Genomic DNA, 144,179 nt, shown 5'->3' on the forward strand with positions numbered 1-144,179 from the left:
TAAATGATGCCGGTTACGAAAATTGCATTCAATCTCCAATTTTTGCTGAGTTTATCACGTTTCGATGTGCCATGGCTACCAGCCAGAGATTTTGATATAAACCACAACCTAGTCAATCCCTTTCCCAATTATAGTCTTAATAGTTTTAGACGAAACGTATTGGGTGAGTGAAGATTACAACGTAAGCATAGCAAAGGAGATCGGTTATAGTCTTCTATAATCACTGACCGCCTCGGCCTCCACCGTTATGTTTTGCTAGATGTTAAAGTATGTGATGTATTCAATTCCCTTCAGTAATAACATCAAGTGCTGTCGTCTGCTAGGTTACATGTGCTGCACGTTTACAATGATCGGAATCACCACGACCACTTCGATCCGTCTCTTTGGAAGTTTGTGGGTCCAGTTAGGTGTGCACAATGGACGTCTGCAATAACATATCAATTAAGAAGTTTAATGAGTGTTGTGATAGGAACCATAAAAGCTAAGTACATATGTTTGGAGGAAGTGTGAAGCAATGTTAAGTTTGAAAGCACACTTATTGGGACTTTTTATTCAAATCTGGAATTTTATTTCAAAGTATGGTCGTTGTGCCTACACGATTGATTGTTGTTTGCGTTTTATTGTCAATGGATGTGCGTTTTTTCTCGCACGCTGATAACATGACTGCGAAATCGCCACGAAACTCGTTAGATATTATCGTTTATGGAAACAATCAAAGGTCTATAGAAAGTAACACAGAGGAACATACGACAAATAATACAGAGACGACCACCTTCTCACCTGATAATTTTACAAACAATGGTTTAACATTTGATACGACGTTATGTCCATCGCAACAACCTGATATACATATGCAGAATTACAATATGCATTTGACCGAAAGTCGGACGGACACCGTGTTATACATAGGTGGACTTTTCGATATTCGGGGCGCGAGGCCCTCCTGGATGGGGAGGAGTGAACTTGCAGCTGCCGAGTCAGCAATACGACACATTAATGAGATAAAACTCATTGATGGATTAACTTTACAACTGCTAGAGAATGATACACAGGTAAGTCACGTATGGGTAGGAACATTCATCTGCTAAAAATACGGAGTTCTTGTCGAAAACGTCTAGTTGATATTTATTTATTTTAGGGAACTGCCTTGTATCTTAATTATAAAACCATGTCAAACATTATGAGTTTCCATTTAGAGTTTTTCAGGAAATGCCGACGTGCAAATAATCGGACCTCGATGAAATAATCAATGAAATGTCAATGTTTAATACTTATGGGTCATTGTCATTCAGTATTGTGATTATCGGTTTTTAACTATTTATATTTGTTATGAATAGCATTTGAAAAAAGAATAACTAGATGTTTTAGTTCACTATCGGAAAAGAAAAGAAAAAGTTTGTAAATGAATATAGCATTTTCGAATTAATTTATCAAAATTCTTTCAATAATATGTTCTTGATCTGTTTCCTCAGACCTTCATTGTACAATTATTGTCACTAACATACGATTTTTTTTGGGATCGAATCACCATGACACAGTGTCAGATCAAAAGATTATAAATTGTTAATGAAATCACGATAATTTAATTACAGCGAAATCACCTGTATACTGTGATACTGTCATCAATGTTGTATCGGTTAACCACGAAATATTTTCCCACAAAATAAAATACAAAATCCAAACAAGAAAAGAAAGCACCCATGAATACTACAATTCTTACAATATATACCAAAGCCACTTCTGATTTCAAATCTCTGCAATGGTTCATCGTAAGTGTTATTGGATCCTGCTATATTACAGTCTATCGTAAAACAAGCTAATGTTTTATCATCATTAATAATAACTATATAGTGTTCTCTTACGGATAATAACTGTGTAGTGTTCTCTCAAGGATCATAACTATGTAGTGTTCTCTCACGGATAATAACTATATATTGTTCTCTCACAGATAAAAACTATATAATGTTCTCTCACGTATAATAATTATATAGTGTTCTCTCACAGATAATAACTATATAGTGTTCTCTCAAGGATAATAACTATGTAGTGTTCTCTCACGGATAATAACTATATATTGTTCTCTCACAGATAAAAACTATATAATGTTCTCTCACGTATAATAATTATATAGTGTTCTCTCACAGATAATAGCTATATAGTGTTCTCTCACGGATAATAACAATGTCATGTTCTCTCGAAGATAATAACTATATAGTGTTCTCTCACCGATAATAACTATATAGTGTTCTCTCACGGATAATAACTAAATAGTGTTCTCTCATAGATAATAACTATATAGTGTTCTCTCACAGATAATAACTATATAGTGTTCTCTCACCGATAATAACTATATAGTGTTCTCTCACCGATAATAACTATATAGTGTTCTCTCACAGATAATAACTATATAGTGTTCTCTCACGGATAATAACTATGTAGTGTTCTCTCACGGATAATAACTATATAGTGTTCTCTCACCGATAATAACTATATAGTGTTCTCTCACGGATAATAACTATATAGTGTTCTCTCACAGATAATAACTATATAGTGTTCTCTCACGGATAATAACTATATAGTGTTCTCTCACCGATAATAACTATATAGTGTTCTCTCACCGATAATAACTATGTAGTGTTCTCTCACGGATAATAACTATGTAGTGTTCTCACACGGATAATAACTATATAGTGTTCTCTCACCGATAATAACTATATAGTGTTCTCTCACAGATAATAACTATATAGTGTTCTCTCACGGATAATAACTATATAGTATTCTCTCATAGATAATAACTATGTAGTGTTCTCTCTAGTTCCCTTCCTGACCATACCGGATGTCCTCGTCTGTCAGTGTATTAAATTGTTCTGTGATTTATTGGTTATTATAAAGTGTGGATCCAGTGAGTCCCTGGTTATCTATGTGATCAGCATGTGTAGTTATAATTAACGACCCAAAATGTCAGGAACACACGCCACAGGTGGCCCGACCTTATAAAATAATAATAAGGATGATATCTCCTCCTCATCCACCTCGGCCAGGGAATAGTGTGTAGATATGTTACGTCTTCTCAGATAGTGGTAACGGATGTTGATAGTCCAGATGTCCGCTGTAGTTAGATATGCTGTTCATATCAGTGGTTTCTCACAGAAGTTTATTGAATGGATTTGATAAGTTACGAATTTTAATTCAGTCTCACAAAAATGATACGGAAACTTATAATTTAAAAATCTCGCTTCTCTATCAAGAATATTCACGTGTGACGTCAATAAAAGCAAAAAGATGTTGATTTTGAGTTTATAGATTGACAAGTAAACTACATAACGAGGAGCAAGCATACGTTGTCAGTACACGTTGTCATATTCTTCCTTAACATCGCCAATTATTGTATGTTATTCAATGTTAGACTATGTTTCACTCCATAATGAATGTTTCTTTTTTATCTTTCATTTCTCGTAGCAAAATCGATGTGCACTTTTGTGTGAAAACAGAACATTTCTTGTGACAAAGAATATGATCTAGGCATAGATAACTTGCACCTTTATTCAAGCTTAAATAAGCACGTGCGTATGTATTTCCACATATGACATAAGAACATTATTCGATGAAGAAAGATGACGATTTCTGAGATAGAGTGGGGATATGTAGGTCGTAGGAGATGTTCTACAGTCGTCACCATGACGCCCCCCGCAAAACACCGTTATGTTTGATACTCAGACTACAATGTATGATTGGGATTTGAAATGCTTTTGTGTTGTATCGATGAACCGAAACAGGACAAATACTGCTCTTGTGTGTTACATCGTCTTGTTCGAGGCCTTCTTACTTTAAGTCTGAGATTTTAGTCCCCAGTGGAACCATACAGTCTTTATCATGTTAATTTATAGATGTGACACAACTGATCCGTCTGTTTAAGTGCATAAATTCAGTCTGAGGAACGTTGTTAGATACTTTCAACAGAGGATTTCCGCCAAAAACCGGATACTTCATTATCATACGTAAACTACATTAGTTGTTTGATAGAAAATTAAGTAAAAGTAAAGAGAACAAGACCATAATTCAGTAGTCATTTTACATATTTTGTCAATGACTTGAATTTTGTCTTGTCGTTATCATCTTCTTAAATGACATATCTAGATTTGTTGTCAAAGTAAAAATAAAATAATTATGAGACTGTGATATTACTATTAGAAATAGTCAAAACACGAACATACCGCAGACTCCCAAAAACACGAACATACCGCAGACTCCCAAAAACACGAACATACCGCAGACTCCCAAAAACACGAACATACCGCAGACTTCCAAAAACACGAACATACCGCGGACCCCCAAAAACACGAACATACCGCAGACTCCCAAAAACACGAACATACCGCAGACTCCCAAAAACACGAACATACCGCAGACTCCCAAAAACACGAACATACCGCAGACTCAATTCGCAATTCACGCAACAAACCATATACGTGGAAGACCGTCCTATAACGCCACTGCTATTACAATGACGTAATTCTGATTAACCAACAATGTAATTTAACTCCGCTGATAGTTTCCATTTATTATTAATTGCATTCCTAGATTTTGCAGGTTAATTGCACGTACCTGTAGAAACAAATAAGTAAGACAAAAACACATCGTCAGTGTAATTTAAAACAAAGAAAAACAACGGTGATTGCATTATATAGCTACTAAAGAGTATGTGCATCGAGTACCCTTTAGTCAGCTCTATATGCAATGTGGCGTTTTTTGTCCCCTCACCTACAATAGTTAGGTAATTTTTATGTTAAAATGTATTTAGTTGTATAAATACAAAGAATATGATGTATTCTTACATGTGTACTTGCTACAGAGTTTGTATCAAGTCAATGTTGTTTTCCATGTCGTTTTAATAAAACGGCCATTTCAATCAAAATCTGATGTTTTGGTTATTTTTACTATTGTACTATTGCATAGCTTGCTGCTGGTCTGCCTTATGCAATTCATGCAACATAAAACAACAATTTGTTACAAAGTATCAAATTGCATTTATGTTGATGATTGCAGCTTTTTTATTATGTCTTATTTTGTTTGGCGCCATGCGAATATTTTTGGAGTGAACTGGTCAGCCCTGACTGACCACACCACCTTTGATAGCGTCACTCAGAAAATTCTCACGGCAAGGTAGGCGCCATTTTTTATATTGATTTACCCGCCTCCACCCCATATTATGCCACCTTGATACTTTGGTTAGATGAGGGTGAGAACATTGTATAAGTTACATAATACAAAGATTATGATTGTATTCAGGCGTTTTTTGTCCCCCCACCTACAATAGTTAGGTAATTTTTATGTTAAAATGTATTTAGTTGTATAAATACAAAGAATATGATGTATTCTTACATGTGTACTTGCTACAGAGTTTGTATCAAGTCAATGTTGTTTTCCATGTCGTTTTAATAAAACGGCCATTTTTGCTACAGAGTTTGTATCAAGTCAATGTTGTTTTCCATGTCGTTTTAATAAAACGGCCATTTCATGTCCCCCCACCTACAATAGTTAGGTAATTTTTATGTTAAAATGTATTTAGTTGTATAAATACAAAGAATATGATGTATTCTTACATGTGTACTTGCTACAGAGTTTGTATCAAGTCAATGTTGTTTTCCATGTCGTTTTAATAAAACGGCCATTTCAATCAAAATCTGATGTTTTGGTTATTTTTACTATTGTACTATTGCATAGCTTGCTGCTGGTCTGCCTTATGCAATTCATGTAACATAAAAGTGGTTATCTTAACGTTATGACAAACTCAACGCAATGAGATTTTGTGTTTGTTTAAACTATATGCGAAACGGTTCTTTAGGCTGGGCTAACAGAACAACAGTCATCAATCATGTTGAACATTGATGGAAAGCCCTCTGAAATCTCACCATTATAACGGATAATTCAAATGATATACATAGGAAACGTTAAACTTCGCTGCATCATGTGTAGGTGATGGTAATAAAAATGCCAAAACCATGGTCAGCATGGAAGAATTGGGTCATTTTAAAATATAAACAACGCTAATACATGTAATACAATTCCCTAATTTGTAAATTTTATTAACGTGAAGACGAACAAGGAAACACATAGGTAACATCAACTATGGAGTACCCGACCATGTACAAGCTAGACATGGCTTTTGATTACGATACATGGTCCGTGGATTGTGACGTAATCAGAAGACATTGCGAGTGGAGATGGGATTGTCAAAGATCACACGATATCAATGAAGCATTTATGTCACTGTATTTTAATGTTAGTAGTAATGTCGGGAAAATAAAACAGTTTGTTTGCAAACTTTACTGATGTACGTGGGTTATCAACAGATAACCCGCTTTCAAAATGCGTTTCTATCATCTTTGTTAACATATTTATTCTTAAAGTTGTATCTGTGACTTTTTTGTGTATTTTTTGCATAGAAAAAGTATTTAAAGTATTCTACTTTTTTTCTGTGCCTCTCTGAAGTTTAAACTTTCGATAATTACTGATTTTGTAATGTTCGTTTTAGTTAAGTTATTACACGATTAAATTGAAATATTGATTTTAACGTGTACTCGTTTGAAATAACTCGGAAGTATCCAAACTGTTTCGGGCTATTCCAATTTGTATGAGTATTGAGGGTATCGAACATGCGATACGGCTCGGGAAGTTCCGATCTATACGGGTATCGCCGATGTCGGTCACATGATGCAACTCGGTTTTCCGATATTACACGAAAGTTTAAAAAGTAGCTTTGACTCTGGCGGTTCTTTCAAAACGTGTGATATTTCATGCGACATTTACCGCTATGTCAATAGTATATTGGTGCTTTCATGGATCTGAACCATCACATATCAGCATTCATATTCACACACTATATGTTTTATGACAGTTTGTAATGGTGAAAATTACAAGAAATATAACTTATAAGATGACAATACTGTATTGACATTATTCAAAGTAATTATTGCATAGACTGTCCGGATTTCATTCATGTAAGGTTTCCGCCATATATAGTTCTGCTTTTGTTCCAATAAAATACCGAAAATGTTTAGGATGATGCAGCGAGTTCGCCATACTGTAGAAGACATGACTCCTTCAATGGGTTTTGGATTTGTTTTCCAGGAAATCAGACCTGGCCATGCTACCATTTCAGTACACCAATATAGCCGAGATCATAAACGTTTGTCTGTGTATGATGGTACACTGAGGACACTGTATACATATTGATAACCCGGGGTTTACACCTTCATAATGTCTTTGATGTGGTCTGGGCACGCAAGTGTAGGTCCTATTGGTGCCGCATCGCATTCCGACTCTCTGTCAGCAGGTACTGGTGTGTCATCACTTAAAAGTAAGCTTTGATATTCCGACACCAACCAAACTCACCACAGACACATCGTAAATATGTAGACATATCAGACATGGAAATATAGAAATTGCTTGTTGTACAACACTGATATGCATTAAACTCACCAGTTGCAAAATGGTTAACTCTAAACGCAAATGGGATCCTATAATTAGGCTGATACGAGTGAGCCAGTTGAAATATCTATAAGTACCAAAATATTACAAAACAACTTTGTTCCGCCCACGAATGGTAAATTCAATTTGATGATAAAGGCATACATAACTGAGTAACACAGTATGAGCCAGTTAAAGTATCTACATACGTCTGTGGATCAACCTGTTCCGGATAAATCACAGTATGCCACCTCTTTAATGTTTTCTTAGCGGTACAAGTATCGGTAATCTAGCTCAAATTAAAACCTAATTGGGACACATTTCGATATTCAACTCCAACTATTTCCCATGTGAAACAAATCTCGGAAGTTTATCCCAATGACAAACTACTCCACCACCTACAGGGACAAATCTGGGTATATGATGAGTTGTGTGTCCAGGCTAATTACTACCAAACAAGGAAGTGAATTGGATTGATAACAGAGGCGGTATCGGAGAGTGAGACACTCATTCCGACGAAGTGGTGTTTTAATCCAGTTTATAGTCTGTATCATAGTCGTGAGTAGAGCAAGCAGACATGTGTTTAATAGTGAACTAATGTTACCCATCCTGTTATGTACTTATCAATGTAAACGCTTGTTGCACACAATGGCAATATATTGTACAATGTTAGTCTAAAGATGTATAAGGTTAAAGTGTTGTACATTCGTCTAATTATAATAGTGTGACGTTGTAATCTAACCAGACTTTTCTAAAATAACTGCCGTCATTACCAATAAGGACTGGTGCGCATGCCTATTACGAGCTGGCGTTTTACATCACTTTATGTATAAAATGTCAGTATAATCAGATTATTGGGGGTATGATAGCGGCCGTATAGGGTTTAGTGTTTACTTTGATTCTCTCTGATTCCACAAAACACAAATCAGATTCCGTCTAGACTCCGATATAAAACATCTACGGAATAAAAGGCTTCTGATCTCTTGGAGAAAACACCCGTCACCTATAGAATCAGCACGTTTTTCATGACGTTTGGAAGTGAAAGTGCATTTCTAAACAGACTAATGACAAAAACACCTTTGGTCAATGGATACTTTTATACATAGACATCCAATAATAAGAATATCGGGCCGTGCTTTATTGTGGTTTTTGGGACGACTTACATCAGTAATAGTGCCTTCCTCAATAGAATATGCTGTTTATGTATTCAACGTAACAATCAACACAATTGGTTTAGGTAACATCAGATTGATGTAATTATTCAATATAATTAAAATGATTGGTAATATTTGCAACTTAAAACACATTCTAGAATTTACAAGTAAAGTACAAGGAAACTTGCATGCTTAATTCAGTATCCAAAAAAAAGTAAATGAGATGTTGAAATATATCAATGAATACAGAACCAGATATAATATTTGCTGTATAGATATTTGTATCATCGAGATGGAGAGAACGGGGAGATGATAGTCGATTAGTGTACATAGAATGTAGATAATCTGTCTCAGTAAGGAGCAGTCAACTGTCCAAATACAACCTCATCACAACACACGTCACAATAGCCCTCCTGAGCACCGGAAATGACCCACAACAACAGTTAATCAATATATCGGATTAATATTCGATGGATATAGAAACGAAATTGATTAAAAAGTTGGAACGAAACGTTGCCTGGCAAGGGGTAACACTTTTGCCTAATCCTATTTCCGAATGGATTGTTTGTGGATTGTGACAATGAGATATTCATTAAGAGAATAGTAAGGTTATCACGTTAGTAAATGGAATTGGGAGATTGTGGGAATGAGGTTTTCTCGTCCGTCACTTTGATATTGACCGAAGGTCCAGATCATTGTTTGGACAGTGTACTTTATTAGACGATGTTTCCTTGCCATTTGGACAAATATTACCACGGTATAATAAATTTCTATTTCTTATAGCAATTTCGCGATTGGAATTAGCGAACGGAAACAAGTCTGTATGTCAAAGCGACAGCTGGTCTAGGTATAGAGGCCCTACTCTTCAGTACAATATACCGAGATAACACGGGCGAATGTACTTCTGATGGATCTACATAATGTGATTGTCGGAAACGTGGATAAAATAGTGAATACTCATGTGAAACTATCTCAATACGAATTGTTTTAAATGCTTTATCGTCATATGTAAATAACTCATTTCCTTATCAGAAAACGAAAACGCCGCTTAACCTCTATCTGGTTAGCACATCTTAGTGCACATGCCACTAAATGTAACCAGAAAAATACCTAGCGTACACCACACTACAGTAATATCTTCTTACTGTACGGGACGCCGTTAGTCAAAGTTTCTGAAGCACTTTCCTAAATATTCTATTCGCAATTTGCGCTGTAATATGCATGTCTATCAACTTGGCAATGAGCCTCGTGCTTTTACATATTTTATGCAGTTTCATTTTATTTTCTATTTCTAAAATTGTGATTGACCTATATCAGCTTTACTTTTTTTTATGAAAGTCAGTGGTTATTTACATCAATTTACACACGTTATAAGTAATTTTGTATTCAAAATTATCTGTGCCGAGGTACAGTGATTTTAGAATTATTATATCACAATTGTTTTTTTAAAGATTTTTCTTGCACTTCAATGGTTCATATTTTTTTGCTTTACGAGCGTATGTATGTTTAGATGGAAACCTTTCGGAAGAAGTCACTTTATATTTACAAACAACATCGTTCAAAAGTTAAATAAAGTGGTGGACCTCAACATGACTTCTTGGATTGACCGTATTTGTCCTGATTTTGCTGCGATGTAGACGTAAACATCGTGATTTTTGACAGTACTTAATTCTACTTTAAGTATTGTAATTTTCAAAATGTTGGTAACTTTTGGTGGTTGATAACATATTAAAATCTCCTCTTGATTCGTGAGTATGGTAATTACAGCACACATAACTTTAACAAGTAATACCAGAAACCAACGAATGTTGTAGCGGGACAGAACACAAGCACGTAGCTACCCAATTTTCATGCCGGTTTTTTAAACAACAAAGAATTTTCGTTTGAGCTGCACCATATTTTAAGAATTACAGACAAGAACTTTAATATGAATCGTTGAATCGTCAAAAGTTCCGAAAAACAGGGTTTTAGATATTAATCGTGTTGGGAATAGATGAAACATAAGTAGATTATATATTGCACTGCTATTCCGCTCAAATAGAATGCATTGACTGTGTTACTTATTTGTTTTTTTACAGTGGTTTTGTAAATTACGAAAGATATTGCTTTAATTTGTCAGTTTATGTTAAAAAACACAGTGAAATTTCGGTAAAATCACATTTACAGTGTCACATAGCTATATTTGATTCACAATAAATTAAAATCGAGCAAATTACATTGTATAATATGATTTTAATCAACTCAAACAGTTATTCAAAAGAAAGAAAAAATGACTCCTCAGCTGAGAAGAGTTTGAAGAGATAGGCCAGCTCAAATTTGATTTCTAAGTCATATTACCCGGTGATTTCTAATATTAAACCCAAGGTGACGGTAAGCCAAACGAAACATTACAATGGTATAGCCGTACATCGTCTCCAGACCAATCCCAAACTGTCGCTTCATGGGTTATGGCTTAGTAATTATTGGTACAACAGAACAAATAAATTCTTTAAATGTGATCTATCTTGGAGGGTGACTATTAAGTATCCTAGTTCTGATGGGAGTTCTTATTGCCAATAGCATAAAAGAAAGCGCCACTTGTATGTTTTTTCATGATGTGTGACGTCACAAAACTACAGTACCATGGCACTTATAGAGTGGGATAGCATTGTCCGAATGGTCAGATATTTGATAAACCTGTCGTGGAAAACCAATGACTAAGGGTATGTGTTATTTCGTGTTCATCATTCAACAGGCACAATCAAGGAACAGGACCAAGACGGAGAGATCTTGTTGTCAGAGCTGATAGATGAGCAGTGACGAAATCCATGTCACGGGGCCTCCAGGGGCGAAAGGCAAATTAGGCCAGCTACACTGAGGGCGTCAATCTCACCTTAATATACAAACAAACCTAATAAATATCAGTAATTGGGCGAACTAATGGCCGTGTCGCTGACCTCCAGTCGTATGACGAATGAACATAACAGGAAATCATGCAATATATCCCATATAGTGGGTCAGGACGTCCTGGAGACTATGTATAATCAGTGTTTCATTGACAGAAACAACATATGAGTTGACTCAGAAACATAACCGAAAAACCTACGTAATGTGCCATCATATGTATTATATTAAAAGGGTCTCCCTCGAATCTATGTCATATTTTATATGTTATAACATTAATCGGAAATCGACCCGGCATGATAACGACATACTTAACGCACTTTGAGATTAGTTTTCATAGTGCGTTACTTTTTTTCAAAATGGATTGTAACACGGCATGTTTATTGTTTCAGAAAATTACAAAATTAAAGTGATCAGGGAGGCTAGCTGGTTATGAAAAAATGTTTCCTGGACTTAGATTACCCTGGGCGTGAGGGAAGTAAAGTCTGTTTGGTATGCTGGATATTGTTATATGATTACACGACAGAATGTCTTTGATGTGAATGAAACATTTTTTTAATATTTTTTTTGGTATGCGTCTTTGGTGTTGTTACAGTGCAGTCAATATTTATATGAACTTTATCATGGCGTGGATAATGTAACTGCAAACCAACTTTCGCCTGCGATTTACTTTCGAAACTATTTTTTCCATAAGGTTTTCTTCATGAGTTCATATCAACATCGCTTTTATTGAAATAAAGTAACTTACGGAATAACTTTTGATTTTGTTAAGATTATGATGGGATAATGATAATTGAGTAGGACAATTAACAATTCATACGGGCTCAAATGTCATTATTCTCACATAACCTTAACAATATCAAATTATTCCTAATGTTTCCAAATTTTTGTGTAAATTAAGCCGTTTGTCAGAAAATGCTTTATTTTTTTCCATTAAACACATTTTTTTTTCTACATACCGTCGTTGTCAACTTCTTAGATTCAACATCTGGTTCAATTGGAACTCACCACCCACCAATATAAGTATCATGTCATGTTATCATCCGCCAATAGTGACGTCATGTCATGTTATCGCCCGCCAAAAGTGACGTCACGTCATGTTATCACCCGCCAAACAAGATGATCCTCGGCCCCAGTATACAGTGAAAGTGATATTGCTCAAAGTATGGTTATTGAAACAATGATAGTGCAAAGTGTAAATATGTGTTCAATAAAACAAATTAGCGGCAATGAATATTTGTGGGCTTATGTTGAAATAGAAGTCGTGGAACTGAATAGACACGAACGGTTTGTTTACATTGGTCTTATAGGGGTCTGAGAGAATTGTTTTATCGAGCATGGATAGGTCTGCTTCTATGGTCTGCTGCTAGTGCAAAATCGTTTGTTTGTTGCGAATTGGTCTCTATGACATCGGTGCTTATCTAAAATTAATGTGAACAACCGAATATACGTCTCCGAAAACGTTTTTGTTACTTAAAAAAAAATAAACCTTCTTTAATCACGTGTGACTTTGGAGTAGGCTAATTGTTCAAACAAAAATATTGCGAATCTTCCACTACTGTAATTACTAAACCGGAAATGTACAACGTCAGCAATGGAGATAGCTTGGTATTTTTGCTTTATATAAAGTAAACATGGAGCTAAATCAACGACTTTTGTTCTTAGCTAGACAAAATTAGTACAACCATACGACCTTGATGCATTTTCTAACTTAAGCTTCTTATAAAGTAGCTGTATATGGAAATGAAAGAGAGCGTATACAGGGCTGTTGTTTTAAGTGATAATAATGAGCCTCTCGGGGGTATTTTGTCCAATTCGTTGTATGTGCAAAAAGCCATTTACGGTTTGTTATGCAAAATTCTGGTATCAGCAAACTCTTGCTACTGACTCTGAGTACCATTTCCATATAATTGGAAAACAAATGGAAACTCAGATGGTTTTTGAACAGCGGTTTTTGCATCGCTTCATTATTCTGGAACTGACAGATTGCATACAGCTTAATTGTTCTTCAGCTTACCGAACAGTAACCTTGTATTAGTAAAGGAATTTGGCAAGTTATCAGTGTTACATTGTGGTTGTAGCTTTATTTCAATAACATATGTTCACAGGCATTGATGACGAATCAGTAAATATGACAGAAAAAAACAAAATATTAATAAATACTGCGCCTTCTATCTACCATCTATATATAAATAAGTTGGTTAGCCTGTAAATACAGAAATGACATGATTGTTATGCATGCAACATTCGAATGCGTTTTAACTGGTCAACGAGTGAAATGTCGTGCAGATTGACATACTACATACAAAATTCAAAAACTGTCACTGACCAACGGGTTGAGTTTTGAATGTTTTGCAGCTTGTTTGACTTATTACGTTTAATTTTGATGTGCAGCTCAACATTCGACATTCAGCATTCAGAATGCCTCACTCTATGTCAATCACCTTCCTGATAAAAACATGAGGTGTAAGGACGGGTCATTTAAAGTCTCATTTATGAATGCTCTACAAACTAAACATAGATAATCCTTATGAGTTTATCTTTACTTAATTTTGTTCAAATACGTACAGTTTCAACAAAAATGCACATTAAAAATATATAAAAAGAACACGTAAATGTGTTTGTCTGAAAATAGCCTATTTGCCTGTGCGTACCATATGATCACCAGGTAATTCCCAGCGACACCACGGGGATTTAGAACATGTTGAGATTTATTCAATGTTTTACAATATTTATCCTTACAAAACTGCTTTTTCTTTCCAAAATAAAAACACAATACTTCAGTAGAACTAAATACTCCATTCTGACGACTTTAAACACGCACTGTACGCCAAGACTACAAAAGAGCGTACCCGTTTCCCTCTTACCTGTGTAGAGGTATGGTCTCGTGCAAAACTGTGTGTTCGCTTAATTGTTACTTATTCCCAAGCAATCGACTTTCCATGATTAACTCCCTAACTGTTTTCATATGACCAATCTCTGATAATAGTTTGTAAAAAAATTTAAGATGTTAAGAATGAATTTGTTTAATGTTTAAAGAGACTCATTTAGGAAAAACGACGAAAATAGAATGAAAATGCATTAACGTCATCTATCAATAATATATCAGTTGACAAAGATACCTTGGGTCAAAGGTTATACAAAGTGGTTCTCATTTGTGATGTTTACCTACGTGTGGACTGTGGCACCAACAGAGAGTAACAACGGATTTGTCCATCATTGCTACAATCCTGATTAACTACGACATTTTTAATAAAGAAATATTGCCATAAGGATATCAACTCAATCATTTGACGAAATTTGGTAATTTGTTTTTTTTTTCAATTACATTACGAAAACATAATGGGACTTTCATATTCATAGGGCATGTCATATCAGGTCTGACCAGTTAATTACATAATGTAGCTGTGCCTCAAGTTCCATTATAATGAAAGTGGCGAGATATGCTACACTATGTTCATTGTAGTTGTATGCATTTCAAGTGAGATAACTTAGATTTAGTTTTTAGTTACATTAAAAACAACTAAATCTCGCAAAATCTTAAACATTGAAAATTAAGATTTATAAATAAAATAATTCTCTGTTGTGGGAGAACTTATCAGCTATTATTTGTTTTAGACGAAGCCGTCAAATACGTTTATCAAATGAAAGTGTTTATCCAATGTAGAGTCAATAGATCACGCCACCGATCATTGCATTATCTAGGCATGCGCAGTGTCTGCTTGTTTTTATATTGCAGGTTATATGAGAGGGCTGGAATTAGCATATCATGTTACGGTATTTTTAGTACGAGGTTGGCGGTGTTTAGTATCAACAAGGCTAAAATGATCGATTCTGAATATTGAATCAAAATATGTCCCTTGGTAGTATCAAATAGCATGGAGAAAATGCTAATGAAAGCATGTTTCAAATTAGATGTTTCAGTTTAAAACATAAATGACACTTTCTGGTATTTGATCGCAAACGATCTGGCCATAAATATTTCCTCATTTGCACCATTTGAATTTATCACTGTAATCATCAACAGTGAACTGACAGAAATAGCAAAAAAACTTAAATCCATGTAAAAATTTGAAATTATCACAATGATTTGTTTGCTTTGAGGCTTGCTATTGCCATCGATTGGTCGTCTACCAATGATAATACCATGTGAATGCTGGATACAGCTATGTTGTCTGAGAACTCTAACGAGTAGTATGGAAGTCCTTTTGTCACATTGTCATCATTGATCGATATCTTATTATCTACATATCATCTGTTTTGTTCCCGTAACATCTGACGGTAACGTTACTGATATGGGCATTTCCTTGGTATACCTTGTACAGCTAACATACTTTGCAAGCTTGTCCTATGTCATAGGACCTGCAAGTGAACACACATAACAAACAAGGTGCGTCATACGACTGCTTTTGCAAGTGAAAAAAGTACTGTACGTGTTTGAAGATAGAATAGTATTAGAAAGGAAAGCGAGAACAATATAAAATAGGAGACAAACCTACGAGGCAATAGGCAATAATGGGTACCTTTCATTTTTTCCGCGTATTACTTCTAAGTGCATGGCATGCGCATTATAGTGTCACGTTTTTCTTTTTCGCCTAAATTTCAAATATAATAAACATTCAGAACTAACTTAAAATATCACGGCCATCCTTTCGACGTCTTGGTCCAGCCCAACAGAGGTCGGTACTATACCATGTGATGTACTCAAAGGCAATAGCTTAGCTTAAAACAATGTCAATATACACTGTAAATATACACTGTGATGATATCCAATATAATGCTCATGATTCATATTTATGAAGATTCACTGTTATTTGTAAAACGAGAAATACATAAAACATACAAAGTCAAATTTATATAATGTACTTAAAACAAGTGGTATGAAAACAGATACAGTATGGATATGCTTCATACCAATGTCAGGATTTTTTATGGAATATCGGACAAAGACGAGGATAAATCGTACATTAATATGTAATAAACGTCAATACTCATGCAATGAAGTGAAGCTACAGAGTGAGAGCTAAAAGAGCATTAAATGTCAACCGTTTGTCATTCCTGGAAATATGAACATTGATCTTCGCCCAGCCGCAGGATTTTAAACCGTTTAATGATGTACGAATACTGTTCGATAGAGGAACTTTGGATTTCACTTACTATGGTTGCCATCCTTCATATACCCATGTTGGGGTTGAAATACTGGTTTACTAATGTGTAATAGCAAAGTTCCAGATCATTATTTTCATTTCATCCAGGCCGGTTCAACACCATATTGACCAAACCAAATGTTCGTTATGTTATTATCATATAAGTAAAATTAAATTATCGTTGATTTCGTATATCTCATCGGCCACAAATACACTGTATATAAAGAACGGAATATTGTCTCCCATACACTAACTAAAAAGGTCCAAATAACCGAGGAGATTAACCATGTGTTATAGTATTTAGTAAGAATGACAGTTTTGTTATAAAGTAACGTTAGATAATAACTTAGTATTAATGGCACCCAATAACACCACACTTAGGGATGGTCTACAGACATCCGCCTAAAGACACTCAATGTGTGAATATTGTCACTTGATAAAAACCACGACACATTTATGACGTCACAGGCACAGTTTCCATCCACTGATTTTATATGCTAGAACACATAATCATTTTCTTAAAAAATGAAATATAACATTTTAATGCCAATTGCTTTTATTATAAACAAAGATTTGGAAGAACAAAATGTCACTTTCAGAGTATTAGCAACCTAAATTACATTAGCAACATGCTTATCTTTTTTTAAAGGATTAAAGTAATGTTTCAATTGAATCGCCTCAGTTATCAGTTTTAAAACAACATTGGTGCTCTTCCGGTCTTAATGTATCCGCTAAATGTTTTAACAAAGTGCAAGAGATCATTATCAAACAGTGCAGTCTCAGTGCATATCAAGCATGCTATATAACAGGATGAATAATTTACATGTGATCAACATGTAGAGTTGAAAGAAAGAAATAACTTTGCTGAATAATATGCACTTTAGAATCATATTTTCAACTGCTGTCTATTTGGCGTATATGGCAAAATATAATGTACTTTATTCAATTAATAGTAATCTGCGTATTATCCAGATGAAAGCAGCAAGTAAATCATACATAGAAATCTCCAACACCACAAATACTCATTACAGAATATTTCACATTTTACGTGGCTGTATAACTCTACAATGACGGAGACAGTTCAGGCAAAAGATCAGAAATAAACTAAATTTGACGTTATCAGATGCTTTCCATCCCAGCAATTCTCTGATATGGATTCTGACATGGAACTTAATTGGCTCTTCTCGTGACATGTCCATCCGTCAACATCACGAGCGCACGTGACTTGCTTGATAGCTCACTTTCAGGACATTTCTTGGTGGTATTGGAAGGTCATTAATCCATGTATTTTATCTAGGAATTATTTAATAAATAGCATGTGTATCTTACCATCTATACCAATAGATACAATATGTGATTATGATTATCGCTTATCTCTTATCATCATCTAAGATAATAGTACATAATATTACATCATTTTATTTGTGTGCATACTTACTCTTATTTTGTAGGCGATCAGGCTCCACTTGCACAAAACTAATTATAGACCTAAAGAGTATACCTAAAAATGTCGTCATGAATAAATGGTGGTATATGCATACTATGTTACGGATTATATGCTCTTCGCATTGCGCTCTTCAAGATGAGGTAGTTGAGCAATGACATTTAACACTGATCCGTTATTATAAACAACAATACGCAAGCTATAACAATTATAAATAATTCAATCCTGCATGCAAAGAGCATTTTCATTGGCTTAAAAATTACTTAAAAAAACCATAAAGGGAAATAAAATGACGTCGCCATTTCTAACGTCACTTCTATGATATAACGATATTAATCATTTCGAAGGAAAAAGAGTTGCGAACAAAATTTGGAATATTGAATAAATTACCTATAGTGAATGTTTTATAAGGCTTAATTTGATCAGATATCATGTAATAAAGATAAAACAGTACACGACATGACTACCTGACTGTACTTTAATTATGAACCACGGTGTATTTAAAGTACACTCAGAATTGTGTGGTGCAATTCCACAACAACAGAATTCTATCCAAATGGTTAATTTTTGTCAGCTAACGCAGTTTGTTTGATATAGATATAAATAAAAAGATCAGAATCAAACTGCAGGGAATGCTTTATATATTAAATACATCGCTTGCTGCCCTTTCATTTTTACATAAGGCACAGTTTTAAGTCATTACTACCCTCCGCTAAATCCTTATACCGACACACGAGATGATCCAACTGGTATGTACTTTCAATTAATTCCGTAAGGCTAATAAAAATAATTACATTGTCGTTGGTTTGTCACATAAGTAGAAGGATGTTCGATCTTGAAAAAATAAACACTTTCTAGAGAGGAACTACAAACAAACCTTTTTTTCTAAACAGTTTCACTATTTTTTTTATCAATTAACATTAACAAAAAATACGGAAATACATGATTAAACCACCATTGGTGTATTTATAAAAATATGTGTTGGTAAAAGTGCATCGTGCATTGTTTCCTTATCGGTTATAGTGCGTGCATATACACTATTGTAACAAGGAATATAGAACCCAGGTGTGTAATATAAACTACATGTAAGGCAACAGTAGGCTGACTGTGACAACCTAGCATCCCATTCCTCATTTCCCAGGCCACCAGCGTCATCAGTGATTCTAGAGCTAACCTACATATTCCATCATCATAGGATATATTTATCGTGTTACGAAACGCTATCGAGATTCACACTGCTGTGTCTCCACTGACTTTATACAACATGTTTATACCATCCCGCAACACCACATCCCAACGATCAAAGGGAGATGGCAATTTATCCCCTAAATGTCTGCAGGTATTATACAGAAGTCTGTTGACAAAATAACTTTTTATGACATGGTGTTAGAACTAAAAAGGATCCCATGGGGATAAATATCCGTTAAATTACAATTGTGTATTGCTTGTTAGCAAGTGATCTTGTTAAGTGTTTCAACATATTTAAATCCCCCTAAATCCATCTCTAACACGATTAGGCACAAGCTGTTATTTATTCCGTTGATATTAGGTGATTGTGATATGATGAATTTAAAAGGAATAACATGTTGAGGGCAGGATGAAAACAAATTCCTAACCTCATTGAGACAGAGGCTAATTTGACCACTGTTTGCAGTTGCTATTTTATTGACAGGCTGCGGCTTTGTTAAATACGTTGTTGAAATGTTGATTACTGGATTGATTTCATGATTCAATAATGACGTTACAATATTGACATTGTTTTAACATGACGAGTCTAAAGTAAAAACAGATTAAGAATGCTGACTTTAATAGTACTGATCCCCCCCCGCAATAATTTTCTGGAACGTTGTCATCGAACACTGAAAATAACACTTTTTTAGCGTAATGAAGAAATGCTATAAAAATTTTTCTTTAAGTATAAATAAATGACCAGATTTAATCCAATATCAATATTGTATTATAGTATAGGGGTATCCAATGTCGTGTCTTGACAACTTATGTATATAAGAATGTTTCGGACTTTGATAAAGATGTGGCATGACTATGTATTTACCTGTAGATATATCGGTTTAATCTTCTTTGTTAACAGTGTGATCCTGGAGTAGGAACAGACGCCTTTTACGACCTGATATACCGACGTCCCAGAATTCTTATGGTCATCGGCAGCGCATGCTCGGAAGTAACCGAAACTCTAGCTGAAATTGTGCCTTATTGGAACCTTATTCTTGTAAGTTGTACGAAGTAGTCAGAAAGACAACTTAACAAGTGAAATGACCCCCATTTCTAAATGCTGCTAATTCTTGATTTTCCAGGGATTACTATCACTGTCGTTACCTCCACGCCTAGAATTTGCCATAGCAAACTTGTAAGACAAATGGACCCACCACATGCCTACAGCGAGACCTTTGAAGATAACAGAGAGTGTACCGTCTGTTTTAACGGTTAAACTACCTGTCTTATTTGTATTCACACATCATTCCATGAATTTAACTATGACGTAGACCAGGTGTGGATTCAACGACAAGGATAGTTACCCCTGGAGTATCGAGGGTGATTTGTTCTCTGACTTGAACAGAACATAAATGCATGCATCTTTCAGCAAAACGTTGTATCATTACAGCTGTCTATAGAGACATTAGGCAGCACACTGGTGCGCGCAAAACCAATGCTAAGAAGGAAAGAGCGGAGGCCTTCATTGGTCTCTTCTCAAAAGAACTATTACAAATCATCCACAAACTAGGCCAAGTTTGTCCGTTTAACATTTCTTTAAAAGAGTAAATTCTGTGTTACAGCCATCCGAACAGAAAACCCACCTCGTGGCCACTCCTGGTAGCGCACGAGAAATTAAATCTAAGTGAAAGTCAGGATTAGTTTTGAGTGATAGATGTTTAACACAGAACGAAATTGAACTTTATATTGATTTAGATCGGGCCGCCACCATTCACAAATACTTTCCCAGACAGCAACACAGATAAATAAGTAATTTTAGTGTTTTATTGAATAAAACACATCATTCCGAATTTACACGTTACGTATATTAAATGTAGGTAACGTTACGATCCATAATCTATACATCTAATTATTTCCTGGATATAACACGAATGTATTTCCTTGATATCAAGTTAACCTCGAAACTAGATTCTAAAAAGTAGTTATTGTCAACTATGCGATACAGAGGGGGGATATGCGCACAATTTAAACTTATTTCGGAGTGAGAAAATAAAATTGAGAATGGCGCTACCCTATCAACCAATACCTACAAACATTGATTCCATTAAGGAGAAGGCTGCACGTCAGACGACTAACAAACCATACCGGAGTCTAAGTATAGACGTCCAATCTCACCCGGACTAGTTTTTGATGAAGCTACTATGTTGATTTCCCTTTTAGTTCACATCATTGAGTAGCAATATTATCAATATATACAGATGTGGCCTCCTTGTAGTATGCCTGACCAACCGGCCCCACGAGTTTGGGTAATGCTCCTGGCAGCCAGACTGCAGCTTAGTTACCAGGAAAGGGAGACATTTCCCGCTTAACTTCACCGTAGTATTCCATCAACGTGTTTATTCCACGTGACCTACTCCTGCAAATACGATTAACACGCTGATTGGATATAGCGTAATGTGAGAGATATATTTAACGCATTAATGTAAATTAAAATATCTCCAGTACCAGAAATATAAACACGTAATGTTTGGAATGGAAATTAACAATTAAAGCATCGATTTTAATGCGTGGGCCGATATTAAATAGGAATACAGAAAAAACGTTTGCAATTAATTTGTTCTTTGAAAATTAAGTAAGCGGCATTGGAATAATGAAAAAAATCCCTGCAATCAAATTTGAAATGAAAATGCTATGTTCAAGATACAAGGTGTTTACTATATACGTTAAAGAAAGAAGTTATAAAACAAAGCTTCAGGGAGCAGTCAATGTGGAGAGTAAACCGAGCCATCCTCGTCACACAGTTCGTGTAAGGAATTGTTATGATAATATTAGATCAGTGTAATACTGCAAATGAAGGCTATCACTTGTACAAATATACTGTCGTCTTCCGGGATAATTGGTAAACCACTGATACAGCAATAACTGCTGCGTATCAGGCGACCATGGGGGTGGTTATTGTGCTATAAGGGTCGGTTAATGACAGGGGACATTCCGTAATCAAATTGGGCTAAGTAGACGAAATATCATTTTACTTTTTAATAAAAGGATAAACTTCACAATTGAGACATTCCATATGACAGGTTTTATAAATGTTGAAAGAATCGCTTCAGGTTCTGATCTAATACTGTTAACACTTTTTATAAGATTTGATGTTCCATTACAGTTTATTTTAAATTACCATGAACCCTGTCTGAGGTCGATTGGTTACGAGTACTTTTGAAATATTCCATTTTACCATATTAGGTCAGTTCAGTTCTTTATGACATTTAAGGAATCTGTTGCTAGTTATGCTTGCTTTATCTGGTTGATATATATTTCTACAAACAATATTTTGACATCGTTAGCCAACCGCCGTTTGATCTATTCACATAATATGCATTTTACATAAATTATGTATATTTTTTTGGGAAATACCGCCCCTATATACGACATACGTATTTTGTGTCCTGACTAATGTGCAGTGTGAAAAGTAACCGTAATTGAAGTATGTGCAGTGTCAGAGGTGTTTAAATGAATGCAAACAATTTACAGATGAAGTAGAACTTTAAAATATCGTTTACTAAATGGAATATGAAGGTAAATGTAAAAATGTGTCAAGACGAATCACAGCATGTGTAGTTCCCAAAAGATCGTTATCATACCTTTTACCAATATTCAGGTACTATTAACTCATTTTACAAAGTCATCTCATTGGTGATGCATGTTGTAATTATTCAGTCAATTTCAAGACTTATATAACTTTCCCTAAATACAAACATAGAAGAAACATTGACCCTTGTTATTTTTCGCTCAATACCTCAAGTGTAAAGTTTTATGATATCGTAAAACATACGCTACAATGTCATTTACAACCCGTCGACGGAGCTGTATTTGAAAGGATGAGCATTAGTGGCACTATGATATACACTCTAAGGAAGGGGGATTTGAAAAAAAACACTATTTTATTGAGTGTAACAGAATATAACAGCGTTAGGCAATAGTTGTTTATCACCGAGCAGCAGAAATAAACAAAAGTAAACTTTAGTTATTCAAATGTCAGATTGTTAATCAGGGCTGCAGTGATAGGAAAACATTTCTCCATCAATTAGCGAGTAGTCCTCTAATTTCGTCCTCATCGCCTTAACGAAAGGATTGCCTTAATTGAATTATTCATAGCAGACAGACGCCTGATAACCTGATCACACCGCCGCGGAAGGATACGTAAGCTCCGACTCTTCGGTTAGGAACGCTGATTTACATAATTAGGAGACAAATAGGTATAAATTACAGCAGTGAATAAAGATGGCGCATACATTTGTTTATTTGAATAATAAGTGTTAAATAATATTAGCGAAGTGATGCGTATGTGATATTGAATACATTCCTGTGCCATGCATCGCTGTATCAGCCATTTGTTTTTTTGTTACACCATTTAAGAACGTGTAATGAGTAGGATACGGAGCAACCCTGAGTGTTGAGAGTAAACTAGTGATATAAGGTCAATAACCGGTCATGTTATCACTTAGGAATCGAACTCAAAACACAGACATAGAAGGATAACTTTCAATCATGAGTGAACGACACACTTTTATTAAAAAAATAGTCAGTAATGGTTTTTCATTACATTCGTTACAAACCTATTATTGACGTTATCGATAGAACACATGCTGTAGGAGACAGGCCGACACCATGTGGTGTATTGTGATTGGTACCGAGGAGTGCCGAAGTGCTGGTTATACGTGCGACGCGATACATTTCATTTTCTAATGCGTATCGAAATGGTGAAACAACACCTGACGATAAACAATCATTAGTTTTACGTGTTAATTTACAATCATTAAGGAAAGCATTCTCTTTGTTTGTAAGGTGTCATATGCATCGACGTCACCTGCCTTAAGTGAACGAGAGAAATACAAAACCTTCTTCCGACTGGCCCCTACGGATGCCGCTAACAACCCCGCACGGGCGCTCTTCTTACAGCATTTCCGCTGGAGCACTGTAGCAACTGTCTTCGAAAACAAAGAGGAGTTCTATCTGGTAAATTGCACAGACATTACATCATAAACCCACAGATCTTCTTTTAGAATACAATCACCTAGTATTGAAGAATTAACGAAAGAAAATGTTTTGTACATGTTAGTCATTGATAATTGCACTTCAGACGTCATCAGTGTTTGGGAAAAGAAGCATCCACGATTTAAAAATTAATACGAATTATGATTTTGTTGTCGGAATTAGGAATTATCTCTAGACGAATTAAAATGAGCTGTATTGTTATATTTCTGTATAGGCGATGGCAGAACTAACACCATTCTTAGAACGTCACAACATATCAGTCAAGGCCACAGAGTCATTTGGTACGAAGGCAGGGGAGATTGCAACCAAGATGAAATCTCTCAAAGTAGGTAATTTAAGAGTAATCAAATGATAAGTCACAATTAATGGAATAGTATTGCAGTATTTGACGCATTTGATCATCATATCAAGACATACATGTATATAATGTTTTATCATTTCATTTTCAATGATTATGTTTTCTTTAACACCTCAGGACTCGGACTCAAGGATAATAATCGGAGCCTTTTCTGAGCCTGCTGCGAGGCAAGTGTTGTGTGAGGTTTGTTTTTATTTTCCCCCAAATTTTAGATAATTTAAATATCTTTCTATAATGATGCACAGCGATGCCTATCTCATGTAATCGTTGGTACGTATTTTGATATAATAGCACCAATCCTAATTATAAAAACGTATGTAATGGTAATGGAGAGGGTTCAGTTCTACATTAGTTATCCTGAAGATTCGATTTTAGACCCATTATTATGAGGATTGATCACCGATCTTCACTTTAAATATAATCTAAAATAAATAACACAGTGTAAGTGACGCAAACTGTTAAATCTGTAATACATTGTCAATCTTACACTTGTTTTATAAGGTTTCCGGCCTTATTATACAGTCGACATTAGCCACTGAATGGCTTCAAAAGCCGCTAAAAACGAAAAGTTAACCCGATAAAGTACAGAGAATTGTTCATCTTCAAATAATGAACTGTTACAGAATGGGATGACACGTAAATGTTTAATATTGACACGAGCTGCATTAAAATAGTTTGAAACCTCTCGATTTTGTGTGTGCTTTGAGTGTTATAATAAAATTCTTTGTTTGGTCACGTTATAACGAAGTACTTGTGAACTGGTGACGTTTATTTGGTGTCCCATTAATGTTCTTTAAAGTACAAACACTGCGCAGAGTCTTCTGAAAAAGAAAAAGATTTGTTATTAGTTTAGCAGAAGAGTGATTTTTTTTTAAAACAAATAATAAATGTTTTATGATAGATATAATCATTTCTATCTGTAAAAACATATGAAATAACACACGATATCATCACACCAAATGATTTTACACATTAAATAGTTTTTAGTTTGATTTATTTTTTATTTACACTTACTACACAATTTGCGATGGTCCACAAGAGCAGATCGTATAATTGTTACATTTTTCTGGACGCCATCTTGCCAAAGAATTTTCTGTAATACTCTTTACACTTCAGTGGGTACAGATTTAAATTATATTCTAGCTGGGTAGTTAATATTCATATTTCAACCGGCAATAACAAATCTATCTAAATAAAAACTGGACAAGAGTACATTCAATGAAGTGTTCATGGCTTTACAATGAGACGTAACTGAAGGTAGACAGTGAAGCGTTGTTTGCTAAACACTATTGTACTTGTATGGTAATAGTGTTTATCTATTACAATATATCCTGATGTTTAATCACACGTCTGTCAGCGAAGTCCACCACAACACAATAATACCACAGCGGCTTTATTGCCTGATTACGACTTCCGTAACGATCAAGCTTTACTTATTTAGTTTGCCAGTTTGATTTTGTTTTTAAAAGTGCAGTATTTGCGTTCGTCTGTCATCATTTAGGAAAAGTGGGCCCGGGACTGAACATCAATCTGTATTTAAACTCGAGAAATCGTAGAATATTTGAGTTGTAAGTTTAATCCAAAATTAACCAAGAATACTTAAATGCGTAAGACGCGTTTCGAATAACTCTTTTCAATACAATTTGTATTTCAGCGTTTGACCTGACACGATCTGTGAGGAACTAGTACATCAAAATCATGTAGCTAAATTGTAGTTGTACTTTACGCATGAAACGCACAGCGATTTACTACTGGTTCTAGCACAGCTTATATTCAAATAATATTTATTCAATTAATTATTTATTTATATTCAATTTATTTCTTGTGTACATTTGTAGTTGACGTTGGATATTAAGTATGTAACGTGAAGGTTTTTCACACAAAACTTCATGTCATGTTATTTCCAAGTTAAACATTTTATTTACTAATATTGGAAACATCGACTACGAATGAGATTTTTTCGGCTTGATTGTGATTTTAATCTGTCAAGATATGGATTTTTTTTATTATGTAAGAGATTGTCTACTTTCCTGTTAGTATTCAATGTAGTAGTTTGGGTGATCTATCATTAAATGGAAATTTCAGTATGCAGACCCTAATCATTAACTACATATGAAAACTCATATTGCCAGGGATTATCTAGATGTCCCTTATTTATGATGATGTCCAGAAGCAAAACAAAACCCATCAAAACTCTATTGTTGTGTTCGACAGGCACACCGACTTAAATTGTACGGTGCTCGGTATGTGTGGCTGATCATTGGGGACTTTGTAGAGCAATGGTGGACGATGGCCAACGACACCGATTGTTCACAGGAAGATCTACGTTCTGTCGCGGAGGGATATTTCACTGTGGCTAGTTTTAATACATTCAAATACGGGAAGGGAATGTCAGTAGCAAATATTGTGAGTTGTCATCAGGTCATAATGCTTACTGACTCTATACGCTACCTGTCTTGTATATTAAAGATGGAAAATACGATTTGTATGTAGAGTCAACTTTATATACATGTACAAAGTCAACCATTAGATAAAAATTATCTTTGTAGCGAATTGGATTTTTCACACATCACGCTGTGTTAAACCTTAAAAACCGTAGTAAGCACTTGACCAATAAGGTATGTGTATTTAGAATTATTTCGTGCAAACGTTAATAAGATCAATATTTGTATTCGTGGTTTCATGAAAGTAATATATTTCATAATAGAACCAAAAATATATATAAAAAAACTGTATATATTCTTAAAAAAGATAATATCTAATATCTTCACAGCACAGGTTCACAACCGTAAAATTTTGATTTTATTGTAGACGTTTGACGATTTCCAAAGAGACTACCTTTCACTAAATGGTACGACACCAATGAGTCCTTATGCTACCAGTGCCTATGATACTGTATGGACAGTGGCCTTGACCTTACGTGGACTCCTGCGGGACTCCTATCGTCAGTTTACCAGTGTACCTTATGATGACTCCCAGGGGCTGGTCAAAGAGATGATGGAGACCCTAGAGGACCTAACGTTTGACGGTTTATCTGTTAGTATCATACGTGTGATATGTAAACTATATATATCGATAACGTTTATTTTTATATACGTGCTCGATTTGGTAAATATTTATTTGATGTTGATATAGAGAACTTAACGTTCAAATTGTTACAAAGGCAGCATAACCCAAAAAGCGTTAGAATTTATATTATAGTATTCTAAATTCAATGGCAATTTCGCGATTAAAAGTTGATACAGAAATGTCAATATCGTAAATCAAATTCTGCATTGTATTGGGATGATGTTTCAAAAGTCTAGCGTTATTTAGAGGATCTCAAAACTATATTCCATGGAATGTTAAAACGCAATAGCCCCTATACATTATATAAGGAATGAAACATGACACTTTATATTTTACATAATAACATAAACTGTCTACAGGGACCTGTCTCATTTCAAGGACCCGACCGACGGGGCTTAGCAGTGGTCAAGCAAAACCAAGGTTTGTGAAGTAACATTTCATTTTTATAATTATTGGTTATGTTAACGTTTTCCATGTCACGTAGGCTAGCATTATAGAGATATCTGTGAATAGCTCCTAATGGGATTGACAAAGCAGATTTCAGGAAATTTACGCTGTCGTAATATAATCCAATTCATCATGTTAAATGTAATTGAAAATATGATGCACTTATATCAATAACAAAGATTCTGATCTCGTTTATTGATCAAATGAACAAATAAGGAATTCTGAAATGGCACTGCCTAACACAGACACAATACTGTAGCAGTTACAGTGACGTTCTGAATACAACACTGTAGCACAGTTACAGTGACGTTCTGAACATAATACTGTGGCACAGTTACTTTGACGTTCTGAACACAACACTGTAGCACAGGTACAGTGACGTTCTGAACATAATACTGTAGCACAGGTACAGTGACGTTCTGAACATAATACTGTAGCACAGTTACAGTGACGTTCTGAACACAACACTGTAGCACAGTTACAGTGACGTTCTGAACACAATACTGTAGCACAGTTACAATGACGTTCTGAACACAACGCTGTAGCACAGGTACAGTGACGTTCTGAACATAATACTGTAGCACAGTTACAGTGACGTTCTGAACACAATACTGTAGCACAGTTACAGTGACGTTCTGAACACAATACTGTAGCACAGTTACAGTGACGTTCTGAACACAATACTGTAGCACAGTTACAGTGACGTTCTGAACACAACGCTGTAGCACAGGTACAGTTACGTTCTGAACACAACACTGTAGCACAGTTACACTGACGTTCTGAACACAACACTGTGGCACAGTTACATGTACAGTGACGTTCTGAACACAATACTTTAGCACAGTTACAGTGACGGTCTGAACACAATACTGTAGCACAGTTACAATGACGTTCTGAACACAACACTGTAGCACAGTTACAATGACGTTCTGAACACAACACTGTAGCACAGTTACATTGACGTTCTGAACACAACACTGTAGCACAGTTACCGTGACGTTCTGAACACAATACTATAGCACAGTTACAGTGACGTTCTGAACACAACACTGTAGCACAGGTACAGTGACGTTCTGAACACAATACTGTAGCACAGTTACAGTGACGTTCTGATCACAACACTGTTAGCACAGTTACAGTGACGTTCTGAACACAACACTGTAGCACAGTTACAGTGACGTTCTGAACACAACACTGTAGCACAGTTACAGTGACGTTCTGATCACAATATTGTAGCACAGTTACAGTGACGTTCTGAACACAATACTGTAGCACAGTTACAGTGACGTTCTGAACACAACACTGTAGCACAGTTACAGTGACGTTCTGAACACAACACTGTAGCACAGTTACAGTGACGTTCTGAACACAATACTGTAGCACAGTTACAGTGACGTTCTGAACACAACACTGTAGCACAGTTACAGTGACGTTCTGAACACAACACTGTAGCACAGTTACAGTGACGTTCTGAACACAACACTGTAGCACAGTTACAGTGACGTTCTGAACACAATACTGTAGCACAGTTACAGTGACGTTCTGATCACAATATGTAGCACAGTTACAGTGACGTTCTGAACACAACACTGTAGCACAGTTACAGTGACGTTCTGAACACAATACTGTAGCACAGTTACAGTGACGTTCTGATCACAATACTGTAGCACAGTTACAGTGACGTTCTGATCACAAACTGTAGCACAGTTACAGTGACGTTCTGAACACAACACTGTAGCACAGTTACAGTGACGTTCTGATCACAACACTGTAGCACAGTTACAGTGACGTTCTGACACACAATATTGTAGCACAGTTACAGTGACGTTCTGAACACAACACTGTAGCACAGTTACATTACGTACAGATTTAGTTACTTACACAGTTACAATGGCGTTCTGAACACAAAACTGTAGCACAGTTACAGTGACGTTCTGTCATAATACTGTAGCACATTTACATGCACAGTAGCACAGTTACAGTGACGTTCTGAACACAACACTGTAGCACAGTTACAGTGACGTTCTGAACACAATACTGTAGCACAGTTACAGTGACGTTCTGAACACAAACTGTAGCACAGTTACAGTGACGTTCTGAACACAACACTGTAGCACAGTTACAGTGACGTTCTGAACACAACACTGTAGCACAGTTACAGTGACGTTCTGAACACAACACTGTAGCACAGTTACAGTGACGTTCTGAACACAATACTGTAGCACAGTTACAGTGACGTTCTGAACACAATACTGTAGCACAGTTACAGTGACGTTCTGAACACAACACTGTAGCACAGTTACAGTGACGTTCTGAACACAACACTGTAGCACAGTTACAGTGACGTTCTGAACACAATACTGTAGCACAGTTACAGTGACGTTCTGAACACAACACTGTAGCACAGTTACAGTGACGTTCTGAACACAATACTGTAGCACAGTTACAGTGACGTTCTGAACACAACACTGTAGCACAGTTACAGTGACGTTCTGAACACAACACTGTAGCACAGTTACAGTGACGTTCTGAACACAATACTGTAGCACAGTTACAGTGACGTTCTGAACACAACAATGTAGCACAGTTACAGTGACGTTCTGATGATGGTACTGTAGCACAGTTACAGTGACGTTCTGAACACAACACTGTAGCACAGTTACAGTGACGTTCTGAACACAACACTGTAGCACAGTTACAGTGACGTTCTGAACACAACGCTGTAGCACAGGTACAGTTACGTTCTGAACACAACACTGTAGCACAGTTACATTGACGTTCTGAACACAACACTGTGGCACAGTTACATGTACAGTGACGTTCTGAACACAATACTTTAGCACAGTTACAGTGACGGTCTGAACACCAACACTGTAGCACAGTTACAGTGACGTTCTGAACACAACACTGTAGCACAGTTACAGTGACGTTCTGAACACAACACTGTAGCACAGTTACAGTGACGTTCTGAACACAATACTGTAGCACAGTTACAGTGACGTTCTGAACACAACACTGTAGCACAGTTACTTTGACGTTCTGAACATAATACTGTAGCACAGTTACAGTGACGTTCTGAACACAACGCTGTAGCACAGGTACAGTGACGTTCTGAACACAACACTGTAGCACAGTTACAGTGACGTTCTGAACACAGCACTATAGCACAGGTACAGTGACGTTCTGAACACAACACTGTAGCACAGGTACAGTGACGTTCTGAACACAACACTTAGCACAGTTACAGTGACGTTCTGAACACAATACTGTAGCACAGTTACAGTGACGTTCTGAACACAACACTGTAGCACAGTTACAGTGACGTTCTGAACACAACACTGTAGCACAGTTACAGTGACGTTCTGACACAAACTGTAGCACAGTTCAGTGACGTTCTGACACAATACTGTAGCACAGTTACATGACGTTTGATGACACAGTTCAATACGTCTGACACAATACTGTAGCACAGTTACAGTGACGTTCTGAACACAATACTGTAGCACAGTTACAGTGACGTTCTGAACACAACACTGTAGCACAGTTACAGTGACGTTCTGAACACAACACTGTAGCACAGTTACAGTGACGTTCTGAACACAACACTGTAGCACAGTTACAGTGACGTTCTGATCACAATACTGTAGCACAGTTACAGTGACGTTCTGATCACAACACTGTAGCACAGTTACAGTGACGTTCTGAACACAACACTGTAGCACAGTTACAGTGACGTTCTGAACACAACACTGTAGCACAGTTACAGTGACGTTCTGACATTCTGAACACAACACTATAGCACAGTTACAGTGACGTTCTGAACACAATACTGTAGCACAGTTACATTGACGTTCTGAACACAACACTGTAGCACAGTTACAGTGACGTTCTGAACACAACACTGTAGCACAGTTACAGTGACGTTCTGAACACAATACTGTAGCACAGTTACAGTGACGTTCTGAACACAATACTGTAGAACACAATACTGTAGCACAGTTACAGTGACGTTCTGAACACAATACTGTAGCACAGTTACAGTGACGTTCTGAACACAATATTGTAGCACAGTTACAGTGACGTTCTGAACACAACACTGTAGCACAGTTACAGTGACGTTCTGAACACAACACTGTAGCACAGTTACAGTGACGTTCTGAACACAACACTGTAGCACAGTTACAGTGACGTTCTGAACACAATACACTGTAGCACAGTTACAGTGACGTTCTGAACACAACACTGTAGCACAGTTACAGTGACGTTCTGAACACAATACTGTAGCACAGTTACAGTGACGTTCTGAACACATTACTGTAGCACAGTTACAGTGACGTTCTGAACACAACACTGTAGCACAGTTACAGTGACGTTCTGAACACAATACTGTAGCACAGTTACAGTGACGTTCTGAACACAATACTGTAGCACAGTTACAGTGACGTTCTGAACACAACACTGTAGCACAGTTACAGTGACGTTCTGAACACAACACTGTAGCACAGTTACAGTGACGTTCTGATCACAATATTGTAGCACAGTTACAGTGACGTTCTGAACACAATACTGTAGCACAGTTACAGTGACGTTCTGAACACAATACACTGTAGCACAGTTACAGTGACGTTCTGAACACAATACTGTAGCACAGTTACAGTGACGTTCTGAACACAATACTGTAGCACAGTTACAGTGACGTTCTGAACACAATACTGTAGCACAGTTACAGTGACGTTCTGAACACAATATTGTAGCACAGTTACAGTGACGTTCTGAACACAACACTGTAGCACAGTTACAGTGACGTTCTGAACACAATACTGTAGCACAGTTACAGTGACGTTCTGAACACACATACTGTAGCACAGTTACAGTGACGTTCTGAACACATACTGTAGCACAGTTACAGTGACGTTCTGAACACAACACTGTAGCACAGTTACAGTGACGTTCTGATCACAATACTGTACACAGTTACATGTACAGTGACGTTCTGAACACAATACTGTAGCACAGTTACAGTGACGTTCTGAACACAATACTGTAGCACAGTTACAGTGACGTTCTGAACACAGTACTGTAGCACAGTTACAGTGACGTTCTGAACACAACAATGTAGCACAGTTACAGTAACGTTCTGAACACAACACTGTAGCACAGTTACAGTGACGTTCTGAACACAAACTGTAGCACAGTTACAGTGACGTTCTGAACACAACACTGTAGCACAGTTACAGTGACGTTCTGATCACAATACTGTAGCACAGTTACAGTGACGTTCTGACACAACACTGTAGCACAGTTACAGTGACGTTCTGAACACAATACTGTAGCACAGTTACAGTGACGTTTCATCGTTAGTGACGTTTGACAACAAACTGTAGCACAGTTACAGTGACGTTCTGAACACAACACTGTAGCACAGTTACAGTGACGTTCTGAACACAACACTGTAGCACAGTTACAGTGACGTTCTGACACAACACTGTAGCACAGTTACAGTGACGTTCTGAACACAAACTGTAGCAAATTTACACTGACGTTCTGAACACAACACTGTAGCACAGTTACAGTGACGTTCTGAACACAGTACTATAGCACAGGTACAGTGACGTTCTGAACACAATACTGTAGCACAGTTACAGTGACGTTCTGAACACAATACTGTAGCACAGTTACAGTGACGTTCTGACACAATAACTGTAGCACAGTTACAGTGACGTTCTGAACACTACAACTGTAGCACAGTTACAGTGACGTTCTGAACACAATACTGTAGCACAGTTACAGTGACGTTCTGAACACAATACTGTAGCACAGTTACAGTGACGTTCTGAAACACATTACTGTAGCACAGTTACAGTGACGTTCTGAACACAACAATGTAGCACAGTTACAGTGACGTTCTGATCATAATACTGTAAGCACAGTTACAGTGACGTTCTGAACACAACACTGTAGCACAGTTACAGTGACGTTCTGAACACAATACTGTAGCACAGTTACAGTGACGTTCTGAACACAATACTGTAGCACAGTTACAGTGACGTTCTGAACACAATACTGTAGCACAGTTACAGTGACGTTCTGAACACAACACTGTAGCACAGTTACAGTGACGTTCTGAACACAATACTGTAGCACAGTTACAGTGACGTTCTGAACACAACACTGTAGCACAGTTACAGTGACGTTCTGATCACAATACTGTAGCACAGTTACAGTGACGTTCTGAACACAATACTGTAGCACAGTTACAGTGACGTTCTGAACACAACACTGTAGCACAGTTACAGTGACGTTCTGAACACAATACTGTAGCACAGTTACAGTGACGTTCTGAACACAACACTGTAGCACAGTTACAGTGACGTTCTGAACACAACACTGTAGCACAGTTACAGTGACGTTCTGAACACAATACTGTAGCACAGTTACAGTGACGTTCTGAACACAATACTGTAGCACAGTTACAGTGACGTTCTGAACACAACACTGTAGCACAGTTACAGTGACGTTCTGAACACAATACTGTAGCACAGTTACAGTGACGTTCTGATCACAACACTGTAGCACAGTTACAGTGACGTTCTGAACACAATACTGTAGCACAGTTACAGTGACGTTCTGAACACAACACTGTAGCACAGTTACAGTGACGTTCTGAACACAACACTGTAGCACAGTTACAGTGACGTTCTGAACACAATACTGTAGCACAGTTACAGTGACGTTCTGAACACAATACTGTAGCACAGTTACAGTGACGTTCTGAACACAACACTGTAGCACAGTTACAGTGACGTTCTGAACACAACACTGTAGCACAGTTACAGTGACGTTCTGAACACAATATTGTAGCACAGTTACAGTGACGTTCTGAACACAATACTGTAGCACAGTTACAGTGACGTTCTGAACACAACACTGTAGCACAGTTACAGTGACGTTCTGATCACAATATGTAGCACAGTTACAGTGACGTTCTGAACACAATACTGTAGCACAGTTACAGTGACGTTCTGAACACAACACTGTAGCACAGTTACAGTGACGTTCTGATCACAACACTGTAGCACAGTTACAGTGACGTTCTGAACACAACACTGTAGCACAGTTACAGTGACGTTCTGAACACAATACTGTAGCACAGTTACAGTGACGTTCTGAACACAACACTGTAGCACAGTTACAGTGACGTTCTGAACACAACACTGTAGCACAGTTACAGTGACGTTCTGATCACAACACTGTAGCACAGTTACAGTGACGTTCTGAACACAACACTGTAGCACAGTTACAGTGACGTTCTGAACACAACACTGTAGCACAGTTACAGTGACGTTCTGAACACAATACTGTAGCACAGTTACAGTGACGTTCTGAATCACAAACTGTAGCACAGTTACAGTGACGTTCTGACACACAGCACAGTTACAGTGACGTTCTGAACACAACACTGTAGCACAGTTACAGTGACGTTCTGAACACAACACTGTAGCACAGTTACAGTGACGTTCTGAACACAATACTGTAGCACAGTTACAGTGACGTTCTGAACACAATACTGTAGCACAGTTACAGTGACGTTCTGAACAATACTGTAGCACAGTTACAGTGACGTTCTGAACACACACTGTAGCACAGTTACAGTGACGTTCTGAACACAAACTGTAGCACAGTTACAGTGACGTTCTGAACACAATACTGTAGCACAGTTACAGTGACGTTCTGAACACAATACTGTAGCACAGTTACAGTGACGTTCTGAACACAAACTGTAGCACAGTTACAGTGACGTTCTGAACACAACATGTAGCACAGTTACAGTGACGTTCTGAACACAATACTGTAGCACAGTTACAGTGACGTTCTGAACACAACACTGTAGCACAGTTACAGTGACGTTCTGAACACAACACTGTAGCACAGTTACAGTGACGTTCTGAACACAACACTGTAGCACAGTTACAGTGACGTTCTGATCACAATATTGTAGCACAGTTACAGTGACGTTCTGAACACAATACTGTAGCACAGTTACAGTGACGTTCTGAACACAACACTGTAGCACAGTTACAGTGACGTTCTGAACACAATACTGTAGCACAGTTACAGTGACGTTCTGATCACAATATAGTAGCACAGTTACAGTGACGTTCTGAACACAATATTGTAGCACAGTTACAGTGACGTTCTGAACACAATTTACAGCACAGTTACAGTGACGTTCTGAACACAATACTGTAGCACAGTTACAGTGACGTTCTGAACACAATACTGTAGCACAGTTACAGTGACGTTCTGAACACAACACTGTAGCACAGTTACAGTGACGTTCTGAACACAACACTGTAGCACAGTTACAGTGACGTTCTGAACACAAACACTGTAGCACAGTTACAGTGACGTTCTGATCACAAACTGTAGCACAGTTACAGTGACGTTCTGATCACAATACTGTAGCACAGTTACAGTGACGTTCTGAACACAACACTGTAGCACAGTTACAGTGACGTTCTGATCACAAACTGTAGCACAGTTACAGTGACGTTCTGAACACAATACTGTAGCACAGTTACAGTGACGTTCTGAACACAATACTGTAGCACAGTTACAGTGACGTTCTGAACACAACACTGTAGCACAGTTACAGTGACGTTCTGAACACAATATTGTAGCACAGTTACAGTGACGTTCTGAACACAACACTGTAGCACAGTTACAGTGACGTTCTGAACACAACACTGTAGCACAGTTACAGTGACGTTCTGAACACAGTACTATAACACAGGTACAGTGACGTTCTGAACACAATACTGTAGAGACACATGACGTTCTGACCAAACTTAGCACATTACAGTGACGTTCTGAACACAATACTGTAGCACAGTTACTGTGACGTTCTGATCACAATACTGTAGCACAGTTACAGTGACGTTCTGAACACAAAACTGTAGCACAGTTACAGTGACGTTCAAATACTGTAGCACATTACAGCACAGTCACGTTCACGTAACACAGTTACTTGACGTTCTGAACACAATACTGTAGCACAGTTTCAGTGACGTTTTGAACGCAATACGTTGTAGCACAGTTACAGTGACGTTCTGAACACAACACTGTAGCACAGTTACACTGACGTTCTGAACACAACACTGTAGCACAGTTACATGACGTTCTGAACACAATACTTAGCACAGTTACAGTGACGTTCTGAACACAATACTGTAGCACAGTTACAGTGACGTTCTGACACAATACTTGTAGCACAGTTACAGTGACGTTCTGAACACAATACTGTAGCACAGTTACAGTGACGTTCTGAACACAACACTGTAGCACAGTTACAGTGACGTTCTGAACACAATATTGTAGCACAGTTACAGTGACGTTCTGATCACAACACTGTAGCACAGTTACAGTGACGTTCTGAACACAACACTGTAGCACAGTGACAGTGACGTTCTGATCACAACACTGTAGCACAGTTACAGTGACGTTCTGAACACAACACTGTAGCACAGTTACAGTGACGTTCTGATCACAACACTGTAGCACAGTTACAGTGACGTTCTGAACACAACACTGTAGCACAGTTACAGTGACGTTCTGATCACAACACTGTAGCACAGTTACAGTGACGTTCTGATCACAATATTGTAGCACAGTTACAGTGACGTTCTGAACACAACACTGTAGCACAGTTACAGTGACGTTCTGAACACAAACACTGTAGCACAGTTACAGTGACGTTCTGAACACAACACTGTAGCACAGTTACAGTGACGTTCTGATCACAAACTGTAGCACAGTTACAGTGACGTGATCAAATTGTTACAGTGACTACAACACTGTAGCACAGTTACAGTGACGTTCTGTCACAACACTGTAGCACATTACAGTGACGTTCTGATCACAATATTGTAGCACAGTTACAGTGACGTTCTGAACACAATACTGTAGCACAGTTACATTTACGTTCAGATCTCAGTTCGTAGCACAGTTACAATGACGTTCAGAACACAACACTGTAGCACAGTTTCAGTGACGTTCTGTTCATAATACTGTAGCACATTTACATGTACAGTCACGTTCTGAACACAATACTGTAGCACAGTAACAGTGACGTTCTGAACACAATACTGTAGCACTGTTACATTGACGTTCTGATCTCAGTACTGTAGCACAGTTAAAGTGACGTTCTGAACACAACACTGTAGCACAGTTACAGTGACGTTCTGAACACAATACTTTAGCACAGTTACAGTGACGTTCTGAACACAACACTGTAGCACAGTTACAGTGACGTTCTGAACACATCATTTTAACACAGTACAGTGACGTTCTGAACACAACACTGTAGCACAGTTACAGTGACGTTCTGAACACAAAATGTAACACTTTACAGTGACGTTCTGAACACAACACTGTAGCACAGTTACAGTGACGTTCTGAACACAAACTTCACAGTTACATGACGTTCTACACAACACTGTAGCACAGTTACAGTGACGTTCTGAACACAACATTGTAGCACAGTTACAGTGACGTTCTGAACACAACACTTTAGCACAGTTACAGTGACGTTCTGAACACAATATGTAGCACAGTTACAGTGACGTTCTGATCACACAACATGGTGTAGCACAGTTACAGTGACGTTCTGTTCATAATACTGTAGCACAGTTACATGTACAGTGACGTTCTGAACACAATACTGTATCACAGTTACATTGACGTTCTGATCTCAGTACTGTAGCACAGTTAAAGTGACGTTCTGAACACAATACTGTAGCACAGTTACAGTGACGTTCTGATCACAACACTGTAGCACAGTTACAGTGACGTTCTGAACACAACACTGTAGCACAGTTACAGTGATGTTCTGATCACAAAACTGTAGCACAGTTACAGGGACGTTCTGATCACAATATTGTAGCACAGTTACAATGACGTTCTGAACACAACACTGTGGCACAGTTACTGTGACGTTCACAACACAATACTGTAGCAGAGTTACAATGACGTTCTGAACACAACACTGTGGCACGGTTACATTGACGTTCTGAACAGTATACCACATGCTACATGTACGTTATCTAAGTTTTGCTATTCAAAGTATGAAGATTTCTGTTTTGTGCAAAACGTATGATTCAACCCACGATTTTCATAAATGTAGAGATGTACATTTGACCGTAATATATTGTTCCCACATACTTTTAATATTTTCATGTTCAGGGTATGTAATACTATTGAAATGTAGTCATTCTGTTGTTATATAGGTGACCGTAATATATTGTTCCCACATACTTTTAATATTTTCATGTTCAGGGTATGTAATACTATTGAAATGTAGTCATTCTGTTGTTATATAGGTGGACATATGGTAACAGTTGCTATGTACGAGTTGGATAAAGAGATTCTGAACTTCCGGTGTCTTGACTGTGTATCTGTGCACTGGACAGGTATGTCTTAGGATTTCTAATCATATTTCACACTAACCAGTATTAAGAGTAAAGACGATATCGTCCTTAGCCCATCCTCGATATTCAAGGGTTTACCATTGTTGATTCTTCTGATATACAACTTCTCATCCGTTATCCACAAAAAACCTTTTTGCTATGACATATTCTAAAGGTGGATATAACGACAGTGATAGAAACCACTGCATATCCTATAAAAGGAACTCTTTTGAAATCTATTTACATATGATGGCAAATACGTATGTATATATGTATGCGTCAATAGATTAATCGCTTTAAAAGATTTAAATCGTTTATTCATTTACATGTACTTGTATTTAGTGATACAGTAGGGTTATTAAAAATTTGAGATATGCTCATTTTTAATAAAAAAATGGTACCCTTCTGACAATAATATAATTCCTGAAAAGTATGATTCCTGGTATATTTTATGAACTTTTAAAAACAAATCTCTAGTTTCTTTTTATTATTAAAATATCGTCATCATTCTCTTATTGTTTTGTTCCAATTGTTACATTTCGTTATCTCTGGAATTCATCAATTGACATTACAGCGCGCCTTCTTAATATCTTATTGTAGATGGCAAAATACCAAAAGACAAGGTGCTAATCGTCATGCATAAGAAAATGATAGAAGACAAAGTGTTTTACGTCATCACTTCATGCTGTGTTGTCGGGATCGTTGGCGCCATCTGTTTTCTGTGTTTTAACCTCTGTAAACGTAAATCCAGGTAACTATTGGCATGGAAACAACTACGTATTTATCAGGACAAAAATACCATTATTGTACATATGTCATCTTCTCAAGATATCACAGTTGTAAAGGAAATCAATTGAAATGATAATTAGATAATTTAAAAAAGTCTGAAAACGATGAATAAGTATAATTAATTATAATTAATACAACTCATATAAGTAATTCCGTTAATTATATAAGTTGTTCAAGATTTATTGTTTTGAACTCTGAACAATGTTAAGATGCCTATCATTTCATTTGATATCAGTCTCGATAAATCGACGAGCACACGAACCTTATGAAATCATAAAGGTATTTTCCTCGGAAATAAACAAAAAACACATACATGTGTTGCAGCTTTGGCAGCCTATCCTTTCAGTACTATAAGAATCATTACATGTTATAGAAAGTCATAAAACAACATGGGAGTGCTTGATGAAATCAATCCATCTGAAATTTTGATATTCCGTCTAGCTATTACTTCTCAAACTATATTACGCCATGTCAAATAGTTAACATCAATGAGTTTCCAATGGGGTTCTAAAAGCTACATAACCGTTCATAACCACTGTAGTATTATCATTGCATCCAACCATCGGTATCCACTGAGAAATGTGATGATGTTACGTATGTCTCTTGAGCGTCAATAGTGAAGGTTCATGGTAACGGCAGCATCATCCGAATATTGAATGCAAGTAGAAGGATGTAAATATTGGACACGTCATTAGCAGATGCATGAAACCGATCTATTCCAATACAATTTACTTTCGGGAAGCATGCGATTTATTTCCTTTTTAAATAATATCGCTATCGGGAGTTATGCAAATCTTAAATTGTATCGTTTTTCGATACATTTAATTCATTCAAGTATTATTTGCCGTAACTGAGGGAGAAATATTATTTTTTTCATTATTAATATATTGAAAACGATAAGGTTTGAAGAACAAAGCTGTGAAAATAAATCGAAGGGCTTGAGATGCCTTAAAAACGTTAGTTACAACGCAGAAATTATGTATTGTAAAATTGTTGTTTTTGATGCATTATGTATGTTTAAAAGCAAACATACTCGAGAAATCACTTTACAATTACTAATAACACTGTGCAAATGTGAACTGAAATTGTAGACCACAATTTGGCTTCATGGTTTGACCGTAGGTACTGTAGATGTAAAAGTAATAATTTAAGCAGTACTGAACAATGTCGGAAAGTATTAACGTTCTATACTGTACCGTATTTCCAGATACATTAAGTTGTCCAGTCCTACACTGAACAATGTGGCGGTCGCAGGATGTATCCTTGTGTATGGTGGAGTTATGCTGCTTGGATTCGACGACAGGCGGATACGACACGACCAATACCCCGTCTTCTGTACCGTATGTTGTTTGTTTTGTGTGATATGTAATGAGGAATATGTTGTGTGTTTATAAAAAGTCTGACATACAAATACTTCTCTTAACATTATTGTATACATTTATATATACATTTCCTTTGCTACATAATATCAGGTCTGTTGACAGACTACCAGAAATGATCGGTAATCAGTTCTTTTCCTTTTGATCGGTAATCAGTGCAATTTTCACAATAAATAGCTGTTTTCTTTTTTCAGACTCGGGCATTTTTCTTCGCCGCAGGGTTTTCGTTGGCTTTTGGCTCTATGTTTACAAAGACCTATCGCGTTCATCAAATCTTTACGAGGGCGAATAGAGGTCTTATAAAAAATAAGGTACTCATTGTTAAATGATTGTTAAAATTTTAATGTATTGCTAGTGGTTTTTCAAATCACAATGTCGTATGAACCAGTCGGACAATCTAATGTCTTTTCTTTTTATGTTTATATTGACACACGATCTGATACATGCATCTTTGTATATAAGATCCTTCAGTTTTTGCAACAACAAGACAGTAAAGTAAAACAATAATGACAATGCACGTTCGAGATACAGTTTGGATTCCATACCTTGGTACTGCAACAATTGCTAGCTGTTATAGTTTAAATAAATCATGTGTTAATTTCCTTCTAAAACATTTTTTACTTTGCCGTGAATTTTTATAGCCGGTTACAATTTATTTTGTTCTTTGATATTTTTTGTATGGAGAGCGTTTCGTTTAATCAAACTTGTTTCGTAGTCCTCTGAATATCCTCTAAATTGTCAAGCGTCCAGATCAAACTGTTATGTTATATACGTTGAAATATGTCATGCAACCTTCAATACCCCTTACAAGAAAGAAATGAAGATATATATAGCAGATTCCTTGTTTTGTAATGATCACCAGTTAATTCCGCCATTGTTTTTAACAGAGTCATTTTCCCTGGCGATTATTACGACATATTTTTGTGAGCATAACGTTATATTTCTACACAAACATATGTCGCCATTTTTGTGCCTGAACTAATGACGAAACAATCAAAATGATGTCAATGCTGCATTATGATTGGTCAAAAGCGAGTAAAAATATAAAAATTGATATTTTCACTGGAGTAAAGTAACAGTCGAACCTTATATTTCACTGCGAAAAATGTAATAAATCATTACAATGTATTTGCAGCTGCTGAAGGATAAACAACTGTTATTCATTATCGGCGCCCTTCTTGTTATCGACTCCTGTATACTGATAGTATGGGTATTCGTCGACCCGATGCACAGACAGATAGCTAACTTAACGGTCGGGGTAAGCTATTTTTTAAATTTATTTTTTACTTCTTTGTCATGTTTAATAAACCAAAGCACTATTTATAGCTAAATAATTTCATCCTTATTCACGTTAATAATATCACTATCAAACTCATTCACAACATCCTACTCATATCATCATACCATTCATCGTCATCACCCACATCTTTATCATCATCATTCCATAATCACCAATATATTCATCACCATCACCATATTACCATCACCATATTACCATCATCATATTACCATCATCCATATTACCATCATCATCATATTACCATCAACATATTACCATCATCATATATCATCCTATCATTCATCGTCATCAACCACATCTTTATCATCATCATCTTTCCATTATCACCATTAACATCGCCATTCATCATCATTATTACCATCATCATCGTTATTATCATCTCATCATCATCGTACGTTATCGTCAGAGGTATGTCCTCCACCCGATATAAGCAATACCATAATATTTACGCAATGGTAATTATTTTATTATCTTTATTATTTGTTTGTTTAAACAGACAGAACCTAATTGATATCGAGACAGGTGGTCATGGTTCCTCACATTGGAAGTAAATATTTAATCGATCTAAAAGCGGCATTTTTCATATCCATATCCCAAGTACATAACAATGTAACAAATATATACAAAAGATAACTACACAGTGGGATCGTTGAATCTATTATCACATAATTTTGTTCATGTATGTGCTACTTTGATGATAATGAAACAATTGAAAATGTTCTTATAAAAAAAGTTAATGAATAATTGATATAATGATGTGTTATCCATCCCATTGCAGCCCTCTGATGACGACATAGATGTATGGTACATATCACAGATTTCTACCTGCCACTCCAGCCACATACAGAAATGGCTCGGTGCTTTCTATGCCTTTAAAGGTCTGCTGCTGGTGTTCGGGGTGTACATGGCCTGGGAGACACGGAACGTTAAGATCCCGGTACTGAATGACTCTCAGTATATTGGTCTAAATGTCTATAACGTTGTCCTGATGAGCAGTATAGTGGTGGTGCTATCTAATATCCTGTCGGACCAACCTACCATGGCTTACATCCTAGAATCTGCCTTCGTTTTACTGTCCACCACAGTGACACTGTGTTTACTCTTCGTACCTAAGGTGAGACACGTATGGTAAGGTACATATGGTAGCAAAGCCAAGGATAGACCAAATGGATGTTCAAGAAACTATATACACGTACTTCCAAATACTAGTTCTCCATAGGGAGAGTATATATAAACATTAAACAGATGGCAAAGAGGCCGAAAATTTGTGGAAGGGATATTTATACTGTTTAATGTATATATATATGTATGCCGACCACAAGCGGAAACTACATGTATAACAATATTGTGTTTTTTTAATAATATTGAGCATCCTTAGCAAATGATATGTTTTATTGTGTTACAACTATTGAGGTTTTGTAGTTATTTATCTGTTTAAAACAATGCCTGGAAAAAGATAAATGCTTCGAATGCATGACTTATGCTGTTTCCAATAATCAAATAAATTAAACATGGTCAGGCAAGTATGTCATGTGATTCATTATACTTCAAATCAATGCTGGCAGACAAACGTATTTCTGATTGTCGTTTTGTATAGATTTACGCCATTTTGACGTGTAAGGGTGACCCGGTAGTAGTATCGTCTGGGATCGTGGTAGAAGACAAGACACGGCGGTTCATGGTGGACGAGAAACGAGATCTGTACTACAGAGCGGAGGTACAGAACCGCGTGTATAAACGGGAAATTGTAGAGGTACGTAAACCTTAGTACATATGTAAAATTGTAGAGGTACGTAAAACCTTAGCACATATGTAAAATTGTAGAGGTACGTAAACCTTAGAACATGTTAGGAACACGTAATTTCTTTGGCCTATTGTTTTTGTGACTAGAAATAAAAGTGTTTGGAGTAAATACATTGTTACAGAGTCAGTGTAAGATATTTAGCTATGTCAAATTTATAGTTAAATTCCACAGCTAATATATAACACATATATGTAGATTTGGTTATGCGTCTAGACATGATAAAGCACTGAATACAACAATAATAACACTATGAAGACGCATATATCGTTTTAGTATTCAAATAGGTTTGGAAGTAAGAATGATACAACATTGAAAAATAGTTTTATTGCCCATAAGTTTTATTATATATACCAATATACGAGAAAGACGTTATTTATACCAGTATTTATCAAGTTTGTACATTTTGCTAGGCTAGACTATTTCCTCGTTTTAATATATTCTACGGTCTTGATTTTGTATATTGGATTTTTTTCTTTTGAATATAAAAATAACCCATTTATCAGGAGAAACCTCTAAGCACTTTGATTTTACAGTTAGACCAGGAGATCTGCAGACTTGAGCGCCTGTTAGAACTGCCACTGCAGCCATTCCCTAAACTGACGGACGAGATTCTTCACTTATTACCAGAATCACGTGTAGACCCCTCACCTGCCATTAGACGCCGTAGGTTACAGGAACTGGAAAGGTACATCGAAGGTTTCTTTACTTTTAGAAATATAATCTTCATGATTAAAATACAGTTAGACTAAAATTCATCCAAGCTCAAATAATAGTTGTTCGTGTGCAGCCGCTTGCCTTTACAGAAGATACGATATAATTATTTATATCCTATTAATTATAATTATAAGTTGAAGAAACATTGAAGACTTTGTCAACTTCTTGACAGACCGCAATTTGAGCCCGGTATCTCCAAATACTAGCCCAATACTGCACCTGGTCACCGTCCAATCCAATCCCGCTACATTATATATATATTGTTGAAAACATATAAGAGTATTTTAGTTTAACCTATGTAGACATTTAAGATAAGAAATTCAGAATAAAATTCAAAATTCGAAAAAGTTTGAAATACAACGGTTTAAATAAGATGGTCGCATTACACATTGCAAGATTTGAAAGCTAATTTGGTACTCTATCATATTGCGTATTTTATATTGACAGGTGTAACTCTATATCTGACGGGGGAGAGGTTTGTTTTGGGCTGTCCTCTGAGACATCAGGCGATGAATTTGTATTTCCAGTACCCAATTCACTTCACCCTAATTCTAAACCAGTGCGAAGGATGAGTATACGAGAGGCTGCATCAGCTACAGCTAAGAAACTTTCAGAGTTACGGCGGAGTCTGAGCTTTAGAGCACCTTCAAGGAAAGGTGCGTTTTCGAGTAGTGAAATGTCGAGAGATGCACATGCATCAAAAAGTGAATTTTCCCTGAGACAGTACTTTCAGGACTTGGACGTTGATGATGTCGACAATATCTGCAATACTAGCAATCCCACGATGAAACGAAAGTGGAATACAGACTCTACAATTTGTGAGCGATCTCACGAGTGCCAAAATCCTAGAAAAACTAGTAGAATGGACGTGTCTAGGCAAGGAAGCAAAAGGAGTCGGCGGAAATGCAATGTGTTTGACCTTCAAGTTAAAATCACGCCTTGTTCTGACGAAGAAAGCTCCGTAGAAAATACGGCTTTTAGTGACAATGGCAAAGATAACAACACGAAGGTGCGAAGATCCATATATCGTGGTGATTTCATGAGACCTTGTAAATCCACTGGTGATATGAATCACCTACCCCTGTGTAGGGTGACGGACGTGGATACCAACAGAGAGGGTAAAACAGTGTCCAGACTTCAAAATATCGAACATTTGATAGCGCGTGAGAGACGGCGACGTATCATAAAATTACAAAGTGACCTTCTTAAAATACAGCACGAGCTGAAGGCTCTTAGTGACCTAGAGTATGAGGTTTCGGACGTATGACACACGTGCTTGTTAGATAATCGTCATAATAAATACATTTGTTACGAACATTCTTCCAAAATTTATTTCATTTCATTTAAACATGTTAATGTAACAATTGAAATAAAGATGCTGGACATAAACAGAACTAGCTATACATTTATAATTTGGCATAAAATGGCAGTTAATCCTGCGATTCAAACATATCTGCGTCCGTCTCCCTTAAACATAGTGTAAGGTGATTAAGTCACGTCAAAGTGCACACATGGCTCAGTTGTTGACAATGTAATGTTCGTTAATGTAATGAGGTTTACACAAAACAACCAGATGTTGAACGTGTGTCTGACTAATACACTCTCTAGTGATCACCTGATTGATAACTATCGCTTGCCGTTTCGGCATTAAATGACCATGATTTTTGTAGTAAAGAGAAAGCAGAAAACCCCATTCGTGGTATATTGTTGTGCTATCTATAATCGTCTACAGCAATCTCCTTTGTTAAGTAAGCACGACGTTTGTCTGATATATAACGTCCGTCAATCTGTTAGACAATAACCGCATTACCACCAATGTGTTGGGACGCCGAAACAAAAACTCGATTTGACATCTATGGAGCCATGTTAAGCTGCTCCGGAGGGATTCCAGCACTGGAGCACCATTGACAAACCTCGCGAAGGGCCAGCCTATCAAAAATGCAATTAATGGAGAAAATCGAGTTGAAGACATTCATTCGTCGGATGACCTAACGTTTATTATTGCCAGGAAATATGGAGCTATATAACTGAGGACGTTTGAAGGGAGAGTTGTAAACTTAACATTTCGCCCAATACGTCTACTACACTGTCAGTTTCTGACAGGTCGTAAATTGGCCTGGGAAGAACTGTTCGCGGGATACGAACCCAAATCACTGGGAGAAAACAACATCCTTTATCGTCAGATTATATGGGATAAACCGCCGGGGCAACGAGAAAGGACAATCGATATAATAGTGTTCGGGGAGGGATACGAAAAATAGCAATGTGCAATTTCCATCAAGAACATTATATATTAGATATAATGATGTAAAAAACCATCAAAGAATACCTTTTCAAATACTTAATTACTTTGTCCATATTGGTCTATTGATATCAGTGTTCGATTTAAATATCCTTTGAATACATTGTACAAACTTTTTAAGAACGTCTCTGCTGGTCCGTCACCATTGTTGTATAACTAACTTACTCTATTATAGATTTGTATTGTTTTAAGCAAGAGTGCATTACATTGAAAAGGGAACAGAAGCATACTGAATATTTTTGTGTATAATTTGTGTCAGACTAAAGCAATATCTTTTGATCTTGACAAAGCCAGGATCCCGCCATCCCCAATCAGCCCCATTATACATGTTAATGAAACAAGCATATGTTACCCTTACTGTTTGAACACCAAAGTACCCCATTTTAACAAATGTTCGACAGACTTGAAAGACACTGTAAAATAAATACAGTTGTAGGTGATAATGTAAAGTATTAGGTAGAAATAAACTCGGTGATCTAAAATTGTCGTCGTAATGTTTGTAGTTTGGTTTACGATACAATGGATTTTATGTGTATATAAAGATACCTTGTGACAATACTTGTGCTTCGCGACTAACTGAATGAAATGGACTAATTGTATTGCGGTTACCCTATTCTACATTATTGTTTATGATCACGTACAAAGTAATAAGTGACATCGAAACAAATACAATGTACAGTCGTTTAGTTCTTGACAGATCTGCAGGGCATGTGCATATTTGTTTTATCTTTGTCATACATCGAATGTTTTATAATATCTAATAGCGCAACGTGTATCACAGTTTTTAAATGGAACCTGGCAGATTTGACACAGAAGAGCAAGTGTATTTTCATTCAGATCTGCACGTGTTGCTAAAATTCTAATACGAAGTCCGTCATTTTACAACGGCTTGATAACCGGTGTTTGTTACTAACGGTTCATCAAATATATAAAAATATTATAAATATTAAAAATTATTATATTAAAATTAAAATTTTGATTAATGTCTGGAGTTCCACGGGTAGTAAAAACAAGAAACTACGCGAAATGCGTAGAATGTAATACAAACCTATATAAATGATGCAACGTTCAAATTCGCAAAAGAATGAACTTTGTAAGCAGTCAACCTGAGTCGAACCAACGATCCGGAGTTGATCCACCACCCTGTCAACTGGGTTAAAGGGAAGTGGCCTCCTAGTGCGAAGCTATAGGAGTTTCAGAAAAGATGGCGTGCCGTCACAGAAAGTTTACATCCGGGTCCTCAAAGGTACAAACACAGTATGGCGACTAATAAAAACAATAATAGATACGCACATCCCTGCTACACAATCGATATTTTAACAAAAGTATACACTTTCATACCTACAAATTCTATTTTAAAATGGTTTCTTATTGTTTCAGAGGTTAAAGACATTTTTTTTAATATTTACAATTGTTTATTGCTAAATACATCTGTGTAGATTTAGTGTTGATCAGGAAGCCAGCTTGCGACGCGGTGCCGGGCCTTCACATGTACCCGTTTTTGTTCACACGTAGAAATCTATATTGTGAAAAAGTTTAATATGAATACATAATTGATTGTGTCATGTTTCTGTTTAGATGAAAAAGCTGTTCACAACACTATTTAATCTAACGAAATGTGAACCACCTGGCCAGACCATGGCCTCTCGTGCATGGCTGCGCTTGGGGTGATCTGCGGAAGCAAATTTTAATTTGGTCGTAATCATACATCGGAAGTGTTTTACAAAGTAAGACTTAGAAAACAGTAATCGCCTATTAAAATGTCAGTATGATAATTTTGGGGAACTTTGAATTTAGTTTGACGGAGTTGTACCTTTGAGCGCCCGGATGTACTTTTGTGTGACGTCATTGCCATCTTTTCTGAAATCTCCTATTGGGCGATCATATCACATATGTTCATTACTTACATCTAAACCCTGCTACATATTATTGATATGAAACACTAACTAGAAACTGGCTAATTTTCATATCAGTTCAAAGTTACTTTCTGTAACTGGTCTTATTTTCGGAACTATAAAACTATATCCCCTACATAATGTGAGGATATCGTATTTCTTAATTTCGTTTTTGTTTGATGTACTTTGGAGATATTCTTTCAAACTGTACGCTGATTTGTGTACAAAACGGCCCATTTTTTTACTTAATTGGTATATTTCATGCTTAGTCCTACACTATCCAATTGAATAATGTAACAGGCAGGCATAAAGAGTAATTTTCCCTTACAAATAAACAACAGACGATAGTAACATTAACATCGCTTTAATAGCATGAAGGACATATTAAGTGGCTGGACGGAATAGGACAATCACAAATTATAATTTTCAGAAGCAATGATTAAGTGAAAATAACAATGCTTGATAACAATACTTCCTTAGTTTGGCTATTGTTATATGAGTGAAAGCAAGCACGCTTTATTAAAACATAAGTTAGTAAGACAGCATCAGGCGACCCATGCATAGAAAGAAATGAACAAAATCTTAAAACTGATGTATGATGTTATGCTGAAAAACAGTGTTCTCGTAGAAGCTGCTTTAATTCATTCTTTTATAGACGTGCTTATTGGTTGCTAAAGTGATATATAAGGTATATGGTTGTCAATATGACAGTTAATATCGTGTCGAGTCATCCATCAATACAAGGCCAATATAAGCACCAAATGCGGTTGTATATGCCACGATAATAAAGTACTAAGTACAATTATCAATACAACTTCCATTCATAATGAATCGCGAGAGTACTGAATTGTAAATCTGATTAATTTCAATTTTTTTGTAGAATCACTTAATCAAGCTGCATACTTTTTGTTTACATAGTTGTAGCTCCCTTATTGATAAATGCACCAATTGAACAAACACTTGTGTAAATGTTATCTACTTTGTTTTAACTTGAACTCATAAACAAATCAATAGAGATTGAAAGTTTAGTTAACAATGAAAGTGAATGACCCTGTTTAGGAATTAGATGATCTCTTTATACATCTCATTACTATTGCGTAGATTACATTGAATATATAAGAGATTCGAGTATTTATTTTATTACATTAGTGATGATCACATTGAATCGCATGTGCATAGATAAATGTCATTTAAGTAGTGCAATACACAAATATAAACATCAAAGATAATCTCATTAAAATTTGATGAAGGTTTTCATGAAGTTTATGTAATTAACGCACGGGGAATCACTCTACAGGCGACCAGTAATTGTCAAATTTCGTTTGTGAATGTGTGTTCGTGTTTTGATGAACGTCAATACTGAACGCGGATGTCAATTTGTTAAACAAAACCACACCTGTATACTGGTGTTGTATTTTCAGTGAGAATCGCACATTTATGGACCTGGAGTAAATATGATTTTATGAAGTGGAAGTTACTTGTCTAATTGTCGCCAATTCCATTGGTCGCTAATTTGGTCGTGTTATTCCAGTTGACGCCTGGTCTGGACGACGCCCTTACTAAGAATGGCGCCCTGTTTTGAGATATGAAGTGTTGGCCATACTACGAAGTCCACCACTGTACCCGTGTTGGTATAATGTTTGTGTTTGTTGACATCGAACGGGTCACCCGATTCTACATCGTTAGCCATAAACACAGGCGGATTTTGAACGTTCATTAGCCAACTCAAAGTCACACATTTGGTAATGTAGGGCTCACACGCATCAACTTGTTGTTTTGTCCATTTCGGGTCTGTATCACCACCCAGGAACAGCTACAAATTCAGAATGAATCGATTAATAATTTACGCATTTTCTATAGCTTTCTGTTTGATAAGTGCAAAACACAAAGGCTTGATTGAGTGAAAAAGCATGATACTAGTAGGATAAGTGTACACATCAAATAATGATTGCATCTATGAAGCTTTAGAATACTAATTACACTAAGTAAATACTATAGAAAAAATACTAACAGTACAGGTAAAAGATATTGTTAGGCTATAAAACAAACTATGTGTATATTTTCTAAATGGAATGTGCAACCATCCTTCTGGTTTTAAGCTCGACAAATGAAATTAGGTAACCATGTTGCATGATAAAGGGCCTTGATAAAGTGTTTTATTTTTAGCAACTGTAAAGAGATTTCAATGGTGTAGATAAATTTTACTCTACCTGTACAACTGAATCGGCCGCTTGGGGTGCACACCACTTCCGGATATCTCGGATTTGTTTCCGGTCTTCCGCTGACAAAAGCTGTATCTTTTCATCCAGTCTCTGTGTAAATGGAGCAGATAAAGTAAAGAAAAATATTGCAGTTGACACGATCAATTACGAATTTCAACATCTATCGAAATTCAAATCTAACAAATTACATGTCAAAGTATTCCCAGGTGGATATATACATTTAGAGACTTCCTTGATGTCGTTAATGATAACTGTTGGCAAACTTACAGCTTGAGACGTCTCCGATTGGTGCAACATAAACAGAACCTTATGGACATCCTTCATCTGGCAATGTGCGGTACTATCACAGAAGGTATAGCTCCCCTGTAAGTAAACAAATACGTAGTAATTGGTCAGAGGATAGAGACAAAAATGGTATTACTGCTTGAAAGATATTTGAGAACAAATCTATATTGTTTGCTTTCTGATGATTTTTTTTAAATTTACCCCCTCCTCATTGTCGTATGCTAATCACGAAAGAATATTTCTCAAAACGTCTTATTCATAGCAAATTATATCGAAACATGTTGTTTGTGCACGTTCTGTGCGTAGAATTCAACTAAAAAAGTATGAGTGTGAAGTCTAGTTACCAAGACAACAGAAAGAAGTTGCTGAATCGCTTCGGTTTCGTCTAGGGAGAATTGGTTCATCAGGGTCTCGTAGGCGTTTGTCCATTCATCATCGTATAGTTGTGCAAACATTTCCGCTAGTTTTGTTGGTCTGTACGGGTCACTGATGTCAAGGACGGCGGGATTACCGTCCGTTAATCTGGTTCCAGCCATAACGCTCAACCTGATAATAAGCATATCCTTTCAAATATTATATGTTACCTTTCTTTCTTTACTTTCTTGTGATCCGAATAAATTTTAAATGATATATTAGAATATTTTGACATACCGTCGGAATAACTTTGTTGTCCTGTATTACATTTTGATAAGTTTTTATTGCATTTTAAAGTTATATGTGCCTTAACTGGACGATTTCGTACATGCTATGTTTGTTCTTCAGTTATCAATTGAAAACCATCAAATAAAACTGATGCATTAAACTTTGGAAATCTCTCAAATAGACAGACAAAAATTGTATGTATGGTGCCTGATAAACATTTGTTACCACACAGAATGTATGCGCTATTAAATTCTTTGTTTTATGTGCCTTATGTATATTTAGATGGAAACGTACCAGAAATCACTTTACAGTTACAAAATGTACTTCAAATAAGGTAAAAATGTAAAAACTATCGATATCACTTTCCTGTGCATTCACATTTTTTATATCTTTACATGACATATTAAGGTATAATTAAAGTACACCGGCGGAATACTATACAATAGAAATTTTAAGAAGAAAATATGATATATATTCTAGCTCCATGAACTATTTTTCATTGTTCTTTCGAAAGCATTTATAATAGGATATATCAGCTGTTCACGTGTTGCGAAGAAGTAATTAGTGGATACCTTGTCAAAAGGTTGTATTTTTCTTTCATTGCCTCATTAAGGTTTTTCTCAGCAGTATCCAGTCGTCTTTGGACGTCATCGATCTTGTTCCTCAGATAGACTTTCTCCTCGTCCGCCACGGATAATGTGGACTTATATCGGTCGTTAACCTCCAGCTGTAGACGGGATATCTCCGTCTTGTCTCGATCGGACTCGTCCCGTAATCTTAATTTGACATTAGAAATCACATTAGTGACTTTATAGACGATATCATATTAAATTGTCAATGTTGATTCACCAGCTTTCGTACCATTATTAGTCATCTATCGATATAAGCTTGTGTAATCATCGAACTAGACACTGACATTGATTTTATTTTAGTGATCAACATTATTATTGGATAATTATGTGTAAAATTGTATCATAAAAGTCGTAGGCTTTCTAGGTCAATCCTAGAGTTTATGAACAAATATTAAAAAAAAAGAACTTTTAATACAAATATATATTGCGCACTAGCTGTATTCGTCACGAAGATTATGTTTTTTCCCAAAAGAAACAAACCATGTCATACTTTGTCGACTGACACATTATGTGTTATCTTTTGACCCCTAACTGCATTACCTTTTGACCTCTGACTGCTGATCGTTCAGCTCCTGTTCTCGCACTGTAAGCTGCATATTTAATTTCATCATCTGGTCCTTAGCATCGGATTGGGATGACGAGGCGTGTTTCTCTAAATCAGTTAGGGCACTGTTGGATCACACACAAAGTATTATCTAATACCAAAATAACAATTATACTTAATAATACTAAACATTAGTCAATAAAACGCTACATTAGGAATGCATATGGCAAAACAAAATACCAGGGAACCGCATACAAATCGAACAAAAGGATAATGAATTGATGGTATTACTGTCGTAATTTATACATCTGTAATATAATCACATATACGTCTAGCAAGCAAGACAGATTTAATGAAACATAATTGTAGGAAAAATAGGAGTGCCTGTTGGGAAAATCGAATTAAATCATAAGAAGCAAAATGTTTAAAATAAGGCTAAGTTATACGTGTATGTGTTGTAATTAATGTAAACGCAAAGGTGACGAAAGCAAAGTATACAGAAAACAAGTAATAACGCAAATAATTAGTTCGGTGTAGGCTATAAGGGTAGGTTGTAAGTTACAAGAAAGTGGCTTTGAAATGTTGATGTACTATTTACGGAAATAATATCATTACACCCATTAAGTATTAAGCATGTGTGCTGTATATTTACCAGAAAATTGCATCAACTAGAACGAAAGCTTGATATTGTGAGAGAGTAACACGTAAAACGATATTATGCACAAGTCAGAATGATTCAACATGGTAATATATTATAAGCTAGGATTAGTGACTTGACGTATATTAGTAGTTGATGTGTTAAATTCATAATACTGAGTATCAAATACCAAAATATGCTGGGGTTTTTTCAGATTTGATCGACATTTTTGACCACAAAAGTCTAAAGGAGACAAAAACGTATAATGGTGTATCTAAGTTATGGATTTAATATAATTGCATAGGATTTAAAATAATTAATTCTACACAATTTGTCTTATTGTCAACAAAGAACGGCACGATTTCCTAGGAAGATGAACAAAAAATGCTTTGAATGTTTTTAAAACAACATATCAACATTCCAACCACGTGCAAAATATCCCTTAGATAAAGTATATTGCAATATCCCCAAGCATTACATTTCCCGTTCCACTCACATTTGAAGTGCCGCCTTTATGCTACGTATAACGGTGAATCGCTCGTGAACGGCCACTAGTTGTTTCGTGGCATCTTGGAATTTACTATCTGTGGAGTCCGTATCGGTATGGCCCTGTGATTCCACGGACTCTACAGTGTAGTCCGTGAACAAATACAACTTGTGCACCTCCGCCATTAGTTTATTGGAATCTCTGCGTAAATCCTCTACACCCCTGGGTTAACGTGTAAGTAAAATAGTGGGTTCACACAGGTTAATCATATTAGTTCTATTAGGGGATACTGAATCTCAAATAGGACATAAATACGCAAGTAGGTTAATCATTTTTTTAACATTGAATTACATTCAGTTGGCATTTGTTAACTGGATAATATGAAATTCAACATGAAGCGCGCTTCATTATTGCCAACTGAATACAGATTAATGCTTATAATTACAGTTGATAACATTTTCTAGAAATAAAATCTAGGGAGATTCTGCGTCTACTATACTTAATAGACAACAAATTATCAACAAGGACGGAAAAAACCATTTCAATATCATATTCTCTGATTGCTGACAATTGTCCACAAATGCGGATCGCTTTGAAAATGGTGAGGTTTATTTATAATAATCTATGCTTCTCCACATATATGTGCACTCACGTATAAACCTTCACCATTTCATTGTTACTACATAAAGGGTGTCATTAAAGTCACAACATAAACAAATAACCCGCACAAAACGTGAAGCCATACCACAAACAAGTAAGTATCTAAGTTCATTATTTGTACAAAAGCAAAGCATTGTAAGCATCGTGGTATTATTAAAACAAATGACGGATATAATCACGACAATTGAAGCAAAAGACAATTGATTATAAGGACGTATGAGTTGATTTTTTTTTGAAATGCATTACAATGTAATAGCAATACAGCTAAAGAAACAAAGCTGGTGTAACTGTTATAAATATACTAGATCATTGCTATCTAGTGTATCATTAAATATTGACTTCATCAATATGTTAAAGGTAAAAGCATACAAAGGTGCACTGTATAAACATGACGTAGATTGTGTTAACCTACCTCAGTCTTTCTGATTCCTGGTCCTTGAGTTTCCGTAGCGCTATGCGACATTCTGTTAGATTAGATTTAACTTTCACACCGGCATTGCCATTTTCCTTCACGGGGACCTGGAGATGGCGACACAGTTCCTCGGTTTCCATGACTACATCAGTTAGAACTTTGTCAGTGTGTTGGACCTCTTTGAGATGTCTGGTGTAAACAGAAAATAATCGAATATAGAACTTTGGTAATAGGAAAACTGTAAAACATTCGAGTGACACATACCTTATAAATATCACTGATTTTACGTAAAGAAATATCAAACACATGCACCACTAATGTATGCTATTGTGTTTTAGGTAAAGGTGCAGATTGGAATTAAAACTGTTATAAAAGAAATAATAAAAAAAGAACAAAAGATGTATATTATGCTTTTCGATTTATTTATATTTTTTTACTTTCATACAGGTAAATAAGTGTGAATGATATAGCATACTCTTTGGCTTTAGTAAGTTCATCTAACGCAGTCTTTAGTCCTTTGTCGACCCGGATTATTTTCCGGACAACATCCCGGTTTGATTCGGAAACTGTGTTGACATCAGCTGATTCTGTGGTGTCAAGGTAGGACGGACTAGCGTTTCCGGTTGAGAGTACTACCTCATGGAGGCGGTCCACGTGACGCTGGAGCACTCTCAGGTCATTTTCATAATCTTTCATTCCTTTGCCGTTTTGTTGAAGCATGCTTAATTAAAATCGTGATTGAAAAACTATAAAGGGAAAATCAGAATGTGCAAAATGTGTTTTCACAAGCATACAAAGGGAAATAACTCGCAAATAATTTTAGGCTGCATTAGCATGCATACATGAGGATGGGCGTAGTGTAAGTAGACAATGCGATAATGCGTACAAATTATAATTATTTATGGATAATTTTCTAATTGAAGTAAAACTAAAATCTTTACCTTTCATATTGTTTCGCTCGTAAAGCGAAATCATTAACACGAACCATAGCGAGATCGAAGAGTTTTGACTCATCGTCAAGCTCTGATTTATCGGAAAGGGACGATAATTCCATCCCTCCTCTGGTGCGATCTCTAGGCGAGGCTGATGTATCGGTTAAAGCGTTGCTGTCACTGTACACCCGGTCCACAGAGTCTATTAACTTCAATAATCTGGCCTTGGTGAGGTCAAGCTCCTGGTGTGACTGCCGAAGGGATCTGTCAGATGAAGTGAAAATTTATGAATTAAATTGTATTTTGGTCGAACGCAACCTTTACTAGCTGCCCCTAAGGCGGTTAGAGCTATCTGCCCTTGGCACCGGTTTCTATCTAACATGGCTGGCTAGCAAGTTCTCGGCGAGGACTTTTTTAAATGTTAAAAAATCGGCAAACATCGGCGAATCATGGCTACATCAGGCGATTACAATTTGAGAGAACGATCCAACAAACTCTTAACGTTTATGCAAACTTGTGATAGAGACGATTCAGAAGGCGAAAAGGATGATGAAGTGACTTTGAATTTGACACCAAGCGTTGAAACAGTGCATGAACAGCAGTGTTCGGGGAATTCTCAAGGCAATTCTGAAGCAGAATTAGAAAATGAATTATCTACACTTCAGTCACAAGTTCGTAAAATGTCATTGCGACGAAAAATCGAGTCGTGTAGAAAAGAAATACACAAAGAACAATTACGTGATGAAACGGAAATGGGGACAGCGTCAGTCAGACCACGTGGTGATGGCGTGTTCGTGAATGGAATCGGGGGACCACCGCGTGGTGGTAGCATGGTCATGAATGGTGTCGGGGATCTACATGATGTCATTAGTCAACACCGACAGGAACCCCGTGCAGGTACGGATCTTAATAACTTTTTACTACAAACGCTCAATCCCCCCAAAACGAGCAAACTTCGCCTCGTACATCAATATCTTTGGCAAGACCCCTTACTGTTAGCAAACGAGGAGGACATAGTCACTTTCACAAATACAGTGTCAAAGTCAGTAAGAGATCAGAGAAAGACTACTATAAAATTAGCGTTGAACAGTGGGGCTATGGCAACAGCAAGATACTACAGGAAATGATTGAACATAGAGAAATAGACACACAAGGTATTAATGACTATCTCGAGTACACAAAAACTGTAAACCGTCTTTTCTCCAAATATGTGCGAGGGAGTGTACTGCTTTTTGATCGTGAGTATCGAGAGGCCCAACATAAGGAGCAGTTTCGATGGGGTACACCACAGACGGGGATCCAAGACTTTCAGCTCATACTCAAGCCTAACAACATGACGTTCCTACAGGGAACAACGACAAAACGCGAGAACTCGTCACGTGTAACAAGAAAACGCGGTCCATTTACTCCAGACAATCGTGAGATATGTCGTAAATTTAATGCCGGCACATGTGACTACAAAATGTGTAAATACAGTTTTCATGCCAAATCTTGTAAACAAATGACGATACGTAATGATAGCTAATAGTTTATTAATGGATCATGATAGCAATATGAACTCTGTTCAGTGCTCATTAAGTGATAGATGAAATGTGAAATGTATGTAGACAAAGAGACAATGAGAGTTAGCAGGAATCATTGTACTCAACATTCGCAACATGTTGATATATAATTTATATTGATACCTTGGTTAATACTACCAATTGCCGTTATGTATTGCCCTTAGCTAGCTATAAATTGTTTTTGCAATTACAGGTTTTTCACTATAACAGAGTTATGCGATCATATTTTAACGCAACCCCGAAAGTACCACCAGGGATAATAGCACTGAACTACAACTAAACCTTAGCGTACTGAAATGAACAAAACATATATACTGATCAATGTGACAAACCTTTCTGTATCCTCCCACTTCCTCTTCCTGTTTAGATACAGTGAATGTAGTTTCTCTAGTTTCGTTTTTGACGGCTGTGACCTGTTCCCTTGTGATAACTTCCTCCTTAGGCTATCATTCCCTCCAGCTAAGTCCGACTCCCGCTCCATCGCGGACAAGTCGGATAACACATCAGAATGAAATGTCTCTAACTCTTTCTCCATATCTTCAAACCTTGACTCTACACCATCCAATTCTTTCACGTGCCTGTTAAATACAAATATATTGTATTTTAATATGTGTCTTGTAATTTTGTTGCAAATCATGTCTTTTAGGTGGTAGACAATATCTTATTTTAAAAATTGATTTTTTTTCCTTGGTTATCTTTTGTGAATTTCTAAAATCACTTCAGTAGTTAATATTCTCGGATGTTCTTGACTGTTGAAATAATCCTAAATACATTCAGGGAAATAAGTAATTATAACAAAACACTTATTAAACGAATGTCTATGGTTTTGACTTACATATCACGTTGTTGGGTGTTTACCTCGAAATACCAGCAAACTCGCCCTACCTTTGAAGTGCCACTTTCGAATCCTTCAGTCCTTGCATCTCGTTCCTAATGATAGCCATCTTGTTTAACAGTTCGCTGATTTCGTAGCTAGGATCATCATCCATCTTTAACCTTGACCGGCCTTTTCGGTAGGTGAATTCGTCGTGCGATGTTAATGTTGGGTCGGCTAACTTATGGACTCTCTCGATTTCTACTTTCAGTTTATAGAGTTCTTGTTTGGTCTCCTCCACTTGATCTTTTTCTCTGGTCCTGATTAAATACCAGAACATGTGAACTGGACAAGCACGCAGTAGTAAAGTGTCTATTTTATAAATGTACATATATATTTGAAGTTTGTAAATTTCTCAATAACATCAAGTATAAGAAATTATCAACTTGTAGACACGACTTTTAAACTGAATCACAAATGTAATGTCATGAACTTAAATAGATAGGAGTTTTAATTAAAATAGCCATCTTCAGTCTTATATCAAAACATACAATTCTAGCCTATTACCCGATCTTTACTTACACTTCGAGATTCCGTTTTATATTTTTCTCAAGTGCTTGGAGTTTCTCCTCGATGTCTTTCTTTTCAGTCATATGTCTGCAAAATAGATAAAACAGGTAAAGGACGATTATGCTTTTTGGCCTCAAATCCATTTGCAAACAGTAGCTTTAAGTTGCTATGGCAACCATTCAAAATATTCTTAAATTAACTGAAATTGAAAATATTATCATATTTTGCCTATTTCTTGAAAGTTTTTGTCTAACAAATAAAATAGAGCGCAATCTAGAACAAAACTAATATTTATTCAAAACATGTAGATATAGTTTCTAAATAAGAATTGACTGAATTTCCACATTTTAGTACTTTTTGCATATTTAGGAATGACTACATAGCAACTACAGCCATAGCTATCACACCTATTCTATCAAAGATGTACTTGATAAATGTAATTTAATCACTAAATAACAGATTGGAAAATATGATGATTTGGGGGCCAGAAACCACTCTAACCTTACATAACGTTTTGTTCAATATCAAATTAATTGTTAAGGAGATGCAATTTTTCAAAGTATAATGTTTAATTTCATAATTGTGTAGTTATAAAATGAAACAATAGTCTAGGTTCCTATGACAGTTTATCGACTAAGGTAGGAGTTTATTACCTTTCCTCGAGTAATTCCACATGTTTCCCCTTCGCCTTATTGGCTATCATGTGTGTTCCTCGAATTCTGAAAATAAATGGTTAAATGTAGAATGAAAGTAATCAATCAAAATGATTTTGGAATAAACTTTCAATGTGTATTTAGTGATTATTCGATTAAAGTTATTTCGTTATTGACCGATAATGTTACACCTACCGCTGTAACTGTCCTTGTTGTTCCTTCAGTTGTGATTTCATCTTTTGGAGTTCTGACTGTAACCTATTCAAGAAAATGGATTTTTGATCATTTTCTCCAAATAATGTATTAGTGTGTGTTAAGATATTATTTTCCCCTCATATTTAATTTCCATACATAGTATGCATAATGGGGAGATGCTGCTGACAATATAGTGTTAACCGTAATGAAATTCAATACCACTAGCAAGCATCTTAGTCGTTATTACAACTGAATATCGCTACACCTTTCGATAACACCTTTGATTTTGTTATTCCGACCTTATGTTTGTAACATAATGTTGTAAGTTTGGAATCTACATTTCTCTAACACGTAACTCACGTTTGTATTTCCTCGTGTTCTATGGACCGTTTACGCTGCAGCTCATGCTCGAACTGCTTCAGCTTGTTAATGAGTTCCTGTATATCCTCCACGTCCCGTTTAGATGTTCCTCGTTGTACTTTCCCCGCAACAGAATTGGCCTGACCATTCGATAACGACCTCTGTTGAGCCTTTGGTTGTTGTTGACCTTTGACCCCCGAAGTGTCCGACACGGCAGGTTTGTCAATGGCAAGATGGCTAAAGAGTTTGGATATTGTCTTGTTTAGTGATAATATATCCTGGTGGTGCACTAGTTTACTATCTTTGTCTTTCCTGTACAGAATATAAATAACAATTGAATCATATAAATTATAATAATATCATAGACGTTGATTAAATGTAAAATAGTGATGTACGATTAGTGAATAGATTATGCTGGTACGAATTAGTAATATTTACCAAAGACTGGACTGCAATAGATACCTCAGATATCCACGGCATTCAAATAACCATTTTATCTCGTTTGTGTGTATTGCTTAAACTAAGTCTATAATGGCTGTTTCACATTTTTTAAAGCTAAGATAAAATGTGTGTATATTTGTGCGTATTTTTCCCGTCTCCACATATATATATAAGTGCCACACGAGCATAACGCACATAGTCTGTAGATAAATATTAGCATCTTTATGTCATGCATACTATGAAATGCTGGAAACTCCCAACTAGCTATTACAATATGTGTTCATCATTTTCCGCTATTGTTACACTCACGGGAACACCAAAGGATTTGTATCCCCCTCCCGGTTATAGCGCTCTAGATCTGCCGCTGTAAACCTTATAAAATATTTCCCTAATAACAACAATAGATGTGACAATACCCTACAGTATCCTCACTTACGTCGGTTCCACGGCAGGTGTTTTGGATTGGGTAGTTCGTGGTGACAATGTACTTGGATCCTCTTTGATAACCGGCCGTTGTATACTTGGCATAGCTGCATGGCGCTTGCCGCGGTCCTTTTGTTGTGATAATGTCACAGTTGTTGCCCTTGGGATAGACTTTTTGGTAGTTTGTGGTGAATTACTCTGTGGTGACTTGACGGGTACTTTGGCAGCTGTGGTCAGCGTTGTTGGTGGTTTGTCTGTGACATACTCCTGTCGATCTATAACCTGTACAATACAAAACTGTCAAACTTAAATACCTAGTCCACCATGTCAATGTTATATACCTTCACGAAGTGAAATCAACGAAAATAAGTCGTCGAGTATGCTAATACATAATTCATTGCTGTCCAATGGGAAATGTATAGGACATTGGGTTATTAATGTAGTAATTAAAAAGTGGATATCGTATGTAGATTGATGTATTAATTTGGCCAAACAATGCATAAGAAAAGGGATTTTTGTTCGCGAAACAACAAAACACGTTACGTTTATCACCAAAAATTGAACCATTGTGATTTTAATTTAATCTAGTGTTTGAATGATACTGATATTGAAAGACGCCATATCAATCAAATAGTATATATATATGAAACAGAATAAAAACATGTCCGGACATGAACGGATATAGATAATTTGTGTAAGTAACAGATGAACGAAATAATATCTTAACATGCCTTTTTGGCACATTTCTACAATCCCTTGTGGAGTGTATCTAACTTCGTTGTACCGTCATACATAATAGGCGGGTGCTCCGAAAAATATACGGAGGAAGTTACGTTGATACATACATACATAAGGCAAATAAAAGTTCACCACATCTACTGAATAAATTAACCACGCAAAAGATTTTGTCAAGGCTCTACCATCTATTAAGATATTTTAAAGCTAAAATGTCCAAATCGGCTAGAGAGAGGCTAGATAGATTAATAAATCAAATATGTTGAAAAAAATGACATGTAATAAAAGGAAACGATGAAGAGGCTTTTGGGACCGACGTATCGAGCTCTCATGGTACCTTATAAACCAAAATCACTGAGAAATAACAAATACTTTATATGCAAAATAGCTTTATGTAGGGAAATTGAAAATTTTATGTGTGATAGTTACTCCTTTTCTGTGTTCTTATTGTACCGTTTTTGCCCATGTGTTATTGGACCACATGGCTGAGGTCAACTGCCGCAACAAAGGTCAAGGACAACCATCACACAATGGTACTGCCCACATATAAACCTGGCTGTTCCCACGTACGTACTTATAAACAAACCACGACCATATAACCGAATACCCGTAAAACAGTTTGTGAACAGTGAATAGACATCGATTACCAATACCGGACCATAAAACCAAATACATGTGCCATTATCAGAGATATTAAATTAATTGAACATGAATAAAATCCATTTGTGTCTTGTATGGCTGACTGCTTCGTCAAATGTCACACATGAAATTGGATGTTCAGAACATCAGACACTCAATACCTAATTAGAACAGATGCTACATGTGCATAAATCGGCTATAAAAGTATGCTTTGAGTTACAAGCAGTTAATAACGCACTGATTCTACAAAAAATGGCGGGGAAACATCGATTCAAGTTTATTTTTCATCATTTATTCATAATACACCTGAACTAAAGTTCTACCTTTGCTACAAGAGTATTTTCCCAAAAGCAAAAACGTGTTTTTTTTACAAATAGTCGGATCATATTTCGAAAGTTTCGTAAGTAGATATTAAGCAATAGAACATTTTCTCTTTACCACACATGATTTCTTTGAACGATTGCGTTACATGTACTTATAAATCTCCAGTCATGCATTTTAGAAATATGATAAAGAGATATGATTTTACAGGTTGGATGGAGTCTAGACGTTGAAAGTATTGTTTCGTAGCATTACCTGGACTCAGTATTAAATTGCATTATATAGTGACATACAGTGCTAGGAATGTGAGATATAAATAAAATCGCATGTGGTATTAGATTGTGCAGTATTACTTCCAACCAATGTCATAATTATAAAACCTACCCTCATCGATTACTAGAAGTTACGTATATCTAATTCTTGTCTCCGTATACCTAGCTTGTGTATCACTTGTTTACAGTAGATAATATATTTCTATTTATTTAATTTATTTAAGGATGTATCCTTCTGAGGTTTCAGTCCCGTTGAAGTCTCGTTTCGACAAAGATCAAAGAAGTTATGAGATTTTCAAATACAATTTACCAACATCTGTAGCAAGTTGCCAGATGCAAATTTTGTCAAAAAATTACATTTTTTTTTTCAGTAGATTTTTTTATACGGGGATTTTTTTAAAGAAATGTCCCATTTGGCGGCCATTTGGAAATTGTGTCTTTTTTCGCTTTTAGTAGAGCCACAGTTTTACCATTTTTAACTGAAATTGTTTTTACTCAAATCATCACTGCGTCAGCAATTTTAGCTTTATCTAACTATTTTTTGCTGTAAATCTTTACTAGGTTCGTGGTAATTAAAATATTGAGGACTGATAAGTGAAATGATACGCTTTTGTCACTTTATTTTACATTTAATGATAATTTGAGCATTTTTATTTTTTACTCTAAAATACTGAATAATAACAGATATGGATATGGGACAACACACGGACCCCCATTTTTTGTCTGATTTAGAAAGAACAACCCTTTCCCTACTGATATGCAAAATATTAACAAAAGTTTTATACCAGAACTTTTTTCTATGAAGGGTTAAATTTGGCAAACATGGCTGTAAATGGTGCATTTGGTCGCTCAAAATTAAGGGTTAGGGGTACATTATTCTTATTATTGTTATTTGAGTAAAAATATTAATCTTATTACTCAAAACTGGTATAGTTTTAAAGAAAACTACTAGAAAATAAATTCTACAAATATCTATATCTATCAAACACCCCATTAGGAAATTATGGCTTTAATATCTATGTATTTGGTCACAACGGCAAAATTGTCCATAAAATCCAATATTTTGTCAACTAGGTATCTTTGAGTGACAATAGCTTAAAAACGAGCACACGGACATATGATTTTTCCTCCATTTTTATTGTATGAACTCCTATTTCGAAAATTCTATATGAGAAAAAAAGTTTAATACAAGAAAATGTTACTTTTCAGATGAGTACATACTTAAACGCTATACATCTAAATCACTTAGATTTAATTGCAGCAGTTTGATCAGGAGGTTTACTACCTTAAAGTGTGTTATTATTCTTTGCTTTGCCTTTCAGAATTAGATAGTACGTACTATAAATCATGGAGTATTTGTTGTATAAAACGTTCTTTGTTTCCGAAGTTACTATGGAATTATGAACGATAAAAAAGAAATATGTTTTGTTTACAGTTGTATTCATTCTTAAAACGACTAGCTACAAATGTGTAGATCTACGAAATAGTTCGAAAGCTCAAAGTCACTCTTTACCCAGGAATGTTAGATGCTGTACAGTAAGTATTACCATAGTTCCTGTAGGGTGACAGATAGATAAGTTATTCCCATGATAGCAAACGTTTCTTCGTAGGAAATATAAACCGTGCTTCCTTCGGTACATCTCAAACGGGTTTTTAATCATTAAAGTATGGACATCTCGTTATTTGATTTAGGAATTTGTATAAAATAAAATCATTGTATAATTTAACGTAGAAATATGCTTGAGAATGAATCATGTCAATTGAGAACGATTAAAAATATAGTTCGCAATAAACGTGACTTTCCGTCATGTCTTGTTATCGATCATTTATGTTGCGTAAATTTGCTTCTAATCATATAAGAATCTAGATTTCTGAAACCTGAATAGCTTTATAATACAGATGTTGAGGAAGTGGGAATATTTGATAGTTGGATTTCAGGAGAAATCGTCAGTAAAAGTCTGTCCACTCCGTCAGAAGAATGTATTACCACTGAACGGTAAGAAAATTTACACATCCCTGTGAGCTTTATGTTTTTATTGATAATCCCACCATCATATTTATGTCTTGTTTCACATAGAATCTCCCTATCTATCCAGTGTTACGATGATGACTTTATCTAATCAATCACTTAATTAAACTAAATCAAAGCCATAGCGACAACTTGTGTTAATTGAATTACTTCGAACATCTGGTCACAATCCGTCACGCAATGTTCAATCTTAGTACACGTTTATTTCACGTATTTCAAAGATATTGTTCCGGAGAACATTTTCACCAATGTCTACCTGCTATGTGACTACTAAGGCCTATTGAAACCAATATAACACGGACAATAACGCATTTTAGAGATAAATTATTGATAACCTATGTACGAACAATTCAAATATCAACAACGTATTGAGTTGCACTCGTGTTCATGGAATGTATAAGAAGGACTAAATCAAAGAAATCGTTGTCGAGGTCAGGCCATAACGCTGCGCCAGAATTTTACGTAGTCTGTCAACAATATTTGTGAAGCAATCTGCAATTGGATAAGAATTTTTTTAAAAGATTGTTTTGAATAAGAATGCAACGAGATTTTAACCACTTTATCTTTTAAGAAAATTATCATTAAATGGGGTGTTGATATTGTAAACATATATATATTTACCTCCGTAACCTCTAGTTTAATAACCTCGAATCCAGCTTTGACATTTTTGTAGGCTCCTTCATTTTTCAACGACGACTCCAGACGACGGATTGCTGGCTTGATGTCAGCCGGTTGTCTGTTTCTAATCTGAAATATGCATCAATATGTGATAAGTCGTGTTACCTTGAGTTATAAGCATACTACGAGCATTACAAGGCGATTCTGAAAATCATATTGTGATATTGGTGTTATAGCAAACTCGAGTGTTTAAGCAGATATGAATTCGTCATAGGCCGAAATGGATATCACACAATATGAAAACCCATTATGATGGCTGTTGTTACTGGTATGACACGAATTAGTTGGCTTTACGCTTAGTTCAACTGGTGGCTGGGGACGCCAATCATTTACTCAAAGATAGTATCATCTGGACCTATTAAACTTAACACAACAAATAAATATTGAGTATGCTATTATATTATGTGGAAGTCTAACCTTGTCCTATAGATAATATATATAATTATATGCTGTACACGTGGATGAGTATTTCTTTAAAAACTCCTCCAATATAATCTTGAAGGAAAATCTTTAAGGAAACACAAGTAACACGGACGCAAACCTTTACATATATTTACATGTTCACTGCAGTCCCACTATGTAACCTTACCAAGCGCAGTTGGCAGTCATATTAACTATGAAATTCAATATCTCATTATGGCGTCATTATCATTGTGACGTCACAATTGTCGAGCCAGCGATCACGGAAAACGGCTGTGCAAAATCCATTATTATTTTAAAATAAAACTATAACCAAATGTAAATATAAGCATTGAACGTCTTTCGGTGGCATTCATAGCCAAAATGAATGCCAACTGGACAGAGGCAAATCCAACCTGCAGCACAAGCTGCCAACTAAAAGACGTCCAATGCCTAAATGAATACCTCTATTTAATAATGTGCACTCGCGACAACACCCAATTAATACTAAACAGAAAAAAAAAAAGTATAATACATGAATCCAAGGTCATTGCATAATAAGCTAAACGTTAATGTAACCTTTGTGACTGGGGCGTTGAATGTTCTTAACACAAGAAGAAAATGTTAACTTTACCTTTGTGACTTGAGCCTGGAAATTTCTAAACGATTCAGCAACGATCTTTGAGTTGAGGACTTTCTTGTCAGTAAGTAACTTCTCCAACCGTTCCTGGATGTCGAACAACTTCTGAGAATTGATGGTCATCTGAAATTGACAAACACGACAGGTCAGTATATCCGGACTCCGTTTGTCCATCTGGACGATATACGAGTCCTTCCGAAGGTGCCGTGATGACACCGTGGTAGTTTTCGGAATGTCCGTAGAACCATATCCCCGGATAATTACACTGCTGATACTGCCCGTAGAATTCTGACGTTTTACACTGTGACTTTTCAATGTAACATTCCCCGAAGACATTTCATTAGCTGACTTTGATAACGCTAATTTTCGTTTCGTGCCTGTAGAAGTTTGAGGATCGACAGCTGATTGTCTCCTCAATCCAGAACTAATGAGTTCGCCAGAACTTTGCTGTACACTCATGGTCACTGGTAAATAACCACCCGGAGACGTCTTGTCTCAGCAGTCACAATCCCAAGGCTCAATTGTCCGTAATCTATAAATATCGTTCCGAGGTAACATATGCATATGACCGATGCTACCTTGTTCATAAACAACAATGTGTGCATTATTTATCAGCGAGTGCCAAGCTTTTGATGTGATTGAGAGGAAAGCCTATTACCTGTGGGTTTTAAATTATAAATAGGCTATTGATTCAGATTGATGATGTAGGTTTTGATAACTTAATCAGGTATATTCTGTGGTGACTTACATGGAAGGCACTGTCTGACGGAGTTTTGTCAGCTTAACGTGTATAATATCGAACCTTCGGATATAAAAATGAGTTTTTTATCGATAATTAAGGTATCAGCCGTTCTTTGCAAATTAGATTAAATCGCCATTATAAAGAGTGTTAAAACGTAAGTACAAAGGTAGGAAAGTTAATATTATATATTGAATAATTATTGACAGAACACGCATGTAACGTTTGTCATGCATTTGAAACGGGATGATAATATTGTGTGCAGTACAGATGTTACGTAACTAATGCTGTAAGGGATATGAAGGTACATGAAAGTGGTTCTTAGCTGATGCAACACCAGTAATATCAAATTTTACTTAATACTTGTACAGTATTCATTATATAAAAAGCAAGGTATGCCGTTATGTGATGCGAGCTGTTTCGCAATGGATATTTTGTCATTTCCAGTGTGTCTTTTGTGTATTTAAGCATTCCCCGTTTTCTGTTAGGTATTTCCCATATATGATGTGCTTTATTTTTTCTATAAAAATATCAATCCGCTCGTTGAATGACATTTCAAACATTCATATTTTCTTTTTCTATGCATACAGTTAAAATATGCTGCTCCACAGCACAATTGTTTTTCTATTTATAACTTATTTATAACCTCCCCCTATTCCTTAACACTATAATTCACCCTGTCTGATATGCTGTAAGTTTTACCTTTTCTCCGTCATTTTATTACATCAGACTCGCCCTATGTTGTATATCCTACACCGTCCCTTTATCCTACTGTAGTGTGAAGATCCGTGGTATATATTGTAGTATGAAGATCCGTGGTATATATTGTAGTGTGAAGATCCGTGGTATATATTGTAGTGTGAAGATCCGTGGTATATATTGTAGTATGAAGATCTGTGGTTTATATTGACATACAGTACTAGCTATAGTGAAGGGCAGTATGTGGACGGTCAGTAGCATTAATTATAAATTATGTGTTACTGACCTTGTTACCTTGTACCCAGTGGGGGTACACTCCGCTGTGTCAGCGTTATTAAAAATTCAAATGCATTAATGATTTCCAATAGCGGACATAACGTTCAGACCACCCAGAATTGAAATCGTCTGAATTTTAGATTAAAATATCTGGTATCAGACTATATAGTTCTATTGGTTCTAAAACGAGGAGAATGTTATGCACATGTATCAAATACTGTTACAATACATAACTACAAAATTAATAAGTTTATCGATATTTTAAGCGAATATGAAAACGTATGACGATATCCCAGTGACTTTGTCCATGTTATTAAACGTCACTGGTATTGTATGATCTGGAAGGTTTTTTTATTGTTTGTACAGGATATGAAATGTATCGTGACATTTCAAACGAAGTTGTGATACTACAAAGGTATCATTACCCCTGCTCGATTCGTCAAGAGCGGGCGCCCGCCGGCGACCCGGCGAGGCGGCTAAGTCACTCGATTCAAAGAAAAAATGCGCCGGTTGCGCGACCGGCGTACGCCGGATCAGCCGGTTTTGAATCACCGGCTAATACTGGCGCAAGATGGCGGAATCAATGTTAGATATTTGTTGACGAAATTCTCGTTAAGCAAAACTCATTCCGTTCAGACATAAATTCTCCAAACATCATGATTTTCTTGTTGTATTCATTAATGGTCAGGAATTGACACCTCTTTTGATACACACAGGTATGTAGATATACATTTATGAAGCGAATACATCGAAATATGCAGTGATGTATAGACTAAGATATATATATATAGCCCAGGTTTTGCTCTATACATGTTTTTTTCTCTATATAGTGTAATACGTACGGTATCATGGATTTTATAGAACAAAATACTTGAGCATGTACATTCTAGCCTGATTATAATAAAATTTGTAAATTTAATGTATATAAAAATAGAATGTTTTATTCAAAGTACATAAAATTTCAAGGACTTCTCTTGGACTGTGTAACAATAACAATAAAAACAGACTTTTAAGGTTTATTCTGAGATTTTACAATTTCGAAAACAACACATTTTAAAGTTCTAATGAATCGTTTTCGTCAAACACATGTAATTCAGAGTGTAACATAAGAAAATAGATTTATATGTGTGTAGTATTATACCTACATGTACATTGTAAATACACAATTCAGAAAGAATGTTCAAATTGAGAATATGATTGTACGGGCATTGTTAATTCCTATGTCAAGTCATGAGAAAAAAAAATCTACTGGTGACATGTAGTAAGAAATAAATTAATAAAATAGTAAAGTTACAACAATGCCACACCAAGGTATCAATTTAAACCCAGTTTATTAAGATAACTCATGCTTTACTAATCGGTGCTTCAGCGATCTGTTGAATTTTAGTAAGAACAAATAATGATTGGCGTGTGGCCCATTGCAACAATGCATGGAGCGACAGTGTTTGGAGCGACAAAAATGCCAGGTGTCGATATCACGCGACTGTGCGATAAAACAATCATGTCGCTCTGTCGCATTAGCGAGAAAATAAGATTTGTCGCACCGACAGTGTATTTTTGTAACGTTGCAGTGTCACTCCGCGCATTATCTCACTATTGCTTCGCGTATTGTCTTGTGATGTGTAATTAAATTCCAAGCTGTTATGCAAGAAAATTATCTCATATGTATGTAATTCTACAATACAAATTACAATGCACCATACATTATATCAAATGTGCATTATAACAGGAACGCGCGGAGCGATTTTGTGAGGAACGACAATGCGACATGGCCGAAATAGGCCACCATATATGTTTTCTATTTCATAAGAAACTTCAACACAAGAGATTAATGCAGTATGATGCAATTTCTTATATTTGTTATTTTGGAATAAATCAGCATACACGTGTTTATTATACAGAGTAGCATGCACGATGAAGAAAAAATGAGAATGGAGGGGTTGTTCATTTTCCAAAAGGCGAAACAACATATGACATTATCCAGTCACGGTATCTTATTAATATTAAACTCTAATGATTTATGAATTCTAAAAGTTCTTGGCCCGGAATCGAAAAATACGAATATTTGAAAGCTATTTTTTTTATTGGCAACATCGCTTTTTTCCAAATACACATTATGTTATTAACTCTACCATTACTATCTGAAGAACAATCACTCATTTATTATGAAACAGAGACAACCACGCACATGCGTCGACTATTTAATCGCTTTTAATTTGTCTAATATAAAAGTTGTAAACGTATACGTAGAAGTATTTTTCTTACTCGTGCTAAGGGTAAGTTTAGCGTAAATAATGTTTACCATAACATGATATTAACCAAATTAGAATATCATGTTATCTATTAGATCAACTTAAATTCAGTCTTTGATTATGTTTGATGCAAAAAGCAAAATGTTCCTAAAGCTCTGAAGAAATGTCCGCCATGATGGAATACGCCGGTTATACTTGTTTTGCCAGATCGACCGGTCGTCGCCCGGTCACATGATCGGCGTACGCCAGTAGCCGCTTTTCAGAACGAATCGAGCAGGGGTAATGATTCTATAGACTTTTGAAATAATTTGTTAGTTTAAACTTACTACAATGTAGGATATTACAGGTGTATGATAAAAATATATTTAAATTTTATGTTCATTTTCATTCGAAATTTATTTTAAATTGCTCCTGGAAAAAAATAACATTTTCTAACATTTACTTTTAAATCTCAGTGGAAATATTGATATGCAGTGATATTTAATATTGCTCGTTTGAATGACGCGCGGTATGTTTATCTATTGTGATATTTCCATTCAATATTTATAATTCAACACTTATTTATGTACTCAACTGATTATTCAACTGTTTGTATATATTACACGTTGTTTGTATTATCAATATTACCTAGATCGGGGTGTATACACTCACGTGTTCGATCTGAATAACCACGGATAATCTCCTAGTGTCGATAAAGGAAATATCAATGTACCGAATAATATAACGTCAGGTTGTTGTGTTATGATCTCGATATAAATATGGATTTTTTCTGTACCCATATACGTTATACTAGGAGCCGGACATTCATATGTCATGTAAAATGGTGTCTGTTCAAGACTTAAAAGTAATCATGTTGCCAATCAAACATGTTTACAAAAATAATGCAATCCCAATATGGACGTCTTACTTCGTAACGCGATAGCTTAGAAATATCAATTAATCATTGGTTTTGAAATTGAGCAAATCTTATCCTTATTATAATTTCAAATTCATTTATCTTTATTGATTTTTGTAATTCTTCGTAAGCACATCAATGTAATTTCAAGACGAGTTTTTTAAAGTCTCATATGAATACGCATTATTCAGATAAATGTTACCACATATTCAAAACAGAGATAGTTTGACGGTTTTGTTAACCATTAGATGACTTTCAGTTGGCATTCATATGAGCTAAGAATCCCAACTGAACGACGTTCAATGCTTATATTTACATGTGATAACAATTTTATGATGGAATCCAAGAAATATTGCATCTATAATGAATTAATAATTCATTATTGTCAAAGACGGAACAGCCATTTGAACAGCCATCTTCCGTGATCACACGACAATTGTAAGTTCATGCTAGACGGTAGCAGTTCATAGACTAATGAATTCCAGCTGCGCTTGGAAAGGTAACATAGTAAAACTGCAAATGAAATGTAAATATTTAGATATGATGCAAAACAATAAAGTAGGATTTATCTTGCGTTTCAGAATCTTGTCGTCACAATTGATATAAAACAGCACAGCTAATACCAAACTAATCCATGATACCCCTGATATATGCGAAATATTCATACATGTTTGTCATCACAACTTCCAGTATTGCCTTATGAGCAAGGCGTTGGGCTTCACCATAATATTGCCCTCTCGGACAGGATTGTGTTTTCATTATTATCAAAGTCACCGGGATATTGGTGAACTACAATGTGTACTTGGACCATTGAGGAACCCATAGGTAAGGCTAACTAAGAGTTTAATACTATGAAGATAGAAGTACAACGGCATGCATTCTAAACAGACAAAAGCTTAGGGAAATAAAGACAGAGAAGTGTGCCTTTATATCGTCATGTTTACAGGATTAATGTAAACATGTGTTCTGTGTAGATTTACCTGTTATAAAAACACACACCTAAATTGCCTGTATTAGCTGGCAGTGTATCCTAGTGATCAAACGACACTCACACAAAAATACCACGTCCATGGAAATCAAAGCTACACCACAAATCGACAGCGGCCTGATAATTCGATTTAGATTAATTTTAAGTGCAGTGTCAATATTATGGCGAAAGGAAATCAATGAAATATGTACTGTCTGAGTGATAATTGGTTCGGTGATGGTATAGCATGATTTATAGGCCTGGATGTCCGTGCTACAGTATGTCTGACCTTTATCTAGGTCTGTGATCAACAGTATTATCAAGTTATATGTACGGCTACCATGGTGCACATTTAAACATATCATCTATCGGCAGACTATTGGAGCAGGTTATTTCGTTATAATATGATTTCATATGTTTTACTCATTTCTATTGGTTAGATTTGTGAGGTTATTTTTCCATAGACCGAAAGAATTGTACATCAAATATCATGACGTCATATATACAAAACGGTTTCGCGGGAAATTTTAAAAGCGGCACACTTATTGGCAAAACTGAATTATTGGATAACATATCACTGCGCCACAACTCAGTTGTTTTTTGTGAAAGTAAGTAAAATCACAGAAATTTATGCCTAATAAGTACCTGAGTGAGTTATCTAAATTTGATTATAAGCATTATTCTCAATATCCTTTGGGATTATGAAGTCACAGACAAAAAGGAGACTGACGTTCTTTTTCATAGACGTTTTGCATCTATGAACAATGTCCTTCCGTTTTTGTCTATGTCTTCATAACCCCACAAAATATAGAGAGTAATGCTTAAATAACTATAAACATATCTCGTTTGTGCAATGGAACTAGTTTTTGGTGAAAACATTTGCAACGATTAAATTTCTATATCCACATTTCGTCAGATAGTACATGTGCCTAGAGGATTAACTGCTTACCAGTCTTAAGTTTATTATCATTAATTATTAACAATGATAGATAATGTTCCACACCAATCTACACACATAAAATATGATGAGATACCTACTAATATGAACAATGTCCTACATACAATGTACAATGTCAAATAATTAGTCATAAAGAATTCGTTGTACGATCATACAAGTCAGCATCACAAATCGACAGATATTGTCTGATATATTAACCCGGTAATATCCTGATAGTTATCGTTCTCCAGAGACTTCCAATGACGTACGATTACGTACGTGTTACATTCTTCTGTCATAATTCATTAATACGGCCAATTAGTATAAACGAAGTTTTTATTTACTTGTAAACGATCCCATCAAATATGTCATCGTTTTAAGTCGTGGCTCTATTACTCCATTTGGCTAATTAATCGTTTCATGTTTTTGTAAACCTACCTTTCTAGTCTGGTTGGTAGCACCAAGACGTTCTTTCTATGTAATCCTATATGATAATATAGTCCAAAAAACAAAGTTCCAGAAATACAGTGATAACTATTACCGTTATGATCAGATAGTTTTCCTTAACAACACACAATCGGATTAACCCCTCTGCCTCGAACACAAATGGATCATCATTGGTTCGGGGACCAGTTGATGTCCCGATGTTGATATTATCATCCCTTCACGGTATTCTACACAGATTCCAGGTATATTGTTCATGAGATACACATTGTCTGTTAATTACTAGCCAATCACGTTATTGATCTATCATTAGCTACTATTATATATCAGCAGGAACACGTCGTATGGCGTTAATACCACCAGCCCTCTGGACCCTTAGAGGAGTCCTGGGCTATCCAATCAACTCTGACTGGAATGTGTCGTGCAGCCCAAGATTTACTTTTACATTGCCATATACCTGGAGGTGAGTTACCGGCCATGTCCTAGAACTACCACGCACAATCCTTTCATTCAATACCTTATCGTGCCACATACACATTGATTCCTTTACATAATTCATGTGCAAGCAAGATTTTATGTTACTTAAAGTATCATAAACATGTATACGTCGCTCCTGCTCATGCATTTAGAGATAGTAAACCACGGAATAAGGCAGGTTACTAAGGTTGGCCTTTAAGACATTGGCGTGTATAAAATATGGCAAACCCACCGCTTTATATCACATTTGATAAATCACGTTCGGATGGCACACTTTGACAAAATGGCATAACGACATACATGCAAGTAATCAAACATATTTTATGTTTTTAAAATTGCACTTCACACCATTACTGTGAATACCAAACGGCCTATTTTAATGTTTGAAAACAGGTGTCCGTCTAATTATCAAGGAATTCGTGTGTATATGCATATGTAATTCTTTTTCAACGTTTAATATTTTCATATTTACACACAAAACTTAAATCTGAGGTACAATTGGGAAAGATATGACCATTTTTAATTGGAAATGGGAACCTTCATCGGCCACCAAATCCACCTGTAGAATGTGCCCAGTGACCCATCATTAATGCCGATATTTCGTGTATAAGGGAAGATAAGAATATTGAAATAATATAATTCACAATGCTATAGCAGGACGACGTATTTGATAAATTAGTTTTATATCCAATCAAAACATACCAAAACAACCATTATTGCATATCAATTGTGCGGAATTAGGCACTGAATGACGTATGAATAGTGAGGTCTAATCTGGTGGTGGAAAAGATTATATTTTACGATGTGTCACCCTTTAAAATATGTTTAAAAATTTACTCACACACAAAAATGATGGATGAATTTTGGTAGTTTATCCTGAAGGTTATATATTTCGGGAGATTAGCTTATTACACTTTGAAATATTTATTTCGTATTTTACTCAAATCTAAAGAGGATGGAATCCTTCATTAAAATTTCACAAAAATCAATGTCATACTATATGACGTCTATTCTTATGGACAAGTTATTTTATCACATACCTTAGTAAATATGTTTAAAGACCGACTTTAAATAATTGATAACTACGTGGCTTGTAATTACTGAGGTTTTAAACTGTAATAATGTAATTGACCTCCGAATCGTAGATAATGCAAGTCATAATGATGTGTTTATAGCCTGTAAAATATGGCTTACAAACATATTTATAACCCAGCGTACAGAGAAGTATACTTCTTACATTTGATTAAAACTTGGCATCAATCATGGTTTCCATATATAACCAATCCCAGTCCATCGATGTGTATCTAGCATTACCATTTGTAGGAGTGTAAATATGTAAATAAAAGTACAATTACTGTTCAACGAAACCAAATAAGCTCGCTGTATTTCTGACATTGAATTGTAATTGTCACGTGATTCCCAGTAAACACTAAGCAATACTAAATATGTAGCTAATGCCTAACAGAAATAGAAATAAAACAAAACCTAGCCAAATGATCATGTTGCAGAGTTTACATTAGCATATCAAGTGTTCGATTATTAGGATTACAGAGGTAATGTTGTTGGAATCGAGACAGATTCTAATTGGTTCATCACAAAGCATTGATTGGTATGTGACTTAAAATGTGTTTGTAAGAGGAAACAAAGCGACATATTGACGTCAATTCTGGTGCCATTCACTTTAACTTTTTTCACATCAACGCAACAATCACAATCACAATACCGAAACTGTATTCAAAATCAAAGTCGATAAAAAGGACAGCTTCAAACAATAGAAAAAGCCTACACCTGCAAACTTGTCCCAAGAGCGTTAATTAAACTAGAAATATGTCTGTTAGACAATACAATGTAAGTGCTCACTAACTACTTTCTAACATTAATTTCCATTATGAAATCATTCTCGGCAAAAGTAGCATTTTTGTTCATTATCCTTGGGACTATTGCAAGGAGTTTACGTCCTTGATGTATTGATAAATACTTATAATAAATACTTTCTTTTACTTCTTCAGAACTTTAAATGTGAAATTACGTTGAACTTTGTTAATTATATTCTTTGAAACTTACCTACATATTATCATTTTGATATTGTTACGATTGACTTGTTTTCCTGTTCAAAATAGCCGTCCGCTAAAACTTTGTCACTGTCCAGTCTCTGTGCACGTGGTGTCTTACCTGTGTCATGCTTGAACGCCTTGCTGTGGTACATCAGATATAGAAACCCAGAATGATATTTTATAATGTTCTTCATTCTATTTCTCTTACGCAAGGCTAAGTAATTTAATAAATATTTATTAGAACTGCAGCAATTGCGGTCGAAACGTACACCTAGGACCTAGGATGATGTGAAATAAGTTAAATATAATCTGTTAAAAAACGTTGTCTTTGGCCGGTACTAAAAGCTATTTTTCATCACTTTCTTTTATTGACTTTATAAACCCGAATTGCATTGAATTGTTAGGGAAGTTTCCAAAGTCTATCGAATGCTAAGAATATCGTGGCCGATGCAAGAGTTTGTATGATACTCCGCTTGAAGTTTACACAAAACGAATGTGTTTTAGCACTGTGAAATGTCACTGTCGTTACTTCATAGCATAACACAGCTGACAGGTACATCTCAGTACATTGTATATGTTTTTGAAAGGTTGGTGTCACTAAATCACGGCGAAATCTATTAAATGGTATTAGACACTGATTTCCGGTATCGCGTGCGCAGTTGGAATCTGCGCATAGCGGATGTACACAGACACCACACACGACAAGGAAAATAATAGTGCGAGAGTACGCTCGCAATAAAAGCAAATATCTGGGTATATTGATAATTATAAGAACAACTGGTTTGGGTGAGACAACTACATTATGTTAAGGACTTTACCCATAATACCTGTATACTTTCTATATAAAGTGTACAAACTTTGTCAAGTCATGCATATGTATTTGTAACTTTTAAAGGTGTGTAACTACGTAAATAATAGTAAAAAAATTTTTTTTGAACAAAACCAGATATCTGCTATGCGTGCCGAACATCCTTAGGTAATTCCCACACGATTCCTGATAGATATGGCTTTGTGTGTAGTATACTTAGACGAAGGAAATTGACAAGAGAACATAAACAAGGTTCGCTGTTCGCTTCGTTAGAATTAGTTTCTCGTGTTTTAATAAGGGCAAAAATCCCATTCTTTGTATACATGTACAGTCAAACCTGTATAAAGACACATGCATAATGATTAATTTTAGTATACCAAATTGTCACTATCCACTGATTCTGAACTTAATGTTTCTCTGTCCCTTTGGTGGCCATTCTGGACAGATGTGACTGTATTGGAATACTTTGATCAATGTATTGTTTACAGTTACATTGCTCAACTTCCTGATGATTCATGTACCGTTATGACATTCACCACAATACGCCAAACTATGCTAAAAACTGAATAGTAGCAACAAATTATTGCTTCATAATAATTGATTTTTTTAAAGTTATCAAAGCCATTTGTAAATAATTGTTTATACTCCGAGCTAACACTTTAAGAGTACTGGTCAAAAATTAAGTTAAAAAGAAAGCGGTATATCATTAACGCCGATAATTTTAAGACAATGGGGAAAGCATAAAACAAAGTAATACGCCCGATTTACTCTGGTGAAAATATAGTTTTGTGCTTTGGCCTTCACACTCAACCATATCTAGAACTAGGCCTGGGTTGTATCTCAACATAAGAATAAGGATTATGATAAAACTATCTGTAGTTGCCATTTACCTCTCATTTTCAAATAACGCACACGGTGAGGAAAACGGTAAAAATATTAGAACAAACAAAGAGGGAATCAATTCATATTGACTTGAATAAAGCACTTATATCATACCAGTAGTGTATGCATGAACCGCGATGCAGACAACGTTTTATAAAATTGCGTACATTAAGTCTAGGTAATACTAACGTTTCTATATTGAGCTAGAAATTTATATTTTTTTTGAAATAGGAAGTAACGGTACCTATACAATTTTACAATAGTGTGTGACCTACCCAGACCACAAATAATGATACGACAGAACAGGGATGTGTCATGGGTGGTTTTTTGTACCCAGACAAACATAAAACACATAAACGGTTAGAGCTTTGTAACTTACCTTTAGCAGTAGGTTATACCATCCAGTACGGACATGCTGAGTGATGGGAACACATCCTACTGTACTTGGAGTATGAGAGAGTAATAACCACGTGAACAACAGACTTATATATCGTTCTCTGGTTGACCACGTCTAATTATAACGCCATTTAAAAGGCATAAGGGAGGTACAATTTGCACTATGGCCGGTATAACTGCCTGATTATGTCGGCCAAGTTTATCGATTGCAGTATTATCTTGTCAGGCTACAAACTACGTTTACAAATCAGTTTTGTTAAAGTAGGATAATTGTCAGGTTAAATATAAGGCTAACTATCAACAAGGGGGTGATTCGCAGTATGCTTCGTCATAAAACAGAAAAATAGGACTATATACCGCGCACAGGGCAATCTTTCGCTATATCTACAAAATTAAAGTATTAAGGAAGTGTTGATGTGTCCATGCTTGTAGTTTTCTTTAGATGTTTACTAGCTTTTTTAAAGCTTCATATTATAAATTAAAGTGAAAATTGCGTGTTCTAAACTGTATCACCTGATCTGTTCATTACATGAACGCCCATTTGTTGACATGTCTACCATGTGGCACGTCCAGAGATACATTTGGAATCCTTGAAGCACGCAATGTTGAATGTCTTAATGTACTTTTGGTTATGGTAAAATCAATGAAATATATTTTGTCTCCAATAATTCTTGAATTAGATTTATTTGAACACATAAATCATATATGTTGTATGCTACCAAAGGGACGATTCATCTATTGGATTAAAGACAAAAAGCAGATATTTAAAAAGAGAAATCAAACTCCGATTCACTTCAATTTAGTGAAATATTCATTGCAAGATGTGTTTAATCGCAAAAATGATTCCTTCGTGTTAATCACCCCTAAACACCAATTATAAATCGTTTCCACCACGTGCACGTTATGTAAGTCTATATCACGGACCTTCAAAACGGCGAATTCTTAATACTTAATTTCAGATATATAGAAGACAAGACACTTCTCAAGAAAAAATGACCATGATCCCAGTGAAATTAGAATGAAATTTATAAGCATGCGTTAAGTTTAGACTCTTTCTCAGCAAAAGGACTTGGCATGCAAAGGTTGGTCTAATGTTGATTTGAATTCCATATCCCGACTCGGTAATTATATATTATATACTCGATGTGTGTATACTGTTTGATGTATTTGAGTTACTGTCTATCCCATTGAAGACAACACTGTGTAAATGTATGTCACAGAACGCAGAGGACAAGGCCTTACAGCCAGCTCACTAGGGTTACAGCACGGGCTAGTTAAGTATTTGTAATGTAAACATTGTGGCAGTGTATATACATAAAGGTCTGTCTTGCAAATTTGAGTGCGAACGCAATGGTATTTTTAGTTATGCACAAATATTAAATAAAATGCATTTTAATGTAGTTTATAAATTAAATTTTGACTCACTTAGAGGTTGTATGGCCAATGGCTATATCCTGTATAGGTAATAAACTTATCTTTAGTTTTTCATAAACGATCTGTGTTCTTTTTATAAAAATGTATATCAAATGTCACGTATCTCATAGGTTATATCAATTTTTCAGTATCTAGATATGAAAAAGATTTTGTGAACTGAAATGTCAACTTTTTTTTTGAAAAATCGAAATACAAAAATATTATATATTTGAATCCTAAGTAGCGATGCATATTTTAAATACTTAATGCAGGTTTATAAAATTCATGTAAAAGAAATATGTATGGCTTGGATATCAGGGGAAGAATGTTTGAAAATGCAATGTCAGAGGGTTTCTGGTGAGGATTATACTTGTAGACTTGGTTTCGAGGGAACACCTCGTCTGATGCTTTGATGTTTATTTGTCTCTTGATATACCATATGAATAGAACTACTATCATTAAATTTGCGTTGTTAAAGTGCATTAGTGGTTCGGATATAGGACATCCCAGAATCTAGTGGAATACTAAACTCAGATTGGATACTGACGCAAGGCACAGCATGTGTTTATCATCTCAAATAAATATTGGGGTAAAAGTACACATAATTGTAATACAAGTATGCTTACCTTTCTGTGGAATATATGTCTTGTTTAAATACGATTCTTGAATAATCACGGTGGACGATATAGTTATCCCGACCAGTTGTATAATCGTCCATCTACTGTGCAGCTCACTATTGTAACCATTTTACAAATTGATCCATACATCTGCTGCACACGAACTGTAGTAATTTAAATTTACAAAAATGCAGGTGTTACCGATCGTGTAGTGCATTGTACTAGTTCAATTTTATATCGGAATTAATGTTCATCTGTACAGTCTAGAAAATGACATGTTTAATGTGCTTCTACCACTTACCTAAATACGGATAGCTTAGGATTGTATTAATATGCATTAGACATAAATCCTTTAATCCCAGACATGTTTTTATAGGATCTATGTTAGCTGACAGTCGACCTGGTGGAGAGTGGACCGCACTGGTCGTGTAGAAACCGAGGAGATAGCAGACCATTTATGATAATAATAGATGATTAGAATGTGCAAGTCATATGACTTGCAAATCCTAAATGAATTTACTTAACAGCCTCTCCAACGTCACTGCACCCAGCAACAGAGGAATAAAAGGCATGCTATACTTTTAGAGGATTACAGTTATGTCTAAGGTCTATGTACCCAAGCTTACCCAGCCTTGGTCATGACATGTTCTTCGCTCTCCAAGCCAGGGCAGCGTTTTGTGATGTCGCTGTGATAGTAGATAGGATTTGAGTTATTCTTGAAGTTATATGTGCTGTAATTTTCATTTTTTTTATTTAACAACTACAAAAGTTATTAGGAATTGTAAACTGATTTCCGAAATTATGTTTCCATCTAAACATACATAAGACATAAAAATAGAATCTTACATTGCATAATTAATATTTAAGGCATTGCACATGTTAGTCTGTCCGTTTGAATTATCTTCACAGCTTAATCTATCAAACCTGATGGGTATCAATAGATTACTGAAGAACAAAAAAAAAAGGTCAAAAGTTTCGCCCAGTTACGGCACATATAACTTTAACACTCACCAAACACAGACGACACACATAATAACCATTCTGACACTGATCTTAGCAATAGGGGTTGCGATAAACACGAATATAATTTCATGATTAAATTAAACTATATCAACATCACATAGTACCCAAATAATCCCCCGAGCTTGACGTGGCAAGATGATGTGAAAAAAAAGACAATACATCCTCATACCTTTAACAAGTATGAAATCAATCCTTTTTTTGTCAACACTTGTGGAATTACTATTTCTCCCTATATTTACTACAAGTAATTCGTATTCTACAGACAAGTGCTTGAAAGGATTCTGTATTATCTGAAATACAGTCATTGGCTATTACTTCTTTAATGTGTTTGGGTGAGTTACGTAAGTGAGTTATTGTGGTAAAACATCCATCTTTGGTGTTTCTGACACCAATAAGAAATACATTGTACACGCACTGTATATGGGAGTTGTTTGTGCCAGCAATCTTGATGTGAAATGCCGCTTTACGTTGCTTTATGAATTTAATTATTCGTGAGATCTAATTGATTTGAACAATGAAGGCTTTCATAGGCAATTCAAACGCATTCGGATTAAATCAAAGTCTCGCTGTTAAAATACGTTCTTTTCATGTTTATGTAAAAGTGTCTGGCACCTGTTAATACTTATTTTTAATTACCGGTAAATCATACCTGTAGTCACGTGTTTTCTTTATAACACCTGTCATGTTATTAACTAAATATATTTTGATAGCATTATCAATTCACATGAAATAAAAATATCAATTATTAAAGTACAATAATAGGAGCGGAAGTTTAAAAAGATTTTTTTTATTATTTCAATGAATATTTATATTTTATCTGTGCTCGAGGTCTGCACGCTTTACATAAATGTTTAACTGCCTTTCAATTCTTGATGCAATAAGCAAACCTCACTTCATTCACTGCATTGGGCATTCAATCGATTTTCATACGTTATATACACTTAAAGTAGTGAATAGATTGGAATTAGTTATTAATCTCTCATAAAATATATCAGTTGATGATCATACGACAGGTAATATTACCTGAAGGTATAGTATACACAGGTTGAGTGTAATCTCCCCATTATTAGTTTAGTATTAGCTTTGGCACACTATGTAACCCACTACAGTCCTATATGATCCTACATAGTTTACGAAACCGCATCAAACTAGTAAAAGCTGTAATATATTTGTCATCAATACCTTCAACATATTATTTCACATTGCAGTAAACGTAATATAAATCGCCCATATACATTTCACGTAACAGTTCAGTTTAAAGTACAGGTAAAAGTGGAACCTGAAATGTATTTCATTTATTTTTTCAGTTATACACATACATATTGACTGTTATTGACAGATATTACATTCAATAGAATGAATAACAAACAAAGTCTATGTATCTCTCCTTATATGGATCAGGTTTACAATTGGTTTAGTAACATGTGGATATATCTACACATATTTTTTAAAAATCATAACAACAAAATATACCCATATCAGTGACTGTGGACTTGTTATATTGCTGTTATTTATTTTCGATAGTATCTCGATACTGTAAGAGTAGAGAGAGCATTTTATAAATATACACCTACACATGTATACTGTTTAGAAGTGGTAAATACATACCGTACCGTTATTACCTGAGTTTAAACGTAGTTATGTATATGAAGACCATAAGTACAACTAGCCATTGTTGACACAGGTAAATGTACTTACATAGAACCAAACAAAAGGGACATTATCCTGGATAGGTTTGTATTACAAGTATTTAAGTGCATGCATTTATATACAAAGCGATAACAAAAATAACAAAAATCAAAGTTTTGGTAATGAATATGAAAGAGACTTGCTATTACTTACCTTGATTAGCAGCCAATATCCTAATCTTCTGTAAAACAGAGATAATCCAGATCACATGGTAAATATTTAATGAAATCGAGGTGAGTATGAATTTAACCCGCACATATCATCTATAGTTCACGGGACGAAGGTGCTATACTGTAGCCTATAACATTTCCAATAACGGCGTACGTATGTAGTGACACCTTTCGGGCTGTGAAGTTCGGAGACACAACTCGCTGTAAACAAACACTCGGATATAAAACGTCCCGGTTAGATGGACAACTTTCTAGCTGTAAACCTGGGGACATGGTACGGGTCGCTCTGTGTATTGGTATTCAGGGGATTTAAATCTCACCTCATATACCTACCTGACACGGTATCGGATCCCTAACGCCTATTCAATGGCAAACATGTTTGAAAAGTTGGTAAAGCGTGTTTGAGTTGTACAAAATGTGGAGTATACGACTCATCAAAGGAATAGATAAACTTGTCTTCCCGAATACAAAAGTGAGAGTGAACATAATTACAATTTAGTGGTAATACAAACTGCACGATAACAATTACAAGGAAAAACATCACAGGTATTAATCTAACTCCTATCCTTTTAGGTATTCAAAAGACATTTTACCTAAACTGATGTTCAATTATTCGGTGACTAATATACTTCATTTTTTAATATTATAAAAGCAAGAAAGATAAATGTTTAAAATATGTATAATTAAATGGTTGGTATTTAACGGAATGGAATATAAAATTATTACTTTTTATATGAATTATTCTAATACCATCAACGACTAGGTGTACTGATTCCAAATACATCAAATCAAGCAATTAATAAAAGCAAACATTCAAATCCTTGCATGTTATGTTTTAATTATTGAGTCAGATATTTGTCTTTCTATAAAATATCTTTATAACTTCGCGTTTAAATGGACAACCAACCAAATCGACATTATCCAATACGATTTTCAACGCATCAATACCTCATTGGCACTATATACCTACAGACATTTGCTAATAAGAACATAATATGACTCTTTTGCCAGTTATTATCAAATCATATGCCCAAACTGTTAACTAGTTATGGTTGAAATGCCCGTTTCTTTCAATACATAGCTAAGACTGTGAACAACAAAACACTCCTGATCAAGTAGCATGTCCCATGCACGAACACGTTACTTAATTAGCCTTGAGGTTTGTACTGCAATGTTACCGGAGTCTGGTTTCTCTTGACGTTTTCTTACTTGCACTGCGGGAATTAAAATGTATTGTAATTGAATGGGACGATGTGTGTATATGGATCTATCGACTATCGTTGATTGGAGAACAAGGTGATCACACAAGTAATAATCCACTCTTCAATTCATTATTTGTATGCTCAAATGTAAATTAAAATAGACGCATTTATGCTAGAACATCATAAATACAGGAACTTCACTGTATTCAAGTAATGAGTGACGAAAACAAGCTATTTTTTTCTATACTCTTGTCCATGTTCCGATATCCATATTTTTTGATAAATTTATGATATACAATTACACAATCAACAAATAAGTCATGTGGACATAAATTAATGATAGGGATACATAAATGAGTGTACATATGTTTACATAGTTGCTTATACATTGCCCAGCCTGATGGTCTGTATTATATTTGTAACAATAACAGAATTAATCACGTATTATATCAAATAACAAAATAAAATGAACTACTGCTGGTATTCAGAGTGTGTTTGTCGTAGTTGAAAACTTACATTTATGTAAAAGAATGGCTAAATCTATGAAACAGAAATCAAATACTTGAAGACATTCAATACATTTTCCTTTAGATTATTGAAATAGAATGAGAATGAAGTACATTGTAAGAGATATACAAATATGCTAGTATTCGCCTGTGGTCTCCACTTGCCTTTCCATAGACTATTAACATGTATATTTCTCTAAGTATCCTGTGATTGATATCCAACGTTACTCAATTTGACAAAAACCCAATTAACGTTAGCAATGATGAAGGAAAGATTCTATTTATAGTTTAAATATTGATATGCGTAAATGATGAGAAGTAATTAAGGAACTGCATCAATCTAAGACAATGGATTGAACATATCTTGTCTGAATGCCAAAAATCGTTGACCTCCTGACGTCTCACTTTCGAGCGCCATATATCTAATTCGCGTGAATTAATTCATCTGAATTAAGGCAAGCAGCAAGGCAAGATAACTCCTTAGCATGTACATGGTGTCCCATAAATTATATAGCACTCTCATAGTTTTAATAATTTGTTTAATACAGAAAGTAAGCATCAATATTTCATTTGCAAAAAGCCTGCAATCATATATTTCGTTTTCTTCATAAAACCAGTTTAACAAAATAATGTGTAATCTTAGCAACGATTTCGTTAAAAGACACATTTATTAGCAAAATGCGGTCAAAATGACATTATCTCTGACATTTGTGCAACTTAAAGAGCAGCATCTATTGTCTACGAATGTGACCACGTTTTCTGGTGTTGGTGTTTACTTTCTGTATGTCTGGTTATTACACAAAAATGATTTGATTGGTTGAGAAATTGGGTATTAGAGAACCAAAATCACCATGTTTTACAAAGTATGAAATATTTTTCATTACCTGTATTATATCCTGTTGACGTGGTAATGTTCTAAAAGTAGTGTCGATTTATGACGTCAAGGCTTTTTAGCAGAATCTAACTATTCATTTGTATTATTCATACAAATTTTTTGATTGCATGCCTTCAAACAGTATACCGTTAATATCTTTTTGTTACTCATGTATGTCAAGCGATGTAGCATTTTGATCGTGTAACATGGACTATGGGACACCCTATATTAGCGGAGTGACACCATGTTACAATATTCTTTTAGCTCTACATATTGGCATTGCTAATGGTATATACAATTCCAACGACCAGTGATAAATATGACCAGTCATCGACATCAAACACATATCAATAGTATATACTACGTTGTTTGTATGGTTGTAAATATCTTATAAAATAAACTGTGACAAGTCGTATAGACATTCACGACAGGTATACACATGGTTAGAACACTCACTGTTCATCCTTGTCGACATTTACATGTATCTTCTGTGGTATAGCTGCGTAGAATCATAAATTTGATTTCATTGCATGGATGTCTACATAGCTCAATGGACACACAAGTTAACAATTATTTAAACCAAGATCTTTATATGAATACAGAATAACATTGAGTTATAACTGGTTTTCTGATTCTTTAACGCCTATTCAATACATTTATTCGAAACGTTACCGTTCTATGGGATGTCATTGTGGCAGGCATATAAGAAATATCATCCTTTTATATGGTTGGATTGATTTTTGTGAAAAGAGAAAAAACACCTTCCTACAATTAATATGAGAAGTGCAATTGAATGAACCGACAGTATCCACTCAAAAGCCAAGCCGGCGAGATTTGCCTAAATTCAAAAATATTTACAAAAAAAATGAGAAATGAAATTTATGCATATTTTTGCACATAAAAATGCTCCATCGCTGACAAATAATATTATTTCTCTGTCAAAAAAGGAACAGACTTTTCAGTATTTTTCTTCAGCTACAAAAGTTACTTACTAAATATCATAGCTTTTATTGAGAAATGTTTAAGGTTCTTATTCTATTTCAATATAAAAAAATATTGAAAATAATTAATCCACGGAAGTATGCCCTATTTGGAATGAAGTACTGGTTGTTCAGTACTTAAAGCAAAATGAACCAGTTTAGATGTATTTTTGTGTAAATTAGACACACAAATATATACACGTCGACACACAAATATATACACGTCGATTAAACATCTGTTATTTTACAATTGATGGGTATTGTATACATGTATGCCCTTGTCGGCGGTGGACATCTTTAATCCTAGTATATAAATAATTCACTGACCATAAATTATTATTTATTTCCACCATTTATAAGTGATACTTCAATGATTTTATATCTACTATATAATGACGTCATGTTATCAGTGTTACCTGTTACCAATAAATCAACAACTAACCTCACTTTTCTATAAAAAACTTGTTTTCAATGAAAGCGGAGGTATGCATGTCTTAATAACAATTGAAGTCAGTTCTTAACTAAACAATTATTGTGTTGACTGACTTTTATAAAATTATTTTCTTTAAGAATATGAATCTTGATAATGTTGAAATGTTGTTTTTTTTCTTTTTTAATAACTGCACATTTGTTTTTTTTCTTTTTTAATAACTGCACATTCAATATTGTTTTTGTTTGTCTGTTAATGGTAATTACGAATTAACCTTACAATGATAGAACAGTGAATATGTGTTTTGAATTTAAGAATCTATTGTTACCTCCTAATACTACTATTATTTCTGGACCTGTTATGTTCAGTTATTTACTGCAACGCTAACTCTATATATGTTTACATGTTTTCAGCCAGAGTTCAGTAATTTGTGTGTATTGGGTATCATACAAATATAGGAATATCAAAATTCGCATGAAATTTCCCATGTTCTTCAAAACTAATAACACTTATATCTACGACGGCGTATTAGGGCCACTATATAATTTTATTTATCTGTACGTCCGTGTTAGTATTTTTTGTACGTACAACTTAGTATCTTGTACAACTTAGTATCTTCTACGTACAACTTGGTATCTTGTTCATACAACTTAGTATCTATTTGACAAATGTCTAAATATAAACACAAAATAACACAAAGAGTCTATACAGGGAATATTTTTTCACGCGAATTTCACTTGAATTTTTTCACGGGAAATTCACGAGAAATTTTTCAGTTGAAATTCACTTTTATGCCCCGGTTCACGTGAAATTCAGCTGAAGAAATATTGCCTGTGTATGAAGGATTATTTTTCCTTGCCTCTACGGTATTATTACAGAGCTGCCATTTGGATTTTTGGAACTGGTACCGTGGTATATTATATAGATAAATGGAACTACTATCCAGTCGATACATAGAAAAGCCCCAATTTGTGGACGATCCCCTCAGTCATATTCATATATATACTCGCATACCACACAGCAGGTGCCCTACTGATGGATAAAACAATATAATTATAAAGTTTGCTATTTACTGTACCTAATAATTCCTGGTTAGGTAGATATCACGGTTTTGAGTAAGGTATTTTGTCGATTGCCATATTTTCAAATATCGAATTCTACACAAAGTGTATATAAACATGAACGGAGTATTTTGCTATTTAATGCTGACAGAGTAACCTCCCTTCTGTCATAATTAAAATCGTTGTGATATAAGAATACATACGAGATACAACCAACGTCGGTTCTTATACACCGACACATTTTGTATTTATTTGAAACATTATACCTAAATAAGATGAAGACTAAAATGTTGTCAATTTATCTAGATATATAGCGTTATGGTATTTGAGCAACATCTTCATAAACTGGAATCGATATCGATCACTGTGCGGCATTTGAGTTATTTACAACGAGTTATCTTTCCTTCTATTTGATTAAAAAATGTAATCAGTCCTTGTAGATTTACATAAAACCAAATGTACAGACCTTAACAGATACTTACACAAAACTATACATAACCTAGTTAGTATGAACAGATACTATATGTGGGTTACACATTATCCCTTTGGTGGCAATGAAGATGTCTGCTGAATTAGAGACTGCAGTATAAATAGGTTCTTAGGGAAGAAGCTGAATGTGGTAGAAATGGTCTAACTGGGGCAATCTAAATGATGCATGTACAGTATAATTCGACTGGGTACTGTAAATTTCTCTTGCAATCCATAACCTACCTGTGAAACTTGGACGGCACGATTAGCACTGTTCTCAAAACGAGCATTGGGAAATACGGGTCAAAAGAAATGATACTGAATGTAAGGAACACATTGAAGGAGCAAAACCGACGACCAATCAGAAGAGCTATTGAACTGCATTCGGACCCAATTAATTGTATACAGATAATGGAGACTGCTTTCTTAAACATTTAGTTTCATTCTTTTTGTTTTAGTTTACAGAATAAAAATCAACTGAAGTTAGTGATATTAGTACCATAAATCAGAACAGCCTTTGGAGTCTGATGACAAAGTAGTATCTTATCGAAAACTTCCCCAACTGTAAGTATACATTACATTGAGGCACAAAAATCCACATTACATAACCCGTATGCCTAGGACCAGAGAGGAGACAGCCCATATAGAGGTGTAAGGTTAGCAGTCCAGACAGGCGAGGTGAGACCTAACCCAATTATTTCACTCATCCAGCCTGGTCACGTCACGAATTACATCTTATTACGGTTATTAGACAGATGATGACCACTTCAGCACGCGCTGATGTGCACAATAGGCCGCTGCCAAGGTTACATAATTGGTTCAGACGGCACCAAGACGGCACTTTTAAGAGAGTCTGTGATCTTTGGACATCGCTCTGAGTCAAACTTACCAGAAGTACACTAGTGAAATATTAGACATGGAAGTTGGGAAGATGAGCGGTATCTGATTATAGATATATGTACGACAGGCATACTACATTTACATATGACCAGACACATATCTCATCTTCTGTGATGAAGCATTGTCTAAGACCTACGTATTGATTGCACCCATGTGATAAGTGTAGCGTAGTATCGTGCAATCAACCCTAGGTCTCCGACGATGGTGTAAAATCTAAGTAAAATCGTACTGTCCAGTTTACCAAATACGGGGATTGCTTTAAAGTTAACAAAAAACTATCGTGATTAACAAATGTTTACATCTTTTACTTTCAAATTACATGTATGTATTTTGATTGTTGATCTCTTTCAAAGAAAATAAAAATGCCTTGAACTAAATATTAGAAGTTTAAATGTTTCAATTGGTAGCTATATATACATTGTAATTATCCATACAGTGAAAGGTGTTTAACATCATTTTAATACATTACATTGAATCAAATAGAATATATGTTTTGAAAGCACATAATCAGATACATGAACTCATAAACAGATCCTGTCACGTCAATCTGTACTGGGTCGCGACAAGTTACCGTGATGTACCAATTACCGTGATTTCTGTGCACGCTCTATCTCCCGCACAATTTTTTGGATTCTTTTAAACAGCTAAATCATGGTGGTCATGCAAGTGTTCATTCAACAAAAAATTGTTCATTTGCAGTCGATATTGCTCACAAATCTACGTTTTTCTTTTGAAATCATAGTTTGCAACACTCAATCATAGCGGGGAATAGCTTGAAATCATGACTTACTTGCATATTTATCCTGAAATTTCATGAAATCATCGTTTATTTGTTGGTCAGTCGTTTTCAAAAATCGTCTGCATGAAAGTAGGTCAAAGTATGCAAAATAATGGGTAGACTATATATGGCAAGTTACCGATCGGGCATGTATGGACAGGATCGTAAAACAGAAGGTAGTTTTTACCTGGTGCATACGTCTTGTGTTTACATTTTTTTTCCAAATTTTTTTTATATGTATTAAGTGAATTTCCGTAAGTTTTAGGTCGTCTACACCTTTGTTTGTCTAAATTTACTCCTGCCCGGAGCTGAATCTTGTTTTAGTGATTCCCTGGTCACCTATCGAACGCACCTTTAGACAGTCCTTTTTTTCGTGCTGCTTTCGCCGATCAGTCACTGGATCCCAAAATAACCATGCATTACAATTACATTATTTCACTAAAAGATATTGGTCGCTTTAATGAAACACAAGCTAAGTTTTGGTGCTATAAGCATGTTTTTAAAAGCGCATTTCCTTTCTATTTTGAAATCACGGTAACTGGTCCTGTAGGTATCGTCAACTGTACCAATTAGCGGTGAAAATAAATGGCGTCTCGTCAAAAAACATATTATTAAAATTAAGTAGCGACTATTGTTACTGAAGTATCGTGTACTAAAGATAATGCATGTCGATTTTCAACGCCTTCTGTGCGTTAGTTTTGACAAAATCTTTAAAAAACCTCGAAAAAATCACGGTATCTAGTCGCGACCCAGTACCATACTGATATGATAAGTCTAAATAATGTACATATGTATTATAATCACTTACTGTCATTTCCGTCTGACGTGATCAATCAAGCATTCGCTGTAGTTCTGCACATGAGTGTAATAAGTATTGGAATTCAAATCCTGATTTTCTCACTCTCGCTTCAGGGGATATCTAGTTCCGGTGTCATTACCACACAGTGATGATTGTGTCCCCTTGTTAGATAATGCTTGTTGGATGTTTGGCAATGTGTAACGGGATATGTTTGATCAACATCCAAATATTCAAGTTAATATCCAGTCAGTCAGTGATAGCCGTATTTTTATAGAATTAAATTTAAAACGATGATAAAGGGATGCCATTCCTAACTAATTCAAAAGTGTATTATTATATGTGATCGTGATATTGATTTACAAATGACAAAATACGGTTGCAAAGTGGATTGAATACATGCTATACAAATGCAAATACTTAAAAAAAAATTCAGTAACACAAATAAATAACAATACATTTCCCATTCGCATATCTAGGGCTCTCATTCAATTTCCATATTTGTTATCTTTTAGATCAAATTCACCTCACTCTTCTTTCTTACCTAATCACAGATGTATTCAGAATTTGCCCTTGCATATATTTCAATCATTCGTCGCATCCACTCAAAAAATTATATATATTGAAGTAAAATTAATTTAAACAACTGTTTATAAATATATCAAGACAACTCTTACATAAAATAGTCAGAAGGGAGACTAATCCGTTTCATTCTAATATTCGAGAGAGAAAAAACCAGCAACAACAACGCATTAACGCATAAGGAACACCATATTTACCTATTTGTTTTTAACTTGCACTACTCTCTGGTCTTTTATACAGATATACTCAACATTCACACATAACAAATATTTATTGTTATAGTAATATAAATAGTATACTGTCATATATAAAAATATACTACATAGTAGTTGTTTGTCACCATTTGGATTGTTTGTGTAATTAAATAATTATAATAATAATTATAGAAGGACACATAAAATCATTCTTTGAAGGATATTTGGGAAATACAGTATTTATTCCAAATGTACAAGACATAGAAAGGGAAAACCTTTCATAAATTAGAAATTACAATCCTATTTTGAAAAGAAAAAAAATGTGAAAATTCACAGTATGATATATTGAATAAGAATTTGGTGCATTGGCAACAATATGAAGATAAATGAAGGCTTGTATGGAAAAAAAATGCAGTGTAGATACTTTCAGCTTCATCGACTCTGCACAAATAATATCATCAACGATCTTCTTAACAGTAAAGGAGAAATGAAGTACGCAAGCTAGACAGAAATAACGGGAAAAGACTGATTGTCAAAATTCTAGAAGTGCCCTGTCAAGACAATGTCACAAGAAGAATGAAAGAAGAAAGGACAGGAGCACAGCATGGTGACTAATAGGACCTTTCCCTATGAATGAGGAGACCCCGCTTTATCATTATCAGCACATATAGTGTACATCACGCGCACATTAGAGGAAGTGAATAGTCATCGTGAGGATGTCGTCACCTATTGAGGAACAGTGAATGACTTCCATAGAGAGGAAGTGATTGATGTACAATGTAGCATTAGTTATGCTTTGTATTGTAATCCACATATGGACATTGATATTCTTAATGGATAACAGGCTCATAATACTTTGGTCGCTGTGTTTAAGCAATATTAAACATGATATGTATACCAGTTCTTTAATGATGATTGGATACTTTTAAGCCTTGGTGCTAAGAAAGCAAATGCTGCTAGAAGGTATCTGGTCTCCTTCCATGTGTATTATTCCAATAAAATGACAACTACGGGATGAATGGAAACGATTAACAAACAATTAATGACAGTGTAAAGGGAAGTTTATTATCCTAAATAAATGATAAATGTAAAATAATTAAACAGAATCAGGGAAACATATATTGTTGTTAAAGCTTGTAGAATCACCGTTTATGTCTGTTATCATCATGATCAAAATTGAGTTATTGTTTTTATTTGAAAGGATCTTGCCGTCATCTGAACGCATTTAGTGTATAGTCCGGTGGCTTATGCAATTCCATGGGCTTTTCGTGATGAAGTTTGACACTATATATAAAAATGTTCAGTAAGCCACCCTCTTTCGAAAAATGATGGTGTCAATTTGTTTGACCATGTGGAGGGATCAAGGTCAAGGGTCAAAGGTCAAATGGTTTATATGGTGAAAAATGGCAAAAAACTGGCGGGAGTGAGATGATATTTTCACTTTTAGACTGCCTAACTTGGTTTTTCTTGTTTGATATATGCCATATGTTTCATTCATTCACTAAAGACTTTTTGTAAGTTCATTATGGGATTTTTTTTTAAAAGTCAGATGGAGTTAAGGTCAAAAGTTATACTAGTTGGTTTCTTACATACCCAAATGAAATAAAAAAAATAGTGACATCAATGCTTACATGTATAAGGGCAAAATATTGAAAATAAAGTACCAAATGTACAAAAATATATAACAAATGAATGATACCCTCATTACAGACAATTTGGTTTGAAAATTATCAAAATTAAACCCCGTAGCAACTTATTCTATACCCTCGCAACCGAAAACCATTCTTCATTTCGACCACAAAAACACTCTTTCAAAAGCAAATTTCTTGGAAACGCTACCATAGCTGCTATTGAACATCATATCAATGTTATGGCATATATCTGCAAAAAAAACAACAACAAAAAAACAAAACAAAAAAAAAAACAAAAACAAAAATATAATCCGTAGTCAGGCTTCCATTTTTGGTCAAATTACCAATCAAATCATGCTGTTTTCATAATTTTTAAAAAGGATTTTAGCAATTTAGAAATTATTGAAATTAAAGCCCCTAGCAACTGATTTTATACCCTAGCAACCGAAAACCAATCTTCATTTCATTCACAAAAAGGAGACTTTTTCTAGAGTAAATATCTTCAAAACACAATCATAGTTGGTATTTAACATCATATAAATGTTATGGCATATGTCTGCGCTAAAAAATCGTAAAATAAAAGTCCGTAGTCAGTCATCCATATTCGTCTAATTACCAATCAAAATGCAATAAATTGCACAACGGCGGAAACGCACTGCCTTCCATTCGATCATTCTACTGATCGCCACGTTCCTTTGAAGTAACCGTGAACAAAAATCAAGTAACGGTTTGTGTGTGGTTTTAGTTGAAAGCCATTCCCTCGCATTCTGATCGGTCGTTTACCTGGAGTCGGTGAAAGTGTCCGAAAGCAATTAACAGAGCCACGTATGTCACACAATCAGATGTACTTATATACTACATTGAATTTTCAGCTCATAAGCATGTCTATTTCCTACATTAAAAAAAATTGTGTATTGTCTTAAAAGTCTAAGAACACTGACCACGTGCTGATATTACCATTTACAAATAGACAATTACAATCATTGTACACGTGCACAAAGACTACTTGGATAAACGACAATTTATTTCTTTTTTGTAACTGACCATTGCAACTTTAATGTAAAATGTCTGCACACCAGACATTCCTGTACATGTATACCATGGACTCTGGTAATCGATATTCCAGGAATGTACAGTGTACCCTTCAGAAAACGGGGAACCAAAACGATAGGACATATTATGTCCCTTTTGTATTGATTTGGCTGGATACGAGCCTCACTATTTTTATATTTGTAAGAATGAGTCAATACTAGCTTTGCGAAAATCTTTCATACCGAAATATTATTAAATAAATCCATTTTTTTATATTTTACAAAAAAGATAGGAATGTACTCTCTATGTTATTCTCAATTATCTCCGTAAATATTTTTTTGGTTGACTTATTAAAAGACTGTAGTGTGTATGCACATACATGTAACTATGTTACTACATGTATGTACATGTAATTAAATTGATAAATGAATACCATCATATGTATTCGGATAATGTCATCATGCAGCATCAGTTATCTCTGTCAAGATTTTTCTTATTTTTTTTCATTTTTTCTTCACTCGTTTTTTACATTATGACTTTCTGTAACACATTGTAACAAACAAATTTTGAATCTTAGAGTATCGAGGATGTAGACGCCCATACTCCCAAGTACGTAAGTTGATATTAATCGATGAAATTAAACTACTCATCTCATTATACAATGGAAGAATGTTTCGCGTTACGTAACAAGGAGTTAAACGTGTCAGAAGATTAAGGCGACAATCATTTTCCATTTGCCTGGGATATCCCCAAAACGTTATATATCAGTTTTGTAGTGGGATAGCACTATAAACAGCATACGCCTCACGTAAATCATTTACAGTTCGTGATATAGAGTGTTCGCGGCAATGAATTTGAGTGAAACCACGAGGCGCGAACGATCGTCATAAAGTCCAGGAAGTGGCCTAGCCATCCTAAGCCTTGACCGAGAAGCACAATGTGATGAATAATGATTGCAATTACCGTCTGCATTTCTAAAACCAGTAATTGAATAAGTTTTAGTAAAAGGTGCGCGCGCATATACATATTCCAAAATAGCACTTTAACATTTCATTAGTCTTTCGGCTGAGAAACACTCCTTTCTTCCTAATGAATCACTTCCTTGTCAGGCAAACCGACACAAACGTGGCGGCAAATTAACGCGACAATTTGATTAGAAAGTTGTCTCAATGGACGTGCTATGTACAATTTGCTTATTCGTATAAAGCTGGATTAGATTTAGACATCAGGCTATATCCATGGGCAGGCACGTAGTCGTCAACAATCATCCTCGCCAAAGTACTTATGGCATCCATTCCTCGCGTGGAAATAGCCAAAAATCAAAACGGCAACTTTTTCTCATCCAATCAGCATTTATATAATTCAGACCTACCCAAACTGATTTGTTGTTACATGGACACAACGTTCTTTTCCTTTAATATATAGTATGTCCTTTACTGAAGTCTTGAAATATAAAATGTCACCTATATAGTTGTTACACTCGTCAATGATAAAGACATCACGTGGAGATAAAGTACAACTAAAATAATGTTATCACTAACTGTTTACCACAATTTCAGCAAAACGTTCAGTCAAGTTTGTCTATAAAGATAATCAAACTGACAAGGGGCAAGTCTCTTTAGTCAGGAGGGTTTTCTACACAAATCAAATTTTGTTATAAATGGCCATTTCGGACCCCAAGAAAGTGGTCTTGATAATCAGGTGGTCGTTATACAGAGGTGGTCGCTAAGTGAGGTTTTACTTTACATCCTACAGGTGGAAAAGGGCCATAGAGGTGACGGATAAATAAGACACAACCACATGAATACCATAAATGTACACGAGCACGAAAACGTATGTTTCTTCAAACCAAATTCAAATCTCATGCCGTCTTAATTCCAACATGATCTCAGATATAAGATCCTCAATCATTAAAGTATGTTCTACAAAATGTTGACTTCCATTTGCCGCCGTCACTCCTCATTTTTCGTTCGTGACCAGGCTTTGACAACGTTGACAACCTAACAGCGTTGTTTCAGGAAACGCAGGGTTTTTACACCAGCGGTACGTAACGTCAGGTTTTGTAACGTAAACATGACAACTGTTGTCTGGTATGTATTCGGTAATTCCTCCTAGCTGAATGATTTGTAAGAAAAAAGTGATATTTTCTTTCCAAGAACAGTGGAAGTCTCTAAACAAATGAAACTTGTCAGTGGATTGTCTGCAACAAATTTAAACGAGACGGATTAAACCATATATTCAGTAGTGTCATCAATACGTCCAAATCTGATAATATGACTTCATCCGCCATTATATGAGGTGGCGAGGCGGAAGTAATTAAACCAGACCATATTTTGTGTTGACGACAGTGCAGTCTGGGGACGTAAATGCTTTGATATCAATAAACATTGAGGACTAGTGATTAGACGGATCCCTCGACATGGAATCGTCATCAATAAATATTAAACTCCGATAATGGTGCAGTCGTATTGGATGTCATTAATCAAACGCGATCATCAAAACTCTCTTCAGAGAAAGCAGTGATTCTAAATATACAAAAAATTCATGTCTGGTGAAAAAATTAAAATATATCGGGAATAAAAATTAGATCAATTAAACACAAACATATTTAAAACTGTAAAGGTCAATCGATTGACTTGTATCCAATTTATTCTTCACGTTTTCCAAGAGTTTGACAGCTAAGTTAATCACAAACGCAATACAACGTTCTTTTAAAATCTCAAGAGAACGCTTCCAACATGTCTTTTGTTGTGTCTTTGTATGTTTTTTATAATTAATAACACACGTGTATGTGTTCATAGTCTGTAAAATTTGATACTGTTTTCATTGAAACTTCATTGAAAAAATACTTTTCCAATTAGTCTCATACTCTGGCCAGATCTTATTTCAAGCTTTCTTGAACATGTAGCTATATTTAATATTTTTAATCATGGTAATGAATTAGCAAACACATTATGATGAAATATACATGAGAAAGTCCTCATACCTTTCCACTATGTAACTGATCTATATTGTTATTTCGTCTTGCTTTGTCGTTATACACTTATCTTAATTATAAAGTACATTGTACATATAATGTATATTCTGTTACGACACACATTAACCTTTAAGTGTAGGAAAATGTGACGACATCTTAGTGAAAGAAGCAAGCATAAATGTCATCAGGACATCATGGAAACACGAACGATTTCAGTGACATTTGGGAATTCAAATTAAGAACACTGTATCACAACTGCAGGCGTACGGCATAATTGGCTGTCACAATTATCCGAAGGATGAAATGCACGCCTGTCATATGGATGTGTCTGGAATATCGATTAATGGTGATTTCTTTGATTTGGTTATGTTTAACCACAGATAAGACTGGTGCATTTACTGTTTAAAGGCTAAAGCTAAATGGAGCGGATCTTAAATGTGATAAAATCTGATATGAAGAATGTATGAAGGGAAATTATGAGTGATAAATAAAAAAAAAAAAATAAACCGGATAACTCTTCATGATGGAAGCTTTACAATGACTACATATCATTCAGATCCAGTAGTCAAACCCCTGTGAAATGAAATTATTACATTATGAATATGTCAAATTACTCTTATGAATTTCCACACCCTTTATCCCTGAAACATTCATGATTGTTCATAAACAATGTGTTTATAATAATTCATCAACTTTCATGCATACTGATATTCATTAAAATTCATCAAAATAAATCAAATAAATCTACTTGAGTCACATGGCTTGGATTTCCCGTGTAAGCAGAGGAAATCTAAAATGGCCACTGTGCCTGTTGATCTGTGGCCAGAAACGGAATTTACATGTCCATTCTTCTTATTAAAGTACACCCTGTAGGCAAGTGATGCTTTTAATCCTGATCCTTCTAAAGGAAGAGTGCATCATTTTAAATAAGATTAAATTATTTGTAATCAATGAAATAGTGTATACTGGCATTGCCAAATGCGTACAACTACCCACATATCCCATGTGGCTGCATGTTAAATGCTGTATTAGTTTTGTTGAAAATTATGATATAACTTTCAAACTAGCGATTGTGATTTCATTATGAAGTAATGATACAGTTTCTGATGATAGATTAAGGAACATTGTTCCATGCAGAATGTATTAAGTGAAATGTCTGAGGCTATCTAGGTATTATTAAACACCTCCAATAGATTACAGTTCATGAACACCAACATTTCTAGTTCACAGACATTCATGACGTGCTGCAGGAACGACTATGCTGTGGTGAAGACACATTTGCAGTTCATAAAGAACTCGTGAATGTTCATGACTGGTCATAAATATTCACGAAATAGTTCATCAATCTTTCATTTTGATGGTTTTAAGTTCATGAATATGTTTCCAACATTCATTAAGTTTTGAAGAATTTTCATTAATTGGACATTAATAAACTTGACTAATTTCATAAATGAAACTATATACAGTATGAAGATCTATGAAGTGTTTTCTCAAAAATATTCATTAAGTCTAAAGTTCATAGGTATCATGGAAATATATGTGAATAATATGATATTCATAAATTATACTCATGACTTTTTTATGAATGCTCTCGCAAGGGAGTGTTATTATATTTTAAGAATAATTTACTCTTTCACGGTATGATATTTGTATCAGTAATACCTTAACAGCATGTGTTATTTACAAAATCAAATTAATCAGTCCTAACCTTTGATATCACTGTTGACTCGTAGGTTGTTCTGTTAGTAAATTTATGCAAAATATGCAAAAAATTGTACAATTTTTGTTGCAGGTCCACAGGGTGGACGGATTCGACTTTACAAGGGCATACACATCAAGTCCTTCTTGACCTTGACAGAACAATTGCGGCTGTAGTTTATAACATGCAAATATGGCGTATAGGAAGGCATTTCAATCATCTCAAATACGTGTATTATATACTTTTTGGAACGCTAAACATGAAAAGAAGACAGTTTTGAGAAGAAGAAAAAGTTTAACTGTTGCATTTGAGGAAAAAACATGTAGATTTGTGGAAATACACTTAAACTCTTGAATTAAATAATTCTTAAAATATTATTTCCTCTATGTTGAGATGACATTATAACATTGAATATGTACATTGGTATCAATTGGGGCATCCCATATACGAAATATTGGCATGTCATATTCTACAGCCGCCAAGGTCAAAAAGTACTCGATGTGTATGCCTATTTAAAGTCGAATCTGGTCAAACCATCACTCCTGCTAGATGCTATAAACACTAGTTAACATAATGCTGTGACTATTTGGTGACAGACATATGTACTAAACCCTGTGGACTTGCAACAAAAAATGTACAATATTTTGCGTATCTCGCTAACATTTACAAACAACACAACACTCTACGAGTCAACAGTAATATCTAAGGTTAGAACGGACGCATAAACACTTTATATCAACTAAGTTACGTTGAAGTACACCTAAAAAGTGATATATAGACATATAAAATATTACTAGTTTAAACGGGGTCTTAAAATCTTAATAAGAGATATACCTGGATCTCCCATAGAGACAGGGATGCGGTGTATAAGACAGCCTACTGAGAAATGGCAGAGGTTAAGTATGTGTAACGAACAGGTTAGTGACGTTACCAGTACCAAACTGTAAATAAGTGAGAACATGCTACTAAACATACTTATAGTATTAATAGTGCTCACGCTTAAAATAATATGTTATCTGTAGCCAAAAAAAGAATAATTTATAGAAAATAATCTATTTAAAGTCAATATAATGGTTAGCATATGAGTACTTTTCTACTAGTAATCGTTTATCTTATAAAATAGTTTTATCAAACCAAAAATGTGAAATTAAATCTGGAATCGTTGTGTGATGATGCTATCAGGTATAAATCATTCGAAAGTCTGAAGGGACCGCTTGTTATTAGTAGATCCACATAATATAGCTGATGATAGAACACACTTTACGTGCAATTTCCAGAAACCTAATTTCCTACTTGGTAGGAAGCAATTTCTGAAATAGTGTCTGATTATGGATAGAAAGCGCAATATCAGCAAAATAGAAATAAGGGATTGTCTCCTTGAGGAGAAAGTGTGTTTAATGATAGGTGGGCTGGAATAAACCGACTCGTGGTTTGAAGTTAATTGATTTCGGCAATGCATGTGGGTTGCATGGTTCCGGTATGTCACATTTTGTTTAAAATGATGCATACACGTGCTTAGTATCAGCAGCGGCAATAAATCATTCTATTTCTGCAACAAGTCTCTACAATTTATCTGAGCATGCATTAAGCAGACTACACAATGAAAGGTTAACAGTGGTACGGTGACACCTTGGTAATCTAACGAACATCGCAGTGTATCGAAACATCGGGTATAATAAATCCTTATAACTTTTGTTGTGAAAAAAGGGTTATGCTGTTGTCAACACTTAAGTCTTATTACTGTGCATGCCAAAGCACAAAAATAACGCCATGAACAAACTTTAATCGATAATTCTTTATACTTGATTTATCTTAGTTCTCTTAGATCAAAGTTAATCTGCATTTGTAGAACTAAGACATTGTGGGAACAGGTACATGTATGTTTGTAGATCCTGTCTTTTCTCATAGTACGTCATTGGTCTTTAAACGCAACTTATTTTAACATTTGTTTTAGCAGATTTATATCCAAACGTCGATTAAAACATAAATCCCAGAAAAGTGAATTCTTTCTGTATTCAATGGCATCCGTTATATAAATTAAAACAATAAACAAATCAAATTACAATGTATTAGTGGACTCTGGTTACAAAAAACGAAACCACAAGGAAATTAATGTATATTCCACATCTATAAGGAACCATTGGGTGTCCATAGCCCTGGTTCTCATGTACTGTTGCCTGTAATGTACACATTTAGTACATGCAGATTCTGTAATTGGAGGATATATGAAAACTACAACTATGGAATGTAAAATCTAGTTAATGTTAATGCATACCTTTATTCCATTATGTACGAAATTGAACTTGAATAGACCAAAGAGACAGATATCAACATCAACATTTAACAAGACAATCACGCGGTGTTCTATTGTTTGTAAGATGTGTTCGTAAATGGATCCATGGATTGCTTCCACGATCCAACCTCTACCCGGACTACCTACAGATGGTGTGGTCTCTGTGTTGTCTACCAACCTTTACCCGGACTACTTACAGATGGTGCGGTATCTGTGTTGTCTACCAACCTTTACCCGGACTACTTACAGATGGTGTGGTCTCTGTGTTGTCTACCAACCTTTACCCGGACTACTTACAGATGGTGTGGTATCTGTGTTGTCTACCAACCTTTACCCGGACTACTTACAGATGGTGTGGTCTCTGTGTTGTCTACCAACCTTTACCCGACTACTTACAGTTGTGTGTGGTCTCTGTGTTGTCTACCAACCTTTACCCGGACTACTTACAGATGGTGTGGTCTCTGTGTTGTCTACCAACCTTTACCCGGACTACTTACAGATGGTGTGGTCTCTGTGTTGTCTACCAACCTTTACCGGACTACTTACAGATGGTGTGGTCTCTGTGTTGTCTACCAACCTTTACCCGGACTACATACAGACGTCGTGGTCTCTGTGTTGTCTACCAACCTTTACCGGACTACTTACAAATGGTGTGATATCTGTGTTGTCTACCAACCTTTACCCGGACTACTTACAGATGGTGTGGTATCTGTGTTGTCTACCAACCTTTACCCGGACTACTTACAGATGGTGTGATATCTGTGTTGTCTACCAACCTTTACCCGGACTACTTACAGATGGTGTGGTATCTGTGTTGTCTACCAACCTTTACCCGGACTACTTACAGATTTTGTGGTATCTGTGTTGTCTACCAACCTTTACCCGGACTACTTACAGATGGTGTGGTATCTGTGTTGTCTACCAACCTTTACCCGGACTACTTACAGATTTTGTGGTATCTGTGTTGTCTACCAACCTTTACCCGGACTACTTACAGATTTTGTGGTATCTGTGTTGTCTACCAACCTTTACCCGGACTACTTACAGATTTTGTGGTATCTGTGTTGTCTACCAACCTTTACCCGGACTACTTACAGATGGTGTGGTATCTGTGTTGTCTACCAACCTTTACCCGGACTACTTACAGATTTGTGGTATCTGTGTTGTCTACCAACCTTTACCCGGACTACTTACAGATGGTGTGGTCTCTGTGTTGTCTACCAACCTTTACCCGGACTACTTACAAATGGTGTGATATCTGTGTTGTCTACCAACCTTTACCCGGACTACTTACAGATGGTGCGGTCTCTGTGTTGTCTACCAACCTTTACCCGGACTACTTACAGATGGTGTGGTATCTGTGTTGTCTACCAACCTTTACCCGGACTACTTACAGATGGTGTGGTCTCTGTGTTGTCTACCAACCTTTACCCGGACTACTTACAGATGGTGTGGTCTCTGTGTTGTCTACCAACCTTTACCCGGACTACTTACAGATGGTGTGGTTCTGGTATCTGTGTTGTCTACCAACCTTTACCCGGACTACTTACAGATTGGTGTGGGTTCTGTGTTGTCTACCAACCTTTACCCGGACTACTTACAGATGGTGTGGTCTCTGTGTTGTCTACCAACCTTTACCCGGACTACTTACAGATGGTGTGGTTCTGTGTTGTCTACCAACCTTTACCCGGACTACTTACAGATGGTGTGGTCTCTGTGTTGTCTACCAACCTTTACCCGGACTACTTACAGATGGTGTGGTCTCTGTGTTGTCTACCAACCTTTACCCGGACTACTTACAGATGGTGTGGTCTCTGTGTTGTCTACCAACCTTTACCCGGACTACATACAGATGGCGTGGTCTCTGTGTTGTCTACCAACCTTTACCCGGACTACTTACAGATGGTGTGGTCTCTGTGTTGTCTACCAACCTCTACCGGACTACTTACAGATGGTGTGGTCTCTGTGTTGTCTACCAACCTTTACCCGGACTACTTACAGATGGTGTGGTCTCTGTGTTGTCTACCAACCTTTACCCGGACTACTTACAGATGGTGTGGTCTCTGTGTTGTCTACCAACCTTTACCCGGACTACTTACAGATGGTGTGGTCTCTGTGTTGTCTACCAACCTTTACCCGGACTACTTACAGATGGTGTGGTTCTGTGTTGTCTACCAACCTTTACCCGGACTACTTACAGATGGTGTGGTCTCTGTGTTGTCTACCAACCTTTACCCGGACTACTTACAGATGGTGTGGTCTCTGTGTTGTCTACCAACCTTTACCCGGACTACTTACAGATGGTGCGGTCTCTGTGTTGTCTACCAACCTTTACCCGGACTACTTACAGATGGTGTGATATCTGTGTTGTCTACCAACCTTTACCCGGACTACTTACAGATGGTGTGGTCTCTGTGTTGTCTACCAACCTTTACCCGGACTACTTACAAATGGTGTGATATCTGTGTTGTCTACCAACCTTTACCCGGACTACTTACAGATGGTGTGGTCTCTGTGTTGTCTACCAACCTTTACCCGGACTACTTACAGATGGTGTGGTCTCTGTGTTGTCTACCAACCTTTACCCGGACTACTTACAGATGGTGTGGTCTCTGTGTTGTCTACCAACCTCTACCGGACTACTTACAAATGGTGTGATATCTGTGTTGTCTACCAACCTTTACCCGGACTACTTACAAATGGTGCGGTCTCTGTGTTGTCTACCAACCTTTACCCGGACTACTTACAGATGGTGTGGTATCTGTGTTGTCTACCAACCTTTACCCGGACTACTTACAGATGATGTGGTCTCTGTGTTGTCTACCAACCTTTACCCGGACTACTTACAGATGGTGTGGTATCTGTGTTGTCTCTACAACTGGGTTCTGTGTTGTCTACACCTTTACCCGGACTACTACAGATGGTGTGGTATCTGTGTTGTCTACCAACCTTTACCCGGACTACTTACAGATGTGGTCTCTGTGTTGTCTACCAACCTTTACCCGACTACTTACAGATGGTGTGGTATCTGTGTTGTCTACCAACCTTTACCCGGACTACTTACAGATGGTGTGGTCTCTGTGTTGTCTACCAACCTTTACCCGGACTACTTACAGATGGTGTGGTCTCTGTGTTGTCTACCAACCTTTACCCGGACTACTTACAGATGGTGTGGTATCTGTGTTGTCTACCAACCTTTACCCGGACTACTTACAGATGGTGTGGTCTCTGTGTTGTCTACCAACCTTTACCCGGACTACTTACAAATGGTGTGATATCTGTGTTGTCTACCAACCTTTACCCGGACTACTTACAGATGGTGTGGTCTCTGTGTTGTCTACCAACCTTTACCCGGACTACTTACAGATGGTGTGGTCTCTGTGTTGTCTACCAACCTTTACCCGGACTACTTACAGATGGTGTGGTATCTGTGTTGTCTACCAACCTTTACCCGGACTACTTACCTCTGTGTTGTCTACCAACCTTTACCCGGACTACTTACAGATGTTGTGTATCTGTGTTGTCTACCAACCTTTACCCGGACTACTTACAGATGGTGTGGTATCTGTGTTGTCTACCAACCTTTACCCGGACTACTTACAGATGGTGTGGTCTCTGTGTTGTCTACCAACCTTTACCCGGACTACTTACAGATGGTGTGGTATCTGTGTTGTCTACCAACCTTTACCCGGACTACATACAGATGGTGTGGTCTCTGTGTTGTCTACCAACCTTTACCCGGACTACTTACAGATGGTGTGGTCTCTGTGTTGTCTACCAACCTTTACCCGGACTACTTACAGATGGTGTGGTATCTGTGTTGTCTACCAACCTTTACCCGGACTACTTACAGATGGTGTGGTCTCTGTGTTGTCTACCAACCTTTACCCGGACTACTTACAGATGGTGTGGTCTCTGTGTTGTCTACCAACCTTTACCCGGACTACTTACAGATGGTGTGGTTCTGTGTTGTCTACCAACCTTTACCCGGACTACATACAGATGGTGTGGTATCTGTGTTGTCTACCAACCTTTACCCGGACTACTTACAGATTTTGTGGTATCTGTGTTGTCTACCAACCTTTACCCGGACTACTTACAGATTTTGTGGTATCTGTGTTGTCTACCAACCTTTACCCGGACTACATACAGATGGTGTGGTATCTGTGTTGTCTACCAACCTTTACCCGGACTACTTACAGATTTTGTGGTATCTGTGTTGTCTACCAACCTTTACCCGGACTACTTACAGATTTTGTGGTATCTGTGTTGTCTACCAACCTTTACCCGGACTACTTACAGATGGTGGTGTGGTCTCTGTGTTGTCTACCAACCTTTACCCGGACTACTTACAGATGGTGTGGTCTCTGTGTTGTCTACCAACCTTTACCCGGACTACTTACAGATGGTGTGGTCTCTGTGTTGTCTACCAACCTTTACCCGGACTACTTACAGATGTGTGTGGTCTCTGTGTTGTCTACCAACCTTTACCCGGACTACTTACAGATGGTGTGGTCTCTGTGTTGTCTACCAACCTTTACCCGGACTACTCTTACAGATGGTGTGGTCTCTGTGTTGTCTACCAACCTTTACCCGGACTACTTACAGATGGTGTGGTCTCTGTGTTGTCTACCAACCTTTACCCGGACTACTTACAGATGGTGTGTGGTCTCTGTGTTGTCTACCAACCTTTACCCGGACTACTTACAGATGGTGTGGTCTCTGTGTTGTCTACCAACCTTTACCCGGACTACTTACAGATGGTGTGGTCTCTGTGTTGTCTACCAACCTTTACCCGGACTACTTACAGATGGTGTGGTCTCTGTGTTGTCTACCAACCTTTACCCGGACTACTTACAGATGGTGTGGTCTCTGTGTTGTCTACCAACCTTTACCCGGACTACTTACAGATGGTGTGGTCTCTGTGTTGTCTACCAACCTTTACCCGGACTACTTACAGATGGTGTGGTCTCTGTGTTGTCTACCAACCTTTACCCGGACTACTTACAGATGGTGTGGTCTCTGTGTTGTCTACCAACCTTTACCCGGACTACTTACAGATGGTGTGGTCTCTGTGTTGTCTACCAACCTTTACCCGGACTACTTACAGATGGTGTGGTCTCTGTGTTGTCTACCAACCTTTACCCGGACTACTTACAGATGGTGTGGTCTCTGTGTTGTCTACCAACCTTTACCCGGACTACTTACAGATGGTGTGGTCTCTGTGTTGTCTACCAACCTTTACCCGGACTACTTACAGATGGTGTGGTCTCTGTGTTGTCTACCAACCTTTACCCGGACTACTTACAGATGTGTGTGGTCTCTGTGTTGTCTACCAACCTTTACCCGGACTACTTACAGATGGTTGGTTCTTGTGGTCTCTGTGTTGTCTACCAACCTTTACCCGGACTACTTACAGATGGTGTGGTCTCTGTGTTGTCTACCAACCTTTACCCGGACTACTTACAGATGGTGTGGTCTCTGTGTTGTCTACCAACCTTTACCCGGACTAATTACAGATGGTGTGGTCTCTGTGTTGTCTACCAACCTTTACCGGACTACTTACAGATGGTGTGGTCTCTGTGTTGTCTACCAACCTTTACCCGGACTACTTACAGATGGTGTGGTCTCTGTGTTGTCTACCAACCTTTACCCGGACTACTTACAGATGGTGTGGTTTCTGTGTTGTCTACCAACCTTTACCCGGACTACTTACAGATGGTGTGGTCTCTGTGTTGTCTACCAACCTTTACCCGGACTACTTACAGATGGTGTGGTCTCTGTGTTGTCTACCAACCTTTACCCGGACTACTTACAGATGGTGTGGTCTCTGTGTTGTCTACCAACCTTTACCCGGACTACTTACAGATATGTGTGGTCTCTGTGTTGTCTACCAACCTTTACCCGGACTACTTACAGATGGTGTGGTCTCTGTGTTGTCTACCAACCTTTACCCGGACTACTTACAGATGGTGTGGTCTCTGTGTTGTCTACCAACCTTTACCCGGACTACTTACAGATGGTGTGGTCTCTGTGTTGTCTACCAACCTTTACCCGGACTACTTACAGATGGTGTGGTCTCTGTGTTGTCTACCAACCTTTACCCGGACTACTTACAGATGGTGTGGTCTCTGTGTTGTCTACCAACCTTTACCCGGACTACTTACAGATGGTGTGGTCTCTGTGTTGTCTACCAACCTTTACCGGACTACTTACAGATGGTGTGGTCTCTGTGTTGTCTACCAACCTTTACCCGGACTACTTACAGATGTGTGGTCTCTGTGTTGTCTACCAACCTTTACCCGGACTACTTACAGATGGTGTGGTCTCTGTGTTGTCTACCAACCTTTACCGGACTACTTACAGATGATGTGGTCTCTGTGTTGTCTACCAACCTTTACCCGGACTACTTACAGATGGTGTGGTCTCTGTGTTGTCTACCAACCTTTACCCGGACTACTTACAGATGGTGTGGTCTCTGTGTTGTCTACCAACCTTTACCCGGACTACTTACAGATGGTGTGGTCTCTGTGTTGTCTACCAACCTTTACCCGGACTACTTACAGATGGTGTGGTCTCTGTGTTGTCTACCAACCTTTACCCGGACTACTTACAGATGGCGTGGTCTCTGTGTTGTCTACCAACCTTTACCCGGACTACTTACAGATGGTGTGGTCTCTGTGTTGTCTACCAACCTTTACCGGACTACTTACAGATGGTGTGGTCTCTGTGTTGTCTACCAACCTTTACCCGGACTACTTACAGATGGTGTGGTCTCTGTGTTGTCTACCAACCTTTACCCGGACTACATACAGATGGGTGGTCTCTGTGTTGTCTACAACTTTACCCGGACTACTACAGATATGGTCTCTGTGTCCCATGCCAATTTGGAAGCCATAACAACAGTTGATAAGGGTCCTATCATTGTTATAAACAATCGAATGTGACTGAAAACAAGCAGTGTTGACTTGTATGGTTTAATGTCCATGTCTACGGCTCGTATAAAGATTGCGGTACATATTGGTCTGAAGTAAAAACAGAAACGGTAAATGCACATTTCTGATAAATCTTAAAGAAAAAGATCATCAATGTGCACGTTTATGAGGTACTGACGATGTGAAATGATAATCCTCGTAAACAGTACACCAAGCATTATTCTACAAATAAAGGCCGTGCCAGGCGTGCCAGTTGAATGAAGTAATGATGAAAACAATCAAAACACATTATTAATTTTCTTGGTTTTTCCCGCCAAGCTCATTGAACGTCGGTACCCTACCTGTCCCCTATAAAACAATTATCGGCTGGTATAAAAGCGTTGAAGTCATTTAAACGTTTGAATGTGACATACATTACAACGTTGATAATTAAAGCGTTTCTAAGATGCCGATTTCGATGGAAACACATTTTTGTTAAACAAACGCTGAGAATGATATAGGCAGACAGCTGCAGGTAGAGAAGAAATGAAACATACAAAGATGCAACGATACCAGCATCTACATGTACGTCCACGGTCGATAATCTTTCTTTGGTCAATAAAAAATTCATCGACCTCTTCAAAATGCTATAGTTGTATATTGTGCATTACGTGAGGGATTCGTCTAAAGTTTTGATGTGTATATATTATTAATAAAAACTGCATTATTTTCAGCAGTTGATATTGGCCAGACAAAGCACAGACTGCGCTTATCTTTTGCCATGTGGTACCAAAGCAGAGATAAACAATATAACCAAAGGGGCGATATATCGTAAGGATTTTATTGCTGAAACACGAACCCTAGTGTACATGGAACATTCCGAAAATATAATGATGAAAATCACTTGTAGTATAGGATAGGTTTAAGGTCAGTATTGGATTAAGGAGTAACTCGTAGTGTCCAGAGACTTCCCTACAGTTATAAATGATATGCAGTTAGAGATGTTTTACATTACTCTTTGAGACTATGTTGTCCTATATATGATATAATTGTGCAGCCAACATGATTGAAATAACGTGAAACTTAGCACCATTCACACATGGAAGTGATCAGATTGTCTTTTTATCCAGAGTGGTTACCTTTATCCTGTCTATACTATTATACTGTCGTCGACAGTGTAAACTTCTGTTTGTAGCAATTTATTGAAAAAAAGAGCTTTAATGTCGCCTGCTTTGGTTCGTTGCTACGAACATCGTTTTTACCTTTTTAAGAGGTGTATATGTCTCGTTTTAATAGCAATAGAAAGTGTCACAGGACACATCATAGCCATATGCTGCATTGTCTTTTTATGATGTGCTATAAAAGGAAGCAGTACCAACTGTCACGCGATACATGATGATTTACCTTACAAAGATGGCAGTCTACCCATTCACAATCAGAATGGTGACCCCGCATCAGCTGTTACGTTATGCAATACAGTAAAGTGATATTACTGTATTCCGTCGGGAATTTAAGGTATCGTTATTTGGCTTATCATATTCTATTTATTTGGTTTATGCATGTATCCATGAAGACAAAGATATGGAGGAAGGCCTAACCGAAAAAGCTTAAATGGTGATAATAGTTGGCGGTATACATAAAATAATATCTAATAGCAACAAATACACGGAAATACAACACAAACATCTATTTTATTGAACTTCTATTGAACAGAACTAGTCCAGTGAATTCTAAACTCTAACACAAAATAAGGTTACATTAAATAAATCATGTTTCATTTTCTTTTAACACCTGTAGGGGGTATGTATTTCCACACGATGTTCATGTACTTGAGTTTGAAAGGTTGTAAGGTACTAATTGCCTTATTAGGCGACTATATGTCTCTTATTACCATCATTTCAATTTATACTAGAAATAATAGGGGAATTAAGAAATAATTACAGCTATTTTGATCAGGTTCTTTTCATAGTAGTCGGAAAATGTAATCCCTCTGGGCTATATCATCATTTAGATAACCGATTGCATTTCTTTAAGTGTTCAGAATATAGAGAGGTTAATAGAATTGTGAAATATCAATTGATTACATCTATATTTGGCATGTGCTTCTGGCATCCAAAATGGCTATGAGAAAGTCATTTAACCATTGCGTACTTCCTCGAACCAATTCGTCAAATAAACATACAACCATATCAAAATGACAATTTTGAATAGATATTGAGTGTCAAGTTATATGGAAATCCACTTTATGACCCCAAATGACGCACCAGATCAAAACCATAGCATTCTCAATGAACTTAAAAAGGCAGTGACGAGATAAATTTAAGTCCCAAAACCATTTAAAATGCTGGTGCTACTTACCTACACATAATACTTTTATAATTATAGCAAAATCAAGATAACACACACGAGGAAATTTGACGAAAGAAAAAAAGTGACGATACCGTGATACAGACGCATACAAAAAGGTCAAAGCTAAAGGCAAGACTGAACAGAATCTAGTTAAAATGTAAGAAAAAAATTACTGACATATAAAAGAAATATCACACGTTAGCAATCATGACCTTATCAACAAAAAGTGGACTAACCATTGGGATATTTTAAAAGGAGCTAAAGAACATCACACAAAAACGTGGAACCTTTTTAATATGCAAAATCATAGTTTAAACATCAAATATTAAAAAAGAGGAAAAACAGACATGTTACCCTTAATCAAAAACGTGATCGGTCACTCCAACCTCTACCCCACGTTAAATACGCCCTTTTTAGCGAATTTTTAAATATATGATCATTCTGATAATAGTGCCAGAACAAGTGTTTAGGAGACCACAAAACCGAATGCGCGCCCGAACACTCGCTGCCGTTCAGGATGATATGTGATATGTGATATCGGAGAGAACATCTTAGGTCCTGTAAGTTGAATTAATGACCTGACCCGCATTGAAAACAAAAACTCTAAAAAATAACAAAACACTTTCGAATTATAGTATAGAAAGCACTTTATATTTAAAGATGCTCCACCGCCGACAGAGCATAAATGATATTCATCATTTGAACAATAATTGGTGTTTAATCGTGTATATATATATCTAATTAACACAAAAATAATATAAAATAATTTATTTCGCCATTGGTGCATGCGCAATTAGTACTTCATTCCATATAGGACATAGTGACACGGAATTTTTTCGGGATGCAATTAATTATTTTTCATATTTTTAACTTAAAGTAAAATTAGAAGCTCAAACTTTTCAATGGTGGTAATGGTGTAAAGTAAGTAACTTTTGCAACTGAAGAAAAAATACAAAATCGTCTGCTCCTGTTTTTGATAGCGAAAAAATACCATTAGTCGGCGGTGGAGCATCTTTAAATGGACAGTGAATTATATCAAAAACATTCCATACCCGCATAATAATAACATTGATTCAAGTGTACAATCATTGGTACCGGATCAAATCAGAGAAAAAATGGCAAGCATATGATTGCATATTGGTATCATCACATGCAGTAAGTGAAATCTTTCATAACGGTTACACTATGCTTAGTATGTGAATACGTGTTTCCAGGAGTATGACTTAATATGCAAATTTGGTTTAATCTAAATAGTATTGTTCGACAAATGGAGATTAGTTTTGGTAACTTGACAACATTTATCAACCTAAATTACATAACTTTTTCATGTTTATAAAACCATTGAAAGCAATGCCATACGTTATCCAGGTTAAATTTCGTACCAAAAGAACATGTTTGACTCCATATTTCAAATGTGATATGGCATGAATATGGATTACCATTCTATTCGTTCACAAAATGTTTGGAGACGTGCACGTGATTTTTATACGTTATCCAATCCAATAAATTCTGATTGATGCCATTTGCGATATTGCGTAATCTAACAATGTGCGGACGGTCGACAGAATCTCAAAACCGATGTAGTTTGTTTGATAAATAACCCGGAATCGACATTAAATGAGCGAGCGGCCTCGATCTTTACATAAACTAATTTTTCCCATTTTTGTAATTATTTGTCATTTGAATATTGTCACTTTATCTGCCGGTCTGATCAGACTAAATTTCAGGCATGATAAAACCATGGCCTTTGATATTTTTGTTTTTAGATTTTAAGCGTTTCTTATAGATGATCCGATTCTTGGGAACACGCCATTACTGTTACGCACCTTGTAATTTAGATAGATATCATTAAAAAGCTATCAATCCTTCAAAAATGCTAGGATATCGAATTCAAGGACAATTTTTTCCTCTAATGGTTCCTTCACTTAAACTAATAAACAAAGTGTAAAAGTCTCCAAACCAATCATCTTGAAGAGTGTTTGAACATTTGCGCGAACAGACAAGATAACAGAATACGGAATTTTCGTTCTGCCCAATCATGGACTCAATGGAATACTGGATAATGTAGAAATGTCTTATACGCGTATCAAGCTTATTGAGGTGATCATATTTAGAATGAAGTAGATTGCGTTTGTTAATCTCAGGTGATCAGTCACAAATGTGTAGAAATATAGTTCGAAGTTTGAAGTTACTAATGTATGGTGGCATATATCTGACATCGTGTTATGTTAAGTCGCGTTTCAGTAACGCGACCTAAAACAACACGACGGCAAAAATATACCACCATTACCACTATAGTGGTAAACCATTGTCGGTTTAATATTAAGTTAAATGAGTAGTACACTGGATATATTAGCTTTGCTTGTTCTTACACATTAAACATTTTTATTTAATAATCTAATCCGTTTAGGTTGTTGTCTCACCGATGTCCTTTTTAACCTTGATTATATATTTTTAAAATATTTTTCTTTGTAGCATGGTGATTTCAGAAAAATTGTCAAAAGACTTCTGTTGTTTGCAGTAGAATGTATTTTATATTACACAAAAACAATTAAGACATTGCACATTTGGCGGCTATTTTTGGGCATCAGTGTTTTTCAGTTTGCTAAAAATGTCAGAATTGCACCCTTTGAATAACACATAACGTTTAGACATTAACATGTATTTTGATTAAGAATGTTTAATCATAAATACTGAAAAAATATTGCAGTGGGACAAAAGATCAAACACACTGACCCTCGATTTTATAAGGCTTTTAAAAGAACAACTTGCTGCATAATTTTAGAAAAAAATGTTATTCATAATACCTTTTTGAAGTAAGCTCTCAAACATAGTTTAACATCCAGTACTGTGATCTTTTGGTATACAAAGTTCAAAATCAAGCTCAATACCATATGTTTTCTATACGATTCTCAACTATGGTATAAACTCCTCCACAATCTATTTAAGAATAAAACAAGTCACAGGAAGATTTTGACTTCTTAGAACACGGTCATGCTTTAACCAATATCCCTTCCACAACAAATATAGGAAAGAGCAAAATGATGATAATAGTTCCTATTGTAAGTTATGTATTCGTTGGAAAGCTCATACCGTTGAACTAATGTAATTGGAAAGCGTATATATTGATTTTACTTCTTAATTAGGAGCTAATTTTCATTATCCTGTTTCAGCTATTTCAATTGGGCTCTCAATGGTATTTTAATCGGATGGGTATATTGAAATCCGAATAACATTGTTTCCACCCTTTTTTAATGACTGCAATATAACCGGCTTCCATGATTAGAGTTTTTGGGGAAAATCAGTCCCCGTAGTTACAGATTTATATAGAATTGCAAATATCGTTTTTGATAAGTGATAACCGATTTCTTTACGTATGTCAATTCAACTTTGATAGGAAAGCCTGGGTAGCGGAAATAAGGGTTAATGCTGGAATATCGGAAATGAAATAGAAATGTTTAGAAAGATGTATTCAAATTGTTTGTTTTTGTATGATATCTATCTATATTGATTGGGGCTTTATTCCGTATCTTGGATGGCAACTCAAATTGAAATTTCAGAGTGCAAGAACGTCATTGAGAAATGAGAACATTGTTTTCTCATCCCGAATGGAGTCAACTAATTCCGACTGTTGACAATTGCCAATAAATTGAATTGCATATTGATTACTCTGCTAATGCACACGCCTGCAGTTAATTAAACAGGGTGGCTGATTTAATGTGCAGTGGGGATTACCATTAGACGAGCTGGAACTCTGGTAGCGGCCATTAGCAACATTCAGAGATTTGTGCATGTTATGTTGACTGTGATTGGTTCTATCAAGGCCGGACAGATCCTGGATGTCCCTTATCTAAGTCCAAGTAATGTTGGTGACACATGTAATATCGGCTGCTGAGTCATTCGGGGCTTATTTAGTAATGCTTCTGTTTTAGGAATTCTATTTACCAATAGCCAACTCGACGTTTATGATTTTTTTTACAAACTCTAATTGATCTATGATAAGCTTTCTTTAAATAAAACTATACTGTACCTCCATCTGAGTTATACGAAATGTGTGGCTGAGATTTAACAGTATTGGTATTTGCGACGTCAATTTCGCTTAGATTTGAAAATGCTTATGTTTTGATATGAGAGAGTGGCGCAATCGTTGTTAAAGAAGGCGCTGGTTCTCGGTGTTAAAAATATATTGTATTTCATACCTGTCCGTCTTACGTATGTTTTTACTCTCATTACCAGCTAGCTATTAACCAACTATAATCCTAATTACAACAATTCCTCATAACTGTTCAATAGAATAACGTGAATAATGAGTATTACGTCATTAATGAACGTAAAGTATACACCATTTCAGGTTTGTAAAGGTAATTAAATTTTAAAGAAATTAGTTACTTCTCTATGCTAGCCTGAATACCTGGACGTGTGAATACACCATCTGTAGTTATAAACGTTTACACCTAGCAGTAATTAGGAACCAATTGGAAGGATTGGATTCTCTAACGATGACGTCCATTTTCGCTCACCGTGGAGCAAAAGGTCAGATGAATGTTTTTATTCTGGGAAAGCTTTAATGGAAAATTATTGATTTTACTGTGCTGTGTTATTTCTCAGATTTGGACCTATACCGTGTCTTTTAGATTTCTTCAGTTATTCCAATAAAAGACCAAAACTTGTTCCAGTTGAAACATAAACGAAAATTCAATGGATATTTTGAAATTAAGAATTCTTGCTTATGTATAAACATGGGGAAATATGACGGATCATAATTTGATGTCGTTTATATACGATATGTCTATGAAATCCTGCTGAAATGCAGCATTTCCGGCGAACGTAATGACGCAAATCAGGGGAAACGCAAAACAATTAAAATGTTCAAGAAACATGTCATTGTAAGATTCCATTGCTGTTAAAGATACAGTGTGTAAGCGGCTGGTTTCATTATTTGTTTTGAAATCATTGGTGAAGAATAAGATTCGTGTCGAACAGTCCTGAGATTTGTATTAGGATTCTATCCAATCGATATCTTAAATACAAAATGAATTTTCGACTTCCTCGTCATAGTCCTAAAGCACGATTTCACCTTTTCTCCAATCTACGTTGTCGATATCATTTTCGCTTTCTACACACAGCCTATGTACTGATACTGATCAATCGCTGAGCCAATCGTCAGTGCGTACGTCCTCTGAAGATATCAGTCATTACATAGGAGCTCGACTGGTGATGGGCCTTCCGTCAACAACTTATCTAGGATTAGCGAACTCCTTTATGCCCTACCATTTCAAACGTAACACACGCAACGATTGGTTTGTAACACGACAGGAGATACAATAATGTATTATTCCATATGTTTGAGTCCTAAACAACGTGACATTGTCAGTGGCAAACACGAATACAGGCCATAGAGTCATAGACCTTGAACTCAATACCAGTTGTGCTTCCTCAAGTCAGGACGTCTGAAGGCTGCTGAAATTGGCGTTCTCGACGACACAGTGGCGACAATGAGTAAATAGAATTTAAGGTTCGATCCTTTTAGTGTTGGGAATAAGAAATAATGGTTTCACTTACTTCGTAAACGAAATGAGTAATGTATTTGTATCTGTATGTGAACTATCTCACAACCTTTCATCTTAGAACCTCAAGTGCTCTGTTTTGAGAACGTATTAAATGTTTTAACTATGCTGATCACTGCAATACCTATATCGGACACGATGTCAACATCGACATTATGTACTCTGTTTACATCAGAACATCTTTAAAATGCTTAAAAATAAAAAAAAAATAAAAATCAATAATATATTCACATTATTTGTTTTACTCATTGATATCCATTTATTGTATATATATAAGTATAATTATCACCTGTGCTTTGCTCATGCAAATAAAGGGAAATTTTTTGCGATTATTTTAATGCTCGTTGGTATTGATTTTTTTTAACGTAATGTGAATAATAATACCTTATCCATATTCTACAGTCACATCCGTGGTACACACCGCCATTTTATCACAGTACGCTGCACATTGCATGACTATCACCAGATGCTTAGCGCCCATACATATCTATGTAGGTCCATCGACTGTGTGATCAAATAAGCACTTGCTTGCTGCTCAGAGAAAGAACGCTAATATGACGCGTTGTATGCTGAATTGGCGACCAGATTCGACAACAAATGCGTAAATTAGCTCTCCAGGGGGAGTGTGTGAGATGGATCAGCATTGATAGAAATGAGGCAAACAGAAATACGATCACATCACGGTCCCTTTTGATCGGCTTACGAGATAGATAGACCCAGAGGAATATGGGATAAACATCACATACATTCTCCCTACCTCCACGTGAACACTTTCGTTCTGACAGAAATAGAAAATTAGCAATCTCATTCTGAATATGTATTATTTGTATCAAACTAGACATGTGAATCAACAAATACAAACCAAAACATATAATGTCCAGTGTTCTGCGTACCATTTGGCGTAAATCAGGTATCATCAGCATTTCAACATTCTTAACAATTTTCGTTGGTATAATTCTGCGAATGTGTTGTTAAATTAACTTTAGACGTGTCATAGCATAACACTTGTAAATGAGCCTAGCATCAAATATACCAACCTAATGTCTTAAATTTTCAGAAATTTATATTTTGAAGCTAGCTAGATGTAGTAAATTTAGTATTCTCAACTCTTGGTAAAAAATAAGCTAGCTAGATGTAGTAAATTTAGTGTTCTCAACTCTGGGTAAAAAATAAGCTAGCTAGATGTAGTAAATTTAGTATTCTCAACTCTTGGTAAAAGATAAGCTAGCTAGATGTAGTAAATTTAGTATTCTCAACTCTGGGTAAAAATAAGCTAGATAGATGTAGTAAATTTAGTATTCTCAACTCTGGGTAAAAAATAAGCTAGCTAGATGTAGTAAATTTAGTATTCTCAACTCTGGCTAGATGTAGTAAATTTAGTATTCTCATTTCTGGGTAAAAATAAGCTAGCTAGATGTAGTAAATTTAGTATTCTCAACTCTGGGTAAAAAATAAGCTAGCTAGATGTAGTAAATTTAGTATTCTCATTTCTGGGTAAAAAATAAACTAGCTAGATGTAGTAAATTTAGTATTCTCATTTCTGGGTAAAAATAAGCTAGCTAGATGTAGTAAATTTAGTATTCTCAACTCTGGGTAAAAAATAAGCTAGCTAGATGTAGTAAATTTAGTATTCTCATCTCTGGGTAAAAAATAAGCTAGCTAGATGTAGTAAATTTAGTATTCTCAACTCTGGGTAAAAAATAAGCTAGCTAGATGTAGTAAATTTAGTATTCTCATTTCTGGGTAAAAAATAAACTAGCTAGATGTAGTAAATTTAGTATTCTCATTTCTGGGTAAAAATAAGCTAGCTAGATGTAGTAAATTTAGTATTCTCAACTCTGGGTAAAAAATAAGCTAGCTAGATGTAGTAAATTTAGTATTATCATCTCTGGGTAAAAAATAAGCTAGCTAGATGTAGTAAATTTAGTATTCTCAACTCTGGGTAAAAAATAAGCTAGCTAGATATAGTAAATTTAGTATTCTCAACTCTGGGTAAAAATAAGCTAGCTAGATGTAGTAAATTTAGTATCCTCAACTCCGGGTAAAAAGCTAGCTAGATGTCAGCCGTACTAGAGTCTATCTATAGTCTTACCTATAACGACATTATAATGAATTAATATTGTTCATGGGGAAGATGGTAAGAATTTGTTGCAACAGACAAAATTGCTTTAGGATTACTACTAATATATTTTAATACCAAAGCGTATTGGATACAGCGAGGCACGCAAACTGTAGCAGAACTCCTGGGTGACAAACGACAAACATGGCCTTAGGTCAGAGTGCCGAGAGTATTCCTGAGACCCTATCCCTAATAGGCTTCATTTCCGGATGATAGCCCTCCGATATGATACATGGAGTACCCATCAGGTAATTTCAGACTGAAATAGGAAATAATTTACTATATTCCCGGTAATGTTACGATTATTTCTAGAGTTAACAAGCGATATCCCGTTCAGTGCCACTAATCTGACAGTAGCCTTTAGATGGTTTCACCGCTAATTATATACAAAATATCAACATTCAATAGGACACGAAATACATCAAACTGGGATCGGTATTAACTTAATAAACTACCATATATACTGACTTCATGTGGTCACTTTTCCACTTAACCTTACCCTGGGGTGTATCCGTTATGAAAAGCGTACAGATTTAGTCAGATTTACAGAAATAAATACCATCGGTATTGGTTAGGTTCTATGAGGGCTAGAATTAGGTATTTAAAACAACAGAATGTGTAGCATTATAGAACATCGATACTAAAACAGGAAATAACAATGAACTAGTGTGTCGAATTAAGAAATGATTGTTTCCCTTTGGGATCAGTATAGCCTATAAATAGATCATATTGTAGAAATGCCCCTGGGTGGACGTTTATAACAACGTTATGCGCTAATGAAGAGGTTCGACATCAGACATACGCACTGTAGCCAAGAGTTTATGTAGGTGGATCTTTTGCGTTGTAATAGCTTAGTTTCATCTTCCTAAAAAGTAAGGTTTATGTACTGTATAAACTGAACTCTTTACTTCATCTAGACATCTCTGGAGAAGTTTGGTAAATATAGTTAGTATGGAGAGTCTCATCGCCCTAAACCAACACTACACCTTATCTCAAGGAAACTTCAATAATATCATTGAAAACCTATATTTTTTATCAAGTTTGTATCTACCCATGTACTAACATCAGATAATCTTTTAATATAATATTCACCACCAAAAGTTACTAACATTTTGAAAATTACAGTATTTTCAATGAATTTGTTTTAATTCTACAAATACAAATAAGAGCAGAAAATTATTTTAATCAGTGCTGCGAAAAATCATCATATATGTTCATCTATAGTGAAGCGAAATGAGAACCTACGGTCAGACCACGAAGCCAAATTGTGGTCTACAATTTTATGTCACATTTTTACATTGATAGAAGTAATTGTTAAGTGAATTCTGCAGAAAAATTTCCATATTAACATACATAAGGCATAAAAACAAAAAATTTAAAGTGCATAATTTCTGTGATGTAACTAACGTTTATAAGGCATCTGATGCCACGTGAATGATTTTCGCGGCTTAATTCGCCAAAATCTAATGGCTTTCAATAGATTAATGGAGAAAAATTAACATGCCAAAAGTTCGCCAAGTTACGTCACATATAACTTTAACGACAGTTTTAAAACAGCATCAGCATTCTTAAAAAGAGAATCAAACGAAAATAAAAACATATTGACTGGGACGATTATTATAGGAGGAGATTTGAATGAAACGTTACACGAGAAAGATAGGAAAACTATAACAAATAACAAAAGAAAGGAAAATATGTGTTATGGGTTAAAACACATACATGTAATACAAAATCTGAAATTAAGTAATGTACGGTGGGAGAAAGATAAATAGAAAATACAATACGCGTGCAGGAGGAACAAACAGGGCGAAGCAAGTAGGATATATTTGTTTCTGATAAGTAAGGATATTGTTAGTGCGTTAAGATCTGGTGACATTAGACCAGCGCAAATAAAAAGAAAAGTCACTAAACCATATCCGACGCGTGCCCCGAAACGATGGCGTGACGGCACGTAAAACTCTTCACTTCACTTCAAACCATATCGCTTAAAGTCTATGTTGCTAAAAATAAAGGTCCTAGGATATGGAAGTTAAACAATATTGTCTTAGACAACAAAGAGTACATAACTACAATAACAAAAGCGATTCAAAACTCCATTAGTCATTCATTTCGCAAACTTGGGATTATTGCGAGCTAATTATACAACATGAAAGCATAACATTTTGTAAACAAATATCTTTAACAACAAAGATAAATGTTTCTTATCTCGAATAGAGTTAAAGAATACTAACTGAAAAAAATATTAATGAAACTTAAAAACAAGAAATAGATGAACTAGAGACAACCCTAAATAAATTTTATGAAGAAAAAATGAAAGGATTCCAAATTCGTTCAAGAATCATATGGGTAGAAGATGGCGAGACGAATCTAACTTTTTCTTGGGGTTGAAAAATCAAAACAAACACAAAAATATATATGTGAAGTAGAACATTAAAATGGTCAGGTTGTAAAAGAACCTATGGAAGTAATGAATATGATAGTTCAAGTAATCACGCTGGCTGAAAAAGACAGAAATTGTTGTGAAGGAATGCTTACATTAAAATAATGCACAGTATCAATACATAAAATGAAAAGAAATACAGAGATGGACTGCTTTACCGTGGAATTTTACACAAAATTTTAGGATAGGTTCACTTGTTTAACTTGTTATACAAATAATAGGGGTGTTGCTAACATATAACTGGTTATCTGCCGATTATGTTATTCATAGAGGACAAGAGTGTCCCTTATCCTGTCTATGGTTGGGCATAAATAAGGGTAAACAAGTATTAGGAATAACTTGGAAGACAGTAATAAAATCATTAGGTATTTACTTTGGAATTAACAAAAAGGTATGTCATAATCTGAATTGGTAAAGTAAACAAACCTTTGGTCACTATTAATCCAAAATATCACATATCACGTTGTGCAAACGTACAAGCAATAAGTATGGGAAGGGGGAAAAGGAGAAAGTAAAAAAGGAAAACATATGAATAACATTTCTGACTTCTAACAATATATTTTTTTCATTCTTTGTTGCAATCGGGTGGGTATTGTATAAACAGTGCTTAAACATCGAAGAAGCAATTAATGCATTTTGATACGCAGTAAAGTTGAAGAAATTAAAATACATCATAACTGGATATAGAATTAGCCAATATGCACACTACGAAGCCAATATATTGTTAACATTAAAAGTATTCTCAATTTATAAGGCATTTCATACCAGTGATCAAAAACGTAAAAATGTCAATGTAAAAACAATTTTAAAAACGAACTAAGGGTCTTAGGTCATACCACAGAAGTCGCATCAACGGACTGCTTACATAATACATCTTGGGATAAAGAGTCGGGAGTCAAATTTATAAGCCATTAGAAATGTGTGGGGAAGATATTTCATGTCTTTGTGGCGCTTTTTGGTAACCCCGAATTGGCCTCTTTTTTCACTATGTATATCTTTAAGTTGTACCATGGTTTTTGTGTTGAATATACATATTCATAAATTCTTATTCAGCCTACTTTAGGTTGGCCATTTTCACTAATATTTATTTCTGCGACATTGTGTAGATGCATAAAAGGCAGTTCAATGTTTAGCTTAATTTATGTATCTTAAACACACAGCAAGAGTATTAGTATTTTCGTATTTTGGTACTTGAGGGTTTAATAGTTATCTCCATTAATGGACATTATTGGTTTGTTAGTTAGAGTTATACCCCTTAGTAAATCGAGCTTCCCCTTTTCGCATAAATCGCACACTGATTGGTCAATAATATTGTGGGATGCTAAAGCCCCTTTCATCAGTCAGACATACTGGATTTGGAAGAGAAGAGCTAAATTGTGAGACTTTTTATTTAAACTTTTTTAACCAAAATTACCCACAACCTTCTTACCATATCTAAGCGGAGTTGGGTTTTTTGTGTTTTAAAGGGGCGCTTTTTGGTAACCCCACATATGCCCCATTTTTCAATATTTCTTTTTAATTTGTACCATGTTGTTTTGATTATATTGTTTTTTGTGTTGAATATACATATTAAAGGGACAATTCACATAACCAAGAAGCAAAATATAACATAAATGGTATTGTTCTACATTTCTTATGAAACATATAACGTAAAACATTGACAAGTTCCACGACATTGTTAAGTATTTTAATAACATTTTGTAGTATCGTTGAATTATCAAATTGTTGATCAATACGATTAAGCAAGTACAATATGGACGCTGTACCCATACCCAAGCCAACGTCACGCACGTTAAACAAATGAACTACATAACCACTGAGAAGTTGATACAATGATTTTTAGGCAAGACAATTCACCTGATAAGGTAAACACACTACTATCAGAGAGATTTGAGCAGTTCTAGGCAAAGGTTGCATTACTCTACGAGCAAGGGACAGGGTTCGGCATACAAGAAGTTTCGAACACAGTGTGTAATGGCGGACAGCTAGCGAGTGACATAATGATATGTCACCACAATTGGCTTTTCAGGCATATCACAGTAAAATCGACTGATCAAATTTCGACTAGAACTGTTTTTTATATATGTACAAATTTTAATGTTCTCTTAGACTGAATTGTCTCTTTAATAAATTCTAAATCAGCCTACTTAAGGTTGACCATTTTCATTTATATTTATCGTTGTGTTATTTTTGCGGCAGTGTGTAGATGCTTAAAAATCATTATAAGTATGCTTCTGATGGGGGATATGTGATTAGTAGGTAGGTATCATCCCAACCACTTTCTCAATTCTCCTTGCATCAGACCTTTAGTATGCGTGTAATTGATGCATATATACTTACGATGTAATTTTATATGTAATACTAAATAATATGATATGCGTAGAATGGCGGGAGTAGTGCAATCTGTCAGTAGGGAATCGTACAACCACTCTTTACACTTCGCCCATCATTTAACGGGATGTTTTTGATAATCATGTCTTATTAGCCAAATATGGCAAGGTCTATAATTGACCACAATGTATAAATTGTGACATAAAAGTGAAATAAAAGAAAGAAGAAAAGCACTATTATTAACAAAGATTAGAGACAGAACAGCAAAATTCAAAGGCCAAAACATCGGAACATTTAAGAAAAAAAATGAAAAAAGTGGACAAAAAACCCACCCAAAATATAAAGAATGGAAGTATCTATGTAAGTGTTTAAGAATGAAAATGCATATTTATGTAAGTTAGAATGACACGTGAAAACGTCATTAGGTTTTTTTAAGCATGAAATATGTATGAGTAGATATGGAGGATTTTGTGTGGCCAATTATACGTACGCTGCATGGCCTTGGATGTGCACGCAAGTTAGATTGAAGGGGTAAAAATAAAAAAATAAAAGACATATGCAAAAAAGGAAAGGGAGGACGGACGAGTGTAAATGTATTGGTACTTCGGGTTTGGACAAAAAGATGCTGGCACTGATAATATCTGACGTGTCAACTCTGACTGAAAAAAACCCCAAAAAACCACATGAGCATTTTCGGTTGTTAGGGTTGTTATTGTGGTACCTATAATCAAAATATATATGTTGTACAGAAAGATTTTTTTATATCTTTTGTGTGGTAGCCCATAGGCGGAAACATATCAATGCATGTTACAACCTACACGTTGATACGCTGTGTGTAGATAACAATAAACGAGTCACAGGAGAACACATGATTGAATCAAAGCGAGTGTAACAAGGCGCCACATCTACCTAATTCAATCACATATCGTGATGATGAATGCGATTCCATATTTGCTAAAACTGTGTATTTAAGGTAATCAATAAATCTTTTGATATTTACAACATACTGCCCTGATAATGTTATCAATAAGTACAGGATTTGATAATGTAGTGAACTTGCATGCTGTATTTTTGATGTGTCATGATACCGAAATCTACTGTAGACCAACTTTCGTTCGCATGCGATTGACTTTTGTGTGTTTTGCGATCCAAGCAAATGTTCGAAAATTTATTTCCTCGAGGTAGCATTTCTATCAATGATTCTGATAAGAAATTTCGAACAATTTAAAAAATCCTCGCGAACTTGTTTTAAAATGAAAATCGAGAAAGTCAGTAGAAATATAGTAGGTTTAAAAATATTTGAATACAACTTACGATATCCATGAATGACTGGATGTATATCAATGCAAGTAACGTCCTACTAATAGCTAAGGTAAGGCAATAATACACACACACACACACACACACACACACACACACACACACACACACACACACACACCATTTCACACACTCTCTCACTCACCACCCCTCCCCCTTCACACACACACACACAATATTTCTCCCTACTTCCCTCTCTCTTTTACGACTTTCTGGTATATGATAAGATGAGGTATGGAGTCCGTGGCTGCTTCAAGGACTATTGGAAAAAGGTATAATGTCCTCTTGTGATAGAGAACCTCTGCCCTATTTTACGGGCACCGAACCGTGAAGTAAAAATTGTAAACAACACAGAGCATTCGGCCACTGGCAATAGACAATGATTTAGGCTTCAGAAATATGAAACAATTTCAGACCTTTAATTATTATTTAAATAAAAAGTGTCAATAAAACACACATATCATTATCTGGTATTGCCAACCATTCAAACAATTATTTAGACATCAGGTGCGTTATAGTACACATCACTTAGCCTGATCAATAGGTTGTTTTTTCTACAACCATTTCTACATTATTGGCATTGATAATAGTAGCTTCAGATAGATACAGCACATCACGACAATCTATTTACATTAATGATGTATTGCTGAGATGAACGCAGTGCGTGCTCAAGTTTTATTTGCTCTGTAAAATATAAATGAAGAGTCGTGCTTACATTTGCTATAATGGTTCACCAGGCAGATAAATCAGCAGGGACAAAATGAAGGGACAGAAACTGGTGTAACACAATATCGTTATATCAACATCACACAAAATGGGAGAGAAACCGAAAACTAACATCACGTGGAGAAGAATACTTCGGAAGGCTTCATTTTACTGTCTGTTAACGATACACATGACCAATCGGCTTGTTTTATGACATTTGTATTGAATCGCATAAACTGCAATTACATTAGTGTTTATTAAAATCCTTTACCATTTCAAAGTTACGGGACGCAGTCTGAGAGGCAAAAGTGATTGGGTAACATATACACGTTTTTTTCTCAATTGTTTCAATTTGAGCTCTCTGGTATGTATGACTGATGGTATATATATATTGTTTTATTATTTACGTTTTTTTATTAACAATACTTTGAGGTAAGGTGACCTTTACATGGAATGACATTCACATCAAAAAGAAAACAAAAGTTTGCTTAGTATTTTTAGTTTTTATCATTATCATTACAGTTGTATTTTTATATTTCTTTTCAAACTATTGTTATTTCTAGTCTGGCTATCTTCAGGGTGGGGAATCACGTGACTCAGAATGATATGTTTCACGGAATGATGTCGAAAATTGTGCCACTCCAGCATATTTTCCGGATAAAACAGCTTATATCATTTATATATATATATATATATATGTGTGCTTGATATGACAAAATAAAGAATTTATGTGGCTTGTCAACATAAAAATAAAATTCTGACTTGGTAGTGATTCGAACACTAAACCTTCAGTACAGAGAGCCACGTCTCAACCATCTGAGTTACGCAGACTTTATGCTTTTGTTCTGACATTAATTCGTACGCAGTCTCGATGATATTAAATGAAAATATTTCATCAATCACGTTTTTCTAATTTTCCGGAACGAGCGCATCGGAGGACCACCTCTTCGGAATAGGAATAAAATATTATTTTCCAACGCTGAATAAAATGTATCATAGTAAAGTTGGTCCCCTGATGCGCTCTATGTAAAAAGTGGATTTTAATTAGGGGAAACCCCTACCAAAAGTCACATTGTGTACTTCCAATTAAACCTTAAATTGCATGAATTACGTTTCGATATCAACTTAATAGTAGTTTGTATCATATAGAGTAATACCTCCCAAAGTAGAACAGCACGATAAACCCGAAAAATAAATCTGCCAAGAGAAACAAGAGTGTTGAGATGACATTTTAATATTGTGTTATGGTTTCTTCAACAAAGATCAATTAGCTCGCAACGGAATGTACACTAAAAGTGCAAAATTATTTGTTAGAAACCCGGCCTTCAAAACTAAAGACAGTGCGGGCACACTAAAAGTGCGAAACACAGGTACAGCTAAAAGTATGATTCGGGGAATGGTAAATTAATGTAGTGATGAAGTCATGAGCTAAAGGCTTAGAGATTTATCCACAGAACTGTTGGCTAATATGAATCAATTCACAGCCCCTCCTTTTTTGCCGATAACTTAAATCATTTCTCTAGATAGAGTATAATGCGCTACAAAGACTATAAATCTCAAATAACAATGTATAAAAGTTCTCTCATTTCAAACGAATCCTCATACGTACATTGGCTTACATCGACGTTCACCATATGGGTGTGATCCCACCATAAATATATCATGTATGGAATTATACGGGCTTATCTGGGCTGAGATGTACTCGTTTAGAAGTACACTGAAAGATGCAAGGGCACTACATCTTTGCGCTAATGTCATTTTATTGAGTACACCATATGATATATTCACAGAACAGATTTAATTGTTTCTTTAGTGCAATAGATCCCTTGTAGGGAATGTCACACTAATTATCACTTATAATCTACCGATTTTATACATAAAATGTATTTATTTATTCGATGAGAGGCAAGATAATTACATTAACTGCTGTCTATATATTATCAACCTTTGAATCACAAAATAGCTGTCGGTTTTGTTTCGAGGTAGGGTCACTTATCTCCCGATTTAAGTTTACACTTATATGAAATATTAATGCACTATTATATATGTATATGCATATATTGTATGATTTATTTTTCATATTTGATTGATATCGCGATTTTGATTTTGTATATTCAATTTAAATTTTGTAAATATATATTGTGCAATACAACCAGATTTTATTGACACATCTACAACCAGATTTTATTATTGATCTACTCTTTTTTTTTATCAAAATCCAACTTGTAGTTAATAGTTACATTTAAGTTTATTTGTGATTAGCACTACGATAATGGCATAGTGCCGCCAGATAGTCTATCTGTCCATATTTCATTCTTATCTTATGTCAAGTCACATATATGTATTTACCATAGACAATGCATTAAAGCTCAGGGGCATTGTCCGAATTTACCAATTATTGCACGTTCCGGAGTATTTTGTATCCATCATAACGTATATTCATTATTTGATAAACTCGACAAAACATGAATCCTGAAGGGATCAAAAATATATCCTTATGCATGGATGGAAACGACCGATAATATCGATGATCTATGTACAAAGCAATGGGCTACGATAATAGATTGTGTCTACTGGTCCATTAAATCCATTAATCCGTTAAAGTTGTATGGTTTGTGACTTTTTGTATATTTGGCATAGATAAATGATTGAAAGTGTTCTGCATATTTTTTCCGCCTCTATAAATTTTAAAACTTCGATATTTACTGACTTTTGTTCGTATTCGCAAAGTTATTAAACAATCAAAATGAAATATTGATTTTTAGCTTGTACGCGTTTAAAATAGCTCGGAAGTATCCGTGAACTGGTCCGTTCTATTCCGATTTGTATGGGCAATGCCGATATTGACCACGTGATACGGCTCGGGAGGTTCCAATCTATACGGGTATCGCTGATGTCGATCACGTGATGCAACTCGGTTTTCCGATATTACTCGAAAGTTTGAAACATGGCGTTGAATGTGGCGGTTGTACGTTCTTTCAAAATGTTTCATGCGACATTTACCGCTTTGTCAACAGTGCATTGGTGCTTTCATAGATCTGAACCATCATGTTTAAGCATTCCTATTCAAACATTCTATGTTTTATGAGAGTTTGTGATGGTGAAAATAACAAGAAATACAAAAAAAAAAAAAAAAACTTTTCAGATAATGCATGCGTCATACTCACATCATCTATACCACGAAATCAAAACGAATTTATAAAAAAACGAAGCATTTTTTTACCATATTGTCAGCTGGTATTTCTCTTACCAATCTCTCATGTAACAAAAGACATTATATTGAAAATGTGCTTTGACACAAAATGTGTTAAACGATGTTCTTCTACCTAGCTGTAATAGTCGATATATTGTTGAAAGGGATGCTATATTTTGAAACTATCTAAGACGTACGTAGACCTCATACTATAATAAATACACCCGATATCAGCTCCTTTTTCTGACAAAAAATGTCTTGTATACGGAACAATAAGATGCAGATGTCCTGCGTGATAAACCATTACTGAAAACTAGAAATATACACCGGTAGCGAGTAGCGATATGGTATGTGACTAAGGGATAGTGTTATAAGTAGTTTCCGTAATACTTGTTGATGGGGCTGATCAATTCTCGGTAATTTTTGTTTTATTTCTATCGATTCTATTCCTATCGGCTTACTTCTGTATCAACTTACTGAAACAAGGCGCTAGTACGCTATGGATATATCGTGCTGGTTTTAATGAAACGTAGGATGAGAAATGCGAATAGGGCAAGTTTCAAATAACTTCGCAAAAAATGATATTCACCTCGGTTTCGTCTCCTTGGGCTAAGGTATTACATTAACGCCAACGTTATATTAAGCACGACCGAAGTGAGATTAACATCCATGTAGTAAGTGCTTATTGAACTGTGTAGTAAAGGAGTAAAGGACTTCTATATGTGGACAGAAGAACTCCTTACACTAAACAAATTGACATCGCGAATTATTGGTCTTCTTTTGTTCATTTTTTTCAAATTCTATACAATATAAATTTGCGTTTATATGAATTATGAAATTAAGTTGGCAGCAGGCAAAGCCGAAATGATCATCTGAAAGCTATAAAACCATTATGGTACATGTATGTTCAGCAACGTTTACATTTTTACAATAACATGCATAACATAAACAAAATCGTATTTCTTCAAACTGTAGGACACTTCAGTGATCATGTTGGTTTTAACACATTGATGATTACAGTAGAAATATTATGCTATTAACATAACAATATTTAGTTTCATTCTAGAATGTGACAAGCAACACAATGGTTATTGTTAAGTATATTTTGTATGGAAACTTTCATGTAATAAAACACAAATGGGTTTCCTATCATCCATTTTATATAATGTTTTGTAATAGGAGGTTATTTATGGAATAAAACACAAATGGGTTTCCTATCATCCATTTTATATAATGTTTTGTAATATGAGGTTATTTATGGAATAAAACACAAATGGGTTTCCTATCATCCATTTTATATAATGTTTTGTAATATGAGGTTATTTATGGAATAAAACACAAATGGGTTTCCTATCATCCATTTTATATAATGTTTTTTAGAGGTTATTATGGAATATGGGTTTCTATATTTTTATATTATTTATGGAATAAAACACAAATGGTTTCCTATCATCCATTTTATATAAGTTTTGTAATATGAGGTTATTTATGGAATAAAACACAATGGTTTCCTATCATCCATTTTATATATATTTTGTAATATGAGGTTATTTATGGATAAAACACAAATGGGTTTCCTATATCATTTTATATATTTTTGAATTAGGTTATTTATGTAATAAAACACAAATGGGTTTCCTATCATCCATTTTATATAATTTTTTGTAATATGAGGTTATTTATGTAATAAAACACAAATGGGTTTCCTATCATCCATTTTATATAATTTTTTGTAATATGAGGTTATTTATGTAATAAAACACAAATGGGTTTCCTATCATCCATTTTATATAATGTTTTGTAATATGAGGTTATTTATGTAATAAAACACAAATGGTTTTCCTATCATCCATTTTATATAAAGTTTTGTAATATGAGGTTATTTATGGAATAAAACACAAATGGGTTTCCTATCATCCATTTTATATAATGTTTTGTAATATGAGGTTATTTATGGAATAAAACACAAATGGGTTTCCTATCATCCATTTTATATAATGTTTTGTAATATGAGGTTATTTATGGAATAAAACACAAATGGGTTTCCTATCATCCATTTTATATAATGTTTTTTAATATGAGGTCATTTATGGAATAAAACACAAATGGGTTTCCTATCATCCATTTTATATAATGTTTTGTAATATGAGGTTATTTATGTAATAAAACACAAATGGGTTTCCTATCATCCATTTTATATAATTTTTTGTAATATGAGGTTATTTATGTAATAAAACACAAATGGGTTTCCTATCATCCATTTTATATAATGTTTTGTAATATGAGGTTATTTATGTAATAAAACACAAATGGGTTTCCTATCATCCATTTTATATAATGTTTTGTAATATGAGGTTATTTATGGAATAAAAGCACAAATGGGTTTCCTATCATCCATTTTATATAATGTTTTGTAATATGAGGTTATTTATGGAATAAAACACAAATGGGTTTCCTATCATCCATTTTATATAATGTTTTGTAATATGAGGTTATAATGGAATAAAACACAAATGGGTTTCCTATCATCCATTTTATATAATGTTTTTTAATAATGAGTTTTATAAAAACACAAATGGGTTTCCTATCATCCATTTTATATAATGTTTTGTAATTGAGGTTATTTATGTGAATAAAAACAATGGGTTCCTATGTTATTTTAAAAAACACAAATGGTTTCCTATCATCCATTTTATATAATTTTTTAATATGGGTTATTTGTAATAAAACACAAATGGGTTTCCTATCATCCATTTTATATAATGTTTTGTAATATGAGGTTATTTATGTAATAAAACACAAATGGGTTTCCTATCATCCATTTTATATAATGTTTTGTAATATGAGGTTATTTATGGAATAAAACACAAATGGGTAATATGAGGTTATTTATGTAATAAAACACAAATGGGTTTCCTATCATTCATTTTATATAATGTTTTGTAGTATGAGGTTATTTATCGAATAAAAGCAAAACACTATATTACCAAATTTTTCATCATTTTTAACACATTCTAATGTACAAATAACGTACATGTCTGTTGTCTTTTTTTGGCATTGCACGTAACTATACGTCAGTAGCATCTAGGATTATCTTATTACTTTTTTAAAGAATGCAACTTCTATTTCTATTGGGTGTAAAAAATCCAGGTAGTCTGAAATGTGATCTGTGGTCTTTAATTTGATAATTTGTCATCTTATCCTTTCCAATCGTCCTTTCCTACAATTTCCAATAAAGCTATGGCATATTCATATCTAGCATTCAAACGTGGGATTCCACATAAAATTGTACCTATTCTCCATTTATGTTTGTACTTTATACGATATAAAATTGGTAGAAACTCTGAGTCAATATTCATTTAGTTACGTCAAAACTGGGTTGATAGTTCAATGTAAACTCTATTGCCCTAACGTTGGTTTCTTCAGAGTGGCGTTCTATGGCTATTGTTTTTGTTAATTAGCATGCACATCAGTAAATTGAATACAATATAAAGCTAAAACATTTCATTCGGTCCATATGGTGTTGTATTACCCTAGTAGAATAATCTGTAATCTGTGAAGTAGTCCGATCCTGCATCGGGTGTGTGTTCAAACATCATTGCGATTATGCTAATTTGAATGCAACTCCCCTCCCATTGACGATATAGGGGCATATGAAAATATAAGAAGATAGGACAAGAAAAGATATTCCAATAGTGAATATCTTGTCAACTAAAATCATCCCCAAAACGTGTTATAGTAATTTATCAAATTGTTAGCTGTTTGAATGTTTCAATTGCTATTGCTCTGTATGCTTTAATGTTCTATTCATCATGGATTCTCATAAAATATTAACGCCAACCTCGAGGCTTTGTTTCCAAAATGGTAATGTCTTTTAGATATTAGTCGAGCTATGAACTCCTTTCGCACAATATATCCTTTTATTAGGAACAGAATACTCTTCTGGCTTGCTGACCAGTTTGCTGATTTAGATTAGACTTTTACTGAGGTCTTCGGGCAAGTTGTCTATTATTTTTCGTTTAAGGAGACATGGAAATCGGAATAAAATAGACATGTAATCAATACGGATATCCAGCATGACCACGGCGTGAGAAATCTGTCGTCTTCAAGTCAATCTCTGTTCCAGCATACCTTCGTCCGTGGAAATAGTCCCATCCTCTTATCGCTTGACCTGTTGTCTCTATCGGATGATTGATCACCAGTAGTTAATTAGGCACTGGTCTTATACCACGTATACGTTTCACACAGCTGCGTTCACACAGCCGCATTTGTTTATTCCAAAAGCAGAAATTGTTTCATATTTAGATAACCACTTGAAATAATAAAGCAATTGTATCATAAATTCCACAAATTGACTACGTCCTCGGTCGATAATTTTTCTTTGGTCAATAAAAACATGCACAGAACTCATCAAAATGCTATTAATTGTATAATATTACCCTTGTAGAATTTCAAATAATGACCTCGGGCTACGCCCTCGGTTATTATTTATTCTACTCGGGCAATATAACACCATATTGACCTCAACAAAGGTCCATAATTGATATATATCGCACTTCAATTTGATCTCTCAGAAGTATTGAAACTATATGTTGGCATTACAAGTATGATAGTTTGAAAACGTACACTGACAGTATAATTTAATTACATCTGTCATATAAGCATATTTCCATAACATGTATGTGACCGCCAATAGGAATAAAAGTCCAATATCGCCTGACAGTTTATCGATGTAGCAGGTTGCATTTGGCATTAAATTTAGTTGATAAAACGGCGACATATTTTTGCAATGGAATTGCTATCAAGTTTGTTGTGATGCAATATCATAGATCTTGGTTTTTAAAACAACGTTAGCTACATTGTAGATAAAAAGAACAGAAAAATTGGTTTTGATTTCATTGGTCCGCGTTTATTTGAGCCTGAGGTTTGTTTGATTAACACTATCATATACCACAGTCAATGGGAGAAGTATCACATGGGAAATATTTATTGTCTTATTCTCATCAGTGGCGTAGGAAGATGAAACGTAATGGGGGGGAGCAAAGGTCCTCAATATTTTGTAACCACCCCTCCCCCCGCCGCACCTATATGAGGAGATTATTTCAACTCCCAACCATATATGCTTTATGTACATTTTTCACATATCATTAAGTTTGATCCTTGAACACATTTATAGACAGTGGGGTCGCTAAAAGGAAATTAACGAATACGCAAATTGGCCCAATTAGCGTGTGAGCGTCGAAGGCGCGAGGTTTTGGTGTTTTAGGAGTCTGAGGGTGACCCCCGGGAAAAATATTGTAATTTAGAATGGCTGAGATGAGTTTTACAATGTATTTTGATGATTTTGCGAGCGCCCGAAAGCTCGAGATTTTGGTGTTTGGGGGATCCGGGGCCTCCCCCGGGAAAATATTACGATTTAGAATAGCTTAAATGAGTTTTGATGAATTTTCGAGCGCCAGAAAGCGCGAGATTTTGGTGTTTGGGAGGTCCGGGGGTCTCCCCCGGGGAAAAAAGTTACGATTTAGAATGGCTGAGATGAGTTTTACAATGTATTTTAATGATTATAAAGCGTTCTTAACATGGTAATTTTTCGATTTAAAGCTACCTGCATTTAGAAATGATAATTGTGTCGTCATAACATTATGCAACCCTGCTCAATCTGAATATACTGGCTTCACACCATCGGCACATTGTTGTGTAACATAAAAAATGAATTAATTGTCTCGCTAAGACATATAAACAAATTGATCTTTTAAGAGACATCTTTTTTAAAATAGTACATATAATCCCTTGATGGACATTTTTAGTCTAGTTCGTGTGTATTGAATTTTTACTATTTAAGGTTTGACATTATGTGCTTAAACGTTTTAGGAAATGAGCTGCGTAGCGGAAAATTTTCTAGAAAGAAGTACGAAAAATGTGCCGGAGGACCCTTTTTTCTTTCAAATAAGCATTTTTAGAAAATTTCAGTCGGCGAAAATGGGGGGGGGGGGGGGGGGTCAAAAAGACATGTTTGCCCCCCCCCCCCCAGTCTTGCGGAACGCCTCTCCCCCTCCCCCCCCCCCCCCCCCCCCGCTTCCTACGCCCCTGGTCATTGACGTATGGTTATTAAACACAAAATAAGGATTTAAGACGGACTCTATATTTAGACAGAATGCCACCTTGACCTTGTTGTTTTGTTCGTTGTTGACTTCTCCATTTTGTTTGTGTTAGCACTGAATATATTGATGACAGAGTAATGGCTGCCAATTGACGTCATACATATATATATATAAGATATATGAACTGATAATGTCGATGAGGTTTGCTTGAAAAACACACATGACTTAAGAAAAGGACATGAAAGCACGTGATGTGTTGCTATGGTTAACGATGATTTAAGCCGACAACATGTTTAGTGTTCTGTTTGTGGGCTGCACTATCCTGATAACGCGACGACACCAATGTTGTACACTTTTAATATATATGAAGCAGAATTTATAGTTTACAATCTAAACTGACAATAATTGTTCTGAACAAAAACTAAGGTGTTTAATAGTAACTGTTTAAATAGTAAAAGTAACTGTGACATTTTTCATATGTCATGTTCTTTCCTGATAGTTATTATGTCTACTTAAAAGTGAAAATAATATCATTGTGAAAAAATCTGGGAAACGACACCGTGTGACAACCGTAAAACACCATATATTTAAAAACAAGGAAAACAATTGCCGAATGCGATATTTTTGACAGATATGTGACTTAAATAAACTAAAACATGGTTGAAATTTCCTTTAATGAATTGAAACATTTTTTATCATGTCTAGACATTTATTGATCAAATCACATTTAGGAGATTTTTTGGTACTCGAACTTGTTTAAACATAGGGCTGGACCGGGGGTGCTTCAAATATCTCTGTTTGAAAATGTATGTATTTCTGAAATTAAACAAATTATTAAATTAAACCTAAAGACATCTATTTGTTGAATGTTAAGAGAAAAATCTGGATTCAAGCACAAGTCAGAAATTAGGATAATATAAAAATAGTTAATTAGATAGATGGAAACATTTGCAAGTAAATATGCTATTGGTTTCTTATTACTCCTCGTTATTACGTTTTGATGTTAAATATAGCTGAATGCTCTGGATGTCTCCAATGCTTACCGGTCCCCTCATTAGGTGCATGTAGTTACTACATCTTGAACATCTACTGCATGAGGACATCTCGGACGGTGAGGTATATATTCTCTGTCGTCATTTTGTGGCTAGCACCTTGTCTAGTGACTAATCCACTTTTCTCTCCTCTCTCCAGCTGGTGGAACTGACCTTTGCTTTCCTACTTACAGCTTCTATCAGATGTCGCCGATCTACTCCTATGACTCCTAATAGTCGTAAGACTCGCCAAATTGACTGACCGAGGAAACCACTACATCCAACTTCTATAGTTAGGCACCATGTCTTCCATCCCCGCTATTGACATCCCTCAACCAGCTGCTGGTATTTCTGTTGCTTCCCCAATAGGGTATTTCCCTTTATCTTAGTCGGACGGGTTCGATCCCGGCTGAAAAAAATCCGTTTTTGCCTTGAACCATTTGGTGTAAAATATAACTTCAAGTATAAGCTATGTATGAGATTGATTTAATTGTAAATATGTCGGTTCCCTTCCGGCTTATTGCAGTCGACCGAGCGGTGGACCAGAAAATCCGGTGTCGAAGGTTCGATCCTGGCTGGCGGAATACTTACTCTCACTATAGCACAGTAATCTGCTATGCATTAATATAATCATACACCATTTCTTAACCTTTGTGAGATGCACTCTGTAAGTTGTAAGGAAAATAAACTGTTTTATATTGCCCTACCATGAATATAAAACCGTTTTGTCCTAACGGATGTACATGTATATGTAAGGTGTGTTAAGTGTGCTGTTGTCCCAGTTGATTTGAGGACAGTGAACTGATGGAAACCTTATTGAAGGTAACATGAGAACCTATGGAAATCGTAAAAATGTTTTAGTATCAAATATTCGAGAGCGAAAACATGTAGTAAAGTTTATTTAAAATCTTACGAGTCCCTTGAGCTAGAACTGGGCTACACGTGTTTTTGCCGGTCTGTCAATACATTAAACAAATATTGTTTTCATCTCCTGGAGGGTTTCAACAAACACCCGACTGAAGATTGATAATTCTAAAAGAAGTTAGCGAGCTCATGGACCAATAACAATATTTAATTTGACATATACGACAATGATAATCGCACTGTTCCCATGATTGACCAGGGGACCAATTCACCAAAATATAACTCGTATCTTCTTCCATGCATCACGTGAACCCTGACAGGATTATTATCCATTGGTCGCGTCACTGTTTGTCTGGTCTCCTGATAAACCGGCCATAGGGATATGATCTTGTATGTTTGACGGGGCAATGCATGATTCCTTTTGCGTGGGTTGAAATTAATGTGGACAAAGTGTTCGTAAACAACTTTATTTCATCACTTATTTTAAACTCGACGATAACAGATATCATAACAATATTTGTTCATAAAAATTGAATGACGTTCGTAACATTTATCCAAATCCGAAATAATGTAACGTTACTATAGTTAGTCCGTGTTACTTTCATGTCAAATCGTATCAACAGCGCAACGGTGGAATCATCTGAATAAAAGTGGCGATTTGTAGATCTACATTTAATATACAAGAATGAAAAATTAAAATACTGGTGTTTTCAGAGTATGTCCCGAGTTAATGGCGCTATTGTTAGTGGTTAAGCCTGACATTCTATCTGCATTTACTAGCATTTTGTGTTTTTCATGGCTTTGACAAATTCCAACTTAACGCTGTGACATGTAATAAGATGTATTAGCACAAGATTTATTATGAATAATACACATATTGATTAAATAAAATGTCTTTCAATCATAAACTATAATTTAATGGCCAATACGAATAGGTACACATAGGAGTTCATGCTAACTTCCTCCGCCATGTGGCATAAAATTTGCACCCGACCTGAACATTTTGGGAATTTTGTTTGTTTGATGACCTTTTATTGTCATGGGTCATCGTTATGTAATGTATGTTTTTATATACTTTCTTCAAGGCGTTTTCGTGGTAATAAAACGGCCAATTTTCAATTAAAGAAGAGTTTACCTGTACAACAAATTAGACAACTAAGCAATATTATTCAAAATGTAATACAGTTACAAGTAATCATTTTTCTCACAACAGTTTTCTAAATGTAATGAATTCTTAGGAAACACAAGACATGCTGTTGGGAGATTCAAAATCAACAGTGAGTGATTCAGTGAAGTTAAGTGTAACCAGCAGATGGAATCAATAAGAAAAAAACAGAGGTTCAAACTTAAGTAAAGGAATAATTAAAGCTAGTCGATGAATTTGGAAATGCCATGTTGGATGTATTGACTTTTATCCCGATAGGTATATATTTAGGATCATAAATGAATGTACACTTCATATGAGGGTTTATGAAACAAGTGTAAGAAGTTTTAATTTTAAAACTTTGAAACGGGTTTCATAACGCATCACATAAAACAAACTCAAATATAAAGTAAAAAGGGATGTGAGAGGGAGGTATATTTTATATTATTTAATGACATATAAAACAGATAAGGGCGATTCTGTTTTTTTAATAATAATCTATATAATATAGAAAATGTACTATATGCCAAGCAAACAACTCTTTGAAATACGCTGTGTTTTTTATCAGAGCTGAAGACATTGTAACAGTAATGATATTAAACTAGAAGTAATATTAAAAAAAAGAATAGTTCACGTGTATTAAGTGTTACAGACAACGTACAGTTGCTCTTTACACATATTATGTGTGTCGACATACACTAAGGTATCAGTTAGCATTTTACCACCTTAACATATCTGTAACATATTCTGCTAAATCTTTATAAAAGTCCGATTTAACTTCCCTGGGGAATAGTCTCGTGCTGGTTGTAGACATGATATAAAATCAAACAAAGATTGAAGAGAAAAACATGGTTGATTCGCTAGAAATCATAACCTTCATGATGAGTGCTTCCTCATATAATCTAATAAATATCATTTTCAGGAAAGTACAGCATTACACTGGCTTAGAAAACATATGCTGGTTGTTAAAAAAAATCAAAACTAGACATATTCCACGTTCGCTATAAGAAAGACTCGGTGTTGAGACAAACACCTGTTAATGACTGTCATAATGAAGAGTAGCCTAATTACCAGTGTGTTCAAATAAAACATATTGAATAATTGTAACGCAGTTTTTCTTTCACAAGTTCCCGGGTGATTGGGATTAAGGAAAATGTCAGCAATCGATGCCCTACAGAAACACCTATTATAGAAACACGACGACACTCAACGGACCTGATCATCAACACAACACTCCAAATCTGATGGCTTTCTGCCAAGTGACATTCATGACCACTTATAAACAGAAACTGAGAAGCTCTTGTCATGTTCAGTGATTCACTGTGATTGTTGAAACTCTGCTGATATTCCACGTGGTTGCTGGTTAGATGGTTGACGTATTGCATGGTACTAAATGCAGAGGGTTACGTGGACGACATACATGTAAGCTGCCTGCCAGGTATATTCGTGGACTTTCTAGACGTTATACCTTATCGAGCATCATAGCAGTGACTTTAAGATTTGAGCCCATGACATAACCTATCATTTTTTACAAAGACATATTTTGACATAATAGCATCGCGAGGGTAACATGACCCAATGACTTATTATATATATATTTCATAAGTTAAAATAATTAAAATACTAGCTTTGTGGTCATCCATCGAACAATTTGATTATAGAACATACATATATGCGTTATCTATTTCGGATTAGTTCCATTTTGCCATTTCGTCCTCGAATCCTGATGCCATGTCATTGTTTATTGACGTCAAACTATGACGTCATAATCAATTATCCATTTTTAAACATTGATGACACTATTTTTAAATGCTTCGGGGTATGAAGAAATTTTGTTTGCGTACCGGATTCACACAAAAGTTTGCATACAAAATTTATTTTATACTCCCATGAAATTAAAAAGATGCTTATAATTGATTTTCCAGACCACTTGATGAAATAAAATAAGTTCACACGTACAATTCTATTGATTTTCCCATGGATTATTTATCTAAATCAATACTCAATATTTCTATTGTATCGTTGGGTGTTCGCGCCTTTTTCGATTTTATTTTTTCATACTGGTATGCAACAAAAGAATCAGAAATTAAATATAAAAACATAAACAATTCAATTATTAGAACATTTTTGCAAAATCAGTTGATGTCAATAAGATAAAGATATAATATGATATATAGAATGACTTACGAATACTTATTACTTAAGGGAATAAATATTCTTATGTGTTTTAACTAAAACTTTTCATCAATTATTTTGTGTGAAAGGTGGAATAATAATACAGTAATAAACCCGTTTATCATTACGTAGTCCCTGTTATGATTTCTATCAAGAAATGATTATGTTTGTTATGATAAAACAAAGGGTACTTCATTGAAATACACCAAAACCGATGACAATCTAAATTAGGTGTTGTCCTATTTGCTCAGAAATTATGTTCTCTTCGAGTAATTTCGTAAAAAAATCTAACGCCAAGTTGTATTAAAAGACATGTTTAATAATGATTAACACCATTGAAACAGTTTACTTACACGATAAATTAAATTGATAAAGCACCGTCGTTTAAAAAACTTAAGCACTCTAATACAATAAAGCTAATGGTTAGCTCATTCGAAATCTTCCGTTGGAATTGATGTAATTTATTAACCGAATTATAGTTTTATTTCATTCCGCCTATTGAACTACATTGTATCTATGATTCTTTGCATAATGCTTAGTAACACTTGTGACATTTGCAAACATATCATACGGGAATAGTGATTGGATATGACGGATTAGGGAATAAATTTCAATTTTACCAATGCTTGCTTGTAAAGAACACTCAATATGTGAGTCATAGAATGAAATTGCCACTGCAGTTAACATCCCATCAGTTGATATATAACACCGAAGTGGTTTTATTGATTCTGTATTATAAATCATACTCCGAGTTTTATCCATGCGCCCAGTCTTGTTGTTCTGTTTATTGTCACATGTAAGATTGGGCTGCAGATTTCGATATTGTTAAACCCTCTTGCATGCTTCAAAGGATAATTAACCAGAACACATATAACATATAGGAAATTGAACAGCTGATTAGCCTTCTGTATAAGGCTTTATACTAAATTACACGATATTCTGATAGCAAAAATAAAGCTATACTCGGATATTTCAATAATTGTAACAGCTTAAACTTTGCATCACAAATAAGCAAAATAAAAATAATAATGAAATCCCAAACAAAACACACAGATAAAATACAAAAAAAGGTTGCTGTAAAAATGGCCAGTTTATAGAATTACTGATGACCTTACTGTAACTCAACAACGAATGCAGAAACGTCGTTATCCGCTAACTTTGATGACTTCAATAACAATATAAGTCATATGTATAAACGACAACGTGTAATTGTCTAGCTAACTTTGATGACTTCAATAACAATATAAGTCATATGTATAAACGACAACGTGTAATTGTCTAGCTAGTAGTTGTGACCTGTCTTATACTCAGTTGTATAAACGACAACGTGTAATTGTCTAGCTAGTAGTTGTGACCTGTCTTATACTCAGTTGTATAAACGACAACGTGTAATTGTCTAGCTAGTAGTTGTGACCTGTCTTATACTCAGCTGTATAAAATAGAAGTGTCTTTCCTCTAGAAACCGCAGAATATCCCAGTGAAGTATGAGAGAATACAATCGCCCTATCAACTTTCTTTGTCTTGCTATGTGATCCTCTGTGTTTGATTTTTTTAACAATAAAATAATATTTTAGAATTGTATGTGTGTCGGGGGGAATAATTGTACTGTCATTTTGAAAGGAACTTGACGATAATTAGGAAAATGTATGCATTTCTCCTGAGATGTGCAAATGTAATCCAATCGTTTCTGACTCGCCAGTTGCAGATCTAAGTTGGTTAGGTTATTGTTCTGTCTCGACACAATCATACATTAAGTTACTGACTTTATTATGTATGAAGGACGTTATGGTGTAAATTGTACACTCGGGTATATTCTCATGGTATGAGAGTAGGTTTGAAGACACTAATAAGACATACATGTTTGATAGGTCATTCACCCGCGTTTGCAGATTAGTAAAATCATTCAACCGAGGCTATAGCATTGTCTTGACGAAAGCTGCATCTGTAGCCACAGTTTTCATACGAACTGTGTTACACTTGCCTTCATACCAGTATAGTAAGTAGTTACAACGTGACTGAATTCTACGATTTGCAAAGGCGAGTAGTGCAATAATGCACAGACGTATATATCCGCTAGCAATCTTTTCTTGTCCACACTCCTCATGTGTATAGTAATTCTAATTCTATTCAGAGTTACATATTTCTATTCTAAGCCATAAGTAATCTATAAACAATTGTAACTTTCAAGTACTAAATGTCGGCAAATAAAAATAGAAAATAATCAACGAAGCCTAATATAAAATTCACCATATTCGATTGCTGTTCTTTCGCGTATGATTTCTCACTTCTGCATTCAGCGTGGAAAGATCCATTTGTGAACTTCTCTTTGACATTTAAGCCCAATCAGTAATCAGGGTGTGTGTGTTAACTTATTAAAAATAAAACAAAACGACATATTTAAGATATCCACTTTCGGATCGAAGTGTTCTCTAAGTTCAAGTTTTTGCGATCAAATAGCTTCCATACTAATAGCATATAGGCAATTGTAATTGTTCTGATAAAATGGCGAACTGTTTTTTTGCACTAATATATATATATATATATATATATATGTGTGTTTCCAGAATTGGAACACGCATTAAGCATCAAGCCAGGGGATTCAGCAGGTATATCTCTATTTTAAGTGGATACTTTGAACGTTCTCATATAATATTGACTTTATCAGCACGTCAACAGAACACTGAGAGCACAAAGGAGAAACAATTCAATTTAACATTCATTTACTTTCTGATATTTGATTAATCCATGACTTTAAT

General features: G+C 35.5%; 2 protein-coding genes across 6 annotated transcripts; one reads left to right on the plus strand and one right to left on the minus strand.

Moving 5' to 3' along the window:
- Positions 1-204: 204 nt before the first annotated feature.
- Positions 205-48,643, plus strand: LOC138327419 (gamma-aminobutyric acid type B receptor subunit 2-like). The gene is made up of 17 exons (XM_069273489.1): positions 205-1,052; positions 20,188-20,325; positions 24,114-24,284; positions 24,538-24,648; positions 24,799-24,864; positions 26,896-27,087; positions 27,493-27,717; positions 28,110-28,170; positions 39,576-39,665; positions 40,263-40,413; positions 41,659-41,791; positions 42,025-42,141; positions 42,966-43,088; positions 43,909-44,244; positions 44,728-44,883; positions 45,468-45,619; positions 46,096-48,643. The coding sequence occupies exons 1-17, from the start codon at positions 579-581 to the stop codon at positions 46,913-46,915; spliced, it is 3,516 nt and encodes a 1,171-aa protein (XP_069129590.1). The 5' UTR covers positions 205-578; the 3' UTR covers positions 46,916-48,643.
- Positions 48,644-50,193: 1,550 nt separating this feature from the next.
- Positions 50,194-85,043, minus strand: LOC138327420 (uncharacterized). Of its 5 annotated transcripts, XM_069273494.1 has the most exons (21): positions 84,751-85,043; positions 81,895-82,049; positions 68,024-68,152; positions 66,934-67,059; positions 62,330-62,598; positions 61,453-61,764; positions 61,093-61,155; positions 60,898-60,963; positions 60,257-60,331; positions 59,746-59,994; positions 59,193-59,438; positions 57,308-57,562; positions 56,842-57,087; positions 56,367-56,555; positions 55,304-55,516; positions 54,167-54,295; positions 53,567-53,770; positions 52,697-52,898; positions 52,335-52,430; positions 52,056-52,157; positions 50,194-51,658 (listed from the first exon to the last, which is right to left on the minus strand). In XM_069273494.1, the coding sequence occupies exons 3-21, from the start codon at positions 68,150-68,152 to the stop codon at positions 51,368-51,370; spliced, it is 3,462 nt and encodes a 1,153-aa protein (XP_069129595.1). In that variant the 5' UTR covers positions 81,895-82,049; positions 84,751-85,043; the 3' UTR covers positions 50,194-51,367. The 5 variants fall into 5 exon arrangements, with proteins under 5 accessions (XP_069129595.1, XP_069129591.1, XP_069129594.1 ...); XM_069273490.1 differs by lacking the exon at positions 81,895-82,049; XM_069273493.1 differs by lacking the exons at positions 81,895-82,049; positions 84,751-85,043 and adding an exon at positions 79,839-79,991.
- Between the last annotated feature and the right edge of the window lie 59,136 nt (positions 85,044-144,179).

The sequence above is a fragment of the Argopecten irradians genome, chromosome 7, assembly GCF_041381155.1.
Source record: "Argopecten irradians isolate NY chromosome 7, Ai_NY, whole genome shotgun sequence".
NCBI classification, from domain to species: Eukaryota; Metazoa; Mollusca; class Bivalvia; order Pectinida; family Pectinidae; genus Argopecten; species Argopecten irradians.

Excerpts from the sequence above, each read along its gene's own strand:
- LOC138327419 (XM_069273489.1), top strand. The coding sequence starts at position 579 with ATGGTCGTTGTGCCTACACGATTGATTGTTGTTTGCGTTTTATTGTCA. Across the intron at positions 28,171-39,575 it reads AGTGGTCAAGCAAAACCAAG|GTGGACATATGGTAACAGTT; the intron begins GTTTGTGAAGTA and ends GTTGTTATATAG. Across the intron at positions 44,245-44,727 it reads GTTTACTCTTCGTACCTAAG|ATTTACGCCATTTTGACGTG; the intron begins GTGAGACACGTA and ends CGTTTTGTATAG.
- LOC138327420 (XM_069273490.1), bottom strand. The coding sequence starts at position 68,152 with ATGACCATCAATTCTCAGAAGTTGTTCGACATCCAGGAACGGTTGGAG. Across the intron at positions 59,995-60,256 it reads ATAAAACGGAATCTCGAAGT|GACCAGAGAAAAAGATCAAG; the intron begins GTAAGTAAAGAT and ends GTATTTAATCAG. Across the intron at positions 52,431-52,696 it reads AACTTCTTTCTGTTGTCTTG|GGGAGCTATACCTTCTGTGA; the intron begins GTAACTAGACTT and ends GTTTACTTACAG.